A 122,875-nucleotide genomic window follows, 5' to 3' on the forward strand; every position below is an offset into this window, starting at 1 on the left:
ATGGTATGCTTCTGCTCTGTGGAAACAGAATGTGTGGAAATAGAATTGCTCAGTGCAGTGAGTTGGGCCTCTGACACCAGGCACATGGGTTTGAGAGTCCTCTTAGCATCATGGCCAAACATTAACAGCTGGCCAGTGTTACAACAGGGATTAATTTGTATTAGTGTATTGGTGACTTTGCTAAATACATTTTTGCATTAGTTGGACAGTCTGAGGCTGGAAAAAGATATGAAGGCTTAAAAGAGACTGAAGAAGTGAATTTTCCTCTGATACTAATGTGCTTGCAAACTTCTCATAGCACTCAGAGGAGAGAGATGGGTCATTCTTGCACAGTTTATTTTGCTTCAGCCTTTTTTCTGCAGTATATAACCCTGGGAAATTCTTCTTCCATTGACCTATTGGTTTAAGGGCTGACAGGCAGTCTCGAGTCACACCCATGTAGAAATAAATGTCTTAATACTCTTCAGGTTTGCTAAGCAGAAGGAGAAGGAGACCTAGCTGTTTCTATTTTTGTGAGTAACCTTTTTGCTTGGTCTTTTGTTTCATTTGTAGTGGAGTTAATTCAAACGGACATCAAAAAAGGTCAGATGTATGAGAAGTCAGCCTCCAACCTTGCATTAAAACAGTCTCAAACTGACCACCCCGCAGGTGCAGAGTCAGTGCGCAGAGACATTTTTGATGCATACAAGAATGATAGTGAATATTCTGCTGATGCTGCAGAAGATACTGGGAAGAAGAGCCCTTTCACCAAGCCCACCAAACGAATTGGATCAGACCTTCCACGGGTCCAATATGTACTGAAGATGAAAAGAAAATGCTGCATAGAAGGATGCACCGTGCAAGACATTTTTAATTCTTTCTGCATAAGTTAAGACAGTCACTCTGCACAAACTTAAAGAATGTTGGCCATTAGCTGCAGCAGTACTTTAATATTGCATGAGCAAAGAAGAAAAGGTCATTTTAAAACCAAGTTTTGCCTGCCGTTAGTTTAACTATTCTTAGGAGCTTGTTAAAATGGGCTTACACGTGGCTAATTTTGCGTTGGATTCTGATTTTAATGTACCACAATAGGTTCTAGTAAATGTTTGCAAGTGGCTACCTGTGTTACTGCCCTTGTGGACATACACACAAGACTTGTTTTTGAATATCTTTTAAAATGTATGTTAATAACTTTTATTAAACTATTGTTTTCTAGCACATTACTAGAAGAATATAAAACTGTAATGAGAACTGCATACCAGTGTTTTATGTACTGTAGAATAGCTTAAGACACTGGCCAAGATTCTGCATAGGAGATGTAGCTCTGATGAAACAGTCACGATCTGTCTTGTGGTTTGACCCCACCAAAAGGCCATTTTAGAAGCCAGGTAGCTGCATCAGCCAAAGAGTTCTGAAGCAAAGGTGAGTGGGATACTGAAGGATGACAGATCCAGCCTCTTTCCACCAGTGATCAGTGGGCTGGCAAACAGCAGCAAGGATCTCTGTGGGGCAGGGGCCTCACAAAGAGGTATGGGGTGTGTGGACCGCACCAGGTGACACTCTAAGGGAGGGTGACACCACTGCTCCCCAAACCTCTGCCTTTGGAAATAAACAGCATTTGCCGAAGAGATGGTGTGAGAGGAGTGAGGCTCACAGGGAGGAAAAAGAGAGGCTCCAGGTTTAACATTTTTAATTTAAACAATTATTTTTTTAAATGAAATTTAAAAAAAAATTATTTTACAATTTTATTTAAAAACATCACATCTTACCAAATTTTCACTTCATGCACCTGAAACTATGTGCATTTAAACACATTTAAGATGTGCATATGAGATTGTAATTCAAAGGTATAATTTTAATTCTGCTAGTTGTTTATGTCACAACTATTGCCATTACATCCAATAATATACAGGAATTACAATTTATGAGTAAGATGAGTACAAAACAACAACAACAACAACCCGTTACTAAGGATTTTGTATGGTGTGGCATGGAAGGGGGTAACGGGGGTGGTGACACCATGTCACTGGAGAACAGGAACCAGGAAGACAGACCCTATTTGGAGGACTTTGCAGCAGGAGCAGAGGCCCTACTCAACTCTGGAAATTCTATGAACTATGAGCAAAGACTGACTATGAAACATAGGCTCCCAAGCCCTAGGGAGAGACATAGTCTTTTTGGTGGACTATGAGGTGCATCTGAGACAAGGCAGTAGCAAAGAAAGTTGCAGCAGTAATGTAGCCACGTTAAAAAAAATTCTATAGCAGTGGCCGCTGGCCAGCATATAGCAACAATATAAACACACAAGGCTCCTGCACTCGGTTGCAACATTGAACACAAGCCTTCACTAACTTGGTCCCTGCTATCAACATTCCTGCTTTCTGTTATCAGACCTCTTTGATTTCCTACCTTTGGCATGTTTCTTGAACTGCTCTTTCACCTTCATTTTGCAGTTACAGCTCAGTAGGATACTCCTCTATTTATCTGAGCTGGGCTTGTTTACTGATTGTTCCCTTTGCCTGTTTCTACAAATGATATTGCTATATGTCTTCAGCGATTTTCGTATATAACATACATAACACATGTATGTTCTAGATATGGCCCACCATTCAATCACATATTTTGGAAGCTGTCAATTATGAGCACTTTTGGAATATTGATTATGGCTACTTGTTGCTGCTTTTCTTATGGCAATTGTCTGATTGCTCTGAGAATCATGGAGTATTGCCTGTGGTGGAAGAAGGCAGGTAAGGGATAAGTTACTACAAGTTTAATCTCCTTTATCTAAAATTCCAAAATCAGAAATATTCCAAAATCTAAAATTGTCTACATCAGCGGCTAAGATAGTGACACCTTTCCTTTCTGATGGTTCAATGTAGGCAGACCATCTTTCCTGCACAAAATTACTGAAAATATTGTGCATAAAAATTACCTTCAGGCTACATATATAATATGTATACAAAACATAAATCAATTTCATGTTTAGATTTGGTTCTCATCTCCAAAATTGTGTATGCACATTTTGGATTTGGGGGACAACCTGTATTATACTATATATGCTATATATTATCTATCTATCTATCTATCTATCTATCTATCTATCTATCATCTATCTATCGTGACCTCTTTCACTGCTACTTCTCTAAAATTGTTACTTATCTTAGGAACCCAACCCCACACTGTTGGGGCTCATACTGTCGCAAAACAAGATGAATGGGGTGTCTGCCTGCCTTGGCTATCTGAAAAGAAGGAATTTGCAAGTAAACAAAATGTCCTCTTACTGGAGGAAAACTGTAGTCATACTTGGGATGTGCAAAAGCAGCTTTAGTTCCAGGGTCAGACCCATAAACAGCTTCTCACAGGATGTCTGCACCACCTCTTGGCACATGTTGCTTCAGTGAAAGAAAAGGCTTCTATTTTATAAAGATGGCATAACTAATCCCATTGCTACAGCCTTTAAAACTGAGGTGGATAAAGTGTAGCCTGTGTGTTGCACATGTCCCCCAAAAGCCATTTTTGCGGATTGCAGACCACCTCCTTCACTTCTAATTTACTCCCTGGTTTAAAAAAAAAAATTGCACCTTTTTTGTCATGTTCCCTAAAAACAGTATCAATAAACAAACTTATTGCTGGGAGTTTTATATAGACATAATGATGCATAATAATTGATAGCTTCACATTCCATGAATTCATCTAATCCCTAAATTTTGCTTCATATTGCAAAAGCAAATTTCATAATTTAAAATCTTGAATCTCCACCATTCAACTTCATTATTTCAAGCTCAAGTACTATGGGGGAAAAAGTCCTGCCACTTTTCCCTTGCCATCTAAAATCTTTGAACACCTCTTGTCATGTCCTTCCTTATATACTTTGCTCTAAAGATTTCTACCTTTCCCTCTAAGGGAATTACCTTGGCCCCTTGAACATTTTGGTTGCTCTTTTTTGGCCCGTTTCCAGCTTTACAACCTCTTGCAGTGGCCAGAATTGTTCATAGGTTTCCAAGTATGACTGCAAATGCAGAGAATTTCTCTGCATAGACAATGTTCATGTATATTCATATTTTAACATTTTATAAGGAAACATCTTTCTTTCTCCTCCCTCCTTTAGGGAGAAGAGGGAGAGAAAAGAAGAAAAATGTTTAAAAAATGAATATACATGAATGTGTGAACAAAAATACACACAGTTAAACAAATAAAACATTTTATTCATATACTACATTGATCCCCCCTGATCAATGTCTGCATGTAGATATAAAGGGGAGTCCCAAGAGTAAAAAAAAATTGAGAACCACTGCCTTATGTCATGTTTGATGGTAACTTCTTTTAATTTCCAATACCAATACTTGTTCCAGTTACAGGATTTGCTACTGGAAAATATATAATAGTGGAATTCTGTCACCTTGCCAAAGCAGTCTCTTCTCTATCCCCAGATACTTGTATTTAGAAGAAATGTCAGGCATTTCCCCTGATTCTGGCAATTCTAGTCCTAAGATTGCATTTATTTTATTCAATTGTCAGTGAAACATGTCTCCTCCAGTTTTCTGGCCCTGAGGTAAAACACTTGGGCTTATGTGACTGCATGTGAATTGTTCCGTCACAAACTGATAGCTCCTTTCAGCATAGGTGGCTTCAGAAAAATAACCCTACTGCTTGTCTCTTGTTTAAGGGGCAGAGAGGTGCTTAGGGAAGAAGAGGGAAATCAAGAATTATTGTCTCGTCCCACAATGTTTTTACCTCTGACTCTTGCTGATCCCAAGATCACTGTTGCGGAAGGCGAAGGGAAGCTGTTTTTCCAAAGAGCTTTCTCTACAAAAAGTGGGGGAGAACTGGCAGGAGCCGCCATGCTGCCACCAATAGTGCTGAGATTTATTTTAAAAGGCAGAAAACAAAACATCAGCCTCGCCTGGCTCTTTGAGAAAGCAACTTACTCATGTATTGTTCTGTTGGCACCTGTAGGATCTAGAGGCAGCTTTAGAGAATAGCTTTGGAGAATATAAAATGTTGCTTCTGCTTGCTTTATTCTTCTGGTAAGAATTGTGCCGCTCTCCATTGTTGGACTGCAAGTCTCAGCACCCACACCCAGCAGAGACAATGGTGAGGAATGCTGGGTGTTGTAGTCCTACACCAGCTGAATGGACAACAGAAAACTGTTGCTTCATGCTCAGTACAGGGATAGATGTCCATAACAGAATATATAGAAAGCTGAGAAAGGAAAAAACAAAGGGAAATACTTCCAGCCAGTATGTCAGGGGGTTAAAGTGACCGAGTAATGCTTGAGAGATCCAAGTTCAAATCCTCAACTCATTCATAAAGCTGAGTGACTTTAAACTAATCATTATCTTTATAATCTATATGGTTGGAGGTTAAAGTAGGAATGAGGAGAAAACTGGGCACTCTGGTAAACTGCCTTGAGTGTCTTGTAGAAAAAAGGTGGGGTGAATATACATATTTTTCCCCATCCATCAAGGCATGGCAGTAGTCAGAGTCACCAATCAATGTATATTGAATGCGCGTGTATATTTCATGTCCACTGAGCCTTCTGTTCTTTTTGACCAATTCCCACTGGATGTTAAAATGCACACATGGCCAAGCCCCTTCCTTTGATGTAACATGGAAGAGTTTGTTCTCAGAGTACTGTGTCAACTGTTTGTCCTCAAACTACATCTAATACTTCTATATCACCTTTACAGTGCTGGTATATATGCATTATAATGCTGAGGTTGGAACATTTATTCGAAACACTTCTTAACAAATGCAAAGGGATCTTGTAACACCTTTGAGCCTAACTGTGCATATCGTTGTAGCATAGGCTTTCACAGACTTTGTCTACTTCCTCAGAAATATGGAGGCGTAGAAATGTTTAGATCAGTTCTGAAATCCCAGAATCAGTGTTCCTGAAGTGGACACTGACCTCCTTCTTTCATACATTAGCATACCCATGAATCAGTGTGGTGTTCTGGTTTGGGCATCAGACTATGACTCTAGAAACCAGGGTTTGAACCTGCACTTAGCCATGGAAACCCACTAGGTGACCTTGGGCAAGTCACACTCTCTCAGCCTGAGAGGAACCTTGCCAAAAAACCCCTGTGATAGGTTTGCCTTAGAGTCACCGCAAGTGACAAATGACTTGAAAGCAACCTCAGCCAGGAGCAGACGACTTTCATCTGCAGCAAAACTTGTATCAGCACTTTTTCTTCCATCTTCTTGTTCTTGCTAGAGCACTGCTTTGTTAATGTAGTAGTGTGTGCAAAAAAATCCTGCAGAAGACACTGTCAGATTAAAAAAATATTTAATACTCTGATACATGTAGGTACAGCAGTACATAGCAGAATGCAGAAAAACCTGTAGATCTTTTATAAACGCATAATTTGTACAAAACTCACAATGTCTTCGTTTCGGGGAAGGGGATGTTCAGGCCACAGCTGTATGTAAACTTGCCAACTTTGACTTATTCCACAACTGTTTCAACTGTGTGGAACTTACTAAAACAAGTAATTTTGAAATTTAGCACAATGGACCACAGACTACTTAATCTTGTAAATTAAAAAGAACAGACTTCCATCTCAGAAGTGTTTTATGACAGGTAACCTGTTTATATAAAAATTATAGTAGGCCCTTCTTATATACAGATTTTTTATACATGGATTCAAGTGTCCACGGTTTGAAAATGTTCAAAAAAAGTATAAATTTCAAATATCAAAGCTTGATTATCAATTTTTTTATAAGGGATACCATTTTGCTATGTCATTATATTTAATGGGACTTGAGCATACACTGATTTTGTTATACATGAGGGATCTTGGAACCAAACCCCAGCAGATAACAAGGGTCCACTGTAGTTTCAATTTAGGAAAAAAAATCTAAAACGTAGTAGTTGTGAAAAATAAAATACTTTACTCAATGACAGCAAGGGCAGCACTGTTTTCCAGAGCAAACCATGGGAAGTTTTGGTATCAGCATAAACAAAACTGCGCATAGATGGATGGTAACTGTGGAAATGAATATTTTTACTGCTTCTGCCAATAAATCCATTGAAAAGTATGATGTTAATTAAGGGCCAGAGTATCACCGTTACTGAGGCTTTTTAACAAATCCATTCAAAAGAGCACTACTGTTTTTATTGATGTTTCTGAATCATGTGGGCAATTCATATGGATGGTGTAGTGGTTTCAGCACTGGACAGCAAGTCTGGAGACCAGGGTTTGAACTCAAGACATGGAAACCCACTGAATGACTTTAGGCAAGTTGCACTATCTCAACCTCAGAGGAAGGCAAAAGCAACCCCATCCCCAAACAGATTTTGCCAAGAAATCCCCATGGTTTGCCTTAGGGTCTCCATAAATTGGATTTTAAGGCACACAGCAAGTGTATAAAGATCCTGAAATAAAGTCAAAATTAAGCTCTCCCTCAAACATACATGACAGGATCAACAGACAAGTGCAAGAGTTTCTTGTATGGGCATGAAGATTTAGAAGAGCCTCGTTCAACAAGAGGCCTTTGTGTCATTTCAAAAGGTGACCCTAAATATTAGAGAAATGCAATATGAATGTCTACAGCCAGACGTAATCTTTGGAAAAGTCTCCATGGACATGTGGAATCAGTTTTGAATTCACAGGGCTGAGTGCTGAAATGTCAATTTTCTCAAAATTTAAAATCAACCCATATTACTAGCTAGTATATTAAATTCTGAATCCTGATGGAGTCATATAGTCTCAGCAGGTTGAGAGTTTCTAGCCTGCAGACCTCCATAATGCCCAAGATCAGTATAAGAGGAGGAAAAATGAACCTACCTACACCTTCCAACTGCAACTTCTTGTAGATGGGGAACCTATGGAACAGCATTTATTGTGGCATGGATGGTTAGGCATGAAGAAAGCCACAACTGTACACACTCTTCAAAGTATAATCTCACCATATATTTGTAAATATATTGGTAAATATATGGTAGGAAGTTGTTGTTTTTAAAACACTCCTTTTCCAATTAAGCCCAGAATGAAATTTGTCTTCTTCACAGCTGTTCCACACCAGGTCAGCATTGCACTGAACTGTCTTCCACATTTTCAAGATCTCTTTGTTAATCAGTCATCCCTTAGGCGTAGCCAGAGGAGGAAAGAAAAAGGGGTGAACTTAGTAGAAATAAAAGACTCCACCCTGCATGAATGGACATGTCTTCTACCTATGCCAGGGTTTGCCTAAATCTCCATAAACAAGTCTCAAATAAATCCCATCTGAATTTTCACATAGAACTGTGAGCTACGGTGTGTCCACACTGCAGAAATAAAGCAGTCTGACACTACTTTAAGCACCATGATTCTATCCTACAGAATCCTGGGATGTGAGGAGAAGCACCAGAGCATTCTGAAAGTCCAGGCTGAATACCTCACTCAACTACAAATCCCAGGATTACACAAGAGGAGCCATGACAATTGAAGTGGTGTGAAACTAATTTACTTCTGCAGTGTGGAAGAGCTTTAAGTTAACTTTTTGTGCAACAATGTAAAATTTAAAAAACGAAACACCTAACTGCAAGAAAGCTTAACTTTTTGAAAATGCAATCCTATATCTTCTTACATAGAAATAAGGCCACTCGGCTCAGCGGGAATTACTCCCCATATACGTGTGTATCAGATTGCAACCTGAAACTCATAGTTTTATAAGTTTTTTAAAAGACAGCTTTCAAACAGATCATTACATTTAAGAAATTAGAATACAAATCAAATAGTTATACTATAGCAAGCAAAGACACTTTTATTCACTTTGGGGTGGGGAACACCATAACTATGGAAGAACTTATAATTGCATTAGATAATATTCCCTGAGTTTTCTCCATTTTATTCGGAACATGAAATCCTTGATCAGGTAAAAGATGCATTTCCATTATGGTCAGACTACCGCAGACTGTTTATCGATACCTCCTGTTGCTTTAAACTCTTATGCTCTTATAATTTTGGTTAGCCAGTAACACATCATACACATAATATTCTACAAAAGCAAGACACATGTTCCTGTACAGTAAATTTTAAAAGGAGCTTCAAAGCCATGTACAAATATGCAATGCATTTGACCATATCAACTTTAAAAAAATATATATGTATATATATACAATGTGCAACCGCATCTGAAACTGGTGTTTGTTGAAAATTTCCAGCCATTGAAGCGTAACATAGGATTACAAAATACAACAACCTGCAACTCTTACTCCAGGTTGCCTCCTCCCAAAACACAGTTAGGCATAAAAAAGAGAGTGGGTTGACTGAGGAAAGCAAGATGGATACTGGGATTGCTCCCAAGTGAGAGCTTTCTATCCCTCCTAAAACAAGGATGATATATATGAGCATGGATTCCCCTAAGTGCATGCGAAACACATGCCTGCCTCTAAAACAGAATGAGGAAGCTTTGGCATGTGTAGGAGGGGAGCATCACATATACTTTCAGACTGCTAGATTAGCTTTGATGTATATGCTAGAGCCCACAGTGGCACAAAACAGACTCAGAACTCACAGAACAAACATTTGCAACATTTTGAGGTACTTTTAAAATCCTATACAAAATTCACATCACTGCACTCTCCTTATCTGAGGTAGATACATGAACAGATTAGGGTTTATGCCACTTAAGCCACAATCTGCCAAACACTCAAGTACATTTCAAGTTTTAATTCAACTGTGACAGTCTACAGCAGGGTGAGAATCATCCAGCCTTTCAGAGGCCATTGGATTGCAAGTCCCAGCAGCCTGGTAGGATAGCCAATGTGAGGAATGCTGGGAGTTACAAGAAAGCAACATCTGGGAAGCTTTATTGTTCCCACCCTTGGTATATAGGAACTGCCTCTTTCACTAAATTTAGCCTTTTGGTTTCAGGAAATAAACATCTCATTTGATCAAAATTCAGTGAGATTTTAAGGCTCTAAAGCAATGATTCTCAACAGTTGAAGTTCTTCAACTGTTCTTCAAGTGGTCTGGCCCATTCCTACTCCCCATGCTGGTCTGGGTTTCTGGGAGTTACGCTCAAAATGTCTGGAGGGCCAAAGGCTGAGAATCACTGCTATAAAGAAAGGCTTGGTAGCAATCAGGGGAACAAAATAAAATATCTAGTGCACATCACTTCCATTTCAACTACAACAGACAGTTCTCCAGCTTACATCCAAATCAATCAAGAAGAGTTCACCTGATGCTACTATTACTGCTACCTGCTCTCCACTTTCTTAGGCTGACTGACATGAGTTTGCGCCACTGAGTCTGGTAATGCAAAGGGCTGCATGACTTTTCAGTTCATTTCACCATTTAAGCTATATAAAACCAAGCAGCAATATAACTGCAGTTACATATGGCCCTATTATCCAATAACCTGAAGACAAGTATTTGTGAACAGGTGGGCCACAATTGTTCTCAAAAACATCCGAGGCATGTTTTCTGTTTGTAGCTGAATGGACAACCATGTAAAAGCTAAGAGGACAAAAAGGAAAACTGCAGCATCTGGTAGGGTTGATAAGCCTAACAAAGTACATCTGGAACGTATTAAGCTGCTGACCACAAAATGATTTCAAAGGCTTGTACTTTTAAGAGACAGAAGCCAAACATAGCATACACACAAGTAGGAAAATAGACTGCTATCTACTTGTTCATTTAAAAACATAATTTTCAGCAGGTGTGTATATATATATATATATATATATATATATATATATATATATAATTTGTTCCCTTTCCATCAAAGTATTTACAGTACATCAGTCCCCGAAGGTGCATCTCTGCTTCTGTTGCTGGCCAGCACTTGGCTCAGACAGGCACACTGAAAGTTGCTCAACCAACTATTCAAAATACACACACATGCACACAGACCCACACTTGTTCTACACAGTGAAGCCACTATGCTTTGACAATATAAAGAAACAAACACTAAACCCTATTCATAAAACATAAGCCCTTGTGCAAGGATGCCAAACCACTCTTCAATTACTGAAGAAAAGTCCAGCATGGGTTATAGGGGTTCTGTATATCATAGTAAACTACTACTCAAGCTTGTTCAGTGATGGTTTCTAGTTTGTTAGGCATGTGCCACTTTTGCATGTGACCCTCTACAGATTGCCACCATGTTGCAAGCCATTCCATTGCTGGCACAGGTTCAGTCAGTGATGTCTTCTCTTCTCACCATGACTGGTAGCTTTTTTAAATTTAATCTCTCAGAGAATAACATAACTATACACAGCTAAGAAAAGCACATGTTTGCAAAAGAACAACTCTCTGAAATATATGAATAGTAGCTTTGTCATGTACAAAGTCTCCATTTATTGCAAGCAGAATGGATGCTGGAGAAGGCAATGGTACAGAGTGGATATGGGCACCTGTGTCCACTATTAAACTTAACTTGTTCCTCTTTAAAATGGCACTGCTTGGAATGTGAAATCTTCTGGTAGCTATGATGAAACAGAATTGTAGATGTTTCAAAATGTCCATAAATCCGTAGGTCAGCTGCTGCTTCAGAGCACAATCCTATACCGATGTGATGCAAGTGCCAGTGATGTTTACTGGCTGGTAAGTGGGTATAAAACTGCAGTATAAATTACTTTCACCTCAGTGATGACCCAAGGAAAAATTAAAATTATGTCAAACTTCTCACCATTCATTCTTTGAATTCTTTTACAAACCTGCAGATTAACAATAGTATTCGTTGGCTGGTTTGTTTGTCTATTTGTTTGGCAACTGCCCTCTTTGGCAAACCATGGTGATGCTCTCTGAACACATTTTCCAGTGTTTTGCCTTTTTTTAAAGTTAAAAAATGCAATTCCTTCACTATCAAAGTGCTTTTCACTGGTGCAGCACAGCAATACTCCCTTTGAAGAAACTAAGCAGAGTTCTTCACAATCATGGGCAAGTTCTGATGGGATAATTTCCTTCCAGTATCTGTTCTCAAAGAAGAACGCACATGGGAGGGCCAATAATCTGCAACTATGCAAAGAACAAAACATGTTTTGCTATGTATGTCAAGGTGTCCCTTTGGATGCACTTCAGAGGTTTTTTTTTCATCCACCCATGTTCTCCCTTAGGACATCAACTCTCAGCGCGAGATCCCTAAAGTTGGGTCGCATGCTTGGATTAGTGTTCCAGCACTCTGTCATGATGGCATAAACCTTGGTAAGACAGAAAACAAGTATAAATATGAGACAGGAAAAACTAGAGTCATAAGTCTCTTACATTAATTGAGAATATCAGAGGCTTTGCTACTAAACAAAAACAAACACTCTCATTCATTCTATGCATCTCCCCCCTCCTTCTCATACACACACACACACACACTCCATTCTCTGGCACATTTCTTCATAATAAATAATAATAAAATAAATAATTTTTTTATTTCTATCCTGCTTTTTGCCAGGCAATCAAAGCGGCTTACAACAGGTTAAAATACAGCCATATATACATAATGCCCCCCCCCTTAAAACAAGATTAAACGATGTAAGATTAAAAACTACATATTAAAACCGACTAAGCTAAATAAAAATCATCATGGGCAGAGTTCACTGGATGGGAAGTCTTATTTATCTATGTTGCATCTTGCCACAAGCCTTGGGGAGAGGCAAGTAAGATATAAAATGTATTATTATAATTGCTGCCGCTGCTGCTGTTGAAAATGAATGAGAAATGCACACTGTATTAGCTTTACAACAAACCTACTATAGGGTGGAAGCTGTAGTACAGATTTCTAAAAAGTCTGTATCCATCTGTTTTTTTTTAGGCCCAATGACTATGGCTTGACTCTGATTTATTGTGGTGTGAACTTAACTATATTAGTAATAGCAATATAAATTTATTCGGTCTTTGACCAGTATAAACTTATCTACATTGTTTTACCTTACCAAATTGCTTTTTAACTGTTTTGTAAGTCCTGAGATGTCTAAATAAAGGCTGGCACATAAATATATTATATTATATTATAATGTAAACATTTAAATAAAAACAAACAAATGAAACAAAAATGGAAGTTTTTTTTAAAATCCAACAGTCTGTATCAAAGGAACAATTTCAGTGGTACCACCGATAAATGACAGGAAAATAACAACATAAAACATTTCAGTACCTCATCAGGGCATCCATCAGGTCTTGACAGCCTTATGCTATTCTTCAAAAGAATTATTAAATGGAAGGCAATCTGGTTTTGCTTATCATCACCAATCATACGCATGAACTCCTAAAAGAGAAAATCCAAACCTCGATGTCTTTAATATTCTTTTTATTTATAAAATTTATATCCTCACCATTGTACTAATAATGGGAGCCGGCCAACAGTAATAAGATACAGATTTTAAAACTCTCAAGTAAGACATAAAAACTATTCTATTAAAAACACAGCAATAAAAATATATAAACCATTCTCAGATAATTAAAACTTAATTCAGCAACTGAACAGCTTAATAGGATTAGATATTTAAAGGAAAGTTCTACGCAAAAAGCTTTCTCTGTTTGTCAAGTACAACTTTTTAACCACTGTTCTCAATGCAGGCAGAAATTATTCACAGAATTTCCAAGCCAGCATGACCACAAGAGATTAACGTTGTATGTGAAAAGCAGGGTATGCATTACCCATTCAAACAAAAAGAAATACATGGTTTGATAATAATAAATACTGGATTGACAGCCACAGTCTGTCTATCTCTATATGGACTTGTCTGAGAATTCTTACTCCTGGCAAGTGGGATTCCTGTTTTGTGTAGCAGAGGGTGTGATGGGAAACAGGGCCACCCCATTGACTGTGATGAAAGAAAAACTTAATTTGGCTGTCCTTTTTCCTGAATTGTTTCCATTCAAGATGGTAATCATAAGAATTTTGCCACTTCAAGATCTTAAGCTGACTTTGCTTCCTCTTTTCTCATCATCCCCTATTTTCCTCGTATTGATTTGTTTAGGCTGTTAGCCATGAGACTGCTAATCTTTATCACTGATCTCATGCAAGCCTGCATGGAACCAATTCAGCTGAAGCTTCAAATAAATAAATAACAGTGACAGGACTTAGTCACTACATTTTACATATTATGCCCCCAAAAGCACATATTTTATTTTATTTGCTCATCCTATGATTCCCTTGTCATTCTGTTCCTATGATTCAGAATATAAATGGGGGGAGAGAGAAGGAGAGGGAAGCAGACAGGTTGGCTGAACATCTATCCATCTCACATTCACACACACCACCTACTAACCACTGGTGGGCTTTTGTTCTTGTCTGTGTATGTGAAAAATTCATATAGGACCACACCAAAACTCCACATATCTGAGGCCACAGAAAACTTGTTGTCTGTCAGTGACTCTGGTGCATACCTGTTGAACAAGTGAAAGGGATAAAAAGTCCGTAAAACTAACACATATTAAGATAATGTTTTATTACATCCTTAACAGATTTATGCACTTTTCAACCAATCACTATTGAAGATATAGAGATTTTACTCTTTTACAAAAATTTTCTAATTTGTGCTCCAGCAACAAACAGAAACATACCAAAATATTGGACTCTCTCCTGGTTCCTTTACTTTGTAGTACTCTTTGTCCTGTGGCAGGACTTTTGTCAAACCAAAGTCTCCAATTTTAACTCTGTTTTCATTCTCCACCAAGATATTTCTGGTCGCTAGATCTCTATGAACATATCTTTTTGATCCAAGATACTCCATGCCCTGTGTGGAAACAAAATTAAGAAACCAACATTAACTGGTTTTAATAAACATGAGGAAGTAATTAAATGTTGGTGTGTCGGGTATCTCCTTTTTTCAAGATGTAATAAACCTGTTCATGGCTAAGACACTTACTCCCATTGAAAGATAACATTATTGTATTAGAAAAGCAAAATGAACAGTGCAAGAAAAATGCTGAGCTTCCTAAAGTTGGCCAAGCCTTGCAAATTCCTATCAATTACCACTAGATGTCACCATTGTGGTTTCTGTCAAGTGATGGAGCAGCATGCTGGGAAGATAAATGGTACAAGATCTCTTAGCCTTGCTCCATGAAAAGCTGCCAATATAGGTATACAATTATCATTTTGACCCATGGCCCTTATACTCTGCTGTGTTCTAAAAAAATCTAACCTGATTTTATGACTTATTTTTCCTTTTTTTGTTCAAAGGCATAGCCATGTTAGTCTGTTATCAGTAAACAAAGGGGAGCTTGTCGCACCTTTGTAACTAACTCAGAGAAAGAAGTCCTGTAACATAAGGTTTTGGAGATTCAGTCTGATGAAGTAGACTGCATCTACAAAAGCTTATGCTATGAACCTCTTTCTCTCAGTCCCAAAGGTTCTACAAGATCTGTTTGTTCTCTTTTTTTGGTATTTGGTGCCTGTTTATCGAACCATTTCCTGTATTGCTATGTACTGTATATGTATTATCCTACTTGAGAGTATGTATTTTCCCTGGAAGAAGATTAACCATCCATTATGAAGCCAAACCCTCCCTCCAGTCCCTCTGCCTTGGTCCATGCCTTGGAGGTAGAGAGGAACTGCTGGACCTCTTACCCTCTCCCTCCACCACTCCCTTCTCCTTCTGTGTCATGTCTTTTTAGATTGTAAGCCCGAGGGCAGGGAACTGTCTAATTAAAATGATTGTATGTACAGCGCTGTGTAAATTTACAGCGCTTCATAAATAAAGGTTAATAATAATAATAATAATAATAATATTTCTTCTGTTATCAAACTGGGAAGACAATGTTACTTATTAATTAGAAATATCAAGTTTATTATCTTACATTTCAGAGAGAGGCAGAAAGAGTTAGTCTTCTTTGATTATTCAGTTTAATGAGCGTACGGATGAGATTTGTATTTTATAGGTCTAGCTGCAGCATTGCAAGAGCTAAGCTTGTATGGACTTCATCAGTCCTTGAAGTGCAAGACTATTAGTGGGAACTTTGTGTAAAAACAGTAATTTCAAAAAATGCTGAAGTAAGCCTATACGAATTATGCCTATTCCAGTGCTTCTTAGAAACACCGTTCATGAAATTCAAATGCTGTGCTGAAATTAACAAAGTATAATTGCATCAACCAACTAGTAGAGCATAGTGCTAATTTGTGCGACAACAGAGGAAGAAGTAAAGAGAATGCTTCCCTCTCTTTGCACCCACTTCTTTCTTTTGTTCATATTTTTCTACTCCGGTGCCTCGATCTGCCTCCTCCATGGTATGGTGCCAGGGAATAGCCTGCCATTAGCACAAATGGAGGTTTGCCCAGTCAAGATGGTCACAGGAGCCCTGGTGGCGCAGTGGTTAAATGCCTGTACTGCAGCCATTTACTCAAAACCACAAAGTTGCGAGTTCAAGACCAGCTCGACTCAGGCTTGCATCTTTCCGAGGTCGCTAAAATGAGTACCCAGACTGTTGGGGGCAAATTAGCTTACTTGCTAATTAGCTTACTTGCTGTTCACCGCTATGATCTTTGGAATAGCGGTATATAAATAAAAAAACTAACAAGGTAACCAGCTTCCTGCTGGTATCACTATTACTATGACTATGTGCTAAGAGACCTTCTCACTTTTCAAAACTCAAGCTGCCCACTCTGCTGGCTTCAAAAAAAAATCTTTGTTGTTGGTAGGCAGTGCCAAATTGTATTCAGTTCCCCCAAGACTGATTTGTTACCCCCAACGTATTCTGCCACTTCAGTCTTCAGAGCTGACCTGTAGTGGTTGGACCACATCATGGTATATCTAGTCCAGGGGTGGGTCACACACAGCCTGTGGGTGGCAATGTTCGGGTATCACCTGTTTTTACACCCCTTGAGACATCCTGGATTCTTAAAGGAAATATTTTCCCTGTTGGTAAAATAGAAGGGGAGGGCTGCTATTCTTGGAAGCCTCTGGAAGTAATGATTCTCCTATAAAGCAGAACACAGTCTTGCTGTAGTGAAAACAGCATACAGTCTTGCTATAGTGAAAAGTTGCATTTCACAGTTTATGTTTTTAAGTGCAAAGTAAGCTCCTAGTCACTTCTCTCATCAGCCAAGCAAATGGTTTGGAGCAGGATCCTGGGGAAGGGCAAATTTAGTGCCCGAACCTGCCAAATTTGCCAAGTCTGATCTAGTTCAACATTCGATGTCCAGCAGCAGCCAAGCAGATGCCCTTGGGTGCTGACAAACAAGATAAATATAGTACAATTTCCAACAGTGTCCGACCGGATCTTTAACCCTGTTCATCTTCTACCACAGGGAACTGGAAATTATCCTGAGCTTCAGCAAAATGATTGGGAAGATCTAGTAAATAGTATCAGGTGGGCAGTTGTGGCTCATATGGAAATCACACCACCTCACACACATTTTAGTATCCTGTTATTAGAAAACTCAATAGATGTAGACTTCACAACCTCTCATTAAAACAATGACAAATACATTCTTAATGCTACTTTGCGGAAAATATGAGTTAAGACTATGTCAAGATCACATTCAGATAAGAAAGGTTTATAGAGAAGCTGTAATAATCTTAGTCCTAGACCTCCCACCAGAGATACAAATAGATTCCTGTACTATGACATTTTTCAGTGCAAACTATGTGCCATGCATTTCCAGAAGCTTCTTCTTCTCCACCTTTGTAAGTTAAATGAACAGCAATTCTGCGCACACACCTTGCTTTCACAGTGAAACAGCCTAGGTCATGTGAGAGATGTTGGATGGAAGAAGTGAAAGTACAAAGGAAACAATGCAAAAAACAATAAAAAGATGGAAAAGAGAATGTTTTGAAAAAGTGGGGGAAAACAATCTTACTTGTGATGCTATGTGGGGAAGAAAGAGACTGCTTCTGTAGCATTATATATAATGGCTGTATTCTTCTCCAGAAAAAAATGGGAAAAAAGCAGTATATTCCTTTTAACTGGACTCATTTCATCCTTAATAATTTTTTATGCTTAGTATACACTCACTGATAGAGTGTGGTGAAATGGTTTGAGTCCTGGACTAGGACTCTGGGAGACCAGAGTTTGAATCCCCTACTCAGCTATAGAAAACCTCTGGCTGACCTTGGGCAAATCACACTCATCTTAAGAGGAAGGCAATACTAAGCCTATTCTGAATAAATCTTTCCAGAAAACCCTATGACAGGAACAACTCATAGGCATGTAACATCACCACCACCACTCATTACTATGAGCCAAGCTCTGCCAAAAAATGCTCCGTTATGAGGAACGGCTAATTTGCATGACAATTAAACCAATATGAAATGAAGCTCAGGAACAACACATGAAAACATTCCCTGGCGTCAGTCTTCTGCCATCTTTTATACCATCTGACAGCCAACAAAGGACAGGCAGATTCTGTTTTTAGGCTCAAAGCATACATAAAAGAATGAGGTATCTTTCTTCTATTCTTTCCCATGTCTTCCATTCAAGAGAATGCATCCAGTCTACTTGGTATCCTCGTGCTAGCTGGGGAATGATGGGGATGGTAGTTCAACAGCTGGAGGCACCAGGCTGAAGAAGGTTGGTCTAGAACTGAGTTTGGAAAAGTCATTTTTTCTAAGCTTTTCTCTTGAATATACTGCAAATGCTAACACCAGAATTATCAACCATTTGCTCCTAGAGAAAGCATAGCAGTATTAATGTCACCAGCAGAGAGTATTACCTTACATATCTGAGACGCATACTGCAGGAGTTTCTTATGATCCAGTCTGTCCTTGTGTTTCTGGAGATAGTCTCGTAAACTTCCATAGGGCAAATATTCCATTATCAACTTCAGATTTCTGCGACCTTTCCAAGCAAATAATAAATGGAAATTTTGAAGATTATCACTTAGAGAGATTCCTTCACGAAGAAGTTGAGTTTTGACATCTTCCCTCATAGTAACAAGGCTGACCTGTCATGAGTTAGTAGAAAGCCTAGACCATGTTGGGCCTTATACACATTGAAGCATTCCATGCAAATATTTAGCCAAAAGTTACATTAATAACTCACCATTTTCCTGTAATTCACACATGGTCTGAGGTAAGTGAAAGAATGAACTTCATAAGGAAAGTATTATTGATGGGTGCGATTTCAGAAAGGTTCTTGGGGACCGAGTTCTAATGGTGGATGGGGCCAAAGACAAAAATATGGGGACCAACAATAGCAGCACATTTTAGCTTAAAATTATTACTGCCAATAACTAAACTTTAGGTGAGATATGGAACGCAAATATACGAAAGCTTGGAAATCACTGAATGCTGTGTCATGAAGGCATGTGGTTAACTATACGGCCCAGAGGGCTGTATTGATACTCCAGAAAGGCCTGATTTGACTTCAGAGCTTAAGGTTCCCCAACCCTGCAATACAGATGCTAAGGGACTGCAACTCCCTTCATCCCTCACCACTGGCTGTGCTGGGTAGGGCACTGGGGGTTGCAGTCCAACAACTACTCATGGGCCAGTCCCTGTCTTGTAATATATTAATGTTTGGGGCCAACACGTATGCCTCCTGAAACAAAAGGATATTCCACAGTGAAGAGCAATGAACACAAGGGATGATTAGGGTTAATCTGTCCAGGAAAGCCCTGAAACACTGCATTTAATGATCCAGTTCCAGATAATGGAACCATGCTCACAAGGCAGGAAAACAGTGGAGCAAAAGTTCCAATACAGGTATCAACAGCAAAGGAGGGAACATGAGCGTATACAGCCATAGCCCCCAAGTTATGGAACAGCTTGCCGGAAGAGATCCATCTTATTACCACCTTAGATGCCTTCAAGAAGGCCCTTAAGATGGATCTCTTCCGGCGGGCCTACCCACCCGATCTTTTATAAAGAACCTAAGAAAAATCCCACTTCTGGCTGTAATTGTGCATTTTAGATGATGTTTTTATTGTTTTAAATTGCATTTTTGAGTGATATACTGTCTTATTGTATGTAATCTAGATGTAACTGCTGTTTTATTATTGTAATCCCACCTCGATCCATCGGGAGAGGCGGGAAATATAAATAAAATTTATTATTATTATGGACAAGGAGACCCACAAGCAGTGTTATGTTTCTGTTACTCTCTTGCCAGTGGAACAGAGCTGAAAACTCCTTCTTTCGAGACACTCCAGAGTACAATAATTCCTTTTTATGAAGCAAGTGATTAAAAGGAAATCGTACTCTATATATTCTTCAGTTGGCCAGTGGAATTTATTGCCACAGGTGAATATCATGTAAGATGTTGTACTTGGATGATTTCCATGGAGTTTATCACATGGGAGGAATTTCTCTTAATTTCGAATGAAAAAAAAGTGGGGCCAGAACGCATTCACGTGAATTTGCTAGTTCAGTGAATTTACGTGAATTCGAAGTACATTCAAACTGACTTCCCATTTCCCGAAAATAGCTTGCTATTGCCTGAGTTTGTGTGTGGTAGTCTATCATGCAATAACGTGAAACCCCATGATTGCCCTCGGACTGACTTCCCATTGCCCGAAATTGCATGTGTTAAACCCCATGATTGCGTTCGGATTGCCACTGGATTATACTTCCAATTTCCCTTGTCTGATAAACTCACATGACTATTCACAAGCTTTTGTTGTTAATGTAAAAGAAGAGTGACTGTATTAGACCCTTTATTTTCTACATTTTGCCCTTGTCAACCAATAGATAGTTTTAAAGATATACAAAACAAATAACATTCCTAGCAGTGCATGTTTCCAAACATCATATAAATCTGTGCAAGGGACAAGGAACATTTTTCTCTCACATTACAGATGGAAATCAAGATGCAATTGCCCATTAAGAGGAGATGGTTACTCTCAGCTGTTTCATGTAACAAAAAGAAGACAAAAATATCTCTAGTATTACCAGAGAAAAAGAAAAAAAAAAGCTGAACATTCTCAAAACCAAAAATGTTCAAATATTCAAATTCTGCATGCACCAGAAACTGGGTTAAATCTAATTGTTAGTCCCAAGCAGAACTTGGCACTTCTCTAGTTGAGGATCCACTCATGTAGTGGAAACAACTTGAAAGCAAACAGCAACAACTCTAATTGGATCTAGCAATTTAGATCTAAGTTGGGAAACAAAGCAGGCAAGAGCTATCTCATTAATTTTTTCATCATGTTTGATTTTTTAAACACTGAGAAGGAAAGTTGGGGATGAATCTTTGTGAAAAGTTTTATTTCTATACCACAGAACTACTTTTAGAATTTTATACCTTGATTTGCAACAATGGTGGCTATGGCATATTTAGAAAAACTATCCTCTTTTGCTTTTCTTTCATTTGCTGCTGGGAGTACATAAAGGGTGACCAATGGCTAAGGGAATGGGGGCATAGTGTCATCTATGGGCCATATGTGTTGCTCAAGGCTATTTCTGTGCCCCCCCCCCAAATATTTGCATGCATCACCCCAAAATTGTTTGAGCCCATCTAAAACACTGCCTTCGTAACCCCTGAAGTCTCTCCCTTTTTCCTAAACGTGAATTGATCAAACAGGAAAGGATCAGCTTTTGATGGAGGGATGCAATATAGGCTGTTCAGAGGCAAAAAAATCCTTTCAGACCCCCCAAAATTTTGTGCATATGTGAGAAGATTAAATGGGGGAGAGGGGCTCGAAGACACTGTTCTAACACAAGACTACTGACAGTTGCCCATCTCTGCACTAAAGAATATATTGAAAATGAGAGAGAAACAAGAATTTAAGAGTCTCTTCTGCCCTCTCTACTTTGATTCACACTAATGGGAAACATTTGATAAATAATCCAGTGGCTGTTAGCTTTTCTTTAGTATAAGAAATAAAATACAGTGATGAAACATGCAGCATACCAGCACTGTAGCACACTCCTTTGTATTTGACAATGTTGTCATGTTGCAAAGATTTGAGAATTTCTATTTCTCTTTCAAAATCTCTCAGGTGTTCTTCTGTGCTGTGTTGCAGTTTTTTAACAGCAACCACTTCTCCAGTGTTGTCTTGTAGTGGATCATATCGGCACATCTCCACACTGCCAAAATTACCCTATGAGATCAATGAACAGGAAAAATTGTAACTTGGATAGGAGGAATAGCAACAGCAGCAGCAATAGCAGCTTCATTATATACCGCTTCTTATTGCACTGAGCAGTCTTAACTCAATCTAACTGCCCCCATCAAGATGGGTATCCGTTTAAGGTCCTTGGAAGGATGTAAGGCTGGGGCAACCCTTAGCCCCTGGCTGGGACTGAACTCACAACCTTGTGGTTTGTGATTGAGTAGCTTCAGTACTGGCATTTAACCAATGTGCCACCGTGGCTCCTTGGCACTGTGGGCCATATGGGAATAGGGTTTGGGTTTGGTTTTTTTGCATCCATGTGTGACTGACCTACATAACCTGCAATAAAATGTTCAAGCTTCCTACCTTGCCAAGTTGCTGTAAGAAAATGAGGTGTCTTTCTTCAAAATATGTAGGGTCCCTGCTTTCAAAAGCTTCAGAAAATCCAAGAATACCAGTTCTCATATTTGGTAACATGTCATTTTCTGTTAATAGTTCATAATCTTGAAAAACAAAAACAGATGTATTAGTTTGCCATGCCACTTCCAACACACGAAGAGGAACAAATGGCAAAAAGCAGTCAATCTTATTTGTTTTGAGACAAAAGCTGAACCTGTAATATTATCATAAAATAACTGTATTATTAATAGGTAGAAATCCAACTCTTGTTTTCAACTAGGTTGGATCCACTGAATCAACAGAATCTGGTAATCCAGCACCGTATTTAGACTAACGGATGCAATGTAATCTCAAACACAGGGGACAGAAGTCACCACCCAGCCTTCCTCTCTCCACAACCCCAGCTCCTGCCCTCCCCTGGCTAATACTGAAGTAGAGGAAATCTCCAAATATTCTGTTACACAACATTTTGCACAAACTGCAGAACTTACTTGGCTACCAGTATCTGACCCCCCCCCCCCCCATCTCCCATTTAACATACCTGGAGTGAACAAACTGTTAAGATCACGTATAATTGCTCTGAAAGATGGCCTGAAATCTGGCTCATAATCCATACAGTGGTTTATAAGATTTGCCAGTTCTGTCCAATTGGGAGAAGGAAGTTGGTGCCTATCTTCATAAAATTGTAGTTTCTATAATTCAAACCATTACAAGCATTATTAAAATAGTTTAGAATTTGTGAAATTGTGCAAAGTGTTGAGACAAACTAGATTTTGTTATGCCATCTCTTATAAGAACAACTCAATTGAAGAAGTAGCATTTTGTTTTTTGCCTTTAATGCGGTGGTGGTGTTTACATAAAGTAACTTTCCCAAGCTCTGGCAATCAACCACTGAAGAGAAACCAGGAGGAGAATAAGATGCATGCCAATAAGTCCTCCGGAACCATGAAATCTAACACTGGCAAGAAACTGCAACCAAATCCCTAAGCAGAGGTTGATAGAAATTAATACAAGATAAAAGTGAAAGATCCAGCATGGTGGATTGGTTTGAGCACTGGGCTATGACACTGGAGATCAGGGTTTAATCAGGAAACCTACTTGGTGAAGATGCCAGCCACAGATGCAGGCAAAACGTCAGGAAGAAAATCTTCTAGAACATGGCCACATAGCCTGAAAAAGCCACCAAAAACTATGGATGCCGGCCATGGAAGCCTTCGACTTGACCTTGGGTGAGTCACTCAGTCTCAGCCCCAGATTGCTTTAAGGTTGCCATAAGTCAGAAATGATGTGAAGGCACACAACAACACACAACAAAAATTAAATACAGAAAGAGAAAAATACCAAACCCCACATAGCTCTTACTCTCTGTAAATCCAGTGCTCCAAGAGGCTTGTCTCCCCCACTGCAGATTTCCCACAATGTGGTCCCAAAACTCCATTTGTCTGTTGCCGAACTCAGCCGCTTGGGATTTTCAATACACTCAGGTGGAACCCAGGGGATTCTCTCAAGAAGAACTAGACAAGCATGAAAAAGTCAAAGGAACAAATCAGAAAACTTTAATGGTTTTTAAAGGATGCTTTAACTGGCTGCCAAATTATATTATGTAAACTTGTTTGAGAACCATCTGTTGGAGGGTGGCATGTAAATCCTCTCAATAATTAAGCAAAATAATACATAGTGCTTTACGATAACGAACAAAATGAAGATCCATGTCTATGACCTTTATGAAATATTTAATAAATACAGTGGGACCTTGTTATCTGCTCGGGTTTGGTTCCAGGATCCCCTGAGGATAACAAAATCCGTGGATGCTCAAGTCTCATCAAAAAGAGCGAAATGGTATCCCTTATATAAAATGGAAAGTCAAGGTTTTCTATTTGGAATTTATACTTTTTGAATATTTTCAAACCATGGATGCTTGAATCCATGGATAAAAAAATCTGTGGATAAGGAAGGCTGACTGTATTCGTGTGTAGACTAAAAATTGGAGTGAACTAAAGTCCTAAACACACAAGATGGCTTGTATTATAGAAAACAATATGCAAATACAAAACGGCTTGCTATTACACACTCCTGTCACACACTTCTGTGTGTAACAAAGATCAGGGATTCTCCTATATATGTCTGTATTTAAGACCCTGAGTGATAGCCACTGTACATATATGTGCTCTTAAAAGTATTATTCAGTCTTGCTTTCTTTGAGTGATTTTATAGCTTCTAAGAAAAAGTAGCTACCAGGTATGTGTTGCCAAAGAGCTTTGGCCTTCAATCTGGACCATTTTTCAGGACAGTCTTTTAAGCTAGGCCAATCCCCATGTTTAAAATTGTTTGCTTTCTATTATATCCTCATAACCTTTATCCAGTACAATGTAAATGTTAAAAAGAAACCTGTTCCTAGCACATAAACTATTTCGTTTCTTTAGTGCATTTACCCCTGAAGTTGTGCTTTAATACTTCCTGCTGAGAGAACCACTTAGGCTTAAGACCAGATTATACATTCTGTCATTTACTTCTGCAAGATTTACAAAACCACAAAGAGAAAAGAAAGTGAAGAAATATATTTTGGTTCCTCAGGTAAAAAACTAGTCCCAGGGAATTCAACAGAACTTGATAGATGAATAGACAGACACTACTTGACATAACTAGGCCCACAATTCTGAAGAGTACTGGATGGACTTTCCTAACAGAACAAATACATTTGGCCAAGGATGATATAACTTCCAGCATAAATATATGTATTTGTTTGCTTTTGTGTTTCTAACCACTAGAGATTAAGCCTGGCTACCAAAGGGATAAAGTACAAGATAGGTAACAAAAATAATATGCTTGGGTAAATCTCTCTATCACACACCTGAATACAATTTACAATATACATTTTTTTTAAAATGTAGGTGTTTTAAAATTTGCCTGTTTGGAACTGTGCTGTTGTTGCCATTATTTGTTTTAAACTTTAAGTTGACTTAAAAGCTGTATTCTTCAAAGTGTTCTTACACTTCTTATGATACATTTGATGTTTCATCTAATGCAACAGGCATATTTTCTGTTGTTGTGGTGGTGTGCCTTCAAGTAATTTCTGACTTGTGGTGATCCTAAGGATAACCTGTCATGAAGTTTTCTTGGCACGATTTGTTCAGAGGTGGTTCGACAGTGCGTTCTCCTGAGGCTGAGAGCATGTGACTTATCCAAGGTCACCCAGAGGGTTTCATGGCTGAACGGGAAATTAAACCCTGGTCTCCAGAGTCCAACACTAAAAACACTACCCCACACCCATAGTTTTATGTAGCAAAAGATGTCATGCAGCATGAAGTATAACGATTAAGGAGCCAGCATGGTGCGGTGATTTGTGCATTGGACTACAACTCTGGAGACCAGGGTTCGATTCCCAGCTCGGCCATGAAACCCACTGGGCGATCTTGGACAAGTCACACTCTTTCAGCCTCAGGGGAAGGAAATGCCAAACCTCTTCTGAACACAACTTGCCAAGAAAAGACCATGATAGGTTCGCCTTAGGATCACCATAAGTTGGAAATGACCTAAACGCACACAACAATAAAAACATGCTAATTAAAGCACAGCCAATACTAGTAGAAGGCTCATGGCTTCCGTCTGCCGAAAAGGAACCCGAAAAAGAATGAAAGATCAAACAATCACTGCAGCAACAGAAAAGAGATAAACCACTCTCTGACATTTTCAAGGTAGCACACAAATGACCAAAACAGAGACTTACTGTCTTTTGGCAAAACTGTAATGCCGATACCAGGATCACTAAGCTTGATAAAGGGAAGGTTCCCAGACTTCCTATCTTCTTCTCTGATAAGCAAGATATTTTTTGCACATACGTTCCCATGAACAAGGTTTTTATCTTCCTGATAAAGACAAACACCAGGGTTTAATTTCTCCTCCCAAAACACAAATCAAACTAACTAGTTTTCTCAAGCTGGTATTTTTATTTCAGTAACTACAACAAAAATTCAAAACACAGAAACAACACGAAAGCATTACAGTTTCCTCTCTTTCCAATGAAGATAGATACCAGTAAGTTACTTTTTTTACACAGTTGAATGAGAACACCATGATAAACCAAGTTGTCTATGGGAGCAGATCTTCCCTATGGGTGTTTTAATAAGTAAGAAAGCTCTACATAATCCATACTAACAATTATCATGCCTTTCACCATCTACAGGTGCTACCAACTGGAATAAAGGGGTAGGGGTCTGGAAGAGAGAGAACTAGTTGGCTACCACTGGAACAGAATGCCAGACTACAGAGGTCAACTTGGTTTAATTTTTTGTACCAGACATTCTGTTACTGGCAAGTAATAAAAAGCAACACAAAAAAACCTGTCTGTGTATTACAGATTCTCTTTCACTTACTCTGGTTTAACCTGACACAATAGTGTTTGATTCTTAAGATAGTGGACAGGCACCATAATCAAGATGCAAAAGGGCACAGAGTCTATTGTGCTTCCCAGAAGAAGAAGGGGATCACAACCATTTTCAGAGCATGATCCAGGGACTGGTATAAACCCCCAACACTTTTCCAGACAGCTCAGCAGTAGAGCAGGTGCTCTGCATGTGGAAGGTACAGATTCATCACTCTAGGTAGGATGAAGAAAAAGTCTTGCCTGAAACCCTGGGGGCCATAATCAGTCAGACTTAATAATGCTGGATTAGTTGGACCAATGGTCTGTTAGGAAAGCAGCTTCAACAGTAAGAGGTTTGCCAGAATGCCTACTACCCCCCAACTGCCCCCAGATGGGCTTGAGTGTCTTTCTCATCATGTGGGATATCAAATGTTCTGTGCTCTTTGCCCTGTGTAGCTAGGTTTATGGACAAATAAAGCTGTGGTATATCTGAAATGCAATTCAGTGTATTTGCTATTGCTCACATTTTACATTATTCCTGTTACGAAGACAAGAAGGAATTAAGATGAAGCTTTACACAGGGAATTTGCACATCACACTGAACAGCAGAGAGGCAGTGCTTCAGTAGATTATAAACATCAGTGAAGAAAAGAATGGCAGACCTAAATCTAGCATGCCCACATCTAGGAGGGAAAACTCCATATAAAATCTGTATATTTTAAGAAGAGATGAACGTGCTGTTTTGTGGAAACGAAATAGGACCAGACAGACAATACCGGCTACAATTGATTACATGCACCATCCAATAGTTGATTCTAAGAAACTAAGCAAGGATGATTGTTTCAATTTTCCTTCTCCTTTAAATATGAGCTCCACTGTGTCCTCCACTCCCAACTAAACCAGAAGTATTCTGCACGTGTTTACAAGACTATTTAAATCATGATATCTCATTCAAGTTCCCAGACATTTCTGAGAACAGTCTGGATCTTTAAGTCAGAACTTACAAATAATATGTATGGACAATCCTTACTAGTATTAATTAAAAGGTGAAGGGGGAATGACTCTTTTGCATTGGGATTACAATGGCAAAAGCCAACTACTTACCAGAAAATGCATTGCCATTGCCAGCTGCTTTGCAACCTCCAGTTTCCATAAGATATTTATAGAATTTTTATTCTTCTTCAAATAGGTATCAAGTGACCCAAATTTTACATACTCCTGTACCAGAATGTCTGAGATGAAATGTATACAAGCAATGATTAGTAAAGCAAGTAACTGAACCCAAAGCCAGCAATATTGTCTAGCTGCTGATGTTAATAACTACCTTTAAGTCGATCTTGCTTTATGGCGATCCTATGAATGAGAGACCTCCATTACCTGGGGCCGTCTGTTGCAAGGTCGGGTGGCTGTTTGCATGCACATACCACTGTGCCACCCACTGCCACCACTGTGTGTTGCTCATTCTGAAGTCAGAAGGAGGCACTCAGCATCAATCACATGGCTGGGCACCTTGTTCTGCCCTCAGAGTGAGTGATATGTGGCGGTGGCACTGGGTGGCATAGTAGGAAATATTTTAAACAGCCACCCAACATTGCCATGGAGGTCGCCAGATCTTCCAGGAAGATTCTGAGCAAATGTTTTAAACATCTGTTTTAAGAAGGGTACACCCCAGGTTTGGAACTGAACGGCTTAGATATTGTCTGGAATGTTTGTACAAGACTTGATGATTGGGCCCTGCATCGTCCATACAGAGTATGGGGCAGGGGAAGATCATTTTATTTGGCCTGTGCCGACAGAGCCTGACTTTTCATTTATTTAGCCTCATTTTTGGAAATCTGAGCAAACATTATAGGATTAGTTTTTTGCGGGTTTGGGGGGCTATGTGGCCATGTTCTAGAAGAGTTTATTCCCCCAAACCCGCAAAAAAACTATGGATTCCGGCCATGAAAGTCTTTGACTTCACATTATAGGATTGCTTTCTGGTTTTTATACTTACCATGTATCAGTAAACATTAAAATTAGCAATATAACTTTTTTCAAATATCTAGATACAACAACTACACGCACACAAAAAAACAATGTTACACCATCTTATATTACACAATGTTAATATGGTTTTAATTTGGTTGCTAGTTTACTATTGTTTTAATCACAGTTTTTTGTATCTTTTAAACCCATATGTGTCTTTATTGTAATTCAATTTACTTTGTAAACAATGCTGAGTCCCAGTTTGGGAAAAGGTGGAGTACAGAACAAAGCAACAGTTGGTTGGTTGGTTGGTTCATTGGATGGAGCACTAATTATTTTTCCTGTTAGCAGGATTATCAGCATTTCCATTAGTGGCTGGAAACTAGACAACCTGTTGAACAAAATCAAGATTACAAGAAATAGGACAGACACAAATTCCTCTGTAGTTCTTACTCATCTGTTATCACCATGGTCCTTTCAACTGGCTGTGTCTGAACCTAAGCTGACTGATGTAACTAAGAGGTTTGCATAAGCGTGTGTGTCTGCAGAATCCTGAAGATACAAGGAATGATGCCCCCAAAAAGGAGAGGTTAGTCGCACAACATGGAGAGATGAATGATGGGCAATTGGCAAGCAACTTCAGTCCAGGTTGGCCACAGGCTTCTGCTTGCTTGATATGCTGAAATTTCAGAAGGCTGGCTATATGCTTAAACACTGCTGACAGAGCTGGTAACTTTATAATACTGAAAGTTAGAAAGCCTAAAGAATATAGACTTAAACACTGCTGATGGAGCTGACAAAGTTTATCTAATTTCATGTTACCAGAACAAGAAAGAGAGGTAGAAAAAGAGAAAAAAAGATTCGGATGTTGCTGCAAACCCTTTAGAAGACTATCAGAAAGATTAATGGAAAACATTAAAATGGTTTGTTTTTAAGCAATCCAATGAGAATTAAGATCTCCAGTGCTGTATGTGTGTGTTTTGCAGGGAATGTGATGTGCGTGTGAAGGAAATGTGCTACCTTTGATTAATCACATGCTTCAACTACTGACCAAATTGTTTTTAAAGTTCTGCTGCAAAACTAGGGCAAAAAGCACTAAGAGACTTTTTAAGAAAAAGCAATGGATTGGTATTCTAAATGCAACAGTCTGCAAAAAAAGGCACAAGGAGATAATGATTCTTTACATCAAGGATAGACAACTACAACTCCCATGATTCCTCACAACAGCCTGTGCTCATTTGGCTTCCTGGGCATTGTAGTTCAGCAACTGGAAGGCCACAATGGCTTTCTTTTGTTTTATACCAAAGCAGTCACAATGCTGCATCAGCCATAGGACCATAGTGATAACCTCTCATGCAAGCAAAATTCTGCTCAAAATTCTGAAACATACATGGACTCCAACCATATACATGGAGAGAGAAATCCCAGAAGTCCAAGGAGGGTTCAGGAAAGGAAGAGGAACTAGGGACAACACAGCAAACATATGATGGCTAATGCAGAACACGAAGAAATTCCAAAAGAAAATCAGCATGTACTTTGTAGATTACAGCAAAGCCTTTGCATAAATCATGAAAAACTATGGAACTCCCTTAAAGACATGGGAGTGCCAACACATCTGATAGTCCTGATGAGGAATCTGTACTTAGGACCAGAGGCTACTGCCAGAACAGAACACAGAGAAACATAATGGTTCCCAGTTGGTAAAGGGGTCAGACAAGGCTGCATCTTATCACCTTATCTGTTTAACGTATATGCAGAACATATTATATGAAAAGCAGGCTTGGATACAGAAGAAGGAGTGAAAATAGGAGGAAGGAATATCAACAATCTAAGATACAAAAAGCACATCATAATGCTAGTAGAAAACATCAGAGACCTGGAACAGCTACTAAGGAAGATCAAGGAAGAAAGTGCAAAGGCAGGCTTACTTATAACATAAAGAAAACAAAAATAATGACAACAGAGAATACACAAAAATTCAACCTAGACAATATGGAAATAGAAATAGTAAAAGAGTGCTCATACCCAGGATCAAACATTGATCAGAACCAGGAACTGCAGTCAAGAAACCAGAGGAAGACTAAGAATACAGTAGTTATGAAAGAACTAGGAAAGATCCTAAACAGCAAAGATATACAACTGAGCCTGAAAGTTAGAATCATACAAGCCACTGTATTTCCTATTGCCATGTATGGATGTGAGAGCTGGACAGTTAAGTAAGTGAGTAGGAAGAAAATCGATTCATTTGAAATGTGGTGCTGGAGGAGCGTGCTACAAATTCCATGCACAGCCCAAACAAACAAACAAACAAACAAACAAACAAACAAAAAACCCCAAAACAAATAGGTCCTAGAACAGATCAAGCCGGAAATCTCCCTGGAAGCCAAGATGACTAAAGTGAGATTGTAGTATTTTGGTCACATCATGAGAAGGCATGACAAACTGGAAAAAGCAATAATGCTAGAAAAGGTGGAAGGAAGCAGAAAGAGACAGAAAGGCTGTATGCTAGATGGATGGACTCTATTAGAGAGGTCATGGGTATGAATTTGCAGGAAATAAGGAGAGTAGTGGAGATTTGAGAATCTTGGAAATGTCTCATCCACAGGATTGCCATGAATCAAGACCAACTCAAGGGTGGTTAATAACAACAACAACAGGTCACTGTGTATCACAAATTGACAAGGGAGCACAGATGTTGTCATGAAATAATCTGTACATGATAAGGATGTAAATAAGTTCTGAAATGGCTATTTACACAGTGGGAAACAAGAAAAAAGCTCTAATTAGACTGCGTAAACAATTAGCCAGGTTTACTCACTTTCTTCTCCACAGACACAAACTCCATAATTTAATACCAAGTGCTTGTAAGAAAGCTGGCTCATCATGCTTGCGGCTTCAAAGAAAGACTGCAAGAGAAAGGGAAGAACAATTAACAAAGTGAACCCTAATGGGAACTGTTAGGAATTAGATCTAATTAAAACCACCTTTATTTTCACATAGCTTAATTTCCCCATCTTCTGCAGCAATACTACATAATTGATTAAGTAACACTGGTCTCTCAAGGCCTGGTTTTTAATAATTCTTTTACTCACAATGCACACCCACTTTAACAGTATATCATGCCAATTTTAGCAATAGGAAAATCCCTGATGAACACAAAAGAACACTTTACAATGCTGATTCTTGCCAATAAATAACTGGTAGTCTGTTCCTGAATTCCAAGTAATATTCTTTTTAAAAAAATTCAAAAGACAAAAGTCTCAAAGGAGTGTGGAGGCTTTAATAGCTTCGTCATTCAATGAGTTTCAACACATTTGACCTCACAAGACACAGTGAGACTGTGATTATCTCCTTGGTTATTTCATGATCAGGAAATTACTCTTCAGAAATTCATGAAGCAGATTCTTCATACAGATTAAAATGTACTTAGGGTTTGGCATATACATGGCTTTAAAAGCAAAACAAAACACGAAGTGAATCCAAATTCTGTATCTAAGGCAGCTGAATTGCGTGAATTATGTATACTATAGAAATTAAACAGACTGGCATATTTTGTATAATTTATTCAACTCATCCTAGTCATGGAGAAAAGGGAAGCTGAATCACTGATGAATATCCTTTCCCTAGCACTCAGAAATATAATTGTCCCTCTCAAAAGTCTTAAATTTCTCCAGGCCTTCTTTGCATACTGTTTAACAAGGGGGAAATACAGCAGAGGCAAAAGCTGGGAGTTCAGTGTGCTGACGACCATCCAATTATATGCATATCTAATTGAATGATTGATTCACAGAGCTCAGAACTTCTAGTGTTCCTAGAGTGTTGACAGTATGTCCCTTTTTTAAGGGAAAAGGTATAATAGATATATCTGTAACTGGGTTTTCCTCACCACGCACTGAGAATTTTCTAGTTTATTCTTTTTGGTGCAATGCTGCCCCTCTGCTTAGGTTTGTACACTTTCAAACTTTCCTTCATAGCTGTACAAAAAAATTGGTGTTTTCGAAATGAATGATAAGGTCCTCAGTATTCAGCACTACTGCTACTCCTCTGCTCAGAGCTTGGAAAATGTACTTTTTGGATTACAAGTCCCAGAAGCCTCCAGCCCAAAAAAGCCCAAGGAATATTCCAACCCATATACAAACCTCAGAGTAGTTCCTGTGCACTTTATCCAGCACCTTCAGTAGCACTTCTGTTTGATACAGCTTACCATAGTCTCCCACTTCTTTCCTCACACCTTTGAAAATCTTAGTGAAGGTACCCTGACCAAGGCTTTCATTCTATGTGGGAGAAATGATTTTTTAAGTGAGCAGATAAACTTACTCAAGATAACTTAAATGCATCAACTAAAGGAAATCAATTACAAATATTCTAAACTGACAACTGATTAGTTTATAAAACCCAGGTTGATGTTTAATAAGCTGTATGTACAAGAACAAAACAATTTTTAAAATGAATGCTGAGATCCTCAGCACAGAATTCTGCACTCATGTGCTATTCAAAACTTGGAAAAGTTACTTTTTGCACTATAAATCCCAGAATCCCCCATTCCAAAAGCAGCCTTTCCAAGTCTCATATTCTTCACACACTATACATTTGTGTATACCACTTCTGTGGTATACAGATTTTCCTCAGCAGTAGACCAAACAGATTTATTTATCACTTCCCATATCTAACAGTATCTTGAAGTGGCACATGAATTAGTTAAAAGGGACTGGTCCCAATACACCTCCTTCAAACTCTACTGTTTACACCACTGTGAACATTGACCATTTATTTCTACTTCTCACTGTCTATTATTTTACTATTTACTAATCCACATGAGGACCTCTACTTTTATCCATCACCATTTTGCACTCTATCTGGAAGGGAAAAAGAGATGCTGACACCTTCCTTTGTCCCCTAGCCTGGTGCTGAGTTACTGATACAATTCATTCTTTGCTCTGGTATCAGCCACCCTGAGTACAGAGAAACATTATGCAAACATAACCCAACAGTTATGAAGATGAGACTGATTGACTGGAATGTGTCTGGGTGAGGGTAGAAACGTAAGCTCCTGAACTCAATAGGATGTTATTGTCATGCCTCCAGAGCATCTTTGATGCTCTTGAGACATATATTTAGTTGAGATTATATTAGCTTTTTTATGTATTAGTTTAGAAGGGAAAATAGAGATCTACAGCTTTAAAAAAGACAAGGATTGTGGGAAATCCCAGGGTCTTATGCTGTCTCCCTCTAGTTAGTTTCAGTGTGTAGTAAGATTTCAGCCAAGTCAGACCTGGAGAGAGTATTTTCCTTTGACAAAAAGCTAAGTCCACAAAAGAAGAAAGATAGTCCTCAGAAGAAGAAAGATAGAATCCACCAAGAAGAGAGCAAGGTATTTAGGAAGGACTATTGAGAAAAAGGAGATCAGTTTCACGTTTTTGTGTTATAACCAGTAAAGCCTTTGAAACTTAAGAAATTTGTGGACAAGTCTTTTGTTCTGGCTGTGATCCCGAGAGCCAGAGGCCTTACTACACCCAAAGTCCATAGCATCGCTCTTGGGACAAAACAGTTATACTTACATTAATCTTCTCACTCATTTATGCTGCCTGTTTTGGCTTTCTTTTTCCTAGCTGATGCAACCATTGTTGGAGAAGATATTCACCAACAGGAGTTCAATGCAATACATAAATTTAAAAGCAGTAGACCAAACAGATTTATTTGCCTGGGAATAATCATCTGACGTAAGGCTAGAAAGGCTTTCGAAAACGAGCTGCAAGGTGCACAACTGATTATTTGGATGTCACATGGTTTATATTTAGCCTACATTTATTTTAAGAACAGAAGTATAAAGCTGCACTAGAAAAAGAAAATTATAGAACATGCTGATTCATAATTTACTCATAAAGCAAATGACATCATTGTTCAAATATACGATGAAAGAACTGTGTGTTCCTTGTGCATTTAACACAATAAATGTCCAGTTTTCTGTAAGCATAATGTTCCCCCTTGTGCAAATTATTTCCAATAACATATACTGAGAAATGGTCCCAGTGGTTTTTTATTAATAAAACTTAATTCAAAATAGTTGCATCATGGATCATAGAATTATATGAATAGGAACACCAGTCTGGTGAACTTACAAAAATCAGATCTTCATTCCGGATTTTGTGGAAGACCATCTGGTTGATATTATTGTGCCTCTGCAAGGTGGGTGAGGTGGGCACATCAGAGGCTGCATTGCTCCTCAAGATTAGTAAATTTGACTTATCTGTGAGAAGATGAGAGTGCTAGTTCATTTATGGGCACATTTCACTTGTTGACTGCCAACTAAATGTGTGAATTGTCTGTAATGAGCTGACACAAGACATCTGATAACTCATTCACATATGCAAATGAAGAAGACTCAAATATGTATGAGCAAACTAATAGGCCTACAACTGTCATGTGCTATTGGATAGAAATATTATTTTGTTTTGTATCTATCAACAGCAAAGGCTTCTAGTTTGGAAAGAACAGCTGAAATTCCGCACTCATCCATAATGTTTCCTAAAACAGTCACTTTAATTCTCATTGCCACAACCTATGTCCAAGTATTGCTGTGAGAATAAAAAGGTGGAAAGGAAAAGCAATATATGGAGCACCTGAGTTCCTTGAAGAAAGAATGGAATAAAAATATAATGTGCATAGATTTACAGCTTTTTCTTATTTATAATAAGTGCTAACAACAGTAGTTTGTATAAGTCACTGGAAATATTTTTGAAAAGAAAAATAAGCTAAAAACAACAACAACAACAACAACAACAACCAATACAACAGACCAGTTCTTTACCTTTTGGTTTTGGAGGACAACATCTGGTAAATTGGAAAATTATACTATCTGAACGGACAGTTTCTGTCCGATAGCAATTCAAAAGATCCACAAGGTTTGTAAAACTTCTTCTTGTCCCAGTGAGATTATACTCTCCATTCTCATTTTTTGTTATCAAGCAATGTTTATAATCAGCTGTGCTGTCTTGCTACATAATTAAAAGGGAGAGAAATGCATTATTTTAAATTAACACTTCTGTTTACCCTCATTAAATTATCAGTTAACCTTTGGCAAAATCAAGTCTCCAAGTTACTCAACTTGGGTAACCAAAACAGTACAAGAGACCTGAGAGAGGAGGCATCAGCAGAATGTTTTCTTTTGACACAACAAGCTTGAATGGCCTGAACTACTAATGCCTTGGGTCTCAAATTGGAAGAAGGGTAGAATATAAATTGGATGAACAAATAAATGAATGAATAATATTGCCTAAAATTTAGTGAAGTGGATTGGCCACAAAAGACATACAGGAGAATAAATGTCACAGCAGGAGGGACAACAGGCATCTCCAGTTCAAAACTTCATACCACGAATGAAGAAAGCATCATTTTAATATGCAGACTGCAGCACACTCAACCATCAACCGAAGGACAAAAGACCACTATAGGCTTGCACCACCTGAACACGATCTAATCAGAAGCTAGGCAGGTTGCTCATACTTGGATAGGATGGGAGATCAGCTACAAATGACAGACATCTCCATGCAGGGCTAGAAAGAGCCCTCTGCTGCCAGTGAGAACCAACAATACTGAGCTAGATGAACCAACGGCCTGACTCTATCCACGTAAGGGAGTTTTTTACGTTTCCTGTCACTCAGAGTGCAAAAGCAAGAGACAGCCCTGCCAGGACCCATGTATCCACCAGAGAAGGGGCAGTTGCAAGAAAATTGTTTTGCCCTCCCTGCAAGAAAGTTCACCTTTAAGAAATCTGTAACTAGGAATTAGTGCCCAAGTTTGCCTGTTTCCATCTTCTCCTTCATCCCTTTGCTTTGTGTGTGTTGTGTTGTTGAATTGTAAGCCTGACTACTGAGACTGACTTGTAATCAATCTTGATAAACTGTGTCAAAATTTGCTAAGAATAAATAAATGCTACTTAATGTATAGAATGGTAAGATGCTCCATATGCATAATATTCAAGTGGGTTAGCAGACACCTACAGTCCTAGAAATTTTGAACCTCTTCATTTTTATTCACATTCACTGTAACTGGACATTCTTATCATCAGGACTTACCTGAACTGCAAAGGTAAGGAAGTACTTATTAAACTCCTTTGGACTGCAACGAAGAACGTAATAGCCAGGCTGATTGCCAGCTTTCTTCAATTTATTGATTGCGAAGTCCATGCTGTTTTTTAAATATATATATAGGGGGAAAACATCTATTAATAAGTACTAAGAAGCTTTGAGCTACAGACCACTCTTTAGGATTAATTAGATGTTAATGCCACATAAAGACCTTTTCAAGATCAAATACACCGTGACTGCACACTTAAAAACACTTATAAATTATAGCAAATGTACTCCTGCTATAGCTTTCTTTTGCCAGCGAGTATATATTCCACTATTTGTGTTTTACAAAGAAAATCTTTGGTATCACATTTCAAGAAAAAGGGAAATTATGACTTATTGCGAATTTTAGTTAAACGAAACCAGAGATCAGTTTCCACTTTGAGGAAGTGATTGTTCTTGGTGAAAGGCAGAACTGAATCTGATTTAACTAGGTGAAAGAAACTTTAAGTGCTCTCCCATTTCAAGCCTGGCTAGAGGAGAAAGCCCTGATTTCCTAGCACTACTGATTCCTGAAATCAATACAACAAATGATCAAATGTATGAGAACTTAAAGAAACAGGCATAACCGTACTGTCATTTATCTTCAATTTACATTAATCTGTAGCCAACCACATACATTCATTTGTCCAGATGGATGACCCTTTGGCATAGCCTGAGAAGGGTAAATTACCCTATATTAAAACTTTCCCTTTTTTCCCCAAAAAGGAAGTCTTCACCTTTTAGATGCATAAGAACAGTGGAAGGCTGGAGTTTTTATGGTTAACAGCTTAGTTAATGCTGAAACACCATTCTCTCAGATACAGCCCCCTGCAGAAAAGAAACATTTGATTTTGGAAATGTAAGGGCCAGATATCTAGAGGTCTCATAAAGACTTACCCCCCACCTCTCTATCCTGCTTATTGGAGATATTATCCCAACTAGCATTACATTAGCTACAGAAACCATGATTTCTTTAACTAAAATGCTCGCTGTCCTAAAGATGATTCTGACAGGGCTGGACATACTGTTGCTGGATGCAATATTCTAACTTCTCAGTGAAGTGAATATTAGTGACTTTCTGGCTATGCTTGCCTGTATCTACGGCTTGTAAGAAATGCTACTGCAATGGTGCATGGGAAGCCAAAATAGGTGCATAGGGTCATTCATTTTTCATTGCCTAAATAATACGGTTGGGACTCTGACTTGCCAGTGCATTTGATGGGCCAGACAGCTTGCACTGGAACTAATGTGCTTCTTTTTTATCTGCCATAGCTGTTGTTTTCAAACTGAAAAGACCAGACAGCATGGTTGAAACTTCTATGGGAAGTCTGCTTGCGCACTCCTGCTCCACTGCTGTATAACAGGAGCAATTCAGCCACCTTGAAAAAACAATCCCCCCTCTGTCTTATCAATGGAGTAAGTTTATGTTCAGATCTGTTCATTAATTCATGTTGATTCTGTTAATTGCAAGATCGGCAGGTTGACAGTTCCAAGGCCAGGGTGCTGAATGATGGGGGTGAGCTCCTGTCACTAGTCCCAGCTTCTGCCAACCTAGAAGTTCGAAAGCATGCAAATGCAAGTAGATAAATAGGTACCACTTTGGTGGGAAGGTAAATATCATTCTGTGCAGTCATGCTGGCCACATGATCACAGAGTAGTCTCTGCTAATGCTGGATCTTTTGGCATAGTAATGGAGATGAGCACCGCCCCCTATGGTCCGACACAACTTGACAACCTTGTCAATGGGGAATAAATTTATCTTTACCTTTTACCCCTATCCAAAGTGGGATGGGGACAGTTACAGTCTTTCTGTGCATAAGGAGTGTTTTTTCTCCTTTCCTCACAGTACTAAAACCCAGCACTATCAAATGAAGTTGAACGATAGAAGATTCAGAACAGATATATGGAAATATCTTTATACACAGTACAAAGATGCTTTCCATCTATAGCGAAACACCAGTTGGATACCACCTCAGGAAATTAGAAGTTCCGTTTTGTCTTTTCCCCCCAAAACTTGTCTTCCGATGCTCAAATCCTTGTGTGGGAGAGAGGAAGTAGCACGGGGGGGAGGGGGGGCAAGAACACTACAGAATAAAAATGAAGAAGTCAGAAAGCAGAACTCAAAAGAGTTCCAAAAAGAACCTGAAATCTATGCAGAAGGCACACCCAGCTATTAGATGGAAGAGAACCTTTACCCTATTAAGTCAGATATGAATTCTACCTTCCAGCAAAAAAAAAGAAAAGATGGTTTCCTGAAGATAATAAAGGTTGCCCTTTGGCTTCCTAACAGAGAAACTCACATAATGAATCATTTCCTGTATACCTCACACTTCGTTTTGTTTCTTGTGGTCATCTTAACTAAAGTGCACAACTTAGCTCTTCAGAAGAAGGAAATATTATACAAATGTACCAAAAAAACTCTCTGAGCTTAAATCATTCCCCCCCCCCCCCCCGAGTCTTTAGAGAAAAATTAACAAGGAAGCATCTGTTCGAAAAGTAATTTCCTTTGCTAGCAATTTTGTGTGTTCCCCACAATCATTTAAGTAACTGTTATCCAAATTGCCTTTTCTTTTTACTCAGCTTAACGTTTTGTTTCTGCTAGATCCTATAGTGAGCACATTAGGAAACTCTCTGCCTGTGACATCATAGATCAATAATAAGGCTAAGATTTGTTATTATCTATTCACTGCATGACAGTTCAAACTAAGAAGAGAAGAAAAGATTTTCAAAACTACATTAAGTTTTGTGATTGAATCAAACAAGTATAAATCTGTTACAAAAGGCAACCTCGAAGAGACTTTCCCATACCAAAGTTCCAAAAAATTTCCAAAACCAGGATAATGGGTAAACAATGAGGAATTACTGTAAGGTATATTAAAAATCTAATGGTCTGGCCAGTAACTCCCTATAAAAACCAGTGACTTAGGATGGAGGGGCATGCATCAATGCAACTCCTGCCAGTTCAAAAATGGACCAAATTGAGCACTGCATACAGAGCCCAAATCCAAATATATATGGGTATACATCAATTGACAAAGCCAATAACAAAGAAGCTCTTTTTAACAAAGTCTTTTCATGACTGCCCAATTCCTCTTTTTCCCCTTATTCTCTGTCTAACTAGAAGTAAACACTGGCATTGTAAGGATGCTAAAGGATGGCTGAAGAAACACAGACCTTCAGTGCCAGGCTGCAGCAGCATGTTTGCAGTAAATGGTGCAATAAAGCTTGAGTTAGGAAAGAATAAGATTCTAGTCTAGCTGATTCTATTGTAGCTGTGTGTACCTGCCTACTACATGCAACATAGACAGCAGTTGTCTCCAGATTTCATTATGGTGCATGCTTTCAGTAGCTCCATCCAGATTCCCTTACAGAATACGCTTTAACAGCAAAAGAAGATAGGGGTGAGAAAGTAGGACAGACTCATCAGCTCCCCCACATTATGTTAAAAAGCATAGGCCTGCACATTTGGCTGCCAAATGGAAGTGATAAGAAGAGCAGAGGTTGGTGAAAGAAGGTCATCCTTAGATGCATTCTGCCAGAAGTATTCAAGTAGTCTCTGAAAAATTAAAAATGTTTTTGTTTACTTTTGCAAGGTTTACCTAACCAGGTTGTTTAATTTAGCATGCAGATATTGTTGGGCGCGTTACACACCGCCATAAGGGACGTCCTTAGGACGTCCCATTTTGAAAAAGGGGTGTCTCTTCCAGACGCCCCTTACTCTATTACGGACAGAGTCCGTAACAAATGGCGGCGGCCGTTCCACACGGCCGCCGCCATTTTGACATAGCGGACACTCTGCGTCCGCACGTCGCAGCCCGGAAGTGACGCCACGAGTGTGTGCTTTGGCACTTGCGGCGTCTCTTCTGGGTTGCCGGAAGGAGCACGATTTTTGTGCTCCTTCTTTGCAGCGCGGAGGAGTCGCACGGTTTGGCTGCTGTGACTCCTCTGCACTGCAACTGGCAGCGACCCGAGACCGCCCCTTTTGGGCGGTCTGTAACGGGCCTTGGTTTTCAATAAAATGTTCGCTGAAATATGTTGAACTGCTCTTCTTTTTTTGTGTGGTGTAGGAACCTATCACTATTCTTTCCATGCTATTTATGCCTTGAGAACCAAATTTTATGTTAAAGAAGCCTTGCCCAGAAACACATGTACTTGAGATCTACTGAGGTATAACTGTATTTGAATTGGCTACACATGTGAAAGATTGCTTCTTCAATAAAATTCCTCTTGCTGGAGCAGAAAAATCACCTCAAGCAAAGTGGAGCATTTTTCCATCTAAAAGAACAGTCCCTCTCAAAATCTTATAAAATATTGAAGTCTTATAAAATTGCTACTTACGAAACTGGCCCATGGCAGTTGCTCAGAATATTTTCAAGAACTGAAGGAGGTGCTACTTCTTTACAGAGATAGTGGTGAGCATCTGCAATTAATCTGTAATATCCATCAATTAATGATACAAAAGAAAGAGCATCTTTCAATGAATGAAATTCAGCTTCCTACAAAGAGAAAAGAAAAGACACAAATTATAAAATCTGAATGATTATCACATACCTGATTGATAATTTATCAAGCAGGTATGTGATAATATATTATTATTTATATTATTTTAAGCACTGAAGTGAATAATGAATGGATCTCCATATCAATAATTAAATTATGCTTTGAGAGTAGATTGTATTGTATTTTGATTAATTCTGAGAATGGATTTTCTTCAAAAACATCACCATGCCTAGGCAGTGGCATTCTGAGGAAAAGCTTCAGATAGTTTGAATATATTTGGCTATGGTTGCAAGAACGACCAGGTTAAAATACATTACAGATTGTTAAATGGAACACTAAGTACCAATACAGACATGGAAACAGGTTGCTACAGAAACATAAAAAGGTGTTTGTGTTCTTGTATATCTTTACAGAACAGAACAGAATTTACTGAATTAGCATTTCCAGCAGATCTGGGGAGCAATAAACATCTGAGAGACAACATGCAGTTTCAGGCTTTTTAATGTCTAGTCTTCCCCCTGCTTTCCCTTCCTTTCGCTTCTTGGAACATCATGCTTGATGAAGAAATTTAAAAACCTTTAAAGCCTGCATATATTTTATGCCATTGTGGGCGGCCAACCACAAAAGGCATCATGGTTCTTTAAAACCTGATGTGTTTTTTAAAAAAATAAAAACTCTTAAATCAGTAGTCCTAGCACTGTTGTTGTGTGCCTTTGAGTCATTTGTAACATAGGGCAGCCTTAAGGTGAACCTATCATGGGGTTTTCTTGGCAAGATTTGTTCAGAGGGGGATTGCCATAGCCTTCCTCTAAGGCTGTGAGAGTATGACTTGCCCAAGGTCACCCAGTAGATTGCCATAGCTGAGCAGGGAATTGTCCCCTTGGTTTCCTAGAGTCCTAATCCAACACTCAGACCACTACACCACACTGGCTCTAGCCCTAGCATACTATATAAAAACTGCTCACTAACCCTTTAAAAGTGATAATGGGTCTCCAGAGGGAAACAGTTCCATTAGAAAAGCACCACCACAAAGAAGGCTGTGTTCAATATGACCGCCAGCCTTGTGTCTGGTAGGAAAGGTATCCTGAGCAAGGCATCATTCAAAGGGCATTGAAGAGGAGAAGAGAGAATACATACAAGAAGGAGGCGATTGATCAGATATTAAAGGACAGGGCAGAGGTGGGGAAAACGTGGTGCATAGGGCCCCTCAATATCTCCTATTCTCCTAACCATGAACTGAAAGACCTGACGCTTAAATTTAGTGATACAAACCTGCCTGGTGTGATCCGTTGGCAAACCAGTAGCAAGTCAGTACAACTGCATGGCACTAAAAGCAACCAATGCTAAGAAGTGAAAACTGGAGGCAGAGATATCCAAAGGCCACTTCCTGAATGTCTGGTTCTGTGCATTCAGAACCAGGTTTAGTGGGAAGGGTAGGCATTGCCAGTGCTATAGGACAGATGGTTCTCCTAGTCACCCCCACCCCCAGAGACTTGCTGTGAACACTCACAGGCATTTAAGACGTATCTGGCTTTATACAGCAGAACCAGCTGGCTTCTAGCTGCAGTGGAGTGTAGGGGACTGGGATGTCAGTGTGTGTACCTTCCTTTGGGTGGGAGGGGGGGACACTCTGCTGTCCTGTCACACCCTCATTTTCATCCTCTGTTATTTGAAGTTCTTGAGCTGACAGTGAGTGAGCACTGGAAGCCAGCTGCAGAGTGCTGTGTTCAGGAAGTAGCCAGCTCTATAAAGCAGCAACAAGGGTGTAGGGGCTTGGCTTTTTTGCCAAGTCAAAATTCTTGAACTGTAGCCATCAAGGACTTGACCAGTTAAAGATCTGACATCTGATGTGGCTGCAGTTTCCCACCTGATTTAGGCTCAAGTTGTTCTCCCATGGACATGGGATTTGTTTTCTTGTGTACACAATACACTGTAGGATTAGGGCAACATCATTTTTCACTGCCCATATATGCTCACACACATATCCTGCAAATTTTGTTGTTGTTCTATGTTTTTGTCATTTCCAACTTATGGTGACCCTAAGGAGAACCTATCACAGGATCTTCTGGAGCTGAGTGTGTGATTCACCCAAGGTTATACAGTGAGTTTCCATGGCTAAGCGGCGAATCGAATCCCAGTCTCCAAACATAGTTCAACGCTCAAGCCTATACACCGTGCTGGCTCTCATCCTGTAAATTACCAGTGCCCAAATCTGAATGTTCAAAATCCACCTGCTGAATGGTAAATTAACATCTATATAAATCTCCTTGATTCAATGGGTTTACTCTATATTAGCAAATGGATTTAAGCCCATGACCTCTCTTTCTATTGAAGATAAATCTAATTCAAAATCCTTAGAACATAAGGATTAATCACCTAATTTAAATTAGGGGGGGGGGGATGTTGTCAATTATGTTTTAAAACAGTATTAAGTGTGCTCTTCTGCAGGGAAAAAGAAGTAATTATGGATGTCAGGAATTTGAACAATTTTCAGGCTTATTCAGACATAACTATTCTCATCTCCCAAGCATTAATGTGCAGAGATATCAGGAGGGCTTCAGGGTTGTGTGCCTCCCCACTTTTTATACCTATGAATACCAATGAGTCCATGGTAAGATAAAGAATTCAAATATATGGGGATCCTATATATACTGTATGTGAGTAAAGAAGTCACTACCTTCCACATAGAGGGTGCTGGACAAGATAATTTGCTGAGCAAAAAATGCCTGAGTATACAGAGAAGCAGCACCTCAAGCAGCCTTGTATTTACACACTGAATAATAACTAAAAATATTAAGTATGCTCTCTGTCCTCATGGTTAGATATCTCTGTAGAAATGAACATGTATATTTACCCGAGTTTAATAATTCACTACATGAATTTATAGGATAGAGGACAAAGCTGATGATCTGGCCATCTTATAATATTCCACCCCATTGAACATATGCACATGCTGTTTTTACTTCATATTGTAACTGCAGATATATTACATATCAAAGTCACACAAATAATGCAGAGTGTCCAGTCTCTGTTTAGACAAATTATATATACAAACACAAGGTAACCAAAAGAACACTCCCACTGTACCAAATTCTTGCTGTCCTGCTTGTGAATGGTTACAATTCTATTCTCTCCAGAACCTTCCTGGCTGGCTTGCTTAATACTGACATCAATAATATCAGGGAAATCACAGTATGTCTGTATGTCCTGTAAAAAGATGTTTGTTTGTTAGTAAACTGTTCAGTCAATATTTTAAATCACCAACTCAAAGCAATTCTAACATTAGAAGTTTAGTTTTGATAAAATTGGAAACTATGAATTTCTGGTACAAAAAAACAATGACAGGGAGGTTAAATGTTCCTCTTTCTTTTGCACTCTGGTTTCAGTTTTAAACTATCCAGATTTCTCCATGACACTGGAATTCAGGAAATTATGGTTTCTTTGAACTCATAGTTTGATCTTCTTATTGTCTATAGTAGAAATAAGGCACAGTTTAAGCTAGAATATCAAAGGAAATGAAAAGTTTATTCCCCGTGCTGTTTTTTTCTCCAAGAAATAAAAGAATGGAGGGAGCATTAGCTCTTTTTTGCATGGTAAAACCATGTTTTTTCTTTATGCCTGAACTGAGCCAGTGAAGAGTGAAGAGTGCAATGGATGTCCACATACAACATCAATTCAGTAAGATCTACAAAATGGCATATATTTTGCCATTTTAAATAGCAGCAGCCAGGACTACCATCCATACTGTCTGTCTTCTGCAGTGATCTTTTTACCAATGCCAGCTTGAAGCTGGTGTAAGCAGCAGTAGAACAAGGGAACTCTGTGGCCTTACCAAGAAAGAATTAACTTACAACCCAATGGATCCAAGGCCACCACATCTTGCCAGCTGACAACACCACCCTCCCCCTTTTTGGGCCTAGCATTGCAGGAGACATACAGAGAAGACACACTGACAGTAGATACACCCCTGTAGTGCTTTTAATGAATTAACTTGGATTCATGTATGATTACTACTCCATGAGTAGAGAACTATGGCCCTCCAGATGTTTTTGGCCTACTGCTCCCAGCATTTTGAGCCACTATAACCAATGGTAAATGATTAAGAGAATGCACTTCACAGCTGATCATCCCTGCACTAGACATTACTATTATTTCATCAACAAGGTATTCCTCTCTTGTAATATCATGCAGAACAGAGAATGGCATTCTTTAGTTCTCAGTTATATCTGCTGCTAATCTAGTTGTTCCTGCAACATTAACACTAGTAATCTTAAAAGCCTCAGTTAGAATCCTAGTAAGTACTAGGCATGTTTGCATGGTCACCAAGAAATGTGCATGCTGTGTCCCTGGAATCATCAGAGAACCTGCATTGCTCAGGCTGCAACAGAGAACTGAGAGCTTATTGAAAACTTACAGAGCTTTACACTGGCCTTCTATTCTCTTCCAATTACATATACTAGACCTCTGAAGATCCTTTCCTGCAAGAACTGTCCTCTGTCAGATCTATTTTCTAATTCATCGCACAATTATCAATTTCTAATTAGCCAGTAAACATTCTAGCAACAGGATCAAATAATTCTGTTTCTATTAATAGTCTTCATATTAATTAAAGTGAAAGGTTGTTATAGGAGATTACCTGTTCTGTGAGTGTTTCACTCTCTTTATGTTTCCCTCTGGAGCACTGAATTCCACCATTTGCAGTTATAATAATAGTTGCAAAACGTTCTTCGCCTGAAGGTTCTCTGCCAGGCTCCTTTACTTCAAATACTTCTGAGTAGAAGGCAGACTGAAGGGTTTCCAGATTTATGAGATACTTCAGTTTCAAGTTTCTGGCAGTTGCTTTGCACTGGCCAAATCTCTGAATGAATTTTCGGAATCTGTACCTTATTCTCTTACGGGTCAGAATGTGATAATCCTGGATTTTTTCTCTGATACACTTGGGCAAAAACATTTTGTAGCTGTGAATACAAAATCTAAATATCAGCCAAGGTATTTTTATTTTTTTTATTTACGGTATTTACACCCCGCCCTTCAGCCCTAAAGGCTCTGAGCAGTAATGTAATGTAATGTAAAATAATGGGTGTGTGCATTACAGAAATTGCAAAAAGTATCACCTGATTGTTAAAGTAATTCAACTTGAAGGCATGCTGTACAGAAATCAAGAAGCTAACTCAGTTCAATACTTCAATGTTGTAATCAAAATTTCTATATGAACCCATCAAAACTAGACATGTAAAAACTGGAAGAGACGACAGGGGATTGGCGTGGACAAACAGAAAAACACTTTTCAGGAATCTCACATCTGAACACATATTGTCACAGATGTAAACCGCAGCTCCCTTAAATCTATCTAAAACCCGCAAGCTAGTACAGTCTTCCCTCCGTTCTCGCGGTCTTTAGACTCGCATCCCTCATGTTCTTGCATCCTTTATGTTCAGGAGAATGAATGGGGTGCGTGCCTGCGCACCCCCACGCCTATATTCAAGCCAATGGGGCTTGAATATATGCAAAACTCCATTTTCGTGAGGGGGTCTGGAGCTGATCCCCTGCCAAAAAGGAGGGGCGACTGTATAGTGTAATGGATAATGGGCTGCAATTAAGACTGTGGATCAGAGCTGAAACCCCATGGATCTCCTTGAGGCCAGTCACTATCTTTCAGACTGATTTAAAAACAAAGACAGTCACATTATGTTGCAACAAGTTCTTTGGGGGAAAAGTGTGGGATAACATGTATTAATAATATTGGCTGAGGTTTGAATTCCAATTAATTAACACAATAGGACCTCCCTATCTCCTGCTACTTTCTGCATCCTGTTATCACTCCGATCTGTGTTTGAGGATTGTGCAGGGGCATATGGCATAGAAGGCTTAGGGGGGAGAACTGCCAAGAAGCTCAGGGACTTTCATGGCACAAGTGCTTTCTGCTTGTGCAATGATGTTGTTGGATCTAAGCCAATCTGAAAGTCCAGTCATTTGTTAAAGATAGCCTAAATATTTCAGTATGATTCCTTTTCTAACTCATGTGAGTCTGCAATCCTCATGATTGCGGAAAACACCCTGACATAGGGATGTTTTCTGCAACAACTAAAAGAGACTTAGTATGAAATGGATGGGAATTGCACTTTGTATAACTTTGTGTTCCACAATGCAATCAACTATTTCTATTAGAAGTTTTATCAGATGTCCTGTGCATCCTCCACTAATGGATCAGTTCAAATGTTTTAACTTGATCACAACAAAGAAAGATGCACCAACAATATTCTTATATGCTTGTTTTTAATATGCACTTGTATTTGATGCACTGTTGCTAAAATCTAGAAAAATTACTTACCTCACAGAATTGTAGATGGCTAGTGGGGTTTGGTCCTTTTCTTTGGCCATTCTCATTATATCCAGAACAGCCATGCCAAGGCATTCTTCTTGTGTTTCATGAGTAACAGCCATCTTTACCCACCCATGGACAAAGTCTTCTCGCCACTGGATGCAAAAAGAAAGCAAAATGAATTTTGTCACATTCTATTTTTATTTTCAACGTGAGGAAGCTTGTATTGAATCAGTCAGAAATCATGTCTGACAGCCTGCTGTAAAGAATTTGCAAGACACTTTGCCGACAAAATTGTTTGAATTTGCTCTGACTTTAATGCTGTAGTTCAGACAGGTTCAGTGGATGTAATCATGACACCTGCTTGTCCTGTATTATTGTATATATTTCAATTTGTGTAGCCTGAGGAAATAGACAGGAGCCATGGAGAAGTGAGAGTCACATGTATACTGGATCCTTGCCCTTCTTTCTGAAAAAAAAAGCTAGAGGAGGACTGGTTGAGAAAGTAAGGGGAATGGTGAATGCCTCACTACAGCAAGGAAAGTTTCCATTCTACCTAAAAGAGGCTGCGATGCAGTCATTACTTAAAATAATAATAATAATAATAATAATAATAATAATAATAAGGGCCTCCTTCGACCAATCTCTAACATTCCATTTATATCCAAAGATCTGGAGCATGTGATGGCCTCCCAGTTCCAGAGGTTCATCAAGATCCATGTCAATCTGGCTTGAGGCCTGGTTATAGGGCGGAGACAGTTTTGGTAACTTTGGTGGATGATCTATGCAGGGAATTGGACAGGGGAAGCATGTTCCTATTGATTCTACAGGACTTTTCAGCAGCTATCGATACCTTTAATCATGGTATCCCTCTGAGCTGACTCTCTGGGAGGGGACTTGGGGGCAATATAATACAGTGCCTCTGGTCTTTCTTGGAGGAGCGAACTCAGAAGGTGGTGCGGGGAGGATTTTGTTTGATGCCCTTGCCACTGGCCTGTGGTGTCCTACAGAGTTCTGCTTTGTTCCCCATGCTGTTCAACAATTACATGAAATTGCTGGGAGAAGTCATCCAGAATTTTGGATTGTGTTGTCACCAGTATGTTGATGATACCCAATTCTATCTCTCCTTCCCATCTGATTCCCAGGAAGCTGTCTCGATACCGAACCAATGTTTATCATCAGTAATGGACTCGATGAAGTCAAACAAAGTGAAACTTAATCCAGACAAGACAGCAGTGCTCTGGATCAATTGAAAGGCAGATCAGGGAATAGGGACTTTGCCTGTACTGGATGGGGTTACACTCACGCTGAAGTCTCAAGTTCTTAGCTTGAGTGTTCTTCTGGACTCAGTTCTGAACCTGGATAGCCTGGTATCAGCAGTGGCCAGGAGTGCATTTGCACAGCTAAAACTAGTGTGCCAGCTGCGTCTGTTCCTTGAGACATCTGAACTGGCTATGGGGACACATGTCTTGATTACATCCCATTTGGAATACTGTAGTACACTCTACATGGGCTGCCTTTGTTCAGAACCTTCAGTGGGTTCAAACTGCTGCAGCCAACATGCTGACCAAGGCCAGTTATAGGAAGCCTATAACTCCCTTATTAAAACAGTTTCACTGGTTCATTTCTGGGCACAATTCAAGGTGTTGGTCATGACCTATAAAGCCATTTTATAGCTTAGGTCCAGACTATCTGAAAGAGTGTGGCCCCATACAGATGGTCAGGAAGAGGCGGTGAGACACCACCTCTTTCTGCCACAGATCAGTGCCGTGGCAAACACATGCTGCAGCACTGATCTGGCTTCCGCAGAGCACAAAAAAGGAGCCAGTTTTTCTGGCTCCTTTTTGTGCCCACAAAGGGGAGCCATTAGCAGCTGCTGCACAGCTTCATGATGCCCCTTTGGCGCAGCGAAGTTTGGGCACTGCCCCATATGGACATCATCATGGCACGCCCCGAGTGCATGGGCACACACTAAGATGGCACCCGGGCAGCGTGGTGAGGGCTTTCAGTGTGTGAACACTGAACCCTCACCCCACCCACAGGATTGTGCTTTTTGCATGTCTGTACTGGGCCTGTATCTCTCCATACAAATCTACAAGGACGCTTGGTCCTGCCATCATCCAGGTGTGCTGGGTGAGGACACAAGAGAGAGCCTTCTCAGTGGCTGCTTTCGTCCTCTGGAAATCCCTTTTGTGGGAGGCTATGCTGGCCCTGTTTTCCTTTCACCAGGAGGCAAAGAGTTTCTTGTTTAATCAAGCTTTTAATGTGTAAGCAGGTGAGCTTCTTACTGGGATACTTTTATATGTCTTTTAAATGATTTTATACTTTTTATTTAGTGTTTTTAATTGTTTTAAACATTTTGAAGCTTTTTTAATGGACTCTATCTGGGAGAAAGACAGTATACAGATGAAATAAAGAAATAAATAAATGCTGAACAACTCTGAGATACCAAGACTCAGCTCAGATCTCATGATGCAGTCAATAACTTGGTGCTGATCTCAGGACTGTGCTGTTTCGTTTTCTTTCCTAGGATAATTGCATTTGCTATTATTCTTATGAAACTATCTGTACATAAACAGAGACTTTTAAATCCAGTTAAGAAAAGAGAAAAGGGCAGGGGAGCACCCACAGATCCAAACAGAAATCTTTTACCTGAGCAAACAAATAAGACATGACGATATCATCAAGAACTGGACTCTCTGCACCTCGGGAAACACCATAGCGATATGCTCGTGAACTGCCATTACAATACCAGTGTGGGAAATAAAACCTGTTAGGAAACATTTTTCATCATTTATCAATATTTTTATACCCAAGATCACATATCCTAAAAAGGTGATGTTAGTAAAATGATACAAAATCAGAGTTTTAAATACTTGCACACCTCTTGCTATCCAGTTAGTTTTTTGGTAGTTAAGGTTTTTTTGTCTTGTGCTCCCAAGACAAGATTTACGAATGAATTGGCTTCTTGCTCTGTGGTTAATTGAGAGCTAGCTGCTATGGCTGGTAGCAATGTATTTCTTGGCCTGATTTATGACATTGTAAGTAAAAGCCTAAAGAACATAAAGGACTTGTGTTTGAGGAAGCTGAAGAAAAAACTATACTTTTGCTTTGTATTTTGTCCGCTATGATAAGCAACTTTGCTGTTGTTTCAAATGTGGCAGGAGATCCTGCTTTGGATGTGAAGTCGAAGGCTTTCATGGCCGGCATCCATAGTTTTTTGTGGGTTTTTCGGGCTATGCAGCCATGTTCTAGAAGAGTTTATTTCTGACGTTTCACCAGCAGTCAATGTGAAGTCGAAGGCTTTCATGGCTGACATCCATGAAGATGTGGCTGAAGATGCCAGCCACAGATGCTGGCAAAACGTCAGGAAGAAGCTCTTCTAGAACATGGCCATATAGCCTGAAAAACCCACAAAAACGATCCTGCTTTGGAGTTTTGAAACCATCCAGATCTATCTGTAGGACACTCTTTGGGAAACCACACTAAATTTGCCTGTCTTTAGTTGAGAGAGAGAGCACCAGGGAGATGAACCCCCCTAACATCTGTGGAAGAGATGACAAGATGAAATCCAAGCAGAGGAAACTAGAAAGAGGCAGCCGTCTTCTCTCCTTTTGCAGGCAGCTGTTGAGATGTGAATCAACATGGACTGCCACTATGTGAGTCTGTACATATTTTGTAATTTGAAATATATGGACTGTGACTCTGATTAGGTCACTGATGTTTGTTACAGAGTTTGAGAGCACTGAGACATATTTTGCATTAAGGGCACAGAGAAGGATTTTGTATTATATATTGCTGTGTAGGTTTTAACAGATGTGTTAGTAAGGAAGCATAAATGGCCAACTGCAAACAATGTCCAGGAAAGATATAAGAGTGGATTGTAGGGAGTTGGGCCTCTGCCACCAGCAGATGGGTTTTGGAGTCCTTATTAGCAACATGGCAAAACATTAACATCTGTCCAGTGTCACCATTTATATCAGTGATCTTGTTTGATACTTTTTAGCTTGGCAGTTGCAGGCTGGGAAAAGAAAATAGACTAGAGGGTGGTTTTTCCTGTTGCTAATTTGCTTATACACTTCCCATATTTATGGTGGGGAGGATGGGGCACACACATTTTAGTTTTCTTTGTTTGCTTCTATAGAACCCTTGGGAATCCATCTTTCTTCAGCCTGTGGGGTGCATACCAGCCCAGATGTCCCATATAGCCAGTAATGGGAATTTTGACTGCTGGCTGAGGGGGACGGTTTGGGTAGAATTACCATATATACTTGTGTCTAAGTTGACACCGTGTATAAGTCGAGGGCAGGTTTGGGGGCCAAAATCAGGGATTTGGGGATGACCCCTAGATAAGTCGAAGTTATAATTTGGGTCCCAGTGCCCTTCCTTCCCTCCTCAGCCCAGCTGTATCTTTGGGAGACAGCCAAGGTTGGGAAGAACCTTCAGAGGTTCTTCCTCCTCCGCTATAGTCCAGCCGTCCCTTCAGGAGACACCTGGACTGCAGAAGAGGCAAGCATTTCCCGCAAGTCTTTTCCCGATCCGGGTGTTCTCCAGCCTTTGGAGGACACCCTGACTGGGGAAGAGGAGAAAGGCAAGCATGTGCTTCCAAGTCTTTCCACTATCCAGGTTCTCTCCAGCCTTTGATGGACGCCCCAGACTGGGGAAGAGGAAGAGACAACTGTTTGCCCTCAAGCCTTTCCTGAGCCTGGCTGTCCCTTCGAGAGAGGATTACCGTATTGCCCTGTATATAAAATGACCTAGGGTTTTTTGGGTCACTTTTTAGGCATAAATTTCTTGACTTATAGTCAAGCATGTACGGTAGTTTTGGGTCCCAACTCTACCACTGGGTGCAAAGGGATGCCGTGAAGGGATTCCAACAGCAAAAGTGATGGAATGCTTCTCTGCTGTGTACCATCAATAAAGCTTTTCTTAAAGCAGTTAACATGCATCAATGTTCAGCGCCAAGCAAACTCTTAGGGACGCTGTGAACTATAACTAGTTCTGAAAGAAGACAGAAATCAAAACATACGGTATTTATTTTGATATCTGAAATTCACATGTTAAAACTTTACTCTTCCAAGGACATATACCTAGTTGTTCTCCTCCATCAAAAAGATTGAAAAACATTTTTTCCCACATAAAAAAATAACTTTATACTTTCGGTTTGTTCAATTTTAGAGACAGAGCGCACGCATTCTTGTTTTGTCTCTTTTTTTTCTTCTTCATACAACGATGATCATAAACATTGTGCACTAGAGGCCATTGACATTTAATGTCAAATAATGGGCATTATCAATTTCCCAATCATAATCTCCTCAGAAATAATTTGAGGTGAAAAATCAGACTGTATGATGTAGCAATAAAATTGCAAATACACATTTGCCAATGAGACTGCAAATGCAATACATCAATTGTACACATGCACCCACAGAGTTTCTGGTGACTAGGGAATTCAGTCATGGGATGAGAATGGCAGTAAAATAAAAAAGGAAATACAAAGACAAATACCATTATTTCTACAATTGACCCATCCAATACCTGAAAGTAAAACAAAGAAATTAGAGAACTGCTACACTTATACTATAGGAGATGTTTTTAAAAGTAATTAACAATACAATTCTTTATAGATATCAAAGCCCACCTTATTCGGTAGAGTACGGTGAGAGTGGCTGACCCCTCTATTTGGAAGGTGTGATTTGGAGGATACCAGCATCGGTCTGTCTGATTCATTAGTGCAAACATGTTGTGATACACTGGCAAGATACCTATCAATAGAAGAAGGTGTTTTAGTTGCAGGTTCTTTATCACAAAGAACGACTTCTTATTTTTTAAAAAGGCATTTCTAAGTAAATCTGATATGGCAGCACCTGCAAGGCTTAATATTTTCTTCTGTCTTTTAGATCTCAAAAGGCTACCGTGACTAAGTTGAAGAAAGTAGTGAGTCAATTTATACTGTATTTCATTCCTGTTAAAGAAATCGAAGCAAAATATATTTCACAAGGGGTAAACATTTTGATCAGTTTTGCTTGGTAGGAATGAAGTATTTATACAATAAACCTTTCTGACCAAGAAAGCACATTTACTATGAGACTAGATTCATTTGCCAACACATTCAAACAGAGATATTGCTTCACAGTGCCCACAGAAATACATTAGAACAAACTGGATTACACAGGCAGATGGCAACAATATTCACTTATAACAAAGGTTGAGTCCCTCTTATCCAGAATTCTGAAAATTCCAACATATTCCAAAAATGTTCCAAAATCCAAATTTTTTCATGGGTGGCTGACGTTGGAATAGTAACAAGATCTATATTTGAGTCATTATAGAGTTAATGGCCATTATAGAGTTAACGGTGAGCTACTGAGAATACAGATGGTTTTCAGCTGCGTATATATAGTTCTAATCAGTTTCTGAACCTTCATAAGTCTAGCTATAGTTGTGATTCTCTCGCTCCCTTTCACTCACTCTGTTCTTAGCATTCTTTTCTATTGTATTATATTTGTATTATTTGGTTCAGTATAGTTTACATTATTTGTTATTTTGTTATTGTGCTTGCCATTATTACTATGGTTTATTTTGTATCCTTTGTATATATTGGTTTTATAATTGCTTGTTGCCTTTTAAAACAAATATAGATAAAGCTTATTTATAGTATCCTTTGTTTTGGTCTTTTTAAATCCATTGTTTCAACAGCTGAGAAGTGATACCTTTGCTTTCTAATAGTTCAATGTACACAATCTTTGTTTGGTGCACAAAACTATTAAAATATGTTGTATAAAATTACCTTCAGGCTGTGTATATAAGGTGCATATGAAACATAAATGAATTTTGTGTTTAGACTTGGGTCCTCCATCTCCAAGCTATCTTATTACATGTCGCTGTTAACTACCCTTGCATCAATCCCATCCCATGCTGACCCTGCTGATGAGACATCCCCAAGGCCCCCTGTCCTCCACTGTTCTGCCCAACTCCAGCAAGCTCATACTCATGATCTCTTTAGTTCATCCATCTAGCATGCGGCCATCCTCTCTTTCTACTTCCCTATATCTTTCCTAGCATTGTTGTTTTTTTCCAGTGATTCGTGCCTTCTCATGATGAGCCCAAAGTATGCCAGCCTAAGTTTTGTCATCTTGGCTTCCAGGAAGAATTCAGGCATGATTTGCTCTAGGACCCATCTGTTGGTCTTTTTGGCTGTCCACAGAATCCTTAGCATTCTTTTGTTTAGTAGAACAAATCTGTTTCTTATATTGTCAGTGAATTCTGTGGAGATATTGTTTAAATCAAATTTTGGTATGATGACTGGTTTTATTTTCTGCTTGAGTTTTAATCTATCTATCTATCTATCTATCTATCTATCTATCTATCTATAGAGTAATTTGTGATCTGTACCACAAACAGCACCTGGTCTAGTCTTGGCCACCAGTATGGAGCTTTGCCATCTTTTACTTCTGATTATATAATTTATTCGGTTTTTGTGTTGGCCATCCTTTCTATTGTATGAAAAATGTGTTTGCAATGAATAGGTTGTTGGCTTCACAACGATTGGCTGCCCAATCAAAATCTGCCTACTGTTTTTTAGTCTTCTTTGCTTCCAACTTTTGTGTTCCAATCTCCGATAATCAGCTTGGCGTTCTGTGTTGGTGTGTTGTCAATTTCTTCGTGTACTCCTTCATAGAATCTATCGATTTCTTCCTGTTCTGCCTCTATGGTTGGTGCGTATACTTGAATTATGGTGAAATTCATAGGTTTTCCATGAAGCCTTATTGAGATGATTTGATTTGATTTTGCATTGTATCCTCTGACTACTTTTGCCACATCTTTTCCTAGTATGAATGTCACCCCATTTCTTTTTTTTAAATTTTTTATTCATTTATGATTAACAAGACATACAAATTTTATAGAAACATAAAACATATAAAACAAATAAACATATAAAAATATTTACATTGCAATACATTTAATTGTCATTAACTAACAAACAAATGAACAAGACAAAACTAAAAAAATATATACACTAGATACCTCTGTTTTAAGAGCATGATTAGGTTATTTAAATGGGTATACGACATTTTCTTTCTGTCGTCATCCGTTACTTATAAATTATTTTGCAGCATGCCTGTTATTCCATTAGGGTTGTTGTTGCTTAATTCTTTTCTCTTTTCATTCCCATAACTTATTCATTTTTTCCCATTTCCTTTGGAAGTTTTGACCTCATTTCTTCATGTCCTTTCAATCCCTGAGTAGAACACTTTGTAGCTGTCTGATTCAAAGTGGCCCATTCCTGTCCATTTTAACTCACTCACTCTGAATACTTCTATGTTGATATGTTCCATTTCCTTTTTTACTATGTCTAGCTTCCCTTGGCCCATGCTTCTTACATTCCATGTCCCTATTTTATGTGTGATGCTAATTTTGATAGCATCTGCATTTCTGAGTGTATTTACTACTTGTTTCGTCATCTTTCCCTGTCGTTACCTGTTCTTGCAAGTGTGTTTTCCATTTCTTTTTAACTATCTCTCTGTTAGTGCTCTTATCCTGCCTGTGTATCACTTGGGATGTCTCATCATCATAGGGTTTTCTAGTTGAAGGTTAGGGCAGAGGTGCAAAAGGAGGGAGGACAGTGAACACCAGACTTCTCCCCCAGTGGAGATCAAGAGGGCACCGCTGCCATCAGGTGGAGGTTCAGGAGGAGGGAGGATTTCTTCCCCCTGCAGAGATAAAGCTGCTGCCAGTGAAATTGGATGGAAGGGTGAAAGGAGAGAGGCCAGAGGACACCAGAAAGATCACCAGACTCCTCGCCCATTGGAGATCAATAGAGTACTGCCCCTATCAATGAGATTGAGTGGAGGAGCAAAAGGAGGGAGGACAGAGGACACCAGACTCTTCCCCCAGTGGAGATCAAGATGGTGCTGCCACTGCCAGACGAAAGAAGAACATGAGAGGGGAAAGGAAAAGGAGGGAGGGAGGAGGAGACGGGTAGGGAAACAACCATTTCAACAATAATGGGGGGCGGCGAGGATGACATAGGAAAACAACTACTGGGCACCAGCAGTAGTGGTGGGTGTCACTAAAGTGAAAGAACAGCAGCGACATCAGAGCTAACACTTGGTAGTACTGCACACACGGAGGTGTAGGTGGCCCTCCTTGTATAATCCCTTCACCTAGAAAACCCTATGATGAGGCATTTTATTATATATACATTGGGCCCTCGGTGTCTGCAGGAAATGCATACCAGATATTCCTGTGGATACCAAAAGCACATGGCTTTGCCCCCCCCCCCTCGCCCCCTCCCGAAGCCAGCCTCACCGCTCTCACCATGGCAGGCAGCAGGGGGCTACCTTTCCTTCTTCCTCTTACCCACCTTCTCCTCTTTTCCTCTTCACCCCTCTTCCTCCTCTTACCCCACTTCCTCCTCCTCTCACCCCCCTCCATTGCTGCTGACACTCATCCTCCTTTTCCTTCCTCTTCCTCCTACTTCCTCTGCCACCACCGGAGGCTTGCCATCCCCGTGGATGCTCAAATCCATGGATGGCAAGTTGGTGGACACAGAGGGTGATTGTATATGCAAATAAAAGTATTCCAAAATCCACCCCCCAAACTGAAAACACCAGAGGTCTCAAGCATTTCAGATACGGGAAACTCAACCTGTACCACTCTTTTTAGTTTCTGCAACTATAAGAGTTGTATTAATTCTACATATGTATAACTCATTTCTCAGCTCTCTATGTCTGCTTCCAGCAACACTCTCTGTTCATAGAGATCATGATTGCTGACAAGTAGAAAGAGCTGCCTCTGTTATTTAACACCACAACAAAGCAAAATCAGTGAATTCAGAGAACAAAAACACTTTCTCTCATGGAGGCAAAGTATTAAATATGATCCAAGTGCTTTTTTTAAGAAGAGAAGGACTCACTCTTCACATATTGCAGCAATCACTTGCTGAATAAAAAGGTGATTCAATTGTGAGTCACTTTGGACATCAACAGACAGTTCTGAACAATATCCAAAGGTATGAGGCTTTTAAAAAGAATTCTTTTTTACACTGCCAGAAGAATGGCAGAATTTGCTGACATTCATTGAACTGGAATTTGGCTTGAAAACAGTAACTTAGCAAATGATTTTCAATTTATGGAAAGTCACAGTTTTACAGGAAGATGAGACTAGTTAACTTATAAAACTTTTTATGTGAAATGAAAAAAATATTTCATTTATATAAAAACAATCTGAAATGATAATCAAGGAACTATTTATCTTTTATTAACTACTAATGTATCAAAAGAAATTTCATTTGTTTTTTGTAGGACAATTTAGAGAACTGATGTCACAGTGACCAAAATGCACTCCCAAATTAATGTATACAAGTACCGGTATGTTAGATTCATAGAATCACAGAGCTGGAAGAGACCGCAAGGGCCATCCAGTCCAACCCCCTGCCATGCAGGAACTCCCAATCAAAGCATCCCCGACAGATGGCCATCCAGCCTCTGTTTAAAGACTTCTAAGGAAGGAGACTCCACTACACTCCGAGGGAGTGTGTTCCACTGATGTTGGATGTGAGTTTTCCATCTTATGTAGAAAGTGCTGTATAGCTACTGTAAAAAGAAAAAAACTACTGTAAAGTACAGAGATTCATAACTGCATGTTATGATTGTTGTGGGAAATGCTTGTTTTTCTCTATTATTTCCATATAGGTGAGGAACCCATTGTTTCAGGTTGCAGATTTATTGTGGAATCTTTGGCACAATTTGTTCCAATTTGTTCTTGAAGCCTTTCATAGGCTCTAGATAAAAAACACTACAGATTTCATTAACAAAATAATGCCTCTAAAGATAAGGGGAAATTACATATCGGTGCCCTTGGATGCAAGATCACTTTATACCAACATATCCCAGGATGAAGCTCTCACCATTATAAGAGTCAGTTTGGACAGGAGGGAAGCCAAACATTCCCCAGCCCATTTTTTACTCTCCTTAGCCAAAATATCTTTAACAAAAAACTATTTTAGATTTGAACAAAAATATTAACAAATTAAGGGGGTAGCTATGGGGTACTCTATGGCTCCTGAAGTGGCTAATCTTTATATGGAGGAATTTGAAAAGACACCTTAATAACAAATACAAGGGGAAACTCATATTTTGGGCTAGATATTTAGATTATATATTTTATACCTGGAGAGGTGACAATGTAGACCTAAAACAGTTCCACTTATCAATTAATAACATTAACAGACATATTAAATTTGGTTTCAATCACAGCAACACAGAGATCCACTTTTTGGAGCTGAAGATAAAAAAAGAGGGAGATCATCTCATCACTTCATTATCTAAAAACCAACAGATGTTAACACATATCTTAGCTTTGATCTGGCCTTTCCAGGGTGCAAAAAGGAGCTGTAAAAAGTATGTGATGCAGCGCACGGCATCACGACGCCATGGGGCAAGACGACCAGAGCGTGGACCAGAGTCTTGGCAGTAGAGGCCGAGAGAAATGGATGGATTTAGCAATATTGTAGAGAAAGAATCTACAGGCCTTGGCTGTGGCCTGGATCTGGGGGATACACGACAGAGAAGGACAGGTTGCTTACCTGTAACTGTATTTCTTCGAGTGGTCATCTGCGAATACATACAAATGGGTTTCACTGCGCCTGCGCAGTGCTGTTCGGAAACTTCTAGAATCACTGGGCAAAGTTAACTTTGCAACATATAGAAACTTTTTGGCGGTAACCCCGCCCACCCGTTATAAGGCCCCTGCCTTCCCGCTCTTTCCCCAGTTCCGCAATTTTTTCCGCCAAGCAGGCGATGGAAAGAGCCAATAAGAGCAGGACACTGAAGGGATGGACGAGTGGGATTTGTATGTATTCGCAGATGACCACTCGAAGAAATACAGTTACAGGTAAGCAACCTGTCCTTCTTCTTCGTGGTCTCTGCGAATCATACAAATGGGTTTAGACTGACAAGCTTAGGTATGCGGCGGAGGGAGTGTCCTGAGACCAAAGGTATGGTAAACCAAAGGTACATTTATTACAACAATAAACACCTTGAACCATAAAAGGAGTCAGTCTCTTGTTCTTGAACAAACCAAACATAGCAACAACATTGCTAAACCTGAGAAGGGGATATAAGGTCATGCAAGACCTATCCCACTGAAAACGTGCAAAGCAACATTCAACAAAATGCAAACGCAGGCATTATATACACAAATGCTGAAACATAACCATCAGTAGTGCAATCAATGCAACCCTGAAACCAACACAGCCCTCCCAAAGGCTGCGTCTCGAATGGCTCTGGTGTCCAACCTATAATGTTTGATAAAAGTCAGAGGTTGGGACCAAACAGCAGCCTTGCAAACATCCTCCAAGGGAATCCCTGATAGGAACGCAGAGGATGCCGACACTGCCCTTGTGGAGTGGGACCGAACCCTGCTAGGGAGAGGTTTGCCCAGGAGTTCATAGCAGAGGTGGATGGTACCGGCCACCCATTTGGAAAACCTCTGTGCAGACACAGGCAACCCCATTTTCGGTACCGAGTAGCATTGGAAAAGTCTCTCGGACCGACTGGAGGCAGCAGTTCTGTCCAGGTAAAACGCCAGCGCTCTCCTGACATCAAGAGAGTGCAGGCTCCGCTCCGCATCCGAAGTCGGGTTGGAAGCGAGGGTCGGCAACACAATGTCCTGGCACATGTGGAAAGCAGACACAACCTTAGGCAAGAAAGTAATGTCTGTCCGAAGGACCACCTTGTCCTTGTGAAATCTCAGGAAGGGCTGGTCCCTCCTTAAGGCACAGAGTTCGCCCACACGGCGGGCAGAAGTGATGGCCACAAGAAAGGCGGTTTTCCAAGTCAGTAGTCTCAAGTCCGCCGTGGCCATCGGCTCAAAGGGCTTGGATTGGAGCGCGGACAGTACCGCCTCCAAGCTCCAAGCCGGCGCCGGTACCGACACAGGAGGATGCAAGTTGGCACACCCTTTAAGGAACCCTTTCACCAAAGGATCCCTAAAAAAAGAAGCCCTCCCCCCGAATTGGTACTTAGCACAAATGGCAGACAAATAGCACTTGATGGATGCGAGGCAGAGCCCCTCATCCAAGAGCGCCATCAAAAATTCCAGCACCACTGGAGTGGACACTTGAGCAGGAGACAAGCCCTTTCGATCCAGGAAGAGGCTGAACCGTTTCCATTTCAGGGCATAGGACCGCTGAGTAGAAGGTTTTCTTGCAGCCAGGATCACCGTCCTCACCGACTCCGGAAGGGCGGTTAGGGCTGTATCTTCCAGGCCACCAACAGTAGGTTCACGATGTCCGGGTGCAAGATCTGGCTGTCCTGGGTCGACAGCAGGTCGGGACGGAAGTCGAGGCGGAGGAAGCATCTCCTGGAGAGGTGGAGAAGGGATGCGAACCACGGCTGTCTGGGCCACCACGGAGTGATCAGGATCGCAGGCGAACGGTCCGCTGTCATCTTGGACACCACCCTGGTGATGAGAGGGAAGGGAGGAAAGGCGTACAGCAGCTCTCCCGTCCAAAGGAAGGCGAACGCGTCTCCGAGAGATCCGTCCGCTAGTCCTCTGGAGCAGAACTGGGGACAGTGGCTGTACCACGCGGTCGCGAAGAGGTCGATCCGGGGGGTTCCCCACCGCTCGAACAGGTCGCTGACCGTCTCCGGATGGAGCCTCCACTCGTGGCACACCGAAGAGGATCTGCTTAGGCGATCTGCCAACTCGTTGTCCTCTCCTGGGAGATGAATCGCCTGGAGGAGCACCTGTCTCTGGATGCACCAGTCCCAGATGCGAAGAGTGATCTCGAGCAGAGTCCTGGACTTGGTGCCTCCTTGCTTGTTGATGTGATACATCACGGTAGTATTGTCCGTCCTGAGGAGGACCACTTTGCCTGTGACAGTGAGCTCGAATGCCCTCAGAGCCTTCTCGACTGCAAGCATCTCTAAAGCATTGATGTGGAGATGTTTGTCCTGGGCCGACCACTTGTCCTTGACAACCAGGTCGAGCAGATGGGCGCCCCAGCCTTCCAGAGAGGCATCGGTTGTCAGAGTCAATTGAGGTTGAGGCTGATGGAAGGGCATCCCAATACAGACGTTGCGATCGTCCAACCACCATCTTAGGGAAGTGGCCACCGGCCTCGGTACCGTGAGCCACTTTGACGGAGGGTCTTCCATCGGGGAGAAGACTGAGAGGAACCAGGACTGTAGCGGGCGCAAGCGAAGCTGTGCCCACGGTGTCACGAAGGTCGTTGACGCCATGTGTTCCAGAGCAACTTGGACGTCTCTGGCCCTCACCCTTCTGTGGGAAATGCAAGGCTTTAGTGATGCTACTAACGCCTGGAAGCGGTCCACGGGAAGGAAGGCGGAGCATCTTTCGGAGTCGAGGATGGCTCCGATGAACTTGGCCTGCCTGGCCGGAGTGAAGTGGGACTTCTCCTTCTTGACGACCAGACCGAGAGAGTCCAACAGACGCAAGGCGAATGAGATTGCCTCTCGGAGATCCTGTTGTGAGTCGGCGACAAACAGCCAGTCGTCCAGATAAGGGAAGACTCTGTAGCCTTTCTGGTGGAGGTATGCTACCACCGGAGCCATGCACTTTGTAAAGACCCGTGGAGCCGTGGCAAGGCCGAAGGGAAGCACGTTGTAGTGGTATGCGGTGGAGCCGACAGCGAAGGCGAGGAATCTCCTGTGGGACTCCCGAATTCCGATGTGGAAGTAGGCGTCCTTCAAGTCGACCGTTGCAAACCACAGGCCCTGGTATAGAAGAGGCAAAATAGAAGCCAAGGTTACCATCCGGAACCGGCGGTATTCAAGGAAGAGGTTCAACTGTCTTAAGTCCAAAATGGGTCTGATGCCGCCGTCTGCCTTCGGTACCGTGAAGTACCTGGAGAAAAAGGCCCTGGAACAGTGTTCGGGGGGTAACGGAGAGATTGCCCCTTTGAGGAGCAAAGCGCGCACTTCGTCGAGAAGGGTGTCCGAGGGGGGGGTGGAAATAAAAGCTCCGGTGGGTGGGAGCTCTTCGAACTCGAGGGAATAACCCCTACAGACAATGTCTAGTACCCAGGAGTCGGAAGAAATAGAGGCCCAAATGTTGGCAAAGGGCCTACGGATGTCCAGAAAGCACAGAGGGGAGGCGAAGTGCGCAGGAAGTTTTCATGCCCTCTTCTTGCCTTGGTCGGGGTCTTGCCGGCGGTTTTTACGGTACCGGGAAGACTGGTTACGGCGGCCAGAAGACGAAGAGGATTGGGACGGGTACCTCTGGCGTTGGGAGCCCTGCTGATGAAACTGGCGGTCCTGATAAGAGGACCTATGGAATTGACCCTGCTGCTGCTGCCAAGGGCGAAATCGCCTGCGGAAAGGGGATGGAACGGGGGCCGACATACCATGTTTCTTCGCCGCCGCCTTCAGCCTGAACTTACGATTAAGCCTATCATCTGTCTCGGCATGGAACAGGCCCGAGTCATCGATGGGCATGTCTTCAATCGTAGCTCTAACGCTGGAGTTGAGGTCCGAGCCCCTTAGCCAGGCGTGCCTCCTCAGGGGGAGTGATGCTGCCATGGCCCTGCCCGAACACTCCACGACATACCTGGACGCCGTGATGAGCCAGGCGCCAATGGAATGGGCCTCATCCCTGATTTCAGTCAGAGTCTGTTGCACCCCATCCGGGACGTCCGGCACGATCGGGGAGATGCCCTCCATCAGAGTTTGGACATAGGCGCCCATACAGGCAGTGTAGTTGGTCGCCTTCACCGCCAACGCAGCCGCTGCATAAGCCTTTCTAGCCAAGGCATCAATCTTCTTGGCCTCCTTATCCATAGGCGACGCCGCCTGACGCTGCGTGGAGACCTGCTGGGAGCCCTCGACGATAGCCGAATTCTGGCGAGGATGTGAGGTCAGCCATGGTGAGTTCGGAGCCGAAACCCTGTAGAGGGACTCGATCTTACGCGGCGGGCCAAGGAGTGAAGAAGGAGCATCCCAGGAGCGCTTGACCAAAGTCTCCAGAGATGGCAGGAACGGCACGGAGGGTGTCGCGTGGACTCGACCCCGCACCCTGCGCTCAACCGGGTCCTTGGCTTCCTCTTCAGGGTACGAGAGCTCGATGTCCAGAGCCCTGGACATCTTGATAACATGCTCCGCAAAAGACCTGACATCATGCGTCGGGGAGGCTACCTCCGGGTGGTGAAGGAATTGAGGGGAATCACGAGCAAGTTCCCCGTCACCCGAGGCGATATCAGAGCCGATGGGGTCCGGTTCCGAATCAGAAGAGAGCAACTCAACAGCAGCCACAGGTCTGGTATGTGCAGTCGGCCGGGTCACGGGCAGCAGGGAGGTGGCTGAAGACGGCCCTGGTCGGTCGGTCCGTTCCTCGGGTCGGTGTCGATCCTGGCCACGAGCACGGTCCTGCTCACGGGTGCGGTCCCGAACTGAAGTGGACTTAGCCAAGGCGACCTCTCTCAGGACTGGCAAAAAGAATTGGTCAGTCTCCGAATCGTAAAAATAGGTAACATCATCGAGCTCCCGAGCCGGTGAACGCGGAGCAGGTGAAGGAGACCTCGCTGGAAGGTCACAAGGGTCCTCATCCTCTGAGAGAAGAAAAGGAAGAGCTGTCGAAGTTGACGGATCTTGAACTGAGGAGGATTGGACGGCGGCCACACGGTCACGATCCCTTACAGGAGAGTGGACCTCGACGGACGGTGTGGCGAGGGATGCAACCGTCACCGGAGAGTCGGGACGAGGGCGCTCCCGATGATGGGCCTTGCGGGACCGAGAAGTCTCCTTGGGCGCGGCCAGTCTCTTGGATGGAGACCCTGACTGAGAACTTGGGTGACCACTAGATGACTTGGCCTTCTTGGCAGAAGCAGATGTTGCAGCCGGGACCGATGAATGCCTCTTCTTGCCAGACTTAGGACAAGCAGGTGCATCCGGGGGAAAAAAGAGGATCGGTGACTCCGAGATTCTAGCTACCTGTCCGGCTCCATCCTTCTTCCCGGAGGTGGGCTCCCTCGGGCCCGAGGCATCGGGTTCGGAGGCGGCCCGCTTCGAAACGGAGTCATCCGGTTCGGAGGGCTTGGAATGGCCGGACGAGCCCGACTTGGCCTTGGACTTCTTGGAGCTGGACGAAGTCGCCGAAGCTGCCTTATGGGACCTCTGGTCGGAGGCCGCTCGGTGGGATGACCCCGACGCCTCGGAGGGGGCTCCTTCTTCGCGAGGCGGAGCAGAGGCGGCAGCAGAACCCAAGGACCCTGATTTATGAGGGTGCTTAGCGGGTTTGGAGGTGGCACTGGGCTTAGAGGAGCCGCGGGCCACAGGGGGTGCGGTGTCAGAAACCCCCGAATCCAGCACCAGCGAAGTAGAGGGAGGTGCGCTGGCCGGGCCATCACGGGCCGGGAGAGAAGGAGCCACAGCAGGAGCCGAGGGGGCCGAGAATCCCCCTCCCGAATCTTGCCCTGGGCTATTGCGGACGTCAGCTGCGATTCCCGGTTCTTTCGGGCTTGGGAAGACATAGACTTACAGAGGCTGCAAGCCCTGGGGTCGTGGTCCCGGCCGAGACACAGCAGGCAAGAGGAATGCGGGTCTTGTACAGGAACTTTTCCTCCACAGACGTCGCATTTCTTGAACGGAGGAGACATCGTTTGTCGAAGTCGACAAGCCAAAACAAGATCCGAAATCCAAATCGAAGTACACGGTCCGAGGTCAAAAAGCACGGGGGAAGAAGAGAAGCCAAAGTCCAGAAAAACAGTCCGAGTCAAATAGAACCAGTGATCCAACAACTAGCAAGAGCGAAGTTCCAAATAGCAACCAGCACGGCAGAAAAAAGGAACTGGGGAAAGAGCGGGAAGGCAGGGGCCTTATAACGGGTGGGCGGGGTTACCGCCAAAAAGTTTCTATATGTTGCAAAGTTAACTTTGCCCAGTGATTCTAGAAGTTTCCGAACAGCACTGCGCAGGCGCAGTGAAACCCATTTGTATGATTCGCAGAGACCACGAAGAAGAAGAATAAAAAATGAAGCCAACACTGCAGGCTTCCTGGATCGGTCAAATAGAGATATCATCTATGGAAAGAGAAAAGGAGTATTGAAGGGTGGAATAGGTGGAAAGACAAGAAGCTCCGTCTTGGGCATGTTGAGCTTCAAACATTGATGGTTCATCCACTGCAAGACAGCTGTGAGACAAGATTAAACTTGCTGTTCAAGCCCCGGAGAAAGGTCAGGGGTGGAAAGATACAGCTGAGTGTCATCGACATACAGATGATAGGAAAAACCAAAAGAACTGATAAGTTTTCCTAGGGACAATGTGTAAAGAGAGAACAGTAGGGGACCCAAAACAGAGCCCTGGGGAACTCCAACAGATAAGGGAATAGAGGACGAGGTCTGACCACCCATGACCACTGCAAAAGATCTATCTGACAAATAAGATTTAAACCAATCAAGAACTGAGTCAGAGAACCCGAGGTCAGAAAGTATATCAACTAAGAGACAGTGATTCACGATGTCAAAGGCCGCATACAAATAATTAAGAATGAGAACAGAGTAAAGGCCATTCGCCTTGGCCCACAAAAGATCATTCGAGATCTTTGTGAGGGCTGTCTCTGTGGAATGCCACAGGTGGAAACCAGACTGAAAGGGATCTAGAATGGAGTTGGCTTCAAGAAACTCAAGACAGTGAGAATAAATGACCCGTTCCAAAATCTTAGAAAGAAAAGGAAAAAGAGAAATTGGACGATAGCTAGTCAAAGAAGAGGGGTCAAGAGGAGTTTTTTTTCAGAACTGGGGAAATGAGAGCATGTTTAAAGTCCGAAGGTAAGGAGCCTGTAGAGAGAGAGAGAGATTAAAGATATAGAGAAGCGAGGGCAGAAAAGAAGGGGTTATAGAGATTAGAAGATGAGAGGGAGTTGGATCAAGAGAACAGGTTGCAGGTTTGGAAGAGTTCAGCAGCGTGGAGAGTTTGTCCAAAGAAACAGGAGGAAACACAGAGTTTTTTGGTTGAAAGTGCCAGAAGATTAGTGGTAGAAGACAAAACAGGAAGAACTATCTCAGATTGAATAGTGGTGATCTTAGTGATGAAATAGTTGGCAAAATTGGTAGAGTAAAATAATGAAGAGATAGGGGGAAAGGAAGGTTTTAACAAAGTGTTGAAGCAGAACAAATGTTGTGGGCACCTCTCGTTGGCACAGATCAATGATTTGTAATAAGTCTGTTTTGCCATGGACAGGGTGTGTGAGAAGGATAAAAGGACGAATTTATAATGAATAAAATTGGCCCACTCCCAGGACTTTTTCCAAAGACGTTCAGCCGCTCAACAGCAGGATCGGAGGAACCCAACAATGGGAGTAAGCCAGGGCTGAGGCCTAGTCATAGAGGAAGACAAGTGTACAGATACAGGGGCAAAGCTGACAATAGTTGAAGAAAGAGTGGAGTTAAATAAAGACATAGCTGAGTAAGCAGAGTCCCCAAGAGATAGAGAAGAGAGAGAGGAATCCAAGGACTGACAGAGATGGTCATAATTAACAGACTTAAGATCACAAAAATAGTGTTGAACAGTATGACGAGGAGGTGGGATATAAGTAAGAGTAAAAGAGATTAAATGATGATCAGACAATGGAAAATCAGATGCCAAGTAGTCAGAAATGACACACTTAGCAGCAAGAACTAGGTCAAGGCAGTGACCGAAAGAATGGGTTGAAGAGTTGGAATGAGGTTGAAGAAGCTAAAAGGGAGCTAAAGCGAAATGTTGAAAGATTCTTGGGATCATCAAGATTGATATTAAAGTCACCTAGGATCAAAGTGGGGACTGCATCCGATAGAAAAAATGTCTGCCATGACTCAAAGTCTGAGAAGAACTGGGTAGCAGAACTAGGAGGGTGAAAGATGACTGCAACCCGCAGCTGTAAAGGAAAAGGAATCTAATAGAGTGAGACTCAAACGAAAAGAAACAATAGCTAGGGGGAGGAGAAAGAACTCTAGGATGTCATATTGAGTATGGAGCAAGCTTGTTTTCTGCTCATCTAGAGATTAGGACATGGAACAATGGATACAAACTACAGGAAAAGACATTTCGCCTAAACATTAGGGAGAACTTCCTGATGGTAAGAGCTATTTGACAATGGAATATGCTGCCATGGAGTGTGGTGGAATCCCCTTCTTTGGACACTTTAAAACAGAGTCTGTTTGGCCATCTGTCAGCTATCTGAGTGTGTATTCCTGCATAATAATAATAATAATAATAATAATAATAATAATAATAAAACTTTATTTATATACCACCCTTCGAAACATCAGGGCGGTTTACAACAATAATCATATACATCCAATACAAATTAAAAAACAGTACAATTAAAACAATAAAAGAACTTGTGCCGAATCACAAACTACTAACGGGGGGGGGGGGGGGAGAGGGGACTCTCAGGGCAAAGAATCAGAGGTAAGCCTGCTTGAAGAAGAACGTTTTCAGCCCCTTCTTAAATTGGGCCAAGGAGGTTGCTGAACGGAGCTCAATGGGCAGCCAGTTCCAGAGAGTAGGGGCCGAGGTGGAAAAGGCCCTTCTGGTGGTATTGACCAATCTGGCCTCCAGAACTCTTAACAGATGCTGCCCGGTGGATCTGAGTGGGCGGGGCGGGTTGTACGGAGAGAGGCGGTCCTTTAAGTACTCTGGGCCCAAGCCATTTAGGGCTTTATAGGTTATGACCAACACCTTGTATTGCGCCCGGAAGCGAATAGGCAGCCAATGTAGGTCTTTTAAGACCGGTGTTATATGACTGGCCCTAGGTATGTTAGTGACCAGTCTTGCTGCCATATTTTGCACTAATTGCAGCTTCCGGGTATGGTACAAGGGTTGCCCCATGTAGAGCGCGTTGCAGAAATCCAACCGAGAGGTTACCAGAGCGTGTACCACTGTTTCTAGGTCCCCCTGGCTCAGGTAGGGACGCAGCTGGCGTATCAGCCGAAGCTGATAACAGGTGCTCCTGACCGTCGCATCCACCTGAGATGTAAGGTGGAGCAGCGAGTCAAGGAGCACCCCCAGACTGCATACAGAGTCCTTCACGGGAAGCGTGATCCCGTTCAGGACAGGTGGAACCACCGCCATCCCTAGGCCAGGAGAACCTATCATGAGTACTTCCGTTTTCTCTGGATTCAAGCTGAGTCTGTTTTCCCTCATCCAGCCCATTACCGACTCCAGACAGGCCACGAGAGGAGAGATGCCATCCCCGGTCACTGCATCAGTCGGAGACATAGAGAAAATTATTTGGATGTCATCAGCGTACTGATAGCCCCGCGCCCCATGTCTCCGGATGATCTCTCCCAGCGGTTTCATGTAAATGTTAAAAAGCATGGGAGACAGGGGTTAGACTGGATGGCCCTTGTGGTCTTTTTCAACGCTATCATTTTACAGAACTGTGTGTCAGTCCATGTATCAGGAAAGTATTCTGGTGCTAAGATTATCTATCTGGAATGACAAGCTACTCAGACAGAGGATTAAGATGTGACCTCTGGCATTTTTGCTATCTTTCCCCACAGCCAACTAGTTTCGTTTACAGTTTTCCACAACAATTGCCAGAGCTAGCAAATGCTGCTGTCTTAATTGAAGCTGGATTAAAATCTACTGCCAAAATAGCCAGCCTGCAAACTCCTATCCTCAGCTTCCTTTTTAAAAATGTATAATTCTTACTTATAAGAAACTTGGGTTACATAAATAGTTCATCCTGAAATCTCTGCAATATCAAACTGTTGTGATCTATTGCCCATCCTTTTCTGCAAAGAAAAAGCATGTTATAGGGCCCGAACAGACAGGTCAAAATAAAGCTGCTTCGGGTCACTTTGGAGATAAGCTGTTAAAATGACACATGCATCTAAGACGTCAGAAGCTGCGCTAAAGCTGTGCTCCAGTCCTTAAGACTGGAGCATAGCTTTGGCGTGGCTTCCAGCCTCTTAGGACACATGCATCATTTAAACTGCAAACATCCAATGTGACCCAAAGCAGCTTTATTTTGGTTTGTCTGTTCAGGCCCATAGAAAACGTGTGGATAATATCTTTCACCCTAAGGTCCACTTTCCCTCAAGGCTAACTTTTTAGGAGGTGCTGCAAGCAGTAGGTCACAAATTCACGAACACCCCTTCACACATTTCCACCATTCTCCCCTCAATATATGTTCTCCCAAATACCTTTATTTTTCTTACTTGTTTTATAAAGTGTATTTTCCTTTATTATTTTAAAATTATAAGACAACAGACTGAGACTGTATGCTGTTACTCAACAAAACAAGGGCCCTAGATCCAGAAATAGAGACTGAATGACAAACATGTATATAACAGTTTTTATATCAGTATATACCAAAACTATACACTGTTAAAGAACAGTGCACTCTAAAACACAGAGCAAAGCCCAGGAAGGTGAGGAAAAAGAATGCAATGCAAAGAATGCAAAATTTTAAATAAAGAGTTGACTGAAACACAGACTCAGAAAAGTACACAGCAACACAAAAAGATACAAAGCAAAGTCACTGCATTTGGTGCAAGATGTTAGTACAAAAACCTGAACTATAGATTAATGGATGTGCTGACAGAAGATTTCCAATGCTGAGGTTTGGAATGAAAGAAAATCAGTACAAGACATGAAGAATGTGGGATATATGTTCACACAGAAGTAAGCTTCCTCATACAACGTGGAAACAATTTCAGTGGGTCAAAAGCAAAAACTATGGCTTCATCTACTCAGGATGAAAACACAATTTGTGGAAGTACAATACAAGGACAGAAATGCAAATAAATCTATCTATCAATTGGTTGATATATTGCAAGTACTTGGATCAATATTTTGTTATGTGTTACCTCATTACTTTTCTGGATAATGAGGACACAATGAAGTAACATTTCAAAACTAATGTATCAAGTGGGAATGACATTACTTTACTGCTGTAAGCAACTAATATTTTCCAGTAACTTCTGAATGTTATTTTAAAAGAGCCATTTAAGAGATAGTATTATGCCATCTTCTTTTTAATATTAAGTTCTCCCTGTCTCTAAAGCAACAAAGATAACAAAAAGCAACAAGCAACACAATGAGTAAAGTAACAAGTCCATTCTGTAACAATGCAAAAGTTAACAACATGAAGTTACTTTTCAAACTCTATAATGGGTAAGAGAAACAGAAACTTGGAAGTTTCCCAGTTCCTATTTTATCCTTGCAATGAAGTGTGCTATAGGTTAGTCAGTAATCAAACCAGACAACATGCCTGCACTAATTGCAGTTTACAAACCCAGCAATGGCATAAGATCCTAAACTGGAAGAAGCCAATGTCTGATTTGTTCTTCTGAGTATTTAGGTTTATGAATTTATTCTTGTCTCTGGAGTACAGCAATCTCAGGAAGCAGTGTTGGCCATGACAATAGTTGATATATTCAGATAACTTGCAAGTCATACTTGGCATGAATTCTTGGTGTGCCAGCCAATGACAAATCATGGCATGTTAATTCAGATATCAGACCACCCTGCAGTTAAGTTCCTTTAACTATGGATTAGTGTGATGTCTAAATTATAACTGCAACTTGCCTAAGGCCACCCAAACAGTTTCATGCCTAAAAATGTTCCTGAATCCAGGTATCCCTGCTCCAAAATCCAACACTAACCCTCTCTGTGTCAGCTTTGCTAGAAATTCTGACTAGAAACACAACTCATTATACTTTACATCCCCTGCCTTGCAATACTCACACATGACAGATGGAAGTACAGATGGGAGCAATGGCAAGGACATTCAGTGGCCGAAAGTGAGTGAAAACAGAGGTCTGAGAATGGAACACTGTGTTCAGTCAATAAAACATAAGAAGTGAACTAAATCAAAGCCTCAATAAACAAGTGAAGCCTGAGTTGGAAATGGTGAAAAGAAAACAAAGAAAGTGTGCAAGAATATGTTCTTTTTACATAGCCACATTTGATTTCAATTTGGGAATTAAATTTCAAATAGGGTACACAGAAATCCATTAACAGCATCTGATTTAAAATCATGCTTAATCTGCTTCTTGGAGGGGAGCCCCACAGGTACACAACAGAGCCAAGTCCTAATATTAAGCACAATTCAGCAAATAGTCTCTTCTAAAAAGGGGGGCTTTTGCTGAACTCAGATTCCCATAAAACTGAGATTTTTGTTCAATTTGTTATCTTCTTAACAACCCTGGAGGCCAAGATGTTCTTTTCCAGTCCATCCTGAACAAACTGTGCCCATTTTCTGAAAACCAAGACAATTACGCAAACAAGCAGCATGTAACTAGCTAAGTTAGATGGAGTTCACTGATTTTATTTGAATTCTCTGCATCAAAATGTTGCTGTCTCATGTTGTTTCCTCTCCCTTTTTGCCCAAACAAGCTCCTTTTAATAGTTGGATATTTGGCTGCATTATTTCAAAAAGAGAAGTTCTCACTAAAAAACAAAACAAAACAAAAACCTTCCCCACGTGAAGGACCGAAGAACTGCAAAGCTACCACTTCAGTTATTGCAGGTTTTAGAAAATTTTGTTCTGCTCTGTGTTTCCTGGACTTTGGGAAAGAAAATCCCAAACTTTAGGATTTTTGGACTTTGGATACCATTGGTGCCTTAGAGCTGGAAGGAAGGGAAGGATCTCTCGCCAGATGACTCAGGAATCCTACACAAACTTGGGCAGCCCTGTGTGTGTTGGAAGGTTCATCCTGACTCCTGACTGGAGTTGTGAGTAATTTTTTTTTTTTTTTTTTTTTTTTGGAGAGAGGGAAGATACTTGTAAAGAAAGGGCACACCTCTATGGAAAAACATTGCTCCTGTCAGACCTACAATCCCACCTAATAGTACTATCCTCTAGCTTTCCATGTAACTGTTATGGTAACTAAGGTTGGGAGAACTTTGTAAAGTTCCTAGCTGTTGTTAACTGCTGTCAAGTTGATGTATGATGACCCTATGAATGAGAGATTTCCAAAGACATCTTATCTTCAAAAGCCCTGCTCAAGTCTTGCAGGACCATGGCCTCCTTGATTGAGGTCCACTTAGGGTGCAATCTTCCTCTTTTCCTACTGCCTTCTCCTTACCAAGAATTATTGTCTTTTCTACTGAGTTGAGCCTTCTTATGATATGACCAGTTTAGTCGTCTTGGAAACTAGGTTTTTAGTCATCTTTAGTCTCAGTTCAGTCATCTTGGCTTCTAGGGAGCATTCAGGCTCAATTTGCTCTAGGCTCCATTCGTCTTTTCAGCAGTCTACAGTATCCACAGAACTCTTTCCCAGCACTACACTTTAAATGGGTTGATTTTCTTCCTATCAATTTTCTTCACTGTCCAGCTTTCACAATCATACACAAAAATTGAAAATATAATGGTATGGACAATCCTAACTTTAATATTTAGTAATATATCTTTACACTCCAGGATTTTCTCTAGTTCTTTCATATCTGCCTTCCAAGTCCTAGCTTTCTTCTGATTTCTTGATTAAAGTTTCCATTCTAATTAATGATTGATCCAAAGTATGGAATTGATTCAAAGTGTAATCAGTTTCCTCCTGGACACCAAAATATAGCCTATGTTGGAGAAAAATTACCTACCAAATATTTTAACAAAAAATGACTTATTTTGTTTATTGGCCTTAGGATTTCACCATAAATCAACAGTTTTCTTCCTTTAGCCTCTCTCTCTCTCTCTCTCTCTCTCTCACACACACACACACACAAACACACACACACACACACGCTACTGATGTGCATTCTCCATCAGCTATTTAAAACACTGAGATGGAGAGTGCAGGAAAAGCTTCCTGTCACATCATCAGCATTCCCTAGTATTAGATTTATAGGTGTCTTCTGAAAGCATTTTTAACTTCATTTGGAGTTAAAAGGAGAAGTAGCAGCTTCCTTTGCTTAATCAGAGAGAATCAACTGTTGATGGAATAAATGAGGAATTCATGCTTTCAAAAGATAGTCACAGTTTCTTCGTACCATGTTTTGTATGGGCAGTAGAAGCAACTCCTATACTTTCTTCTAAGGATACAGATGAAGGCTTTATGCACATGAATGAGTCTTGGTTTAATATGTTCACCCTTCCCCCCCATATCCCTCCTCTGGAGCAGCCATTTTAACTTACCATATTGGAGTGTTAGGTCCTAAGCTAGACAAACTATAGTTTGCTTTGAAAATATGGATAACAGGAGTTAGTTTATATATAGTTTGTTGAAAGAAAACAACTTCAAATTTCTGTGGAAGAAACTGACTTTTTTTTAATTGCTAAGTTGTGGACCTTGAACTGTGGTGAACTGAAAAGGGAACTGAAAGCTCCTCTTCTGAATGTTCCCAAGAAGGAAAGTGCTGAGCTGGAGGCTTCTTACTGTAATGCAAATCTATTGTTTTGTATTGGTCCAAATGAAACCAGTGTGATGAGTTAATACGGTACATTGATATAACAAAGTACTATCCAAACAGATCGAACAAAACATTCTGAGTTGATTCCAAGGAGGCATCAACTGATCTGTCTGTATTTCTTGCCAAATTTCCAAACGAGTCCCAAACAAGAAAGGTGAAATTGTATTACCAGTAAGCAAAACGATCTTACCACAAGCCTTACAAGCAGCAATACAGATCTCTTCTGCAACATATTCTCCAGCTGGAAATTGCAGATAATCGCCTTCAGTCTTTCCTGGGGAATGATAAAGGTAAACCCGAAACAGTGGTTCTGTCTGTCTTGAAATGGTTGAATTCCCAACAATGCCACCGTTTTGGTGAATAGTAGATGATGCTGTCCCTTCCATCTCTGTCATTGTAAGGCAGGCCATGATATCTTTACGTACTGCTCAAAGCATTTGCCTGCAAGAAATTTAAAAAGAATTTGTTAAAGGTTACATTAAACTTCAGGAAAGAGAAAATACAGAACATTTTGCATTTAACGTGTATTGCTAGAGAATGTATAATTGAATGCAGCATAATTCAGATGACACAGATGAAGCTTTTACAAGCTTGTTTAACATTTAAAGTACAGAGCTATGGCTCTTGTGGGAATTTAGGCAATGTACCTTTCCTTCAAGTTACATGCCTTTCTATGCCAAATGTATTTGTTGTTTACCAGTGCTGAAAAGAGATGGAGAATGAAACAACTGAAATATAGAGATTCTATTTTAAATGCTGTTAACAATTTGATAGGTCAATTGTTTTTAAAACTGACTAGGTTTATAGGGAATATAATCAAATTCAGTATGCTGATTTCCACAACCTTGATGGAGTATCATAACTTCACAGAGCTGCTACTCCCCTGAACCCATATACCATTAAAGAGACTTTGTGAAGCCACATTTCATTTGGACTTATACCCTGACGTTGAACATGTTCCCACTCTTGAAAGTCACCCTCTGGTGGAAAACAATACTGTACTGTGAATCAATTCCAAATCAGACCACTCATGTCGGCTAAGAAGCTGCTGTGAGAGAGGCGTGTGTCTTTAATGCATGTTAAAACTTTAGATATTTTAATTTCAGAATTCTACTTCCCTTCCAGAAGTATGCTCAGCTTGACAAAAAGGAAGCAAGAACAACTTACAGGTTTAAATCTTCCACAGCTGAAGTTCAGTATTACATATTATTTTGTTTGCCAATTATTTCCTTATGTATCCTGCTGACAACTATCTCAGAAGTAAAGGCTGTATCAGAGGATTATCTTTTAACTTAACTATTTATTTGCTTATACCAGGATTGTCAACTGGTGTCACATATACACACACACCCTGACGGTGTTGATATGCCACTCTTCTAATCTCTCATAATTAGCTGGGCTAGCATAGGGCTGATGGGAGCTGCAATCCATCAGCATCTAGATGGCCACACTGTCCCCAGCCCTGGTTTATGCCATCTTTTCTGATAGTCCTCATCAGAGTTTTTTCTATCTGACACAGATGGCAACAGGAAGTCCTGGAGGCTTCTCATTCATATGGGTGCTGCAAGTTAAAATTGGTTTAATGGCAATTAATGACCACAGTACATGTAAGGCTGAATTGGAGATACCCTGTAGTTCCAAAAGATCAGTTAATGGGGATCTCTTTTGAAATCGGTTAACTTGAATCTTCCAGCTGGTCACAGTATTCCATTGGAAGATGTAAGCAGCTTCCTTTATATACAGCATATTCCATTCTGAAATGTAGATTTCAGAAATTGTTCTCAAGAGCTGTGTACATTTTCAAGGTACTCTTTCCAAATATACACAGTTGCACTCAAGCCACACTCAGGTAAATTTGTGAGCAAGCATTTGATCATTTATTTTGATTTACATCCCATCTTCCCCCTAATATGTGACTCAAAACTTCTCAAAGCATATGTTAAAATAAAATACAGTCAACAAATCCTTTTTAACACAAAATGTTTTTTTAAATAAATATGCAATCCTTTAAAATCACTCATTTAAAACAGTTTTAAAATTTGGAATGTAGCCAACAAGCATAAAGATACAGTACCATTTCCCCCTTAAAGGACTCTTCTCCAACAACCAGTTAACAGCCAAAACCTTGTCTAAATAAAAAAGTCTTTGCCAGCCAGTGAAAAGAGAACACACAACTCAGCCTCCTGTGAGAGGGAACCTCACAACCTGGGAGCAGCCACCATAAAAGCTCTCTCCCATGCCCTCAGCATGTTTACTTGTGATGGTGGTAGAACCAACAGAAAGCCCTTCCCAGAGATGTTAAAACTGCAGGAAGCTCATAAGGGGAATACAGTCTTTCAAACAGTCTGAACCCAAGCTGTACAAGGCTTTATAGACACACTGTACTGTACGCAGAAACAGATCAGTAGCTAGTGAAGCTTTTGCAACACAGGAGTTATATATTCCCTCAAACCAGTCCAAGTCAACAGTGTCAGTTTGCAGTATTTTGGACCTACTGAAGTTTTTGAAGAATTTTCAGAGGCAGCAGCACCTTTTACTGTAACTCAAATGGGATGTAATCAAAGCATCAAGCTTAAAAATGTGGATTTTGACAGAGGAAAAGGCTATTGGAGTAACTTGACAAGTAAGGCTGCAAACCTCAGTACACTTTCTTGGGAATATATGTCACTGAATTCAATGGGACTTACTTCTGAGTAGACAAGCCAAAGACTCTTATTAGATGCTGCTCTTAAGTACGTTACAAATGCATTTAGGATGGAGATGGCAGACTACACATATTTTTAAAAAGTGCTCTTGGAAAATGATTGTAGCATATAAACAGTGCTCACAGGATAGCAATCTGATAATGAAATATCAATATTCAGTATTAAAATATCTTTCTTCTTCTGTTTTTGATACCTACTCTGTCAATATGGAATATAGATCAAGTATTCACAAAAAGTATTTCATATGATATACACTGCAATGTGTGCTGGTATTCTTTGTAAGAGGTCTTTCAGGAAACATGATCTCAGGTATGTTTGTCTTTTTAAGCAATTCTACATAACTATTCAGTTATACCTAGCCATAGACAACAGGACACCATTCAGTCCTCTTCAAATTGATTTAGGAGGAGGGAATAAAGGCCCAATACATTTGTTTTGCACTTAAAATAAACCTCCATGCATGGAATTACCATGTATGATAGCCTACATGGAAATTCCAACATTATTCAGTTCAGTACTGTCTGGGAATTTGTACCCAAAAGAAGAAGCAACTAATACCATCCAATGAACAAGCATCTTGTGACCCTCCAGCTATTGTTGAACTGTAACTCCCATCCCTTATCATTTGGTGTACTAGCCAGGGCTGATGGCAACTGCAGTCCAGCAACACCTGGAGGACCCTATTAACAATACTATATTCAACTACCAGCCTGTTAACACACTAATGAATGATAATCCAGCTGACCAAAGTCGTTATTTGTGCAAGATGTTTGCTAAGGCATTTCACAATGGATTCAAAACAGGAAGGAGAGTATGAGCAAGGTTTGTTCAGGCATTTATGAAACAGGTTTTTTAAATTGTTTCACCACAGAAAAGGCTGAAGTCTAAAATAGTAAAAACAATTCCAATGTTTCAACTTTCTGTACCAGGATGGGGCATGAGCTGTTGCAGAATCGATGCAGTGGTAGCTTTTCTCCAGTAGTGTCACTTGTGTAGTTCTAAACAATTCCCACAGATTTCAGCTATTTGCCTTGTAATTTTTACTTTCAGACAAACAAAAAGCACAAAAAGGTCCAAACAGATCTATTTACTTGTGGGCTTTGTTTTTGTTTTGGCCACAGACAACGTTTTTGTCCAAAGAAATGTAGAATATTGGGATGAAAAATGCCTCACACATTTTTAAACCACCCATGATGCAGCAAAGTTAAAGTAACCTCATCTACGTTACCAGACTGGATTTGTTCAGTATGATACTGCAATTTTCCCTGGAGTCCAGACATACAAGAAATATATCTTCATGTGATCCGATGAAACAGTTGGGTCTAATGGGGAACACAAGCTGTCTGTAAGATATTTAAATGAAATTAATCCCACTATGGAATAATGCTTCCTCCTAATCATTTTGGATTTGTGTTTGCAGCTAGAGGAAGTTTAGGAAATTTTCTCCCTGAAACTATTAGTACTCGTTTCAAGGGTAAGTTAATTGTGAAGTGATAGAGCAGTATATTCTGCTTTAATATCTGCAAACAAGAACACCTGATAAAGAATTCAGATCTTTAACAGAAGATGGCCAACAGAAAGGGATATTACTTTACTTTTCTTTTGTTTTCTCAAATAACTTAATATTGTAAAACATGTGGGGTGGGGAATGAACAACATGGGTGTTGGACTACAAATTCCATGATCTAACCATTCATCTTGTTAGTTTATGACAATACAACACAACATCAGTAGGGCTAAGGGTTTTCACAACTTCAAGGAAATCTCCATCACCTATACTGCCATATACTAGTATAGTTATACTTAAGCCCTTCTTGTAGCAACATACAGAACCACGGAACCATAGAGATGGAAGTGGTCTCATTGGCCATCAAGTCCAGTTCCCTGATCAGTGTAGGATCATCTACTGGGATGCTTTAGCTGGAGATCCTGCACTGAGCAGAGGGTTGCAGGACCCTCCAACTCCATGAAGTCCCTTCCAGCTCTATGACCTGTCACCACTTCTGTCAGTCTTCCCATGTGGAGAATGGCTTTCCAAAGAGGGTGGTCTCCTCTATCGTTAGAGATTCTCTACATGATTCAAATTCCAAATCACATGAAGAGTCTCCACAGATGGAGGAAAGGGAGGACAGCAACATGAGGAGAGTGAGAGAAGTAGCAAAAAAGGAGGCTGGGCTAGCATACATCCTTTCTCTGTATGTTCTGTTTAGGTTGGCAATGCACAAAGTTTTCACCTGTACACTTTTTAAATCTTCTTCCTCCCTCAATGGGTAATAATTTGTCCTCAAGAAGGTGGGTCATGAGCTAAGATTTCAAAGGTTCCAGCACCACCAAAAGATGCCAAATGCCTGTGGGAAGCTTACAGGAACGGCATGAGTGCAACATAATCCTCAGGTTTCTCCTTCACATCTGGTATTTCACAACCCCCTCTGAACACTGAGAATCTAAGTTGTTGTTAGGAGAGCCTGCCATAGGCAACACTGGAATTTAGTTTTGGATGGTGAGGGCAGTGAAAAAAAGTATGATGGCTTAGCAGAGTCAGGAATACCCATAATAGCCACACTTTCTGGAGGCAGACGTCCACACTATACACAGTGCTTGCTATACATAGCTGCTAAAAGGAACTAGATAAAATCAGACACCTCTTTCCATAATGCTCTCTCCTTAGATATGTTTGAATGTCTCTTTTCCTACCCTGGCCTATTAAAGCAATGAGAAAAAAATGCCCAAAGAAGTTAATTCTCCGCCAGATAAAAGGTTAATGATATGGCATTTTCATGATTATTTTGTTACTAGAGTCTTCCATCAAATCATGACAAAAGAATAACTTCATAACTTTAAAATAATCTACCACTCAATTCAATAGTGTTGAATATGAAGATGAAAAACATTCAAGACATGGATGTCTTCATAGCAGTTGATACTATGCATTGTTTGCCCCCAGTGGACTTGCTACATATCTGAAGAGACAGACAGCCCATAATTTAGATACAAGACATCTTGCACAAGGAAGATCGCCGTTATCTCTACACACACAGCTTGACAGAAAATGGAAAAACCACAAAAACAACCCAGGCCTCTGGAAGTAAACACCACTTGAAGAAGCTGGGGGTGGGAAGGACAGGACAACTTGATATAAACACTTCGTTTATTTAAAAATGAACAACACAGTCTGCGCGTTATTAAATGTGCAAAAAATGTACAAAATTTTAGGAAGCAAAGCTTTCACATTTTACCTCCTCTTTCCCTGCCAAAGTTCATAGCAAAGTTTTCCGGTTCTAGTTGGTTTTATAAACTGAAAGGAAACAATTAATACAGAAATATTCTGTTCCTCAAAGTGAATTCAAAGTTTATAATATAATGAAAGAATTTATGATATAATACAGCTCAGGTGAAGGCTAAGGCAAACCCCCTCTAAACAAATCTTGCCAAGAAAACATCATGATGCCTTAGGGGTGCCATAAGTTGGTAACAACTTGAAGACACAGAACCAGAACAACAAACAGCAAGATAGTTGCATTTTCAAATTTCATTTTAAAAACATTTTCCATTCCAGTCATACATTCCAACTTTCCAAACAAAACCTGTTGCAAATTTTAAATAGAAGATAAATGTTGAAACTATCTTTTAAATAGATCTATCACATTTCAACTCATAATGACACAAAATCAAATACTGTAAATTAAATCCATCTGACTCAGATATGCAAATGAAACAGTCACCACATAGCTAGACATACAGGCATCTTTATATTGGTGTTGGCAATTACATGTTGTAGAAAAAGAAAACAGAACACTATGTTCAGTTCTGACACACATGCTCTTCTTACTTATATTCTGGGCAAAAGTGGTCATATCCGAGCATGGAGAAGTATCGTTAAGAGTAGTAAAATTTCTAGAAATGTTGTAGCCAAGATTTTAGAGAAAAGAAAATTTTTAGGAGGGATACTTTTTTGTAAGTGACACTAAAATCTTTACACGCTGTAAGTTAATTTGTTATTTGGGTCAATGCTTCTCAAACTGGTAGTCTTTGGACCACTGCCAGTCCTTAAGCTATTTGCTGCCAGTCCCTGTCAAGTTTCCAGGAGAGAAAGAAATACAGTGGACCCTTGTTATACGCTGGGGTTTGTTTCAAAGAACCCCCGTGGATAACAAAATCCATGGATGCTCAAGTCCCTTTAAATATAATGACATAGCAAAATGGTGTCCTTTATAAAAAATGGGGAAATCAAGGTTTGATATTTGAAATTTATACTTTTTTAATATTTTCAAACCGTGGATGCTTGAATCCGTGTATAAAAAATCAGTGTATAAGAAGGGCCAACTGTAACTGTACCCAAAGGGCACAAATTTAGTTCCAGTCCCTGGCACAATGGGGAAAAAACTGCTGGTCCCTCACATTAATTAGTGTGAGAAATAAAGATTTAAGTAATGTAAAATGTATTATGTATAACTGCATTTGCCATAAAATTATCATATTTAGTATGTTAAAAATGGAGTAAATATTCAGAATTATTCAGACAATAATATAAATTACACATACTTTTAATTTATGTTGTTGTTGTTGTTACACATGGAGCTACAAGCTCCAAAAGTGGGGGAAACATGTGAATAGTAAGGGTCCTCTTCGTTTAATCAGTTTATGAAGAGCAGTTAAAACACAATAAAAATAGAAGAAACTATCAACATTAGTGAAACAAAGAACATTATTTTGTCTCCTCTAGTCCTCCACAGCACCAAGGAGACATAAAGCACTATTACCCATAAAAGAACTGAGCAAAGGAAACCAAGAAAGGATTTACATGGTCTGATACTGTACACAGTCTTACATAAATCTTCTTATTAAATATAGTCCTCCCTCCGTTCTTGTGGTCTTCGGACTCACATCCCTTGCTTATGCGCAAGGGACGAACAGAAGGAGAATGAATGGGGTGTGTGCCCATGGTGTGTGCATGTGCCTATATTCAAGCCAATGGGACTTGAATATAAGTGAAACTCTGTTTTCATGAGGGGGTCCGAAACGGATCCCCCACGAAAAGGAGGAGCATCTGTAGTTCTTAAAAATAATTTTGAGGGAGTAAATATCCTAATGTGTGTCTGTGTATGTGTCTTCTAGTTGCCTGTTGACTAATGGCAACCCTATGCATTTCATAGGTTTTTCTTAGGAAAGGAATAATCAAAACAAAACAAACAGCTTCATTTATATACCGCTTCATACTGAACTAACAGTGTCTAAGTGGATTACAACTGTAAGTAAATTGCCCCCAACAAGCTGGGTACTCATTTTAGCGACCTCAGAAGGATGCAAGCCTGAGTTGACCTTGAGCCCTTTCGCTGGTATTGAACTCGCAACCTTATGGTTTTGAATGAGTGGCTGCAGTACAGGCATTTAACCACTGTGCCACCAGGGCTCCTCAAAGATGGTTTTTCCAGTTCCTTCCTCTGAATTATAGCCAACAGCATCTGGTATTTGTTGGTAGTCTGTCCCTGCTTACCTTCCAAGATCAATACAATAATGCCTTATCTTCAACATGTTATGTTGTATTCTAAAATAAAGTATTACATATTTCATTTCGTTCTTTTTAAAAATTTCAATTTTTAAAATTAAAAAAAGACAAAAACATTTTTTAAAACCCTGGAAAATTGGTTTCTTCTATGCCCTCCCATGTTTAAATATCATTGAAGAGCATGGGCCAGACATGTTGCTGTTTGTTATTGTTGCTGTGTACCTTCAAGTCATTTCCAATGTATAGTAACCCTAAGGCAAGCTTATCAAAGGGTATTCTTTGCAAGTTTTGTTCAGAGGAGGTTTGCCATAGCCTTCTCTAAAGCTGAAGAGTATGACTTGCCCAAGGACAGCAGAGGCTAAGTAGGGATTTGAACCCTGGCCTCCCACAGTCTTAGTCCGACACTCAAACTTCCATACTACAGTCTCTGACACATGTGAACCTCACACAGTACACAACCTCACAGGGCTTGCTGCAAGATTACAAAAAGGCATTGTGCATGCCACCTTTTATTACAGCATGCCCTGTGTCTAAGGATTCCTCTACCAGAAGCAGAATCATTTACTGTGTGCATAATCTGTCCTTGAAAATTCAGAGTAAAACAGATTATTCAGATCAGAAGGTTATTCTCTTTTGTTGCTCTTGTAAGAATTTCAATTCACTGTCTTTACTATCCTAGAACAGGGACAATGTTCTATTTTTCCATAGTGTGGTCCCTTCAGATGTTGTTGGATGCATTTTCCATCAGCATAACGCAGTGTAAACAACATCAAGAGGATGGTATCCACAGTCTTGAAAATCTAGGAGGTGCGCATTCCCTAGCCCTATCCTAAAACTGCTCCATATTTTATATAGCTTTGAAGGTGGATGCTCTGCTTGCTAAAAAAAAAAAAAAAAGCCAGCATAACTATTGCAGCAGCTCTTCTAGCAGTCACTGACCATTAAAAGCCTTTTATTGGGGATTTTGGATACTTTTGCTCACAAAGACTTTGGCCAGTGATGTAAAAGAAGTTCAGCCATCTCCACATCCAAACCAAACATTCGTCTATTTGCTCATTTATGATTAGATTATAATTTCACTGGAGCTTCTTTTCTTAAAGCAAATACAGTGTCAAAACTCACTGACTGTTTGTTCTTGGTACATCTAGTAAACAAACAAAACAGAACATTTACCTGAGTGGAAAAATTAATGATTCTGACTCTTTTCCACTTCAAAGGTTTAAAGTACATTTATAAGCACACATTTTCTACTTCATTTAAGCAAAAAGGCATCAGACATGAGGTATATTTGCTCAAACCAACAGTACTGGGATAGCTACCCTACAGACATTACAGTGGATCAGTATTTACTTATTCATGTATTCATTCCTATACCACCTTTCTTCCAACTTAGGACCCAAGACAACTCACAAAATACAGTAAAATTAAATACAGCTTAAAAATCAATTGGAATAGTAAAGAAGCTTTAAACCACTAAATAAATTGTCCAATTTAAAACAACAGATTTACAACAATTAAAAAGCATTTAAAATATATAATTGAGTGAAGGTATAGCACAACCCTTTCCCCTTAAAAGACTCTTCCACAGCAACCACCCAACAGCCAAAAACCTATAAATAAAATAATTATGTTTATTATTTAGGGGAGACACCCTTGTTACTGAGAAAGGGAATCCCAAAGTCCAGGAGCAGATACCCTTTGAATGTGTTCTCACCAAACTTGATAGTGATGGTGGCAGGACCAAGAGAAAGTATTTTGTTGAGCACCCCAAACCTAAGGTAGAGTCACACAGAGAAAGATTGCTCCCTTTTAGTCTAGACCCATGGCATACAGGGATTTGTAGCTCAAAGCCAATAAAGTGGTAGTCAATGAAACTGTTCTAAAGTGGAGTTCCCTTTAACCAGCTCAATCAACACTCAGGTCATAGCATTTTGGGGGCAATGGTTTCTGAAAAGTTTCCAAAGACCATGTAGAATGTATTCCGTAACCCAAACAGGTCTAATCAAGAATCTCTGTACCTGTAATTCAGATCATATTCTCCTGAAATACTATTAACAGCTTGTATGTTTAGATGACACAAGGTACATGTGCTTTTCTTTTACACCAAAATCAGGTAGGTACAAATATCTTTGCCATTGCATAGGCACTTTAACAATTTCCTTCTCTAGTTTTTTGTGGGTTTTTCGGGCTATGTGGCCATGTTCTAGAAGAGTTTATTCCTGACGTTTCGCCAGCATCTATGGCTGGCATCTTCAAGATGCCAGCCACAGATGCTGGCGAAACGTCAGGAATAAACTCTTCTAGAACATGGCCACATAGCCCAAAAAACCCACAAAAAACTATGGATGCCGACCATGAAAGCCTTTGACTTCACAATTTCCTTCACCTTAGCTGCCAATGTATCAGAGACTGGTCCTCCTTACTCCTTCTAGGAACAGCTTTTCAGTTGACATGGGACAGCTGTTGGGATGAGGAGGATCCACCAAAACAAATATGAATACCTGTATTAGGCCATTCATTTATTTAGCATTAATCACAATAACAGAATCATAGAAGTCTGATACAATTTACAGCTCCATCCTACAGATTCCTGAGATCTGTAGTTTGGTGAAGCATTTAGAATTCTCTGCTACACTTCAGAAGATGGCATTAGCGCTCTCTAGCAGACAAGTCTAAAGGGCCTCACCAAACTTCAAATCTCCAAATTCTATAGGATAAAGCTATGATCCTTAAAATGATATCAAACTGCTATGACTATTCAGTGTAAAGTAGTTACACTTTCAATGTAATTATTAATCTCCTTAGAGAAAATGAAGCATGAAAATGTCTGAGCTAATTCATACCACTCTATAAGCGACAGACAGACATGTGTATGAAAGTTTTAAAAAGAAAGAAAGAACAAAAGAAACACCAAGAGATTAAAAATGGAGCTCAAATTTGGAAAAAAGGAAAGAATTTTGACAACTATGACTACAGATTTAAGCTGAGGAGAATTTAGGTTAGCAATGGCAATGGAGGAAGAATGATATAGCTCATCCACAGTTTCTTCCACTCATGTTTGTGCCTTTGTGAAATTCTCTTTGAGTGTAAATAGTGCACATATTTCGATAAATACGGTGATTCCCCAAAATGCGGTGAGTCCTAACTTTAGAAGAAGCACTAAATCCAGAGAAAGCTTTACGGTCAAATACCATGTTGGGGCTGGGGTGAGTGGGTGGAGGAAAGGAATTATACTTTAATCAAACTGCTGGAAGCAGAACCTATTCCTTCAGGAACAAAACAGAAACCAACGATTTAGAAGACATTCTATGAAGTGCTGTGATCCACATTCCTTTATGGAAAGCCATGTGCTAAATCAGATTTGACACTTTATATTCTTACTCTACCCCTGTGGCTTTGTTGTGCAAGCTGAACACTTCTTCGGTTCAGCCCCGTCACAAAATTGCAACATCAGAACATAACCGCACAGCCCAGTTTCTGCAATTCTCTAAAGAGAAATTTCTCTGTCAGTTCCAGTTGTTTAATTGCAAGAGGCCTTTAAAAATAAAAAAGTTCAGATCAAGTCTAAATTTCAAAAATAATGCACTGATAGGATGGCGTGGAAGCAATTCAAACTGAATTGTAGGGTATAAAAATTACCTTTAAGAATAGTTGTCTGATTACAGTACAATCACTATAGCTGCTTCAGTGGACTCTAGAATAAGGTGAGCAAAATGTGGGTCAGGGTCTACCAGCAGATTTCTTGGTGATCTGCTATAGTTCAGCAACAGTTTTTACTTGTTCCAAAAGTGATGACAAAAAGATTTTATCTCCTTAGTGATGCTGCTTATAAATGTTTTTAAAATGCTAGGAAAGCTAGAATAATAGTAACAATAATAATAATATAGTTTATTTATACCTCCCGCCTCTCCCACGGATCGAGGCGGGATTACAACCTTAAAAGACACTTAGTATTTTATTGTTGTATTGATTGTAAATTGTACTAACACTGAATTTACCAAGAATTCCTATTAGTTCTCTAAAAATTATAATTTGTCCATTAGCCAACAATCAGTCAAGGAAGAGCAGTCGTCATAACCTTTTTATATGGAATTCAGTGGATAAGCCCGCCGGAAGAGATCCGTTTTGAGTGCCTTCTTAAAGGCCTCTGAATCTCAATGCAAGTTGCTTTCTTGCTGCTAATGGATTTGAAACCTTATTGCCTGTGTTCTACTGCTCTTTGTCCCCAGTCCTCAGATGGCCAAGAAGGGAAATAGCCTGTCCTTGCACTATTTGTAGACCATCTTAACCATGTTACAACAGAAGTAACACGTGAGGCAAAATGTAGGCTTGTGACTCTAACATGATCACTTTTCTTCTCCTGTATGATTGTTAATATCTTTGCCTGATGAAGAAGACAGTGAAACTTCAAAAGCTTGCATGATATGTTTTCTTCTTTTTGGATGTTTTGAATTTTATTGTATAGAGTAGATTTGTGTATGACAGGTTTGTATGTGACCCCATCCTCTGATACTAAAAGCAAATTTTTGGTCTGAGTATTTGCTCACAAGGCCATCTTCAAAAAAATCTGCATTTGTTGTTAACTGCCATCAGGTCCACTTTGACTTATGTTAACCCTATGAATGAGAGACCCCCCCCCCCCAAGCCACCCTATCCTCAGCAGCCCTGCTCAGGGCCATGAATTCTTTGACTGAGTCTACACATCTGGAATGTGGTATTCCTCTTTTCTTACTGCCTTCTACTTTACCAGGCATTATTGTCTTTTCTATGCAAAGGGATCTTGTAGCAACTTTGAGACTAACTGAGATAAGTTGGTAGCATGAGCTTTTGTAGACTTGAGTCATGTCTTCTCATATGTCAGTATGACAGTCTCACTTTAGTCATCTTGGCTTAGGGAGAATTCTGTCTTGATTTGCTCTAACACCTATTTATTTGTGTTTTAGCAGTCCCTGGTATCCATAGGACTCTTCTCCAGCACTACATTTCAAATGAGATTATTTTCATCCAATCAGCTTTCTTCACTGTTCAGTTTTCACAACCATACATAGAAATTGGAAATACGGCATGGACAAACCTAACTTTCATATTCCATGATAGATCTATACACTTCAGGATCATGTCTAGTTTCTTCATAGCTGCCCATCCAAGTCTTAGTCTTCTTCGGATTTCGTGACTGCAGTCTCCATTGTGAGTAATGACTGAGCCAAGAAATGGACTATCGTGAACTATTTCAATGTCTTCATGGTCTATTTTAAAGTTGAGTAAGCCATCTGTGATCATTATTTTTGTTTTCTTAATGTTTAACTGTAAACCTGCCTTTGCACTTTCTTTCTTGACATTCTTCATTTCAGGTCTTTGCTAGTTTCTGCTAGTTTCTGCTACTAGATTAGTGTTATCTGCATATCTTAGATTTTTGATGTTCCTTCCTCTAATTTTCACACCTCCTTCCTCGGAGTCTAATCCTGCTTTATGTATGATACATTCCTCACACAAATTAAACAGAAAGGGTGATGAAATGCAGCCTTGCCTGCCACCCCTTGCCAATTGGAAACCATTCTGTTTCTCCATATTCTGCCCTCACAACAGCCTGAGTACAGGTTACACATCAGGAAAATCAAATGTTGTGGCACACCCATTTCTTTAACAGTGATCCATAGTTTTTCACAATCTATAACGGGCCCTTGGTATTTGCTATGGTTTGGTTCCAGGACTTCCTGTGGATACCAAAATCCTTTGATGCACAAGTCCCATTATATGTGATGACGTAGTGAAATGGTATCCCTTATATAAAATGGCAAAATTAAAGCTAGCTTTTTGGATTTTTTTTCTTTTAAGATGGAGTATTTTCAAGACATGGATCGTGGAAGCCATGGATGCAGAATCTATGTATATGGAGAGCTGACTATATAGAAAGCTTGTTGCTACCAGCAACAAGTTCTTCACTCATACATACACATCATTTTATTAGTTTCATTAGTCCATGCTTCCAGCAATAAACTTGATTCTCATCTGAGTATGTGAAGAAGTTCTACTAAGAAACAATCACTGCATTTGTGAGAATATGAACATTCTATCCATTAAAATATTTCCAAGCCATGGATGGCTGAATCGTGGATGTATAATCCATGGATATGGTGGACCAACAATACAATCAAGGGCTTTGCAGTCATCTATAAAGCACAGGATTGTTTTCTTTTGAAATTAGTTGATGTTCTGCATTATCCAACATATGTTTGCAACATGATCCTTAGTGTCTCTGAATTTTTTGAATCCAATCTGGACATCTGACATTTCTCACTCCGTATATAGTAAAAGTCTTTATTGTAGAATGTTCAGCTTTGCTTGCAAGGTAAATTAATGAAATGGTCCTGTGGTTATTGCAATCCCTGGTGTCCCATTTATTGGAGATTGGAATGTATATTGGGCATGTCCAATATGTGGACCATTTTTTTTATGTCTTCCATATTTGCTGGCAAATTTTAGTTAGAATTAGAGTGGATACTGACTCTGTAGATTGAAGTAGCTCTATGGTATGCTGGTATGGCCTCACATGTCAGATAAGCTTCTGCTAAGAAGCCACACTAAATGTGCCAAACAACCACTGGGCCATATCAGTAGTGCTGTGCGTGTGTGTGTTTGACACTAGCATAGGATCTCTCAGAGACAAGTACTGTACAGCAGGAGGTATGGTAAACTTCCTTTTGAGGTTATTTTACCCAAAAAGCCCTATCATGAACAATCCAAAATGAAAAAAGACATAGTGGCAGAAGATGACTCTCAGGTCTGATGGCACTCAACAAGCTACTGGGTTATAGCAGAGGACAAGTATGAATAGCACTATGGCTAACTGGACTCAAGTCAAAAGGATGTTCTGCTGTTTAGGCGCTCAGAGGCTAAAGGAAAATCTGAAGCAGCACAACACATATTACAGAACATGGAATGTGAGAAGCATGAATCAATTAATATTAATTAATGAATCAATTAATGAATCAATTAATTAAAATTAAATCAAGATGAAAGAGGAGTTGTTCTGTATTTGGTCACAGCAGCTCGCCTTACATTTGCTAGACGCCGGAAGGTAATAAGCACAGATCTACTTGAAGAACAGATTATGAAAGTATCTGATTTATCTATAATGGATAAATTGACAATGGTTATAAATGGAAAAACGGAAAAACGGAAAATGGTGGGGGGAGGGACCCTAGGTTCTTTATACATAGAATCATAGAATCATAGAGCTGAAAGAGACCGCAAGGACCATCCAGTCCAACCCCCGGCCATGCAGGAAATCCAGATCAAAGATTCCCCGACAGATGGCCATCCAGCCTCCGTTTGAAGACCTTCAAGGAGGGAGACTCCACTACACTCTGAGGAAGTGTGTTCCACTGTCAAACAGCCCTTACTGTCAGGAAGTTCCTCCTAATGTTGAGGTGGAATCTCTTTTCCTGCAGCTTGCATCCATTGCTCCAGGTCCTAGTCTCTGGAGCAGCAGAAAACAAGCTTGCTCCCTCTTCAATATGACATCCCTTCAAATATTTAAACAGGGCTATCATATCACTTCTCAACCTTCTTTTCTCCAGGCTAAACACACCCAGCTCCCTAAGGCGTTCCTCATAGGGCTTGGTTTCCAGAACCTTCACCATCTTAGTCGCCCTCCTCTGGACACACTCCAGCTTCTCAATGTCCTTCTTGAACTGTGGCTCCCAGAACTGGACACAATATTCCAGGTGGGGCCTGACCAGAGCAGAATATAGTGGCACTATTACTTCCCTTGATCTAGACACTATACTTCTATTGATGCAGCCTAAAATTGCATTGGCCTTGTTAGCTGACGCATCACACTGTTGACTCATGTTCAACTTATGGTCTACTTGGACTCCTAGATCTCTTTCACACGTAGTTTCATTCAGCCAGGTGTCCTCCATCCTATATCTGTGCTTTTCGTTTTTCCGCCCTAAGTGCAGTACCTTACATTTCTCCGTGTTGAATTTCAATTTGTTAGCTATGGCCCAGTTTTCTAGTCTGTTCAGGTCATTTTGAATCTTGATCCTGTCCTCTGGAGTATTAGCTACTCCCCCTAATTTGGTGTCATCTGCAAATTTGATAAGTATTCCCCCAATTTTGTCCTCCAAGTCATTGATAAAGATGTTGAACAGTACTGGGCCCAGGACAGAGCCCTGTGGGACCCCACTGGTCACTTCTCTCCAGGAGGAAAAGGTGCCATTGTTGAGCACCCTTTGGGTTCGTCCGGTCAACCAGTTACAAATCCACTTAACAGTTGCCTTGTCTAGCCCACATTTTACAAGCTTGTTTGCAAGAATGTCATGGGGAACTTTGTCAAAGACCTTACTGAAATCAAGATATACTATATACACAGCATTCCCTTCATCTACCAAGCTGGTAATTTTATCAAAAAAAGAGATCAGGTTTGTCTGACATGACTTTACCCCCAACACCAGGTTGGTTTTTTGTTTGTTTGTTTAAACCAGTTTTGTCCCATGAATGTGTAGGACTACACCAACATTAAGTAACAAAATACAATTCAGATGTTATGGCTGCTAGCTTAAATAATAATTGTTCTTTTAGAAGTTCTCTGTTAAAGCAAGTTGTTTTGGCTGATCTTATGTTAACTGAAGGATCTGATTCTGAATTGTATGTCTTACACTATAAAATAAAGTAATTAAAAAAACTTTTTTAAAAAAGGAGAAGCTAGGCATAGTAAAACAAGAAATGGAACATATCAACATCCCAGTACTTGGGTGAGCAAGCAAAAGTGGACCGGAATGGGACATTTTCATTCAGATAATTACACGTTGCTTTACTTGGGAAATTAAATCTAAGAAGAAATGAGGTGGCATTTACAGTCTGGAGAGATGTAGCAAAAGGAGTCAAAGACATAATGCAAAGTGGGACTGAATCATATCAATCAGGTGATAGGTTTTCAGGGATATGACCTTAATCCAAGTTTATGCTCCATCTAAAGAGGCAGAAGAAAAAGAAATTAGAAGATTCTATGCTGGAAGCCAGGAGGAAATTGACCACACACCAAAACATGACTTTTTGTTAATAACAGGCAACTGGAATGCAAAATAGGAAATAAGGCAGAATCAAAGATTGTAAGAAAATTTGGCCTAAGATAAAGAAATGAAATGAGAGACCAACTGATTGAATTTTGTGAAGCCAACAATTTATTCATTCCAAACACATTCTTTAAGTAACCCAAGATGTGACTGTATATATGGACATCATCTGATGGCCAATACAAAAATCAAATAGACTACCTCACTGGAAGCAGAAGACAGAAAGGTTCCATACTCTCTGCAAAAATAAGACCAGAAGCAGATTATAGCATAGACCATGAACTTGTAATATCAAAAATTAGGAAAAAGGTAAAGAACAATAATAAACCAATAATCATACCAAATACAACCCGAAGAATGTTTCTGTAGGATTTAAAGATAATATTAAAAAACAGATTGGCACTATTAAGCCTAGTTGACCAGGAGGCCGAAGAATTCTGGACTGAAGACAGGCATTGTTAGAGAGGGATGAAAACAAACAAACAAACAAACAAAAAACATTATCTGTAGCCAAAAAGATGGAGAAACCTTAATAAATGACAGATGAAACTCTTTATGCAATTAAGGACAGACAAGATGTAAAAGCAAAAGGTGACTGTACAGAGTTCAGTGCACCCGCATTATACGCGGGTGCACCTCATGCGGCTTCCAGCTTATGCTGGAAACCTGCACTGGAAGAAGTAATGGGGCGCACACCTTTTAATGGGGCTTGAGCATACACAGTTTTTCTCTTAGGTGGGAGGGTCCAGAACGGATCCCCCCGCATAAGGGAAAGGCGCACTGTACTTCTTTCCCAAGCTACTAGTATGGGTTGCTGGTTCTCTGGGTCCTAACCCAAAGAATCTGCTAATCCCACTCTAGAAAATCATGAAAATGAGGAGTCTTACAGATACTTGGTAAACTTTGATTTCCTTTGTAACGCTAATCACCTAATCTAGTTCTGAAATGTTCATTTACATTCCATTTATCAGGAATTGGTCAGGACCTACATTTACATAATAATGGAAGATGCCTTGTACCACAGCAATTACTTGGGCTTCTAACTCAACCTCCACATTAGGGGGCTGAGTCTTTGGCATGCAACCTAACTCAGAACAAATTTGGATCACTCAAGTGGGGAAAGCACCACTCATAACTACCTCTCGAGTGCCTCCACTATCAGAGTGCTACAGCTTGTATCCCTCTCAGTCATTCGAAGCCAGAACTGCTAGCTGTCACAGCATTGTACTCTTTCTCCCTCTGCCTGCTCTCATGAGGGGACATAAGCACTTTAAAGCACTTTGAAGAGCAGAAAAGAGCATGCCCATATAAGAAAGCCTGATGGTATTTGTCGGCACCAGCTCTCATTTGATATGATTTTAAAAGGTCATTTATTTTGATTATCTGCTTTCTAGTTATAAAGGCAAAAGGCAAAAAGATAGCTCTATTTAACAAGACACTGCTATGGTAGCTGTCAATCTTGGCTGTGGATGTGGTGGGGACAACTAATTTAAGCGGCTGTAGTAGCTACTATATCAAAATCGGCTTACAGGGCTAGGCAGACTTGGCTAGCTGTCAGACAAGAGTAAACATGACACAGACAACATTGATCGAGAGATTACAGCTCTGGCTTTAAAAGACAGGGCACTGAACTCATTTTGGCTGTCTTTACAAAAGATACCTTCGATTTCTTATATAAGAAATGGCATCTACAGTTGCAAGCCTAGGTACAACTATTTGGAAATAAGGCTCACTAGATAGAATGGAATTTATGCTTCAGTAGGGATAAGATAAGGCTGCACACCTTATGTCTATTCTTTGTTCCAGGGTCACTTCCAATTCTGTGTCACTCCAGGATTTGCAAAAATGACAACGTATAGTCCATAATGGTCTGAAGGACTGAAAACGCAGCAAGTGCAGCTCTCTGATCCTCTAAATCTGCCCATTCCCACAATGAACAGAAAAGAGGAAGAAAGAAAAAAAGGCCACTGAATTCTTCATTGTGGAGAACTGCAATTATAGAGAACTTCACTGTAAGGAACTGAAATGCGTCCCACAGGATAATAGACTTTTTGAGTGTAAAAGCAAGGGAGAAACAACTCCTAATATTTCTTTACACTATAATTTCCAACACAGACTTACACAGCAAACAAGCTAATTCTATTTGGAAAACATTCTTGAAAATAACAATATAATCTTGATGAACTTTAAAATCAAATTGCATTTTTCACATGACCATCCAAACAACAAATACAAATGCATGCAGCTCTTCAGGTATTCTAAAATAAGTATTTTCAGTGCCTGCTTTTCGTTAAGGCTAAATATGTATGTTTGGATGCTATTGTCACATGTAAACAAATACTGCAATGAACATTTTTTTAGTCTTTTCAAGCATTTCAACCTCACAGTTGTAAAATCCAATGCTCTTTTATTCAGGTGTTGGTCTCAGTGAGTTCAGTGTGACTTACTCTTTTTTCCTGAAACAATGTTTAAAAAAACAACAACCCTAATACTCAATTTTCTGAAATATCCACACGTCTAATAGTATTTTAAAGCTTTAGCCTGCGCTAATGAATCCCAAAAGCTGTGGATAGAATACTTCATATTCAAGACAGGAGGGAGAACGCAATCCAGCTGCCTACATACCATCTAATAGCAGGAACAATTGTACTGGCCCACAACAGTATTGTACAAAGAACCTTTGTTGCTGCTGCCATTTGCAATTTTATTCATAACTGAGATTTTTCACAGGTGAACACCAGTACGCTGCTTTACCTTAAACAAAGGACAACAGTAAAGTATAGCACATGTCTCCTTCATGGACCTATATTCACCATGTTTGTATATTTATAGTAATAAATTCAATTATGTTACTTATGTATTATATGGCATAATCTAATTTATCTGTTCTGGAGCAATTGCTGAAGCATTCACTAGGGTAAACCTAAAGTTCAAACATTACTGGAGAGAGGAAGAAGAGAAACTATCCACCCATTCCACTTGGGTTTTTTTTTTAAAGTACATCCTAACTTTTTAGCATGAATAATATTGGTTCTCAAGGTAGTTCAAGGTTTTTAAGCAACAAACAGTGCAACATTAAATGTACAAGAAGAATTAGGTTAATCCATAATATTACTTCACCAATTAAGCTGTAGTTCTATATTGGAAGGGGAAATGTAACCTGAGGGCCTAATCCAACCCAAAACCACTCAGCCGTGGAAACACACTGGGTGACATTGGGCAAATCACTTCTCAGCCTTAGAGGAAGACAAAGGAAAACCCCTTATGAAAAAATACTGCCAAGAAAACCCTGTGATAGATTCACTTTAGGGTCACCATACATTGGACAGAAAGGAGGCACACAACAAGAACAACAACAAAGCCCCAATCTTATAGAGTTTGCCTTGGTGCAAGTCCCACTGAATTCAATGTGCTTTACATCCAAACAAACATGGCTGAATTGCACTGTCAATCTAAGAAAATGCATTACTCTTTTATGTTTTTACACAAGTTTAATTCTTCTGGAGTACCTTTTTTTTTCCAGTTTCCTTTCAATTCCCCACTACCCTTTTTGGTGTAGTACCAAGTGCTTTGTCCCAAAGCAGTATAGAACATACCTTTGTTGCTGAGCATTATGCAGCTGCTTTTATCATTTCAGTAGCAGCAATGACTCCTAAACAACTTCAGTTCAAATGATCCATATCCAGGTGGCTTCAGAGCGTCAAATATATTGAGCCGCTACAAGTGGGAGGTACAGCTAAAGAACAGGCTCCACAGTCTTGTCTGCTTTTTGGATGCCAAGGTTACATAAAGACCGTTTTGTACCCTTTCAATTACACAGTGGATATTTGGAGGACATCCAGTTAGTATTTGCTGACCTCAACCCTTTCCATTCAACTCCATGCTTTCGTTTAATGAAAAGAGCACAAATTTATGTACTCCTTTATTTAACCAAAGACTGCAGCAAATATTACACCTAGAATTTTTTTAAAAAATGATTTAAAGTACTTATAAGATTACCACTCAAAAAGTGCTCAGAAACAGTATGTCTTACTCTGCACCAAGGAGAACCGATTCAGTGAGTTTTCACAGTGCTGAAAATAAATCAGCCTTTGTAACTCATTTGAATGTATTACTTGTACTAAGAAGACTAGGGCAAGACATGTTATCAAGCAATTTCTAAAAATAATTGTAACACAGATTTACTTGTTCTCAGCTATACACATTCATCTTTCCTCTTAGAAAGATACATGACCTTCACTGAACACATGGTGGAAGTATCAACCATGCTCTAATACAGGTATTCTCTTGGATGTTTAAAATATGTTTACCGTATAAACATAGACATTTTAAAGTATAACCCTACAAAACCAACAGCTTCCCATAACAAACTGCCAGGTTTTCAATTAGATTCCTTACCATGAGAAGAGGCTAAATTAAAAAAATACTTGCAATAGTAATTGACTTTCCTTTTTGAAGATATTTTAAGATTAAAATCCTGAATCCATGATGTTATGGCACTACCTCAAGGTCATTCAACAGCAATTAATGTCCACATTCAGTGCAAAGGAGGGATCCAAAACAGTTTTCTATTGCATAATTAACTACACAATTGATGGAATGTGTAGACTGTCTCTGGCACTATCACTTGGGCAATGATTAAATCCAGCACAACTATGCAGCTGGAGCTTTTTACTTCAGTAATGTCATGCTGGATCTAGCTCCTGATTTTTCAATTAATGCTTTTCACAGAAACCAAGATTGCTGTTTGCTATACCAAGTATTCTAACTTACTTTAAATACATTTCACACAGCTTTTAAAGTTTCCCCCCCCCCACACACACACACATTCTATTGGTTAATTTATAGTCTTCCTTTTCCCAAAGATAGGAGTCAAAGTGGCTTTTTAAAACCTTTTATATACTAAGCACATAAATATGCTCCTACCCCTTTCACAAATTCCTATCTGATATAGTAGCTTTTCCCTTAGAAAGGCAACTTATTTTCAGTACATTTATTGTACCCTTCTGAAGCGCATATGCCAAAGTTTTCCTTTACATACTACATACAAGCTTACCCCTGTTGTGTTATCAGTTCTGTGAATAATCAGCTTTAATAATGTAAGTCTAACTATCAGTGCTTTCTGTACTGAATTTCTCTCAGCCCTCACTCTCTACAATCTGACCACCTTCATGTACAATTTATATACAATCACCTACCTGAAGGTCTGGATCACCCTCCAGCTGATGAGGGAGACTACCCTCCTCAGCTCATGCTGCAATGTTAGTACTTAAGATCCTACTTACAAAGGTTTTTGCCTATGCTTATCGTATTTCACTAATAGTCATATATTCTCCATAATGCTCAAACTTCCTTTCCAAGCAAATATGGAAATACAATCCTTTACCAGGAAACCTATGTTAGTTGTTTGATCTCCCTCATGTTTAATGCTGCCATACTCTGTATTCTATCTTTCCTCATATGAAATTTCATGTAGAAACAAAATTAGCCCCTAGCCTATTATTATTCTTATGCTTTATTCATATAATGCTGTAGATTTGACTACAAATGGAGCTTGTTTAAGAATCCCTAAAGAATAATTTGGCACCAGTACAACAGATACTCCATTGACACAAATACAGTAATTGTCCTTATTAGCAAAGCAATCCCATTGATTGGCCGAGAAATAATGCTAGTTACAACAGAACCATCATCTATAAATCAAAACCTCTGCCTAAAGAGCAGGAGGAGGAGAGTAATCAAACCTTCAACAGGAACAACAGGAACAATCTGAGAGTCTTCATAAAATGTGAAAGAGGCAGATGTTCCTACATACAGTGGTGATATGAAGCCAAACACTTCTCCATAGCAACAACCAAATAAGAGGCTTCAGTAGTTATTCGTTAATTTTTACATGGCATGTAAATTATCAGGTTAAAATCTTACAGTAAACTGAATGTTTTTGTATAAGGTGAAGTTGCTAACCATATTGCTCTGGTTTGAAATGCTGTATTCAGCTTTCCCATTCACATGTAAAGTATTTAAACTCATTTTAAAACAAAACAGGAGATAGATCTGCACATGCAAAAGCTGACAGGTTAACAAAACAAATGTGTATAAAAAAAGCATTTGTTATGTGTTTGTTGCACAGAGTTCTCAAGATTTATTAACAAATTACCTAATGTTACAGTGTTCATTGCCCCTTGCTTGTCAATCAAAGAAAAGGCACAAGTACCAGACTGGATGCTACTATTCCTTATCAAGTACTTTTTTGTAGGTATTGAAGCACCTAGCATCACCACCTGCACAGACCCACACATTTTACTTGTAAATGCTAAAAGGTTATATATTAAAAAACAACAACAACAGTGTGACTTAACTATTAGTACATGGGTCCCTGATATCTGCTGGGTTTTTGTTCCAGGAAACCCCATGGATACCAAAATCCATAGATGCTCAAGTCCCATTATATACTATGGGGCAGTAAAATTGTGTCCCTTATATAAAATGATAAAATCAATGTTTGCCCTTTGGAATGTATATATTTTTGAAATATTTTCAAGCTGTGGATGGTTGAATCTATGGATACAGAATCCATGGATAAGAAGGCCGACTGGAGTTCATACTGGGATTCCTCCTTCTGCATTCAATGTATAATGTGCTTGACTGTACTAAGTTACGATGCCTAGTCCCAACCACTCATTAAAGCAAAATTCTTAAAAAGAAAAGATAAACAGTTCAAATCTTCATTTTTGCCAGAAGAAATCTCAAAGCAATTATACTCTCAATTTATATTTCTGCTTTCAAGGTTATTTACCATATATACTCAACTATAAGTCGACCTCATATAAAAGTTGAGGGCAAGTTTTGGGGCCAAAATTATGGATTTTTATATGACCCATGGATAAATCAATGGTAAATTTTAGGGGCATGTAACAAGGGATCTAAAGGATAAAGGAAAGAAAAACAAAATTCCGGCAGGCATAACAATTTCTGTTCACCCTAAAAGCTGGATGGATGAGAGAGCTGAGAGTAAGTCAGTGGTTGCAAAAGAGATTACCTTCTTGCCTTTCACCTGGGGATGGTTCCTTTTTTATAAGAGTTAAAATACAGTACTAACAATAATTTACTTAAAATATAAGAGTTAAAGTATGGTACGTACAATAACTGTAAAGTACAGTACTTACAATAAGTCAACTCAGTTTTGGGGGGGTCAATTTTTTGACTACAATTTCTAGACTTATACATGGGTATGTACAGTACCTTGTGACAGCATTTTGGTATTTGAGATTTCTCCTCAGATTTGCAGTTAAGACCATTTTTAGAAGTAGGTAAAAGTGACGGTTTATTAACTTTATATTCTATCTTTCTGCCAACAGTTGCATTCATAGCAGAAAATGATAACAAGATTAAAAATAAAAACTGAACTACAAATTAATCTCCTTTTTAATATTTAAAACACAGCTTAACACATTAATAAAAGAACTGGCAGGATTCAACTAGTTAAAATCCCTTAAACAGCAACATAGCATCAACACCAAAAGCTTATCAGAAAAACAACATATTTGCCTCTCAACACAAAGACAACAAAGAAGTCAAAATAGCCTACTTTCACAAGGAATTCCTGACCCAAGGAGCACCCATCAAGAAGCCTCTTTGACACAATCACCAAATATGCTTCTGTGATGATAGATCTGAAATAAAGGCCTCTCCCCAAAGATCTTAAAATATGGATAGGCCTGTATGGGAAAATAAGGTCTTTCCAGCAAGTTAGGCCTAAATCAAGTAAACCTCATAGGTCACAATCAGTACAGGTTGAGTCTTCCTTGTCCAAAATGCCTGGCACCAGAAGTGTTCTGGATTTCAGAATAATTTGCATACGTGTACATAATGAGTTATTTTGGAGAAGGGACCCACATCTAAATACAAAATTCAATTAGGTTTTGTATACATTCAGAGTGAAAGTAATTTTATACAATATTTTTTAATAATTCTGTGCATGAAACAAAGTTTGTGCATATCAGAAAGCAAAAGTGTCACTATCTCAGCCACCTACGACAAATGTTTTGGTTTTGGGAAGATTTCTGAATTCCGGATAAGGGAGATTCAACTTGTACTTTGAAATGTGTCAAGGAACAGACTAGCAACCAGTGAAGCTGTTGTGTATGCACCTTATAACCAGACTCACACCTTATAACCAGACTCATTCACACATCTGGCTGCAGTGTTCTAGACCAACCAAGCTTTTGGACACCTTTCAAAGACAGCCCCCCACATATATCATTCTACAACCATCTAAAGCAGATATAACTGAGGCACAAATTCCTGTGACTAGATCTGACATTTCAAGGATCAAGAACATTTGGGGTCATAGCTATGTAGACACATTCCTGGCCACTGCCAAAACCTGTGCATCCAAGCTCAGGACTGAATCCTGGCGTACACCAAAGCTGCAAACTTGAGCCTTCAAACGAACATAATCCCAGCAAAGAAACATTTAATTTCTGGCCCCTGAACTGTCTCTTCACTAACTAAGAACACTTCTAGCTTGTATAGGTTACGTTTATTATTCTTTGTATTTACTTGAGATTAAATCCAATGGCTAGAGTAGACCTACTAAATCAACTTGTTAAATCAACATTTGTGCAAGTCCCACAGTCTGCACTACCTTTCTCCCCACTTATGATGTAAGGCAACAACCAGATTAACTTTAAAAATGTAAATTAAAAACAGGAAAAGTTGTAATATTAATATACAAATAAATCATACTATTAAAATCCTATTGAATTAAAAGCAATTTAAAACCACAAACACTTGGACAACTTTAACAGGAAAGAAGAAACACTGAAAATAAAGAGTTTAGTTACCTGTCCTGAAAAACTCCAAAATCAAGACTCCATACATACAAATGAACACCACCCGGGGTCAGGAGGTTTCCCCACAGACAACAGATTGCTAATTAAGTAGATACCCATCCACCACACATATCCTTCTGAGGCCTTGCCGTTCAACAACAGACCTACACACATATTAACATGTAAATCACTTCCTCCCAACCAAGGGTCACACAAGTATATATACCCCACATACTTCCAGGCCACCACCCTCTGAAGATACCAGCCACAGATGCAGGAAAAATGTCAGGAATAAATTCTTTCAGAATGCAGCCATATAGCCCAGAAAACCCAGAGAAAACTATGGATGCCAGCCGTGAAAGCTGGATGTTTTGTAAGACGTACATGTTCTCTAGATTTTGGTTTAATGCAAGGCTTACCTGATTTTCGCACAATTACAAAACTAAAGCATTTCAACTGCCATAGATCCATCCCTTGGAATCTTGGGGTTTGTCATTTGGGGAGGTGCTAGAGCACTCTGGCTGAGAATTGTAAGTGCTCATCCTTCAACTGCCCATCCAGGATTCCCATGGAAGTTATAGTGGTATAATAGTGCTATAATTCTGTGGTGTGGATGGGTCCCTGATTATTTCCTTTCACACTGGCATACTGTTTATTTTTGAGTAAAATATCATTGCAACATACTGAAGCACTCCTCTTTTTTATGGCATAGGAACCTATCCCTACTCTTTCCATGTTTTTTCTGCTTTTGATATTGAAGTAATGCATGGGAAGACAATTATTTCATTAAGTGAGGTATACCTGTAATTGTCTGAAAACTTTAGAGTTTAATGGAATGCATGAAAGCAGGTAAGGAAGACATCACATTTTGCCCCAGCTGGGTTTTCCTTTCCTGTCCTCACAAATTCATCTACCACCTACCATCAACATTGTTGTGAAATGGATTCCATGAGGGGTATGTATGGACAAACAAACACACTAGTAAAGTACCATTACTTCCAACTCTGCTAGGCACCTGCACCCGCCAGCTTGGAGACCATCCACCACTAGCCGTCTCATGAGAAGTACCTTGACAGGTTCTCATATGTTCTTATTGTTTGCTGGTGTAGTTCTCAGCTTTTGGTACTTCAGATGTTTTGGACTTTGACTTCAAGCACAGCCAGCATAGCCAATGATAAGAAATTCTTAGAGACAAAAGTCGAAAACATGTCAAACCTAAAGGCTGAGAACCACTGGCTGAATGTGATTTTGTTCACTTTATTTTGATGTTACTTGTACACTGCCTTAGAAGGATTTCTGTTCTGTAAGGTAGGAAGCAGATAATAATGATAAATAAACCCAATTTTGGTTTGAAGAGTCAGATTCAATTCAGAACCTAACCAGTCAGTTCTTGACAAAGGCAGCCCATTTATTTTCCCTACAGAAAGAGAGTGTTTCTCCAATGCACTAATGCTGTATGTTGCACATTAAGGAAGCTGACAGATAGGTTTGTTAGCAAGTTTCACAGTGCCATTATCTGAGTGCACAAAAGCACAGTGTTGCCTTCTCCTTGGCAATAAAGTATCTTGTTTTCACTTTTATTACAGCTCTGTCAGCCCACCTAGTCAGCCAAACACACACTATAATAGGAGAACTTGGATAGGAGAACATAATCAGTTACAACTCACTTTCCGATTGTCCCAAGTACACTGGTTAAGCACATTTTGCATAGGGATAAGGTTTTTGGCAGAACTGCTGTGCCTTTAACAACTGTGTGAGTAGCAGATGTCATGGAAACATAAAGAACAGTGGGCCCTTGGCATCCATGGATTTGAGCGACTGGATTGAAAATGAAAATTGTTTCAAAAACCTTTACCTGTGATCCACTTTAGGCAAGCCAAAAATTGTGATTCCAGAATAGTAGCAAAGAAGGTGGCGATGGCAACAGCAGGGGGCTGCTTCCCCTTCCCTGTGGCTGATGGAAATCATTCCCACCATGAAAGCTCCACTAGTTTTTAAACTCCTCATCTCTCCCTTCCCACTATGAAGCCTTTACCAAATTTTAAAACCCCTTGATCTCTCCCTTCACTTGTTTGGAAGCTGATGAAGTCTTCATGGTGGGAAGGAAGAGATCCAGGCGCTGAAGGCTCTGTGGTGGGAAAGGAGATCTAGGACTCTGAAATCTGACGAAAGCTTTGTGGTGGGAAGGGAGCTATCCAGAGGTTTAAACGCTGATGGAGGCTTCATGGCGGGAAGGGAGAAATTATTATAAATACTGATGTGAGTATTCATGGTTTTTGGCTTCTGTGGGGGTCTTGGCACCAAACCCCCCCATGGATACCGAGTAGCCCACTGTAATTACCAAAATGACAAAAACAGTAGCTCTTCATTTTATCTTTATTCGTTTTATCTTTGTATTCTAAGCACTAAATAAACCTACCAAGTGCTTTCAGTTGACTGTGTCATAAAATAGGAAGAGAAGGCTGAGACAAACAAAATATTAAAATAAAAAAAGGCTTAATCTAATCATGGAATTCCATTAGACAGTTTCTATTAGTTTTCTGAAAGTGGAACTACTGCTATGTAATAAAGCAGCAATGGACTAATGAGTGTTTGAAACTAAAGTTGCCTGAATCTTCATGCAAAATCATTAATCTTATGATACAACTTTGCAGCTTTTCACATATGTAAAACATTTGAAGACCCCGTCTCAGAATAATATTTTAAACTAAACTATATAAGGTATTTTTTAAATACTAGAAGAGTAGCCATGGTTTCTTTTCTTGCTAATCTGTTGCAACAAACAGCCTTGTCACTGAAAGACTAACCAATTCATCCAACAGTTGCAGGGACTGTTACTTTTGTGGAGTCGAAGGCTTTCATGGCCGGCATCCATAGCTTTTTGTGGGTTTTTCAGGCTATGTGGCCATGTTCTAGAAGAGTTTTCTTCCTGACGGTTCGCCAGCATCTGTGGCTGGCTAACCGTCAGGAAGAAAACTCTTCTAGAACATGGCCACATAGCCCGAAAACCCCAGTATTACTTTTGTTTGACAGATAATGTTCAATACACAATTCCATGTTAGAACTTCCCTTTGAAGTCCTTGTTAGGTGGGAAGCTGTTGCTGGTGTGCAGCCTTTTTAGATCACTTGGCTGCAAGAGAGCAGTATCACTCTAAAATGTCTGGAGAGAATTGTCATGCCTGCATACCCATACGCCTCTAGATACACACATAACTGAAGTTGCAGTTTAATGCAACCCATGACTAGAACTTGAAAAATCTAAATCACAGTAAATGCAAGGTGTACAAGGCTCCTTATTTTTTAAACTCAATATAGCTTGGTTAGCTTCTGTTATTTTTGCCCCATATAATAGAACTGACATTTTATTTAACTAGGCAAATCTTAATGGTTTTAGCATTGTTCTCTGAATAATTAAGTTCTACAAATACTCACAAGTTTCATCTACAAAGCACAGTAGTACATTAGTTGCTGTCTTTCTTTCCCCACTTTACACTCCTAGCTGGAGGAATACAAACACAATTGTCACAGCATTGTTGTATTTCTCTAGACAGCAATTACAAATTTTCCCAGCACAAGAATGGAGCTCAGAGTAACAGCAGAAAGTGGGCAGGCAGGATGGCACAACTCAGCTTGCCCGAAGGAACTTCCTCCTCCTTGTGTCTGCCAAATTCAACAGTTGTTATAAGTTGATTTATGAATTTACAAAATGCCCCTTTTCCTGCCTAACAGTATACAAGTAACATGTTCTTGCATGCTGTCTGATCCTACAAGTAAGAGCAGCTAAACAAACCACAGCACTTCCAACTGTAAAGTAGGAACCCTAGCTTCTCTCTTCCTGACAAATTACTAGGCATGTTTGGACATCATGGCATCTTGGGATTCTGTGAGAATTTGACTTACCAAGCACACCAGTTTCCAATCTCCCATCATTCCTGCTTAGATCTCACACAATTTTTGGGTTCTTAACTTGCAAGCAAAAATTATCATATGGCATGCAGCAGCATATTGCTCATACACACTAAACTAACAATCCTGTGAAGGCTAGCACTACCATGACATGCAAACTGGGAAGAGTCATATGGCTTTTGGCTTTGGTTTGTCAGGGGAGGGACAAGCCAGATTTTCAGGTTTGGATGTTACACTAAGCAAACTACAGACAAAAGGTCCACATTGTATTCAGCTATGATCACCTTCAGGAGGAGTCCAGTGGAAGCATTCAAGCAGCATGCACTAGCATATTTCATTCACTAACATATCACATTATTGGAAAATACAAATTCTCCTAATATACAGTGCGCTCTGAATATCTGCTGGGGTTTGGTTCCAGGAACCCCCATGGATACCAAAATATGTGGATGCTCAAGTCCCAATAAATACCATGGACAGTAAAATTGTGTCCCTTATACAAAATGGCAAAATCAAGGTTTGCTGTTTGGAATTTATATAGTTTTTAAATATTTTCAGCTGTCGATGGTTGAATCCATGGATAAAGAATCTGTGACTACAGAGTGCCAACTGTATTAGCAGTGGCAAGTTTAATTTCTAATTATTATTTTAAAAATAAAAGAGAAGTTTTGATCAAATTCTGAATAACTACTATGCTTTCAAAGAAAAGTACAGGCATACAATTTAAATATAATTTGTCTAGAACTGTTTGAACAGAGTGGTCTAAGACACTTTTTTATATGAACTGCAAGAATTCTAAGCAAGGAAATTTTTATCCTGAACAAGTAACTGTCACATTAGCAGCAGGTATCAAACACATAAAGAGCATCCACTCGTCAGGCACAGCATGGAAATTTACAAAGTTACTCAGCAGTCTTAAATCATACTCAGGCAGGGATGAAAAGAATCATAAGCACCAGTGCAACTAAATTATACATCTCTCAGGTACACACTCAATACAGTTGATATTGTGGATCTTCAGATGGTCTTGGAGGAATAGCCTACTTTCACAAGGAATTCCTGACCCAAGGAGCACCCATCAAGAAGCCTCTTTGACACGATCACCAAATATGCTTCTGTGATGACAGATCTGAAATAAAGGCCTCTCCCCAAATACCTTAAAATATGGATAGGCCTGTATGGGAAAATAAGGTCTTTCCAGCAAGTTAAGCCTAAATCAAATAAACTTCATAGGTCACAATCAGTACAGGTCGAGTCTTCCTTGTCCAAAATGCTTGGCATCAGAAGTGTTCTGGATTTCAGAATAATTTGCATATGTGTACATAATGAGTTATTTTGGAGAAGGGACCCACATCTAAATACAAAATTCAATTACATTTTGTATACAGTCAGACTGAAGGTAATTTTATACAATATTTTTAATAATTCTGTGCATGAAACAAAGTTTGTGCATATCAGAAAGCAAAAGTGTCACTATCTCAGCCACCTATGACAAATGTTTTGGTTTCGGGAAGATTTCTGAATTCTGGATAAGGGAGACTCAACCTGTACTTTGAAATGTGTCAAAGAACAGACTAGCAACCAGTGAAGCTGTTGTGTATGCACCTTATAACATGGAACTCTTTGTCCAGCTTGTGACTATGTTTTCCAAGGAATGTCAAAGTAGACAACTCCTCTGCCTAGCCCTCCCACACCTTGTGGAATGGTGTTTTTCAGCAATCTGGAAAGTTTCACACTTTCTCACAGAAGTTATAACACTGCATATAACCTCTCTCAGTATGCAATTTCTCTCTGTTGTTATCCTCTTTCTAAGCTCTGCTCATGAATGCACTGATTATTACACTGGACATTTTAATACGATGAGATGAATGAGTATTTAACTGAGTTCTAGAGTCTGGTCTAGATAGTTTTGGGCAGTGAAGTAAAATAGTCAATGTGCCATTATATGTATTGGGCTAGGAAGACAAAGGAGACCATGAAACAGAGGAAGTGAGGGATAAAAATATATTAAAATGTGACTTGAAACACGTCTCTCTTGGATGAAGATGTCCTCTGAATGAAGTCTGGCAGGTGAAGAATGCCTGGCTGCCAAGTTTCTACAGACAAGTAAAAACAGTTGCTTTAGACAAGTATTTTCATGAAGTTGTTTGGGGATTTACTAAAAGACAACTGAAGTGTGCATATCTGTACACGTTAAAGTTGTTTTGTAGCATCAACACTGTTAACAGTATAGGATTGGTAAACTGCTTTGAAGTGGCTGTGCAACAGAAGCTGTGGGGTATAATAATAATTATGTAAATAAATATATTGGGAATCCGGTTTATAATCCCAAACAACTCTTCTGGCACTTTCTGTGCAGTGTTTTCTTTTGCCAAAGAGATAAGCTCCTTTTAAAGTGACCAGGAGCTTGTTTTTTGGCAGCAAGAAATACTATGACAAAAACAAAATAAAGTCTGGGAAGGAATAACTTATTCCTTCAGTATTTGGCTACTCTGCACCCAAGATCTGTTTCATGGCCAAAAAAGGGAGGGGGAGCTATGTTTATTATGTGAAGAATGCAAATAGAGAGACACCAGAGAAAGATATAAAAAACAGCACAGATATGTTAGTTACTTGCACTCTGAAAGAACAAAAAACAGGCTGAGATGTCTGAAGAATACAAAAACTAACTGTGTGCCTTCATGTCATTTCCAATTTATGGCATCCCTAAGGTGACCTCATATCATGGGATTTTCTTGGCAAGATTTGTTCATAGGTTTGCCCTGCGTTCCTCTGAAGCTGAGAGAAAGTGTGACTTGTGAACCAAGGTCATCCAGTTCATTTTCATGGCTAAGCAAGGATTGGAACCCTTGTCTCCAGAGTCATAGTCCAAATTTCAAACCACTATACCACACTGGCTCTTACACAGAAGATAACAGTCCCTTCTGAAAAGGAAAAACTTCTAATTCAGGAAAGGACTAATTTGTACAAAAGGGGTAATAACATCCCTGGTAATTTGAATTACAAAGCATTTTGGGCTGTTCCACTTATCATGCTGAGCTGTTACTGCTTCTCTGTTAAATCTGATATGGAAAAGGAACTAGGTTAAAAGCCCCTATTAGTCAGGTAGATAATCACAGCAGTCATACATACATACAGCAACATACTGAACCTGCCTTGGAGAGGTCACTAAAAATGGCATTTCTGTGAAAAGCCTGTTCTTTCTCTACCCTAAACCCAATGTGTTGCCAGTGTTACTCCATGGCATTGGACACCAGTGTCAAATGGCAAGCAAACTCAGTGTGATGCTGCTGTAACACCTCACAAATTCTTCTCAGGAAACTGTGGCAAGCCAAGCAGGTAACTATCGGAATGACACACCAAACAGCATCCATTTTCAAGGGTGCAAAGTTGTTCCTGGCTGTTGACAACAGCAAGCAATTCTAGAGTAACAGTAATAATGAAAAATGAGAGAAAGTTTAAAATACTTGTTTCATATGAGGGACTTCCCTAAGCCTTCCCTAAAGACTGGCTTAGCAATGCTGGTGACAATGAGAGGTGCACTAAGACAATCTGAATGCCAGCAAGTCAAATATTTGTTACAAGAAATAATGATGGAACTTTGGAAGTAAGATTGCTTCAAAAGTTGGTGGAATGGAAGTTTTTCTTCATACTCCAGAAAGTCATTTTGATTATTTCAAAAACCACTAAAGCAATAGCATTATTTAAAGAGTTGTGTCATTAACTATATCCAGCTCGTGATGACTCATGCAAATTCATATCCATTGTTTCCTATAATTTGATGTTAAAAGTACACAAACTGACTCCAAATTAGTTTTGGCAATTTCACAAGGTCTAACTCAGGGAAAATTTTTTGGCAACTTCACACAGCCTAACTACAGGAAAATTAAAAAAAACCCAACAAACTAATATACAAAATAAGAAGCAGTTAAAATTAATAGAACTGGAGTGAAATAAGCATCGACCAATTTAAAAGAATTAACAATGAAAAATTATACAGTTTTTTTCAATTGAATGTGTTTAGCACATTATCAAAAATATTGGAATACTGGCTTAGCAATGCTGGTTTCCAGTGAGAATTAGGAGGCATTTATCATTCAAAGTGCATTTTCAAATAATTATTTTCCTTTCCTGGGTTGGCTGTACCTCACTTTCTGAAGCCATTTTCGACTAGATTTGTTCTCCTTTTACATGATGCTCGTTTATACCCATCCAATCTATTAAACTCCTCTACCAGATAAACGTTTCCCTACCCATTACATTAAAAAACCAATAGTCCCAGGGTAGGAAAACAGCCAATTAATGTCTCAAAAGTGCTAATCTATTTGTCCAGAAATCACCTATTTAAAGGTAACAGCATGATATGGAGAGCAATTGTTACCTAGTGAACAATGAATGAATGTTACCAACAGGGTGGAGACTGATCCAATTAGACAGACTGATTCTATGATTATAATGATGAGCACTGCACACACCAAACCAAACCAAACACTGGTATTTATCTAGACATAAAGTTATTATAATGTCATTTCCAGTGTTCCAAAGCAATGACCACATCACATTTTGGGGGGAAATCAAATGAACCAAGAACTTTGTGGCACTTTCAAAACTAACAGACTGAGATCAGCCTCTTATTAGTGACCCACGCAAGAGTAAGTCCAAGATATGCCTGCATAAGCCTTCTTCTCGTTGTTGCAGAGGCTGGTATTCTTTTCCTCCCTCCACAATGAGAACATGGTGGGAGGGATCAGAATAGCATCTGGTTTGACCCTATATTCAGCTGCAGAATGGCTGCATTCTCCACTGGAGGACACCAGTAGATGATGTCCTTTAGCAGATGATGGTGTCATCCATTGGAGGACACCAGCAGATAATCATTCTGCTTCTGGTTATGGGGACTTCACCAGACACTTCTTCAATCACTCCCCTCGCCTTTGATCAGTGGTTCTCAACCTTCCTAATGCCGCAACCCTTTAATATAGTTCCTCATGTTGTGGTGACCCCCAACCAATGGTCTCGGTTCCTAAGACCATCAGAAATATGTCTTTTCCGATAGTCTTAGGCAAAGTTCGACCCCCCCCAAAGGGGTCGCAACCCACAGATTGGGAACTGCTGCCTTAGATGCATTACCTGAGAATTTCAATGCATTACCACTGCAAAAAGTTCAGATCCAGTCATATTTAGAAGAGACCAAGTGAAATAAATGAAACAAGTTAGTTTTGACTAACTTAGGTTCTACTAGTTTCAATCCATTTTCTCTTAAAATGACTAAGTAAGTCTGGATCCAGCTCACCAACACAAGTAACGAGTAGGTTAAGAAGTATCAAAGATTATAAACCAAACAGCCTCTTTGTAAACTAGGGGTGAGCAAGGCTCTTTTTGCAGACTTTAATCTGTCCTTATACCCTAGAATGCTTTTTCTTTTTTTCTTTTAGCAAAAAATGGGATTTAATTCCTTTTTCTGGCAGCTCTCAGGTATGGCAGCCCATCTTTTAAATAGGGTGCAGAACCCACCCAACCCCTGTACTGTTTAACATAAACAATAGCATCTGTTTTTCAAAATCTGATGTGATCTTCTGAATACAAGCTTTTCATGTTAGGTGGCATTTTTGGCAGTTCATGCAGCCCTACAGAGGATCCCAGGAGCTGACGATTGCTCCCACTGCAGTACCCCAGTCTTGATATAAACACATAGTGGTATGCCAAAATACTGATCCAGCAACATATCACATGATCAAGTACCAAACTCCATTCTCATCAAGATGTTCAATTGGAAATTGATTTCTTAAAAAAAATTAAGTGGAGAAATAAGTAACATGGTCCCGGTGCAGCATATGTGAAGCATTCATGGATCCCATGATTAACTAAGGTCCAAAACACACTGCAGAAATAATCCAGTTTCAGACTGCTTTAACTGCCCTAGCTCAATACTAGGGAATTCTGGGAACTGTAGTTTTGTGACACATTTAGCCTTCTCTGTTAGAGAGCTCTGGTGCCACAATAAACTACAGTTCCTAGGATTCGATAGCACTGAGACAAGACAGTGTTTTGAACTTAAGAAACTCAGCACCTAATTTACATAGGTTTCCACAGGCTTGAGATAATCAGGCCTAGTTCTAAATATACATTAACGGTTATGTAAACAGGGTATGAAGGATGACTAGTGCTTTGAATTACTGTATAACTTTAATTAAATTCATATACATATTACTCTCCGGTCAGTGCTCATTTCTAATACATACAAAAAACAAAAAACAGGTACAAAACAGAAACAAAACAAATTAATAAATACAAAAAAGCACCTCTCAACACTGCTTTCTAGTAATCATATTAGAAATGCAGAAAATATGAATATACCTGGTCTAATAGGAAACATATTGAAACAAGACAAATAAACGGTGCAGGAAACTTTTGGGCACTGCAAAGGAACTACAACCCTATGATCCCTATTATTCCCATTTTATAGGTATGGTAAGAAATCTGAAAGCTCTAAACACAGCTAACAATATTTTAAACAATACAGGTTAAAAATGCTACAAAATATATGAAAGTATAAAATATACAATTAAACAATCTTAGGGTTCTAAAATTAAAGGCCAACAAGGAAGATATGCAAATACACCTATATATAGTCGGTTGAGGAGTGACTATAAAATGCTACTTAAGGAAAAGAGACATAACTATTATATATCTCAATGGAAAGAACTGGGCCACGCCGCTACACAAAAGGATTCACAAAAATTCTGGCATATTATTGCACAAGAAACCAGAACAATAGACCATTCTTTAGAAGCAGTAATTCAAAGTAATGTATGGGAGGAATATTTTGTAAACATGTATAGCTGTAAATTAACTCCATATCCCCATCCATATTTTCCCCAAATCGCTGCCTTCCCAGAATGGCCCAAAGTTACCCTTGAACAGGTTAAATAAATTAAAAAAAACAATTAAACAATCCTATTTTAAACATTTAACAGTACAGTAATTTTTCTGTATGTGTGGGGGCTCTGTTCTGGCCCTGCCCCCCGAAAGCAAAATCTACAGGACCTCAATGACAGCACAATGTGCATACACCTGCGTTGCGCACCCATGTGCATTCACTGCCACTGGGGAGAACAGGGCAGGGCCATCCATAGTGCTCCAATCCATGGAAGGCAAGCTCATGGAAGAGGACAGCCAACTGTGCTAAAATGCATTAAAAAAATAAAATAAAAATACTATATATATATATATATATATATATATAGAGAGAGAGAGAGAGAGAGAGAGAGAAAGAGAGAGAGAGATCTCCAAAATACACTGCAGAAAGAATCCAGATTGAGACTGCTTTAACTGCCCTGGCTCAATTTTAGGGAATTCTGGGAACTATGGTTTTGTGAGACATTTCGCCTTCTCTGTCAGAGAGCTCTGGTGCCACAATAAGATACAATTCCCAGGATTCCCTAACACTGAGCCAGGGCAATTACAGCGGCTCAAATTGCACTATTTCTGCAGTGTGTTTCAGATCATAGTTTTTTGTGAGTTTTTCGGGGCTATGTAGCCGTGTTATGGAAGAGTTTATTCTTGAGGTTTTGCCTGCATCTAAGGCTGGCATCTTCAGAGAATGGTGGCATAGCAGTGTGTGGGGTATATATACCTATGTGACCCTTGGTTAGGAGAAAGTGCTTTACATGTTGATTTGTGTGTTGGTCTGTTAGTGAACGGCAAGGCCTCAGGGTGGGAGGATATGTGAGGTGGATTTGTGTCTATTTAATCAGTGATCCATTGTCTGCTGGGAAACCCCGACACTAGGTGATATTCACTTGCATGTGCTGAGTCTTGATTTTGGTGTTATATACAGACACTTGAAAAACTTCAAAACCAGCACCACACAGAATAAAGTGCCCAACCTCAACAGGATTTGTAAAGGCCTGGCAGCACAAATAGAGGAAGGAGGGACCAGACTGGCCTCTTTAGGGAGGGAGTTCCAAAGTCTGGGAGCAGCCATGCAGAAGGCCCTCTCCTTTGTTCCCACCCAGTGAGTCTGAGAAGATGTAGGAAAGAGAGGAAAGCCTCTCCAGATGGTCTTAACACTCTAATGGGCTCATACAGGGAGATACAATAATAAATAATAATAAATCATTTATTTATATCCCGCCAATCCTTCAAATAGCCTGGACTAAAGCCATGTAAGGCTTTATACGTCACAACCAGCACTTTGAATTGTGCCCTGAAACGGACCGGCAGCCAGTGGAGCTGTGGCAACAAGGAATTGTGTGCTCAGCTTTTCAACACCTGCATGGGGATGTACTACAGATACACAAATAAAAACATTAAAAAGCATATATTTTTATATTGTTGCAGCACACAAATTCCAACATAAATAGAATCAGTACTGCTACCCAAAGGAACTGATTTTTTAAACAGAAGTTACTGAAACTGTTAAAACTCCATACTAAAACCATTTCTATAATTCATCTTTAATGAGGTGGCTAGAAGGGGGAGGGAAAGGGCACAAAAGTAGGAGTAGGGGGGGAAATTCAGGAGCTTATACAGTGAATTTCTACACTCCACCACATCATTGGCATGGAGTTGGGAGACATGACTTCTCAGGAAAATGAAATGTTATTTCCAGCATTAGCAGAGAAATGCGTACTTTTCAAAATGGAGACTAGAACTTTGTAATGAGTTCCAAATAACACCGCTATCTGAAACAAGATTTTTTTCCCTAATGGGCACAGGTAAAGCTACCTTTCAAAGTTAATGTAATAAGTAAGAACTAAAGAGGCTTTTACATGGGTGACAGGTAATATCACTGAGTACATCATTTTTTTTTAATTTGGGCAACAAATAATATCAATGAATACCAGAGTCAGGATCATCCAGGACATACTATAGATTGAGTCTTCCTTATCCAGAATTCCAAATCCGAAATACTCCAAAATTGTCCACATGGGTGGCTGGGACAGTGACACCTTTGTTTTCTGATGCTACGGTGTACACAAACTTTGCTTCAGGCACAAAATTATTTAAAATATTGTGTATAAAATTACCTTCAGGCTCTGCTTATAAGGTGCATATGAAACATCCATGAATTTCATGTTTAGACTTGGATCCAATCTAAAAATCTCTCATTATGTACATATATGCAAATATTCCAAAATCTGGGGGGAAAAAATCCAAAATCCCTAACAGTGGTGCCAAGTATTTTGGATAAGGGAATCTCAACCTGTATTTCTGTTTTCCACATATGGGTATAAAAGCTTGATAGTGAAGAAAACCCGGGGGGGGGGGGGATTAAACTCATGTGAAAGGTGGTACATGGTTCTACAGATACCACAGACCACCAAAACAAGAAATAAATCCTGAAATACCATTAGCAGCCAAAATGAATAAACTAAGACTATTATACTTTGGGCATATAATGAGATGACAAGACTCGCTGGGGGGAAATGATGATGATAAATAAATTGAAGGTAGAAAGAAAGGGGGGGAAATGCACTACAGATGGAGTGAGTCAGTCAAAGAATCTATGGCCTGTTACAGACCGCCAAAATAAAGCTGCTTCGGGTCTCTTTGGAGGTATGCTGGTTAAATGATGTGCTTTGGAATGAAGTGTGGCTTTGGCGCGACCTCCAGACTCTTAGGACCCATGCATCATTTAAATAGCATACTTCCAAAGAGACCCGAAGCAGCTTTATTTTGGCAGTCTGTAACAGGCCTATGTCCATGAGCCTGCAAGATCTCAGCAGGACTATAGATAAAAGTCTGTCCTGAAGGTTTCTCATTCACAGCACTGCCATAAGCTGCAGGTGTTTGATAGCACCTGAAAGCCAGCATGGTGTAGTAATCTGGACTGTTGGTGTTGGACTGCGACTTGGGAGACCAAGGTTCGATTACCCACTGGACTATGAGAACTATATGACTCTGGGCAAGTCACACACTCTCAGCCTCATGGGAATGTAATGACAAACTCCTCTGAATAAATCTTGTCAAGAAAGCCCCATGATAGGCCTTAGGGTTGCCATAAGTCAGAAACAAAAGCACACAACACACAACAACAACAACATTTTCTAGGTACTTTTAAAAATTATGTTTAAAGGGCACTTTAGAGGAATTTTGGATGGGAAGTTTCAAGTTTCGTGCCATTCTTTTATCAATATTCCCCCCTCCCCCGGTAAGAAAAAGGTAATGACCAACTAAGAACAAGGCATAGGGTTTTTTTAATGGAATCTATATACAATAAATACTTTGGGGAAGGCTAGGCACTAACACAAATTACCTTTAAAAATAAGTAAGTATTAACATTCTGATACAGACACAAAATAAAATACTGTATAATGATGATGCAATTTAACATTTACTTGGGAAGCAGAGCACGGCAATATGCTTAGTTCTTCATTAATATCAGATAGAAAGTTTATAGTAGACACCAAGGCTAAATCCAAATTTTAGTTGTAACTTGAGCAAACCCATTCAAATGAATGGGGCTTGATTGTCAGCAGTTAAAATAAGTCCAATTGACTCAAGGAGTCTACTCTAGCCTGAACAAACTACTGGACTAAACCTTAGGCTGTATCCGATGGTACTTCTTTGTCAATTAAAATGTTTATTGATAAATGATTTAACAGAACAGAACAGATTTAATAGAGTATGTCAGTGGAACAGAATCTCGGTCCCCACTGCATCCCCCTGCACTGAAAATCTCCTCCAGAGGAGGATACTTTGGAACTGATTTAAAGAAAGCTCAAGGGCCACAGAAGAAAGACAGTGTGGTGGGAGAGGGATTCCATTCATCAAAGATTATTTATTTCCGAATTTAAATGTACAAACACATACAGTTCTTCACAAACAGCCATGGTCTAAAACAGATAGGAAGATGCTTCCCCTGCCCTTTTTAAAATCATATACATGAATATGGCTTCCCACAAAAAGGCAGAAGATGAACCTAATGGGGAGACAGACATAAAGACGGCAACTCCTATGCATGCATACAGCCCTTAGGAAAACAACAGGACTTATTTCTTTTAAAAAAAACAACAACATATTACGCTATTAGTCTCTTTAATCCAGAGCTGACCTGCCATTTCCAATACTTTGCAGACACCACCTAACAATACAGCTGTAATCACATTAAGGGATTTTCTCAAACCAGACACTGCAGACAGTGGTTAACAAGAGTATTAGAATTGTCGGCTTTGGTTTTTTGAAGAACTGGCATGGATTTTAAAAGTAGGGTTCACTTTACCTTTGTTGGAGTTGCTGGGAAGGGTACTATGAAACTGCTACTCCAACCCTCTCACAGAAAAATAAGATGCTTTATTATGGCATATCAAGTGAATAGCCCCTGAGAATGCTTGCTAACACCTGATGGAGATGTAAATAACCAGAAACTAATTATTACAGTGGTGGGATGCAGTGGCTTGGTGGATAAGATGCCAATTCTGACGATCGGAAGATCTGCCATTACCCATTTGGTCCCGCTCAAAGCAGGAACACCTCAATTACCAAGGACCTTTTCAGGATAGATGAGAGCATCGCATTATAGCCAAACCCAGAAGGTGAATTGCCACTTCTCTAGGAAGCCTTCCTCTTGAAGCCAGCTTCAAATTTTGGCTTGTTAAAAAAGTGACACTGGATCCAACAATAAAGTAGCTTAACCTACTAAGTTCCTGGTCAATTTATCCACTCTCACTTCCAGGAGAAGCCAAAGAGAAATGAGCTGGCAATGTGCATGAAGATATGAGCCAGGATTCTGAAGAATTCTGACATAAGAGTTTTATGTGAATATAAGCCAAATCATGGTTCTGGGAAATACTACACACCATCATGAAAATAATTACAATGAAACTTGCAGCAGAAGTGTCAATCTTAGAAAATTATAGCAATAAGCTAAATCCTTATGTCAAGTACAATACACACCAGTAATATCTGCTAATTCTGATTTCATTTATCTTTCCTCTCTGTCCAGAGTGGATCACATGCAAGTTATGAAACATGGTAAAAAAATCTATCACAGGAATAAGAAAGGACAAAGATGCTGTTTCAGACACTGAGAGAAGATATCAAGTGTAGAACACCCACAACATCATTCCCCAAACTTTTATATTCCACACATTTGTTGGTGTTGTGTGCCTTCAAGTCAATTCTGACTTATGGTGACCCTAAGGCAAATAAAATAACTGGACCTGTGTAGGGTGCATTTAAAAACATAATAGATGTTATCAGCAGAAAGTAATATCAGTAAAATACATAGCAAAGTCAGTCAGTTAAAAATTGGCAGGTTAATTAAGCCCAGAATGTTTATGTGTTGGGTAACGGGTGAATACTGTAGAATCTTGCCAGATCCAGTTTATTATTTTGAATGTTTTCTTCTAAAATACTCAAAGCTTATGTTCAGATACCTAAGTCAATATTATTATTTTAGGGGGGTACCTTTGGCTCTCCAGCTCCTAGAAGCCCCACTCATTATGGTCAATGTGTAAGGGGTTAAGGAAACTACAGCACAAAACATTTGGAAGAACAAAGGTTCCACATCCCTGCTGCGCGCATGCATGTGTGTGTGTGTGTGCTTTCAAGCCACCCGTTGACTTGTTGTGACCCTATGAATTTCATAGGGCTTTCTTTGGCAAAGAATACTCTAGGGTGGTTTTCCCACTTCCTTCCTCTGAAATATAGCCTATAGCACCTAGTGTTCATTAGTGGTCTCCCATCCATGTACTGACCAGGGCTGGCCCTGCTTAGCATCCAAAATCAGATGGGATCTGGTGCCTTTAGAGCAGTGATGTCCAAACACTGGCCCTCCAGGTGTTTTGGACTTCAGCTCCCAGAAGCCTCAGCCATCTTGGCTAATGGTCTGGGAATTTGGGAGCTTCTGGGAGCTGAAGTCCAAAACACCTGGAGGGCCAGCGTTTGGTTGTCACTACTTTAGAGTACTAAGGCCCTTCTATAGAGCTTGGGTAAGACACATGCTCTCAGCCTCAGGGGAATGCAATGGCAAACGTCCTCTGAATAAATCTTGCCAAGAAATAAATAAGAAATAAATAAGAAAAAATAAATCTTGCCTTAGGGTCTACAGAAGTCAGAAATGATTTGAAGGCACACAACGACAAACAGATTGCCTTGATCCCTCTCACTGCAGTACATCAAGGACCTAAATCCTTGTCTCATTGTCTTTTATTAAGGCTGTTTTGATTCTGTTGTGTTTACTGCAAGAAATTGTACAGCATAATTTTTAAGATCTAGTGTATTTTTCTACATACATGGAATGCATATTCCAACTAAAAATGCTCTCTTTTCAATATAGAAACCCAAATAAAATTCACCAGGGAGCCCTGGTGGCGCAGTAGGTAAATGCCTGTACTGCAGCCATTCACTCTAAACCACAAGGTTGCGAGTTCAAGACCAGCAAAAGGGCCCAAGCTCGACTCAGGCTTGCATCCTTCCGAGGTCGCTAAAATGAGTACCCAGACTGTTGGGGGCAAATTAGCTTACTTGATAATTAGCTTACTTGCTGTTCACCGCTATGATCTTTGGAATAGCGGTATATAAATAAAACAAGTTATTATTAAGATTCCCCGTGGATAACAAAATCCGTGGATGCTCAAGTCCCATTAAATATAATGACATAGCAAAATGGTGACCCTTATAAAAATGGAAAATCAAGTTTGATATTTGAAATTTATACTTTTTTTGAACATTTTCAAACCGTGGATGCTTGAATCCGTGTATAAAAATCCGTGTATAAGAAGGGCCAACTGTAGTATGAAAAAGCAAGGTTTTTATATCAGTTACAATACATTCTGTTATACCATTTTGTACTTTGGAAATTGGAAGGTAAACAGAGAGTGGAAAGTTCTACTTTGGCATCAGTTAAGGCTTTAAACCTTGGAGAAACAGAGCATATTTGATATATGTCAAGGAGTAATGAACAGTTCAGTATTTCATAGGATTTCAGTGTGGAAAGAAGTCCACTAGATCACACATTCAATAAAATAAGTAAATTCATTTATTTATTCTGGCAAAAACTGACAATGAGAAAGTCCGCAGTTGCATAATGCTATTTTTATATCATTAGAAGCACCAAAGATTGGGTTGATTTTAGATACCTCTATATACACACACACAAACCATTCAAAAAAGGCATATAGAACAAAGACAAACTCAGAAATGTGCAAAGCTGCCTTTTTTGATCATGTCGCAATAATTTGTCTACTTTCCCCATTCCTACGCTTAATGCAGCTTTTTATAGTATTGTATCAGATGTAAAAATACACTAAGGCCAATATAAAAGTTTATAATCAGAATAAGGTAATCGTTATGTAATTCACTGGCAGTGAAAAATGGTAAACATAATACTGCATGCAGTTACACAAGAGACTTTAGTCTTCTGTAGCTGAGAACTTTTCGTACTGCGGGGTTTAGAAAGAACTCCTTCCAAGATAGTGCTTTAACTCTTACATTCCCAACATCAGCAAGCTCACAACAGCAAGTACGTGTTCCCTTTCGTTTTCCAGTTGAATAAAGCGATGCCTGCTTCATAAGCCCTATAAAAGTTCTCTTCCTCGATTAAACAGTCACTGAAAGGTTTCACGCTTTCCATTATACATCCCTGCACCCATTGTGTTTCTCTTTACAGTACTCGCATAATGACAAGTACCTGCCCTTAAACCTGTGATTGGAATCACGACCAAGCCAGAATCCTCAGAATACATGGACCTAAGTGTTTGGTTATCTCCGTCTCTGTGTTTTACACTTTACATGTTCACCTTATAAAAACCACCCACAAAACAGCAGCTGAACAGTTACCATGTAATCTCTGACACCACTCACAGTCACAGCACTGTGTGTACACATTGGTAGAGCTATGGCCTGTCACCCCATTCTTCTCCTCGGATGAGATTTAGTATGTACAGTCAGCCCTTTGTATCCACAGAGTTTTTTAATCCAAGGATTCAAGCATCCACACTATGAAAATATTTTAGAAATAGGTAACTTTCAAAAAGCAAACCCTGGTTTTGATATTTTATGCATCTTACTGTGCCATTGTATTTAAAGGGACTTGAGCGTCCACAGATTTTGGTATCCAGAGGGAGTTCTGGAACCAAACCCCAACGGATACTAAGGGCGGTGTGTAATAGAAAAATTATTATTATCATCATCATCATCATTATTATTATTATTTATATTCTGCCTTTTCCCGGAGGAATCAAGGCGGATTACAAGACATAAGTGACAATAAAATACAAATTACAATAAAATCACAATTCTAAAAAAACCCTATCTCTACCGCCCTCCCAATCATAAAGGATAATATGAATAAAATGTATTTTTTTTAAAAGTGACATCCCTCTCCAAACCAAGCCAAATAACACTCTGTCCTCCCAGTATCATTCAACATTATCATACACTGAAAGCAAATTTATTTGCCACACACCATGATGTTCCTTTTTTCTTTTTCTTTTCACTGCCGGCAACGCAGCCCAGAAGGAAACGACACAAAGGAGGTAGCAATTCATCAAGCGACAAAAGCAGCAACCGTGCTACAAATGTCAAGAAGATGGAGTAGATAAGGAAGCCAAAACCTTATCTTCCGATAGCAACGCTATTCTCATTTTCACGTATCAAGTGTTACACACATTTTCCCAAAAGTATATTTAGTATGGCAGTTGGCAAAACAGAGCTGGGAGGCCCAAAATGGATATAAGAGTGGGTCATATCCTGGAAGAGAAGAGTTTTAACCCTTTGAATGGAAATCCTTGATATGGGAAATCACAGGCACAAAACTGCAGATACCTGTCTTTGCCCTCCTCTGCTTAAAGCTTGGAAGGGGAAATCTCATCATGTGAAAATTGACAGCTCATCTTTAGATTCACTTTATGGGCAGAGAGGGGGTAGAAGTTAGAAATGACTCTACACAATTATGTTACAACTAAATCTACAAAATATTCTCTTATTCCCCTCCATAACTGTTATTGTCTCAGCAATGCAAACCAGTCATTTCAGAAGGAAAACTTTCCCCTAGATCCATGCATTTTGACAATACAATGGTCTCTTGCTTGAACACAGTAGACACCCACCTTCAAAAAGAAGAGGCAAACATAAAATAAACGACAAAATATGGGGGGAAATGTTCTCTTTCGTCAGGGTGACCAGGTGTCCTAACCTCAAAGGCGGACATGACACCGCACTCAATAAAAATGTTGGCCATGACCAAAGAAAACACTGATATATATATACAGTATAAATCCATGTGTCTTAGTCTTGCTCAACATGGAGGGCATTTTGCAATTCTTCCTGGAGATAAGGTTGAAAATGCAGGATGTGTCCTGGAAATGGAGGGGCACCTGCCAACCCTGTCTTCTGTCCACGGGGAAAAGTCACACCTTCCTTTGTCCACAACTGCTACTATCCCTAGTACAGCCTAAACAGGAGAATAGCAATTGTTACGTCAAGTTGAAGGCTTTCATGGCCGGCATCCATAGTTTTTTGTTGGTTTTGGGGGTTATGTGGCCATGTTCCAGAAGAGTTTCTTCCTGACCTTTCGCCAGCATTATTCCCTGAAGATGCCAGATGCCACAGATGCTGGCGAAATGTGAGGATGAAATTCTTCTGGAACATGGCCACATAGCCCCCAAAACCCACAAAATATCTAACAATTGTTATCTTTATTATCATTTCAATATGGGATGAGACAGAAGAACTATCAAAAGGGCGGGGGAGAAAATGATATGCCATACTTGACATTGCCATAAAACTCAGTACTTTGTCTGCTTTGCCATGGTTCTAGAGTCTCTTATTTTGTGGGGTAAAATTATAATGCCAGATTTGGGGTGCCTAGGGCGAAAGTAATGACCTTTACACCCTTAAAGGGGTATTTTTCCCCCCTGGATGGTGGGAAGATGGATAAGAAACCTGCCTCCTGGAAAGTTCCCTGCTCCAAAGAAGGAAAAGAGGGAAAGAAAAGCGAAAGTGGAGAGAGGCCATTTGTCCCCTCTTTTTTTCCTCTTCTCAGGGCAACTCTGGTCCAAAACACACTGCAGAAATGATCCAGTTTGAGACTGCTTTAGCTGCCCCTGGATCAGTTCTAGGGAATCCTGGGAACTGTAGTTTTAGGAGGCATTTAGCCTTTAGAGAGAGAAAGAGAGAGAGGTCTGGTTCCACAATGAACTACAACTCCCAGGATTCCCTAGCACTGAGCCAGGGGCAGTTAAAACGGTCTCAAACTGGATGGTTTCTCCAGTGTGTGTTTGGACCCCAGGGCTGCATCCATACTGAGGAAATAACCTAGTTTGGCACCGCTTTAAATGTGTCTTGGCTCTTTGCTATGGAATTCTGGGAGTTGGAGTTTGTTGTGGGGCCCAAAGAGCCAGACAACGGCTTAAAGCGGTTCCAAACCAGGTTATTTCCCCAGTATGGATGCAGCATTTAAAACAGACACACAAAAGCTGCTGGACTCACCCTCCTGTGGCTCCCCTTTCTTTCCTCTTTGAGGAGGAGAAGAAGAAAATGAAGAGGAGGAGGAGGAGGAGGAGGGACCGCCACCCACCGCCCCGAGGAGGAGCCCAGGCCGGCCTTCTTCCCTGCCTTGTAGCGCCTCCGAGTCCGAAGCCTCGGTCCCTGGGCTGCGTCAGAGGAGGAGGAGGAGCCCAGGCCTCGACGTTTGGGCCTCCTGTTTGTTTCGGACTACAACTCCCATGATCCCAGTCCCGTTAGACACGCTGCCCGGGGCTTCTGGGAGTTGGAGTCCAGGCCCTCCTCTGAAGGCCCAAAGGGGGTCTTCCCCACAGGGACAAACCCTCACTACTACACTCTCCAGGACCTTATACTCGTTAATTATTATACACATTACGCATTGCACACTTATAGAGCTGCTATTCCACTATTACTGCTCTGGCTGCCTCCTGTTGCATTCTGGGGTTTGTAGTCCAGTGAGGCCTAAGAGCTCTCTGGCTGAGGATTCTAAATGCCCCTCTTTAAACTACAAATCCCAGAATACAACAGAGGGAGGCAGCCGAAGCAGTTATAGTGGAATATATATATATATATATATATATATATATATATATAGAGAGAGAGAGAGAGAGAGAGAGAGAGAGAGAGAGAGAGAGAGAGAGCGCAGTTATAGTGGAATATATATATATATATCTGCTCTGGCTGCCTCCCTCTGTTGCATTATGGGATTTGTAGTTTAAAGAGGGCCATTTAGAAGCCTCCTCAGCCATATATATATATATATATATATAGCACTATAAGAGTGTAGTTCAGCAATCTAGTTGGGGGGAAAAACCATCCAGGAGTAGCCATGTTGGCCATTTAGCAAAATCAATATTTTCATACTGTATGGATTTTTATTACTTGTTGTTAGGGTTGCCATAATGGAGGACCTCCAAACCAGGACAAATGTAGGACAAGGTTTGAAAATGTAGGACATTTTTTTTTTAAATTTCCTGGCTAGGAAATTAAAAAAAAAAGTCCTAGATTTTTAAACCTTGTCCTCGTCCTCCTCCTCGCGGCCTGGGAGGGAGCCTAGGCCTGCTCCCAGGCCGGGAAGGGCGTGGGGAAGCTTGGCATCGCGGCGATCGCCACGGTGCCAGGCTTCCTCCTCCTCCTCCCGGCCTGGGAGGGAGCCTAGGCCGGCTCCCAGGCCGGGAAAGAGGCGGAGGCCGCCCCTCATCGCGGCAATCGCCGCAAGGGGAAGCGGCCTCCTCCTCCTCCCGGCCTGGGAAGAAGCCTCGGCCGGCTCCCAGGCCAGGAAGGAGGCGGGGGCCGCTCCTCATCGCGGTGATCGCCGCGATGAAAGCAGCCTCCGCTTCCTCCCCGGCTTAGGAGGAAGCCTGGGCCTGGCTCCCAGGCCGGGAAGGAGGCGGGGGCCGCCCCTCATCGCAGCGATCGCCGCGGTGGGAAGCGGCCTCCTCCTCCTCCTTGGCCTCGCGGAGGCCTTGAGGACCCC

The 122,875-nt window shown here is 40.1% G+C and overlaps 1 protein-coding gene across 3 annotated transcripts; it reads right to left on the reverse strand.

The window, feature by feature from the left end:
- Positions 1 to 6,251: 6,251 nt before the first annotated feature.
- JAK2 (Janus kinase 2) lies at positions 6,252 to 121,458 on the reverse strand. Of its 3 annotated transcripts, XM_089490053.1 has the most exons (25): positions 121,384 to 121,411; positions 119,360 to 119,643; positions 74,104 to 74,354; positions 53,199 to 53,322; positions 50,210 to 50,327; positions 47,567 to 47,712; positions 45,872 to 46,193; positions 44,323 to 44,442; positions 41,074 to 41,231; positions 36,700 to 36,811; positions 35,433 to 35,619; positions 34,744 to 34,871; positions 32,764 to 32,898; positions 31,443 to 31,530; positions 27,761 to 27,888; positions 26,021 to 26,159; positions 23,656 to 23,807; positions 22,835 to 22,985; positions 22,261 to 22,397; positions 21,693 to 21,882; positions 18,556 to 18,680; positions 14,469 to 14,641; positions 14,174 to 14,291; positions 13,057 to 13,167; positions 6,252 to 12,109 (listed from the first exon to the last, which is right to left on the reverse strand). In XM_089490053.1, exons 3-25 carry the CDS (start codon positions 74,321 to 74,323, stop codon positions 12,002 to 12,004), a joined length of 3,390 nt encoding a protein of 1,129 aa, XP_089346179.1. In that variant the 5' UTR covers positions 74,324 to 74,354; positions 119,360 to 119,643; positions 121,384 to 121,411; the 3' UTR covers positions 6,252 to 12,001. The 3 variants fall into 3 exon arrangements, with proteins under 3 accessions (XP_089346179.1, XP_089346172.1, XP_089346177.1); XM_089490046.1 differs by lacking the exon at positions 119,360 to 119,643 and having other exon boundaries at positions 121,384 to 121,458; XM_089490051.1 differs by lacking the exons at positions 119,360 to 119,643; positions 121,384 to 121,411 and adding an exon at positions 103,471 to 103,538.
- Between the last annotated feature and the right edge of the window lie 1,417 nt (positions 121,459 to 122,875).

The sequence above is a fragment of the Sceloporus occidentalis genome, unplaced genomic scaffold (genome assembly GCF_023333645.1).
Source record: "Sceloporus occidentalis isolate IW3139 unplaced genomic scaffold, rSceOcc1.0.p SCAF_1, whole genome shotgun sequence".
Classification (NCBI taxonomy): Eukaryota; Metazoa; Chordata; class Lepidosauria; order Squamata; family Phrynosomatidae; genus Sceloporus; species Sceloporus occidentalis.

Excerpts from the sequence above, each read along its gene's own strand:
- JAK2 (XM_089490046.1), bottom strand. The coding sequence starts at position 74,323 with ATGGCCTGCCTTACAATGACAGAGATGGAAGGGACAGCATCATCTACT. Across the intron at positions 50,328-53,198 it reads ACCGTACTCTACCGAATAAG|GTTTTATTTCCCACACTGGT; the intron begins GTGGGCTTTGAT and ends GTTTCCTAACAG. Across the intron at positions 34,872-35,432 it reads TTGTCCTCCAAAACCAAAAG|ATAAGTCAAATTTACTAATC; the intron begins GTAAAGAACTGG and ends ATCTTCTCACAG.